Genomic DNA, 121,896 nt, shown 5'->3' with positions numbered 1-121,896 from the left:
GAAGTCTTGTCTCAAGGGGACAGTGGACATGGGTGTAAGTGGTGAGGGACAGCCGAATGTCTCTTCCCTGGATGACAAGGCCCGAATAGCCATCCTTAGTTTCGTGTGGAAAACAAGAAAACCCCCACTACACTCAGTCTACTTGGTGCGAGAGAACTAAGAAGTATCTATCATTGTTCTCCAGGACCTTGTTGAAATGTTCTGCAAGTCTGCGATGCCTCTCAAGGACACTGCATAGATGTCTTGCTGAACTTATCCACTCTTTCAGTGGCCTTCTCATGCGGACACGTCATGCCATTAGTGGGCTGTACGTGAACAGGGGAGCCCGCCGTGCAGCACCTGGACTGCTGGACTTGCTGAGGTGCTCATACAAGCGAACTCCAGGCTAAAGCAAAAGCTTGTTAAGATAGAAAAAGACTCCGAAAACCTTTTACCAAAAATGCTCACCACCACCTCACATTTATGTTTTAATTTATCTTTGAAAGTACTTTCACGACATCTTATTTTACGCTCACAACCACCCGTGTGAGGAGGGTGGGTGGGTGGGTTTGTAGAAAAGGCAGATACGGGTCATTCCCAAATGAGGAAACAGGCTTCAATCGCTTGGTTAAGGCCACACAAACCATTCATGGTTGCAGGTCTCCTGGTATCAGGTTGAGTGCTTTTCTCCAAAAGATCCAGGCAACATTAACCAGGGACTATTCACCTGGCACCTTCTTTCTACAAATAATCTCAAAACAGCTCGAACGTCACCTTCCGCAGCAATCTATTTGCCTTATGCTTTAATACTGGCTTTTCTGAAACTGGAATTGTGGAAGGGGTGAAGATCCTCTGTCTTCTTTCCACGTTGGTTCCTATGCAACTGTACAAACTGAATGTCTTACACAGCAGTCCTCAGGAGTGGCTAGGCGGTAATGACAGCCTTCAAAACATTCCTCATTGGAAGCTGCCTTCAGAGAACAAAACCTCTTCCCGGAAGAAAAGCAGTCTATTAGTTCAGAGTTATGTTTCATTTTTAAATTACAAATAGCATCATTCCCTTGACCATCTTCCTTAATCGGATTTTTAGCCATTTCCTAAATGTTACTCTATGCTCAGAGACCAAAACTTTACAAACACTGAGCATATGCAAACGTGCTGGTTACAGACTCTGAGGGGCTTACCCCAAAGACATTCCAGAAAGGTTAGAGCGATAGCACTAACAGAACACTAACACCTCTGAACAGAACTCCCCTGAGGAAGAAAACCCTCATAAGGGTTTGTATCAGGAATGTATGGCAACGATATTAATTAAAATAATGACTTGTGTGTGTTGAGTGGCACTTGATACGTCTTGTCTAATTTAATCCTCAAAAGAATCCTATGAGGGAAGACACAGTTCTATTTGTTTAAAAATCAAACCTTACCATGTGATCACACAGGTGTAACGCCCTTATATCATAAAGGGCAAAGAGTAATTCCTAAAAACTACAGGAATGAATGGCTAATATGTCTCTCAAAAGCTTCCACTTCCTCAGAGGGTTGGTCTGTAGGGATCTGACCCAATTTGGTGGTTTTCACACATTTTCAAGCCTGTTAGTGTTTTGCCACTCCTGTATCAGTGCACATTTTAGTCTACTGTAACTGGATAGAGATAGTAGAGGACAGAAGTAAGTACATTTTTGACTTCTGAGAAACTCAAGACATTTCCAATTTTCCTCATCTCGCTCTGTGGCTGCAAAATGACTTCTATTGTACCCATCAAAAGGAGGAAAACACAAGAAACCGCATCTCAAACTGATCTTTGCTTCTTTTTTTCTCCTATCATGGTTTGTTTGGTCCAAGAAGGTAAGAAATGAAGACTTCATCCAAGAATCTGTTCTTTTATTTCTTTTCTTTTTTTTTTAAGTTATTGATTCATTTTGAGGTGGGGTGTGGGGAGAGAGAAGGAGAAAGAGAATCCCAAGCAGTCTCCCTGCCACTCGAGCTCACAAACCGTGAGATCACGACCTGAGCCGAGATCAAGAGTCGACTAAGTCACCCAAGTGCCCTTCCAAGAATCTATTAAGTAGCAATTTGAGGAGCCAAGATTTGCTACCAGGTATCCATTTGTATCTAACTATCTAGATATTGATGTAGATTTATTTAGATAGAGATAGATACATTGTTTAATACTGTGTTTCTTGAAAACCATCTCACCAAGTGTGATCCGATCGGTGTTTCTAGCTCCTTCAGAGTGATCGAGCCACAGGAGAAGGCAGCCATATGAGAACCACTATGACCAAGAGGAAGACCGTCAGCCCATCCCAAACAAGACACCCGGAGGCATGACCCCCAGGACTTCTGCCATGGCCATGTGCCTTAAACCAGTCGACTACTTCCTGGAGGTCAAATGGCTGAGCCTCGTAACCCAGCTCCTTCTTGGCCTTCTCTAGACTAAAGTAATGTGTGACGCCAGTTTTGTAAACTTCTGTGCGGGTGAGGAAGGGCTGGAAGTTGTAGACCCTACCAAAAAGGAAGTGAGCCATTTCTGTCAGGAAAGCAAAACAGTAGATGAGGGTCAAGGGCAGGCGGATGGATGGGAACCTGTAGCCCAGGCCCTCAACCAGAGGCCGGAGGAACTCAAAGTTGTTCACGGGTCTGCCGTCCGAAATGAAGTAGGGCTGCCCAGAGGCCACGTGGCCCTTGGCAGCTGTCAGGGCCTCTGAGGCCAGAATGTGAGCCTGGACCAAGTTATCCACGTGGACAAATTCAACGAGGCTCCCAGGATCCCCATACACAAACTTGAAGAGACCCCTCTCAATGTAGCTCACTATCCTGGGAAGGTGCCTTTGTTCTCCAGGCCCGTAGATGCCAGCCGGCCTCAGAGCACAGGTTCTCAAGATACCATCACTTCTTACCAGGGTAGCACCATTGGCCTCCAGCACTTTCTTTTCTGCAATAGATTTGGTCCGAGAGTAGTGATCAGGATGGAGGTGAAGAGGTAGGTAAGGCAGAGATTCATCTCCATTTCTGATAACTTGACCTCCAAAGATGACATTGAAAGTGCTAGTGTAAACTAACCTTGGCACCCCTCTCCTCCTGCAAACCTGGAGGATGTGGTCTGTGCCCCCGACGTTGACTTCTTCAATCAGGCTTCGATTCAGCTGCTCCCGCCCCGACATGCCGTAAGAGGCGGTATGGAACACACATGCAATGTCCACATCCTGGAAGGCTTTCTCCACATCACAGAGGTGGCGAATGTCTCCGTGTATAAACTTGACTCCCTCTGGCAAGGGACGAGCAGGGCTTTTGATGTCAAAGAGAATCACGTGGAATCCTTTCTGGTTCAGAGCACAGCCTAGGCTGAAACGAGGAAAAGCAAGTTAGATCGAATCGTGACTGAGCTATGCCTGACGAAAACCGCATAAGATAATTCAGCAATCAATGTGGGGCTGACCCAAGTCTTCTGGGCTTATCCTGAGTCCCCTCGCTTTACATGTTCATTGTGCAACAATCCCTTATGTAAGCACGCGAATATTCAAAACTGAGGGTCCACATATCCTCGCTTCTTCTATCTTCTCACATAGATGGTAGCAACTACAGGTTCCATTTTCCCCCTCTGTTTTAGGACCCACCATCCATTCTTTGGGACATTCATGCATGATAACAGAGCTGCAAAGGAATAACTTATTATTTGGGGGCACCCGGGTGGCTCAGGCACTTGAGCCTCAGACTCCTGGTTTCGGCTCAGGTTGTGATCTCATGGTTCGTGAGTTCAAGCCCAGCATCGGGCTCTGTGATGACAGCGTGGAGCCTGCTTGGGATTCTCTCTCTCTCCCTCTCTCTCTCTCTCTGCCCTCCCTTGCTCACTTTCTCTCTCTCTTTCAAAAACAAATAAACATTAAAAAAAAGAGTAAGTATTATTTTAAAATGTTTTTGGTGGGCGCATTATCTATACCCGCCCCCAATTTAATGCCTTTACAAAGAATCTTTCTTAAAGTAGTATATATCTGTAGTTCTGAATTTCAATGTCTGAGCAGTGGGCAACCTAGTTCATTTCTGGTTTAACACTGTTCAAATGAGTAAAAGTCTACACTGTACTCATGTCAGAGTCAAAAGCTGTCATTTTTTTTCCAGCAACTACCAATAAAATAATTCCACAGACGTGTTTATCGATGCACTGACCGGAAACCAAAATAGCCACCTCCTCCTGTAATAAGGACCGTTTCCTTCGGGGATTTGCGGGAGTCCATAGGTGGCAGTCAGGAGCTCACTGGACCTAGTAGAAAGAAATGCAACAATGTTACTGACCCCACCTGGCCTAGTGCTGCATCAGAAAAGGGGAGCTTATGAAGACTCAGCAGAACGCCCAACAGAGGACGGGCACTCTGTGATGTCATTTCTCACACTTCCTTTGCTTGGAGCTCTAAGGGTCTGGGGATTGGTTGTCCCATTACCTTTCCACGTACCAAGGTCACATCTCTCAAAAGCACAGGGTTGCGGAAATGCTTGACGAGTTCTTCTGCACAACCGTACTAAGTACCTGAGATCGCCAGGAAAGCTAACCAGTCCACCATGCAGAGAGAGGTCCGTCGGTGGGACAGCTACGGAGGCTGTTTCTAAACACAGTGGAGGTCAGTCACTGATATTTCAACCCAGACTTCCTCCCTGGATCTCCGTGATGTGGTGGCAATCTCCCTCCCTGACTTCATCTGGCGTTCTCCCGCTGCCCACTGGACTCCCTTTGAGATGCCAAGCCCGTCTGCAACTTGAGGGCTACACACACCTTCTATTTCACCTTAGTGGGAAGGGCTGTTCTTTGCCCGGCTGTACCTTTCCCAATCACTAGGTCTGCCTGAATGTCACCTGCTCAGTCAGGGATGCTTTTCTGATTGCCCTAAGGGAGAGCCCCTGACCTTAAATACTGCTGTTGTTTCTTCCTGGCACATCTTATCACCTGAAAGTATCTTTTTTGTTTTAAACTATTGCTCTCCTTACAATAGAACATAAGTCCCATGAGAACTGAGACCTTATGCCTTTTCCACTGACATGTCTTTTCCAGAACCTACCACATGGCAGATGTTCAACAAATATTTGTTGAATTTACGGGTGATTTTGAACACTGTGAAATACACTCAGTTGAGTAAAATTGTTTTGGGCACAAATGATGCAGGGCTCTGCAGTGTGTAAGAGTCATCGCTGTGTAAGTCAGCGCTGACTTTCTTTTCTTTCTTTAACATTGCCATTTTCATTAAACTTCTCTCCTAAGAAATTCTGGGGGGTGCCTGGGTGGCTCAGTAGGTTAAGCATCTGACTCTAGATTTTGGCTCTGGTCATGATCTCACGGTTTGTGAGCGTGAGTCCCGCATCGGGCTCCATGCTGGCAGCGTGGAGCTTGCTTGCGATTCTTTAAGTAAATAAACAAGCAAATAAACACAAGTCTGGGTTACGGAATGAAAACAACACAAAGCTAAATGAGACGGAACTCCTGCATTCTGGAACTGACGATGGAGTGAGGCTTTTGGAAGCAGCTAAACTACAAGGTGAAAAGGAGGAAACAAGATTGCTGTCACGTGTCGGTGTAAGCAAGGTGCCGTGGGAGCACCGAGCTGGGCATGGAGAGAAACTGACTCTGAAGAGCTCATGAGAGAAGACTTCACTGCGAAGTGGGCATCAGAGCTGAAGGGTGACAACAAGAGGACTGAGGCGGGCTGAGACAGGCTGAGGGAGCATGATGAATGAACAGAATGGTGACGGGAAAGGCTGTGTTGGGCAATTAATAATAGTGATTCAGGCGGGAAAGATAGCCTGGGGTCAGCTTGGAGACACCTCTGAGCTCCTGAAGGGGAACGTGAATTCTATTCTGCAGACAACCCAACAGCCACGCGCCCTCTGGTCCTTGCAAAAGATCAAACTTTTCCCGGAGGGAAGGAGAGCCTGAACACCGGCAAGGTCTGGGTAAGAGGTGATGGGGCTGTGCTAGAGGCCTATCAGTGAGGACGCAATCCCAGGGTGCTCCGCTGAAATCAGGACGTGAGCCGGCGGCCGAGCAACTGAGTGAGGCCGCAGTGGGCCACACCCAGGCGGAGTCTGAGGGGTGTGCCATCATTAACCCAAGCGACACACACAGGCTTTGAAAACGTTCTGTTTGGTTAATAGAGTTCTGATTCATAGGATGCCAGATAACAAAGTCTAAGATTTTAAAAAAAATTTTTAATGTTTAATTATTTTTTTGAGAGAGAGAGAGTGAGCAGGGGAGGGACAGACAGAGCGGGAGACAAAGAACCAGAAGCAGGTTCCAGGCTCCAAGCTGTCAGCACAGAGCCCGACGTGGGGCTCGAACCCACGAACTGTGACATGATGACCTGAGCCGAAGTCAGACGCTCAACTGACTGAACCAAACTGACTGAACCACCCAGGCGCCCCAAGGTATTCTTAATACCTCCACAAGAATTCCACGGTAAGGGATTCAGAAAATGGACCAGGCCTCAGAGTCCAATTAAGAAAATTCCAACAGAAATTCTTCCTAATCTCTTAATTATTCTGTTTTTGAAACCACCCACTCCGGACCAGTCACAGGACCACAGGTCAGTCATGGCACATGTGCACATTAATCATGCTGGGAATGTACAAGTGCACGTTATTAATGCTTCAGAGGACCTGCCAGGTCTATTCACCCTCCTTCTCATCAGCTTCCAACTACTGCCACAAGGATCCGAGGGGAGAACTTGTATGACTGACCTGATCAAGGGGTCAGACGAGAAAGGTGGCAATGAATAGGGGAAAAGTAATGATGGGGCAAGACAGCGAGGAAAAGAAGCCTATCCACCAGGTGGGTAAAACCTTCACAGATCACCAGCCATTAACATCCCCACCCGAGCTGCCGTCTTGCTTCCTGGCTCCCTACATCAAAAAGCACAGAAAAAAACACAAAAAACAAAAACACCGCAGTAAACACATCTCCCGGAAAACTGCAACAAACTTCCAAGAACACTAAGCCAGAAGGGAGAAGCGTATGCAATTTTTCTTCAACTAGCTGCCTGACTTTTACATTCTTCATGGCTTCTGTTTTATTAATTAGTTACCATCTGATTCCTCCTGGGGCTGGGCACTCAGGCCAATGTTTATAATCACAATTACTTTAAGGCTCTTTCAAAACCCGGCTTAGTAAATGCTTTCCTCTGGGTGGAGGGGGGAAGGGTCACATCTGACCTGAGCAGTCATTCTATCAGATATGGGTTAAAGTTAAGTACATGATCCAAAAAAAGGAATCTTAATTACAAACAGGAAAAAATGAAATTTAAATCCGCCTGACCTCTTGATAATACTAAGATAAAGTGAGGGTAATAAAGTTGACATCTCACAGGGAAGTTATGAGAAAACTCATAAAAATGACTACGGGTACCTTAGACTTACAAAGACCTAATTAAATGCGAAGGATCAGTAATAAGAACCTTAGATTATGCACACAGTTCCTTCATCCCTTGAGTTCAAGTTGATGACGTTACTAACCCTCTGGTATGATAATGTAATATACAAATCTAGGTGCCACTGGAGTCCACAACAGATAGGAGAACTGAAGACTGCTTTCATAAAAATAAAATTTTACTACGTTTGCTTTAAGCAAGATAAAGTAACTCCAAGTAGTTTAACCCTGTGATGGTGTGTTTTAAATTACTGCCCAAGTACTACCTAGAGGCAAAAGGTAACTGTGTTCTTACTGGATTGAGATTACGAAAATACATTGAGGCTAGAGGGTTTAGAAATGGTGCTGTTCAAATTCCATGTGTGATCTAAAAATTATTTGTGTTTAATATCAAGCAAAGCAATAAAGATGTTGTTAAAGATAAGGAGAGTAACCCTGATACAGGTGAAGGGGGTGGGAGGTATACAACCTAAAAGGCCAAATACACTTGGAAAGAAAATTAACTGGAAAGTCGATATACTCATAACAGAGAGTAGCATTGTGGTTACTGGAGACTGGGGGTTGGAGGAAATGAGCCGGCACAAATTTCCAATAATAAGAGAGAGTAAGTTCTGGAGAACTAGTATACAGCAGTATATGTGACTACAGTCAACAACACTGTATTATATACCTGAAACCTGCTAAGAGTAGCTCTTGAAAGTTCTCAGCACACACGCAATAATTATGTGAGGTGCCTTAGATGTTAACATACTTTATTTTGGTTATTTCACAGTATAACAAATCATCACGTTGCAAACCTTAAATTTACAGTGTTAGGTCAATTATCTCAATAAAGCTGGAAGAAAAAAAATATCTTAAACTACCCCCCCCCCCCCCCCCCCCCCCCACTGGGCTACAAATTATGCAAGTTGTACTGGTTGAGCTAGACCTAGCTCTTGAAGCCAGGCCTGCAGGACTTCCCAGCCAGGACTCTTAACCCTGTGTGTCGCCCCCCCCCCCCCACCCGGGGGTTGAGACAAGGCTGTACCACCGCTGCTACTATTACTTATTATGTTTTATTTAAATTTATTCACCTTTTTACAAGAAATACATTCATTTTAAGAGGGAACCTCACACTTCCACTGTAAGTGGGAACCACCCGTCCTACGGAAAAGTAGTATTTCTAGGAACTGCGAAATGACAAGTGATCAAGTCTAGCTAGATACAGATGCCTGCTGCAAACTCTGAGCTTGGGGGGGGGGGGGCGGGGGGGGTGTCTGCTGTTAAACACACACACACACACACACACACACACACGAAGAAAAAAGGAAAACCCCCAGCCCCTAGACAGTGTGTGAGGTCTTCGCGACATTCTAGAAAGCCACGCGGCGCCCGGCTCGTTGGAATCCGAGAGAGCGCTGGAAAGGGAAGGACGTTCCCATCACCCGGGTGGACGTCACTCACTCCCGCGCCCCGTACCACCTGTCGCCCGGCTCGTCCCACCCCGGCCGCCACGACGCGCGGGGAGGGGCCGGGTCACCGACAGCCGGCTCGGCCCCGGGTCCCGGCGGAGCGGCGGTGGCCCTCCCGACCCAGGCCCGGGGCCCACTCACAGTGGCGAGAGACGGCAGCGCACGCAGGCCGTGAGAGATACGCTCGCCCCAGGCCGGTGCGTCCGCCGCGACCACCCCCGCTCCGCGCGGGAGCCGTCGGGCCGGCCTCCTGGAGCCACTTCCGGGCCTCTCTAGGAAGCCCGGAGGTCTCGGCATCTCTATGATGTGCGGGTCTCTCGTCCATCCTCACCTGGGCTGGGCCAGCAGGTCCACTCCAGGAATCTCTCTCAGGTGCCCAACCCGAGCGTTCCAGCCTCGCGGGAGCCCTTGCAGGGTCATCCCTACTGCTATTCCCACCTCCACTGTCTGCTTTTAGACTTCCGCCTCCGTTTTTGTGTCCCCACAGGGCTGAGCACAGTGCCTGGTAACTGGGGAGGGGGGCGGTGCTCAGCTCAGTCAGTACTGCTGGGATGGATGATGGATGAGGCTCCATGAAACTACTGAATAGTCACTCTCAGGTCTTTTCAACTCTCTAGCTCGGAGTCTCCACGTTTATGTATGTCTATATGTTTTCCCGTGTCCCTGATTTACCCTAGTTTTTTTTTCCGGTTCCAGGTATGAGGGAATGAAAGCAAGACACCGGTAGCGTCTGCTACGCATCAGAATCCTGTAATGCTGTGCTTTTAAAAAAAAAAAATAAAAAAAAAAATTAAAAAAAAAATTATTATTTAAAAAAATTTTTAATGTTTATCTTAGAGAGAGAGAGAGAGAGAGAGCGAGCATGACCTGGGGAGGGACACAGAGAGAGGGAGAGACAGAATCCAAAGCAGGCTCCAGGCTCTGGGCTGTCAGCTCAGAACCCAACACAGGGCTCGAACTCATGAACCGTGAGATCATGGCCTGAGCTGAAGTGGGACGCTTAATGGACTGAGCCAACCAGGTGCCCCTAAAAAAATTTGTGTATTTATTTTTGAGATAAAGCATGCACGAGTGAGGGGCAGAGAGAGGGGGACAGAGTTTTCCAAAGTAGGCTCTGCGTTGACAGTGGACAGCCCGATGCGGGGCCCAAACTCACAAGCCACGAGATCATGACCTGAGCCAAAGTTGGATGCTTAGCCGACTGAGTAACCCAGGAGCCCCAGTGTGTGCTTTTTAAGGGCGCTCCATGTTGGGTTGCGGAGGAGTGGGGTTTCTGTCCGACCCCACTGATTCCCTTGGACACAGCTCCTGAAGTGGCTTGTGACCTGAGCCTTAAGGAACAAGTAGGAGGTGGCCCAAAGAGAAGAGAAGAAAGGAACATTTTGGTGGAAAAAATAACAGGGCAAAAGCATAGAGTCAGGATTGAATGCCACATGCCTGAGGAATAAAGAGGCACTGCAGGCTAACGATATTTGTGGAGATCGAAAGGAGAGGAGAGGGAGAGGAAAAGGGAGACACAGTTCTGTATAGTACTCAGACCAATTAATCTGAAGGGAAAGACCATTGTCTACATTGGGACTGTCCAGGGGGATTCAGCAAGACAGCAGAAGTCTGTAGGTGGGAGAGGGCATGATCCAGACCCCCATATTCCACCCTTTTCTCAGAATTAACCTCTTGACTGCTGCTGGAGCTTCCTCAGAGCTCTGCTGTGGTTTCAGGACACCGCAGCATCTGAAAACACTGATACACTTTGAGGGTGTCTGTCTGCCCCTCGAGATCATTTCTCCAGGAGGCCACACTTTCAGGGGTGGTGGTGTTCAGACAGGATGTGTTGTGATCAGCTAGGAGGTGTCATATTAACGTCTCACCTATAGTATAGTAGTGAGCATGAAGTGATGAATAACTTACCTTTCTAGTCTTTAGGCTTAGAGCAAGTATAGCAAGGAGGTAAGGAACAGACCTTAGAGTCAGAGCGGTGGGGATTGGAACCCTGGCTCTGTATAGAAGAGTCCCGAACTGATGAAATGAGGTGAGGTCTGTGTCCTCCTCAGACCCCTCCTGGGCAATGTTAGCTGCTTTTGTTATAGATCATCTTCAAGACTACGTGTGCAAAACTTGGGCGGGAATATTCACATCAGCATTATTCATAAGCGCTCCAAAGAAGAAGTAATCCAAATGCCCATCAGTGGGTAAATGGATAAATAAAATGTGGTCTGTCCATACGAATAGAGTATTATTCACCTGTAAAAAGCAACCAAGTACAGGTCTTCCTCGACTTGCAGTGGGGTTATGTCCTGATGAAGCCATCGTAAGTTGAAAATATCGTAGGTGGAAACTGCATTTAATTCCCCTAACCTACTGAACATGACAGCTTAGCCTCCCCTCCCTTAAATGTGCTCCGAATACTTACATTAGCCTACAGTTGGGCAAAATCATCTCACATAAAGCCTATTTTATAATAGTGGTGAGTGTCTCGTGTAATTTGTCAAATACTGTACTGAAAGTGACAAACGGAACTGTTGTAGGCGGACAGACGGTTGTGTCTCAGTTGTTCCCCCTCCTGATCGCCTGGTTGACTGGGAGCTTTGGCCTGCTGCTGCTGCCTGGCATCACGAGAGAGGATCGTCCAAAACATCGGTAGCCTGGGAACAGATCCTTATTTCTGATTCCCAATTCCAATGGTGGTTTCTACCCAAGGCCCACGGCTTTCTCACCATCAGAAAGTTGAAAAATCGAAAGTCACACCCCTGTAAGTCTGGAGTCAGGGGCCGTCTGTAGTGATATGGGCTACCGCATGGATGGCCCTAGAAAACATTATGCTCGTGTTTTTACTAGCCATCTTCAGAAGCCAGTCACACAAGACCACATACTGCATGATTTCACGTACGTGACATGTCCATAGGCAAATCCATAGAGACAAAAAGCTGATTGGTGGTTGCCAGCGGCTGGGAGGTTTGGGGTGAGATGGGGAGTGACTGCTCATGGGTACAGAGTTCCTTTCTGCAGTGACGGAATGTGGCGATGGCTGCACACCTGTGCGAATACTAAAAACCACTGATTTGTATCCTTTAAATGGGTGGGTTTTATGATATGTACATTAGACATCTCCATACAACTGTCATGAAAAACAGATTACACCTACAATATTGTCAGTCTCATTGTAATTGCAATGTTGTCTGAGTAGGAGAGGACAGGATGGCCCATCATCCTGGACATGCCCACAGAAGCGTGTCATAGGAGGCAGAATCAATACAGGTAAAAGTTGAGGAACCATTGCCTTAGGGAAATAAGCATAATTCTCCTTTCCACCATCTCAATATGGAGGCTTTGCGCCCCCCGCCCCGGACGCTGCTGTCACCTTCCTCCTTCTCAGGGCAAGGAGGAGAGAGTACAAAGCAGAAGGAAAAGTAAGGTTTGAATAATAAATGCTTTCCAATTAGCTGCCTTGAAAACTGAGAGTCGGCTTGTATTAATCTTCATGATCAAATTACTTCATTTTGTCTCTCGTCTAACTGCTCGGGTAATTTTATGCCAGGATTATTTTAGTCATTCTAATTATGCAGGCATCAATATTTAGTGGGTGTTTACCTAACCCACTGCGTACCCAGAGGTGTCCTTCCCTCAGAGACCACGGCAGTACAATATGAGTAGGCATGCAAGATATAGAAATGAAGTCCCTTTGATTTCTCCCTCCTTGTTTGCAAGGAACGTTCAGGTGGTGTTTCTTGAAAGAACAACGTGTGTCCTGTTCAGATGTATCCACAAAAGGCAGTGCTGTCCGTGTTACCAGTTCATTATATGATACTAAATGCAATTCTTGTGCAGATGTTTCATTAGGGATTCAGTGATGCAAGACAAATTAAAATTCTCCGTTTGTTTAGATTTTCTTTTTGGCAAAGAACCTTTCCTCGCTAGTCGCCTCGTGTTTGAATTTCTGTCACTGGCAATATCACTGAGCCCCTTTCCCTTTGGGACCCCTTCTCCTTTGAGAGAATGCTCTCTCAGTCTGCTCACTGTGCTCCTCTCAGTCTTTTCCTCCTCATCCTTCATCCCATCCTCTCCGTTTTCTTTCTTTGGCCCCTTTGTATATTCTTCCCAGCTCTTAACTGGGTACAACCCACGATTCAACCTCCAGCTTTCTTTTCTTCTACATCTACATCCTTTGCCTAAAAGAAGTCATTAGTTATCTTGGTTTCAACTCTGAACGCAGCCCGAGAGACCCCCGAACATGTATAAGCTTGCCCCTAGGAGGTTTTTTTTTTTTTCCCCAACATTTTTTATTTATTTTTGGGACAGAGAGAGACAGAGCATGAACGGGGGAGGGGCAGAGAGAGAGGGAGACACAGAATCGGAAACAGGCTCCAGGCTCTGAGCCATCAGCCCAGAGCCTGACGCGGGGCTCGAACTCCCGGACCACGAGATCGTGACCTGGCTGAAGTCGGACGCTTAACCGACTGCACCACCCAGGCGCCCCACCCCCTAGGAGGTATTTATGGGGACCGTCCACCTGTGTGAACCTCATGTCCAAAGGTGTATTCCTTATCTCAAGCAATACCTGGCATTGGCTGCATTTTTTTGACATCTTCTTTTCCTTCATTCAGATATCCATTTAATTTTGCCTTGCAAAGTGTCTTGGACCCATACTCTCTTCCCATTCCTTCTGCTTCCTTTCTATTTTCCTGAGGGCCTCCCGAAAGAGTAATATCCCAGGGTGCCATCAGGTTAATCTTGGCCATCTTCGGAGTGTGAATATCTCTTAGACAATCCATCCTGAGGCCAGGCCATGGAGCTGCCCTCTCACTCACTTCCTCCCCTCCGGGGTCTAAAAACACCATGCTCCTGTACCACTTTCTCAAGTCCTGTGGAGTGAGGCACAGCTGATGGTAGGATGTGAAATGGAACACTGCCAGGGCACCACATGGACCACAGGACTTGGGAATGTGGAAAGAGAGAGAGACTAGGGCAGGGGCCTCTGCCTACCAGTGGGTTGGCTCTGTGAATGGCCATTCTTCTTTCACTAAGAACCATCTTGTTTAACTAACTAGGTGTACTCCAGCTGAGTAAATCAAAACAGTTAATTTCAATACAATCACAGGATAATATTTTTGCTTAAATAATCTTATCGAGTGTCTTAAATATATTTTACAATAACTTTGTGGCCGATTTACCTCATTCAACCTATGGAAGATATTCACCATATAATTGGCACAGCGTTCCACCTTGCCAAATCCATCAGCCAGATCAAAGGATTTGAATTCTTTTTGACTTAAATGCCCCAAATGATGCTTAATGATCAGCTGTTAGAAAAAAATGATTTCATATTTCATTTTATTTATTGAAAAATGTGTATTTATTTTGAGAGAGAGAGAGAGAGAGAGCAGGGGAGGGGCAGAGAGAGGAGACAGAGAATCCCAAGCAACCTCTGCACTGTTAGTGCAGAGTCGGATGAGGGGCTCAAACTCATGACCGTGAGATCATGAACTGAGCCAATATCAAGAGCCAGATGCTTAACCAACTGAGCCACCCAGGTGCCCCTCATATTTCATTCTAAATAAGTATATCAGCACCCTCATGGCAATTATTTCACTTTTGGTAGATAGATTGACCGATTGTAGAGTTTGTTATTGTCATGCATTTGTTACTGACATTATTTTCATGGGAAAATGTAGAGCATGTTAAGAGGAAAGGAAGGGGGGGCAGGGCACACTGAGCAGGAGACATTTGAGCAAGGAAATATAGGAGGCCAGGAAATTCGGCGAGTGGACAAGAGCATTCCAGGCTGAGGGAAAACCTCCAAGGCAGGAGTATGGTTGAGTAATGGCAAGGAGGCCCTTGTGACTAAAATGGAGTGAATGAGGAGACAGAAGTCAGAGATGTGGTCCAAGAGCTACAGGGCACAAAACATGTGGCCGTGGAGCCATTTAAGAATTTTGGCTCTGACACTGACTCTGGGTGAGATGGAGAGACTCTGGCAGGTTTGCAGCAGACGGGTGACGTGACAGGGTCGAGGTTATCCAATGATTTCTCTGGTGCTGGGCTGAGGGTAGACTGTAAGGAGACAAGGGTGGAATCAGAGGGATCTATCAGAAGGCTGTGGCTGCCATCCAGGTGAGAGGTGATGGCGGCTCGGACCAGGTTGGCAGCAGTGAAGTGGTCAGGTAGGGGGTCTATTCTGAAGGTAGGGCCAGCAAGATTCCTTGATAGATTGGATGTGGGTTGAGTCAAAGAGCCGAGTCAAGGGGACTCCAACATGAGCGTGCTCAGCTACTAGAAGGGTGAGGCTGCCCTCACTGAGATGCTGTGATGTGCTTCTGGAACACACACATCCTGAACCAGGACTTGAGTGAGCTGTGAGCTGCTAACTCTGCAGGGTAGAGGGAGGAGAAGCTGAAGGTGGTGTGACAGTAAGGGAAGGAGGAAGAGGAGGGGGTTAAAGAGAGAGTGGGAAAAGCTCAAGGAAGGACCTATGAGCTCAGTGGAGTCCACAGTGGTGGAGGTAGGAGGACATGAAGGGTCTTCTTAGAAGGTAGAGTTCCTGTCAGTGTTCTACACACTGTGGTGGCTGTGTTATCTTCCACAACAAACTACCAGAGACTGAGTGGCCTAAACAACAGAATGTGCTGTCTCATAGTTCTGGAGGCCAGGAGTCTGAAATCAAGGTGTGGGTGGGGTCATGCTGCTTCTGAAGCCTTTAGTGGAGGATCCTTCCTTGTCTCTTGCAGCTTCTGGAGGCTCCAGGCATTCCTTGGCTGTGGCCACATCACTCCAATTTCTGCCTCCATCTTTACATGGCCTTCACCCCATATGGCCCTCCCTCTTTTTCTCTTCTATTTCCTATAAGGATACCTGTCATTGGATTTAGGGTCCACCTGATCCAGAATGATCTAATCTAAAGATCCTTAACTTCACCGAAAGTGAAGAAGGAAGCCCCTGCCCCTCCCAAAGCCGAAGCCAAAGCAGAGGCTTTGAAGGCCACGTAAGCAGTGCCGAAAGGCGTCCACAGTCACACAAAAAAGTAGATCCGCAGGTCACCCACACTCTGACAGTACAAGACATGTGTCTCTGAAGACAGCCCAAATATCCTCAAAAGGGCTCCCCAGGAGAAACAAGCTCACCACTAGGCCATCATCAAGTTCCCCCTGACTCCCGAGTCAGCCATGAAGAAGATAGAAGACAACAACACACTTGTGTTCATTGTGGGTGTCAAGACCAATAAATCCCAGATTAGACAGGCTGTGCAGAAGCTCTGTGACATTGACATGGCCAACGTCGACACGCTGATCAGGCCCAATGGAAAGAAAAAAAGGCATATGTTCAACTGGCTCCTGACTATGATGCTTTGGACATGCCAACAAAGATGGGATCATGTAGACTGAGTCCAGCTGGTAAAATCTAAATATAAATTTTTCACCATAAAAAAATAAAAAAAATAAGGAACAAATAAAGATCCTTAACTTGATTACACTGGCAAAGACGCTTTTTTTCCCAAATAATGTCACATTCACAGGTGCATGGCGCTAGGACGTAGACATATCTTTTTGGAGCCACTATTCACCCCACTACAGTGACGTACATGATTCCTCTACCCCTCCTTCTCTCCCAGGCCCAACTCCCAGGTCTTTAAAACTAGGAGGAACTTCACTACAGTTGACTTTACTGCTATACATTTTGTTTTGCAAACAGAAAAGAGAAGTTGAATTTCACAATGAATCCAGAATGGTTGAGAGAGGCAGTGACTGACAAGACACAGAAAAAATTCTGGAAGGGTAGGTCCCTAGGATCTGGAAGAAACCTAGACAAGGCCGTGGGATACGGAATTTGAGCCAATATTATCTGGATCCCAACGTTTGGAAAGTTCTAGCTGATACCTGGGTTATCAGGACACAAAATATGATCATACTATATATTCTACTTTGTAAGCTGCCCTCCTTTCTCAAGAAATATTGCAAACATTTCCCCAAGTCATTAAATATTCTTCAACAACATTATTAAAAAAAATTTTTTTTTACATTTATTTATTTTTGAGAAACAGAGTGAGACAAAGCATGAGCGGGGGAGGGACAGAGAGAGAAGGAGACACAGAATCTGAAACAGGCTCTGAGCTCTGAGCTGTCAGCACAGATCCCGATGCGGGGCTCAAACCCACAAACTGTGAGATCATGACCTGAGCCGAAGTCGGAGGCTCAACCGACAGAGCCACCCAGGCACCCCTACAACATGATTTTTAATGGCCATATAGCAGTCCATCAAATGAAAGTACTGTAATTTATATAACAAATCCTTTATGGTTAGCCATTTAGGATGCTTCTATGCTTTACATATGATAAATAACACTGAAATGAACAACTTCCTCTGTAAATCATCATGCACATCTTTGATTATTTTCAAATGGGCTCATTTTAAATAACCATGAACAATTTTGCAATAGCAATTTCTGCTCATTGTTTTTTTTTATGAACTCAAACTTTCCCTTCAGGCAAAAGGAAAAAAAAAATGGAAAAGAAGTTCCTGGAACATCTGGCTTATGGTGTAATTTACTTTTGGTATTCAGCTGTGCTCCCAAATTTTGAAATGTTGTCTTTCTAATAGACTCATCCTAGATTTAATCTCCCTTCTGGAGATACAGATGCAAGTATGTTTTCTTCTGTGAACTTCCAGCCTGGGAGCCTTGACTATATGAGGGAAGCCATGCCAAACTGTACATTGGTTGCTTTCATCCACTTCTTCTCAATTTGTAAGTCCCTAGAAGGAAGGGACAGAAACTGAAAGAAAGGAGTTTTTGTTGACACAAGAAGATCCTTGTGATAATGGCTGCCATTGAAAACTCTGATATGCCAGGCCTTTTACATATATTAGCTTTATAACCAATATGAGGTACAAATTATTATCCCACTGTTGGTGCAAGACTGCGGCTCAGAGCAGAGAGGGCAGTTCACACAGTCAAGTAAATAGCAGAGCTGCATTTCAGAACTTAGCTCACTCAAAGCTACCGTGTTGTCTGTTAGTGAGACTCCTAGGTTTTTGAATTTTGAACACTGGGAAGATTTCACACCAAAACTTGGGGAGACATGTAGGCTTGCCAGCTTTTAATTTTGCCACGTAAGGGCATCAAAACAGAAGCAACAACTAGCCTGTGATATCCTATCACCACCATCTCATTCACCAAAAGATATTTTAATGCCAAAAAGAGAGGAAAGCTATATAGTCTCTGAAGGTAATCCTTTAAATTGTATGAATTCAGCTTATGAAGATCAGTAGATTGCACTTAATGATGACCATCAGGCCACCATGGACCAGTGAAAAGTGTTTACCATCTCTAGACCACATTTAAGAATTGCACCCAGGGACACCTGGGTGGCTGTCGGTTAAATGTCTGACTCTTGATTTCGGCTCGGGTCATGATCTCCCGGTTCAAGAGATTGAGCCCAGCTGTCAGCACAGAGCCTGTGTGGGAGTATCTCTCTCCTTCCCTCTCTGCCCCTCCTCCACTCGTGCTCTCACTCTCTCTCAAAAATAATCAATAAACTTAAAAAAAAAATAATTGCTTTCAGAAGTCATGTTACCATCAGTGCCTTGATGGAATGATTGCTCGGGCTTGGCTGACAGACATGGAAGGAGATTCGTGGCCTTCCTTCTGCTGCAGGAAGAAGCTGGCAAAACATTCCTTCAGCCATTGAGAGTGGGGCATTCATGCCATTATTCTCTTCTCTATTCAGGGTAGAATTTTCATACTCTGGTCCTTCCCAAGAGGGTGGAAAGGAAGTGAGGACAGAGACAGAGGCTATAGATTCATTTCAAGACATTTAAGGGAAAAGGAGAAGGGAGAGAGATCTGGATACACGGGCAGAAAGATTTTTATACATGCTGATTCCTTAATGTATCTCTGAGAAGTAGAGCTGTATTAGGTGGAGACCCCTTGTCGGTAAATAAGTGGATAAGTCAAAATAGAACTCAGGGATCTTTCAAGCTGGCTCTTTACGGATGTTACTGTTTTGATACACAATGTATGGGAGGCAAGGACAATGGGTTAATGAGTGTATGTTAATGTGTGTGGGTTTCACTTTTTCATTCTTGACGCCGTTCTGCTCTTTGCTGTGGTTAGTGCTAAGAAGAGAAAGAAATGAACCCAAGAACAAGATCAGAGATCAAAATATCAGGATTTAGCACACCACTTCCTGTTGACAGAATCTCTAACTTCTTCCTTAAGTCTCATGAGTGTGAAGTTCTATTGTCTTAAGAGCAGGGCCCTATACCTTTCTCACTTTGGTTCCCAAATGACAGTCCATTGCTTGCTGCCAATTAGGGACAAAACTTTTACCATTCTGGGGGGCTCTCTGAAAAATGAGGACAATATAAGAAGTTTCTCATAAAGTTTAATTTATCCAGTATAAGAGACCACATTTTATTCTGACACTGTCTACTTTTCTTTAGTGTTAAAATATCTTTTCTTTTGTGGACCGTTGATAGTTGATTTTTTTTATTAAAAAAGCTTTTTTTAATGTTTTATTTATTTTTGAGACAGAGAGAGACAGAGCATGAGTGGGGGAGGGGCAGAGAGAAAGGGAGACACAGAATCTGAAGCAGGCTCCAGGCTCTGAGCTGTCAGCACAGAGCCCCATGTGGGGCTCGAACCCACGAACTGTGAGATCATGACTTGAGCCGAAGTTGGACGCCTAACCAACTGAGCCACCCAGGCACTCCCATTGATAGTTGATTTTTAAATGCATTTTCACTTGGCAAACTTAAATAGTGGAGATTCAATGTCTACCCCTCACCTTTTGAAAAGATTGCACAGATCTATGAAGTACAAAAGTTGGAAATACTGATCTAGGCAGTTTTATTATTTAGTTGCAGTCCAATTATTTAGTTACAGTCCCAGGAAATTACCGGCAAGAATCACATGAAAGATTTCTAAGAAGATTACACAGGAAGAGTTTTGCAACATAAAAACTTCTAAACTTATAGGTAGGACAACTTTCTCTATAATGCTAAAATTCAGACTTGGATTTTATTTACAAACACCTTCGATGTCATAGGCATATTCATGGATTAATTACTCCGAGAAGCAGTTCTGAGCTCTGCAAGCCCTATGCTCCCAATTTTTGTCTTTTTCAAAAAGAGAAAGAAAATGTCTTCTGAAAACCATGGAAGAGAGGAGAACTGATTCTCATCACGGGTCTTATGAAAAAGAATGGTTTGGGTAATCTTAGAAGAGGAATCAACAGTTACTGGGACCTAACATGACTGATCAATAAATAAATATTTCATATTAGAATTCCTCTACTGATTGGTGGAATGAATAAACACACTGATTTTGTATTTCAGTAAGGGATTTGACAAGGTCACTTTTGATATTATTGTTGGCAAGATACAGAAATGTCAGATGATTAATACCAACTTGAAAGAAGGTTTCCTGAGGTATGTCTCTGATAGCTATATTGTAATTGTCTATTTACTGGTCTGCTCCCTAAATAGAATTTAGGTTCCTCTCTGAGGGCAGGAACCAAGTCATTTTACTGACCGTTGTATTCTCAGTACCTTGAACAGCACCTGGCACATAGTAAGAACACTGTAAATATGTGGTGAATGAATGAATATCTTATGAAATGCCTTGCTTTTACACTTATAAAGCTATGAGAAGGTTCACTTAGATTCTTCCATGATGTGTTGCTAGGAGGAGGGAGTAGTGGACCCAATCTTAATAACATCAAATATAACAGGGTTTCCATTTTGATACAAATAAAATATCTTACAGGCATAGGGAGAGTTGAGCCTTACCAGATGGTTTAAAAAAGACTTAGGAACTTTGCTTCTGTTAATGGCTGATAAGATAAACAGGATCAACTCTCTTGCTGAGAGCTTGTCCAATAAAGCCAGATAAAATATAACACCTATCTCCTCAAAGCCATCAAAATACTGCTAGAAAATAGCTGATAACCTGAAATTCTATGTTCTTGAAGTGGAAACATCCTTCAAAAATGGATAATGAAAACATTTTCAGAAAAACAAAAACAAAGATTTCATCACTAGCACCTATACTAAAGAAAAGTGATCTCAGGGGCAAGCGTGGAGATATGGGAAGGAATGAGAAGCCGCAAAAGAGTAACTTCTTTGTTGGACAATATAAATGAATGTTGACTCTATAAAACAAATATAAAAACATCCTGTGGGATTACGACAACTATACCATATACATCCAGATGGTGGGGAGCGGTGTACAAGTGTTCAAAGGTCCTGGCATGAGGTATATACCAAGAAAGCAAAAATAACAAGTCACGTTGGTCTGTGAGAAGTCATTTAAGTAACTGTTAAAAGCATCACAAAGAGTGCACAACTGTCAAGGTAATGAAGGGGGAGCGTGGAAAAATAACAAACAATGATTAATTCAAAGGAAGCCTAGAAAGTAGAAGAAAGGTAATGTAGAATAGAAGGGACTAACAAAAGTGAAACATTAAAACAAAATATTTCAAGCTAAACATATCAATACTTATATTAAATGTAAAGGAACTAAGTTGTTTACTTAAAAGACAAAGATTGTTATACTGGAAAAGAAAAAAAAAGTGCCTAGTACATGTTGCTTTGAAAAGACATATCTGAAAGGTAAGAATACAGAACAATTGAAATCAGAGAGGTGGGAAAGACCTAACTGATATGCATGGAACAGTGGAACCAACCACAGAATATACATTCTTTCTAAGCACATGTGAACATTTATAGAAATCAACTGTGTGATGGACCATAGAGTAAGACTCAAGATATTTCAAAGGACTGAAATCACACATAATGTGTTTTTCAACTTGAGTAAAATGAAGCTAGAAAGTGCGATAATATATCACTAAAATTTCCCATATGAAATTATTAAATACAATTCTAAATAACCCATGTAACAAAGAACAAATCCTAGTGGAAATTATAAAATATTTTTTAGTCAACTAACTTGAATTATAACTTTTTAAAAGTAAAGTAAATAAATAAAACATTTTCCACTGAACAATAATGCAAATAATACATATCAAACATGGAGGATGCAGCTCAGACATACTTAAAAATATAGCATAGCCTGGGGTGCTTGGTTGGCTCAGTTGGTTAAGTGTCTGACTTTAGCATGGGTCACAATCTCATGGTTTGTGAGTTTGAGCCCTGCATCGAGCTCTCTGCTGTCAGCACAGAGCCTGCTTTGGATCCTCTGTCCCCACCCCCCCCCCATCTCTCTCTCTCTTTCTCTGTGTCAAAAAAATAAACATTAAAAAAATACATATATATAGTATAGCATATAGTTTAGAAAGAACAATGGTTTTAAAAAACATCCATCTACAGAAATTAGAAGAAATTAGGTTCCCTGTAATCCTATAAAACAAATAAGATATAGACCTATTTGGAATTAATGATAACTGTGCAGTTTAGACGTCTTCTCCCCACACATGTCAATAACAGAACAACTTGATCAAGTCCCAACTTCGGGGTGTCTTCTCCTGGTGTTTTACCCTCTGACAGTATGAGACGGAGAATGAGATATATATTTGTACAATTCCAAATCCACACTTAGAACATTACTTATCATCTAAAAGTGTAAGAATCACAACAAAAGTTGGGTTACCAGCAAGACCACCCCGGTTACATTCACCAAAATGACATGTTCTTCAGCTATTGCAACAACATGATTTTTTAAATGTTTGAACTCTGAACAATGTGGCTGCCTCAGGCACGTTGCACCATATTCTGCTGTGTATAAGGTGCAGTTAAGAGAAATGAGGGCTATCAACCTGGAGAAGGAAGAAAGCAATCTTCAAATAGCTGAAAGAAGCAGGAACTAGATGTGGTCTATGTGACTCCAAGTGACAAAGAAAGGACAAGTACCACGGTCAAGCTCGGTCTAGAGGAGAACTTTCTTTTTTTTTCTTTTTAAGTGTATTCATTTATTTTGAGAAAGGGACAACATGAGTGGGGGAGGGTCAGAGAGAGGGAGAGAGAGAATCCCAAGCAGACTCCACACTTGTCAGCACAGAGCCCCATGCAGGGCTTGAACCCACGAACCGCGAGACCATGACCTGAGCCGAAATCCAGAGTCAGACACTTAACCGACTGAACCACATGGGTGCCCTGAGGAGAACTGGATAGTCAGACTTCAAAGGCTTTGCTGTGCCCATCATCAGAGGTGTGCTGACAGTGGACAAGATCACCACTTAGTAGAGATGTTACAGAGTCCAATGGGAAGTTACTTCTTCACATTCCCTTCTATACTCAAGAACCACGGATTCTAAGAAAGTGTTCATTTTAGGATTCTCAACAATGTTTCTGTTTGTTTGTTTGCTTTGGCCCAGGGTGGGAAATCCTCTCTTTTGTGTAAGATATCTTGTCTTCAGAAGGTGCCTTCCAAAAGGCACCTCTGTCGGTAGAAGGAAGCAGCACATTGACCTGTTGGCATCATTAGCAAGAATATAAGTTAAAAAATTTTTTTTAATATTTATTTATTTTTGAGAGACAGAGACAGCATGAGCAGAGGAGGGGCAGAGAGAGAAGGAGACACAGAATAGGAAGCAGGCTCCAGGCTCTGAGCTGTCAGCATAGACCCCCATGCGGGGCTTGAACCCACGCACTGTGAGATCATGACCTGAGCCGAAGTCAGATGCTTAACCGACTGAGCCACCCAGGCGCCCCAGCAAGAATACAACTTGATCCAAATGCCTCCTTCCCCTAGGAAAGCTAAGGATAAACTTGCAAAAAAAAAAAAAAAGAGTGGGGGGGGGGACACTTCCAAGCAAGGATGGCCTCAAGGACAGCTCTAAAATAAAATGAGGGGGACAAAAAGGAGATACAAATCAGCTCAGCCAGATGGAGGAAGTCCTCATTCAGAGGCAGAACAGCCCTCTGTTGGACTAGGACCCTGTGGACCTCTGTGTTCCCAGTTGGCTAAAATCCTTCCTTTCCCCCACCATCCAGCCCCACTAGTCACGGCTCCTGCAGCAGCTATATGCCAAGGTCAGGAACTGGATCCATATTACTCACTGCTGAATTCCTCCATGGCCGATACAGAATGTGCCACCCAGAAGGCACTCTGTAGAGCTTTGCTCTTCCCTTATTCCTTCAATGAATGTAAATAAAGTACATGCAAAGGGACAGACACTAGGCTAGGCATTTAGTTCACAGGGAATAAAACCCAAAAACCAGATGAGGTTCATGCCCTCATGAAGTTCATTCATGGTCTATCGGGGGAGACAGAACAATTAAAAAAATTTTTTTTAATGTTTATTTATTTTTGAGAGAGAGAAAGAGAGAGAGAAAGAGAGAGAGAGAGAGAGTGGGAATTGTGAGCGAGGGAGGGGCAAAGAGCGGGAGACACAGAATCCAGAGAAGGCTCCAGGCTCTGAGCTGTCAGCACAGAGCCCGGCGCGAAGCTCGAACTCACGGACTGTGAGATCATGACCTGAGCCGAAGTCGGACGCTTAGCCGACTGAGCCACCCAGGCACCCCTGAGACAGAACAATTTTAAAAATAAACAATCTGGGTTCAGAATTATGAATGGAGCTAACTGCAGGTAAGGGGTGAATATGGTGGTGATGGAAGATACTCAGGCTGGGAGGTGAGAAGTGACATTTAAGCACGTGTCAGATGGATGGCAAGGGGACGTGCTGTGTGGTGAACTGGATGGAGAAATAAATGAGTGAGGAGAAGGCTGGCAGGAACCTCTCCTCCTGCCCAGGTGTAAAGGGCTAAGAGGCTGCGAGTGCGCCCAACAAAGAGAAGAGTGGCTATTAGTGCCACGTGCAATGCAAGATTCATGTTGTTCACTTTTAAAAACAACCCTGGGGCTGGGTTCCCTTTCTTTAGAAGAGGAAACAGAGCCTCACGGAAAGGCTAGGAAGTAACTGAGTCAGGATGTGAACTCAGTTCCATGAGGCTTTACAACTCACCCTCCTAATATGTGTACCCCCTGCCCTGTCGGAGGGCAAGGAACATCCTTACCTAGAGTTCCATGTCATGGCAGCTTTGGCCCGCCCCTACGGAGCCCCAGGACTGAGCAGCTGAGAAGCCTTGGGGGCTGCTACCCAGAGAAGATTTGCTTCATCTCTGGTGGGCATGCACATACCTGGAAACCCACCAGGGTGCTCAGTCCCAGCCCCAGTGTGGGAGCCATTGAGAAAGAGCCAAGGGCCCCAGCCAAGAGCCAAAACCAATCCTTCACCCTCACCTAGAAAGCTATCTGACATCACAGCTATCCTGACTGAGTCCTCCTGGGCTGGTGAGGCCACGAGGCCCGGGGAGGCGCCCGCACCTGGGATGTGCACGTGGCTGACGGAAGGGAGCTGGGTGTGTGGGAAGAAGGAGATCTCAGGTCCAGCCAAGGAATTCAGATCCTCACCCCACTGCTTCCTGGCCTGGAGCCAGCAACGTCTCCCCACCTCAGGTGTCTGTGTGGCTGGGAGGGCAGACAGGAGGCGCCGTTGCCCCACATAAGACCCCTGTAAGGGCTTTGTCACCACCCCACCCAGTTCCACTATACGATAAGGTCCACAAGTCATTGCTTCCCACCTGGTCCCCTTGGGCCTGGAGATAGCTCTGAGCCCAGGAGCGCTGCCTTCGCAACTGGGCGGGCTGAGGGCAGATGAGCAAGGCTCATCTGAGATCAGAGACAATTTCCCCAACTCCCTGTCCCAAATTCTCTCTACCTCCATACAAGATAGACTCCTCCTGCCTCCCCCACGTCACCCGTGACTGGAGTCCTTGTCCTCCTCCTGGCCCCTCAGCACATGCTATATTCAGCCATAGTTGGGGACGAGTATATATTCCCCTGGGCACTTTATCCTACTCCTGAAGTTCTTCCTTTCTTGATAAAAAGCACGAATCGCCAGCATTTCTGGGGTTCCTTCTGGTGTGCCAGGCAGGATGAGCTAAGTGCCTTTACCTCGGTATTTTTATTATTTTACAGCTGAGAAGGGGTCTATCGGGGTGGAGTCACCCACCCGACTCTCTACGTATTAAGTGTCAGGGCTCAGGTGAGATTTGAAAACAGGTAATCTGACCCCCCAAGTGAGATATTTTCTTATCCCTCTGGATATGCCAACACCCAGTCTTTATCAGAATTCCAGCCTCCCAGCCAGGCGTCGAGCACACAGAAGACACGCCCCAGGCCCAACGCAGTGGTGGCACCCTCTGGGGCTGTCGGCATCATTACTGGGGGTTGGTAGGGTGTCAGGGTTCCAGAGAGCTGGCTCTTGAGCCAGTGAGTCATGGTGTGGTCAGGTACCATTGCCCTTATAAAAGGAAAGTATCTCTCCCAGCTGCAATTTTCCTCTTTGCAAATGAGGATGGTAATACCCACCCTGAAGTGTTTTTATGAGGTTCAAACAAGGCTAAAACAGGGAGGGACCAGTACATAATATACTGATGGCCTTTTATATTTTGCCTAAAGCAGGCAGTAGAGGGGCTCAGAGCCGCTGGAACAGGGCTGCCTGATGCCCCCACTTTGTGATCTTGAGCAAGTCTCTTGACCTTCTATGCCTCAGTGTCCTCTCTTGTAAAACCACTACAAAACCAGAATCTACCTCGCAAGGAGATTACATTCCAAGAGACTGAGGGTACCGACTGCCGAGTCCCAATGCCTAGAGCAGAGCTCGGCAGAGGAAAGGATCTCAGTGAAGAATGAATGGATAAGTAGGCGAAGGAACGTGGCCCCTGGCACAAATAAATACCAATAGATAGTGACCGTGGTGGTTGTATTAGCCTTGCTCTTATCTCTGCCTGGCATGCCTCCCCTCTGGCAAGACCAGCACATCGGCCAAGAATCTCTTCCTCTGGATTTTATATTCCTCTCCATTCAACACTTCAGCCTGTCGGAGATGGGAGATGAATGGCAGGAATGCCAACTCAGGACAGCCTTCCCCTTCCAGATCTTCCAGACCTCTCTGGTTGCCTGCGTTCACACGCACACACACACACACACACACACACACACGCCCGAGTCAGAAAAAGAATTTGACAGTCACACCACCGGCTCCTGCCGGCGAAGAGTTTTTCTGTGAACTAAAGGTCTTGTTATTCACTGTTCGGATTGAATTCTGTCAATTATTATCCACCTGGTTATCTCTCCAGAGGTCACGGAAAAGAAAAAAACGTGTGTGTGTTGTGGGTGAGTACGTCTACGTGTCATGTGTTGTTTCCATATGTCAGGTGGCCTTGGGGGAGCTGCTGAATGGGAAGAGGTCTGGTATTTATAGGGATCGGCTCTCCGGTTTCAATGACCCACCAGGAAATACATGCCTGCGTGAGTGTGCTTAATCCGTGCTCATCCGAAGCGTGCCGGGGTTCCTTTCTCCCCCTCCCTCCTTGCCTCTCTGTTCATATATCCCGGGCTGCCTCCAGCCAGCCTTTGCCCACTCGTCTCGCTGGTCCTGAGCACACAAAGGTGCAGGGCGTTTCTGAGAATGAGCACCTTCTCTGAGACAGCATGGCTCTGCCTGGCTGTCCCCGCAGCGCTGGGAGGAATAGTTCTTTACAAACTCAAGAAGAGCCCGGGGCAGGTGGGGAGGAAGGTGGTCTGCCTGGCGGGCCTCTGGGCAGGGGCTTACCTGCTCAGCCTGTCCCTCTTCTGGGGCTGGGTCCTCTTCCCCCTGTCCTGTTTCCTCATGTATGCTTACTTATCTGGCCACGAGTTTTTACCTGTGGATCAAAAGGCGGTGCTGATCACAGGTAAGTGGATGGCACTGCAACTCTCAGTCAGGGCAGGATCTGGCATTTGCCTCGCCTCAGCGTCACTTTTTCAAAGTAGGTTTCCGGATAAAATACTTGGCATGGAGTAAATGAAAGGGCATCCCCAAGCGTCTTTCACTACAGTGTTTTGGTTTGCTTTTTTCACGAGATGCTCTTGAAGGGGCCGGCGGTTAAGACGGACCAGGAAAGTGACATGCGGGAAAGTGACATGCGCCTAAGCTGTGATTTCGCTCATTTCCCAGGCTAAATAGGCATCCGCAGACCAGCGGTGTTTTGTGTGTTTCGTTGTACACAGGAAAGTTCCATAGGTTTCTTTAGGCTGAAACGGAACGTTACTCTCAGATTAATGTTTGGCTGTGTTCTAGGCTCGGGCTCTTATTCCTTAAAATGTGCAAGAAACTTGCAATGTCAGCCTCTCCTTGCTCTTTGTTGTATGTTTTTTAAATGTCGAAGGGACTCTTACCTAGGTTGAAATTTTGCGGTTTGCCTGGCTGCTGTCAAGAAACTCGTGTCTCATCTGAGCCTTTTGTCTTCAAATCTGTCATTAGATGGCTAATGTTTCTTAATTGGATCAAGTTGGCAGTGTGTCCAGAAGGCAGTAGCTTGTTAGTTCAGCTGCCAGCTTTTTCTTTTTTTTTTTTTTCTTTTGTGTTTCTTTTTCCACTGCAAGTGTGAGGCCAAATTAGATTCCTCTGTGCTGTAAAACTGGTTTGTTTGGTTGTGAAGTTAGAGCTCGGATGGGGCTTTAATTAGGATTACCCACCGATATTCTGACCCAGAAAGTCCTGCCAAAGTGAGGCATCTGCTGTGGAATCCCTTTCGGGGAGTTTATCACCCCGAGGCTGTGACCCGCTGGGATGAAGGCAAATTTGGGGTGTGCATGAAAGCCAATCAGCGACCTTCTCAATTTACTGAGAAATGGACTCAAAATGGTCCATTTTGCCTTTTACATGAACCCAGTAGTGAAATTCTCTCTTAAAATAAGATGTAAATTGGCACGTGTTGCAATTTTGGAGTGCTATGGAAAACAAGCTTCTTCAGTGGAAACAAACAAACAAAACAAACAAAAACCCCAAACAGATTGAAGGTAGAAAATACAGTTGGTCAATGGGACGTTTATCCACATGAATGTCTACTATCCCCTGGAATCATGCCTCTAGAAGACTGGATAGGTTTCCCACTCTCTCACTTGAATTTTCAGGGTTGGCTGGGTGAACAGCTGTTATCATAGTCTAAAAGTCTCTGTTCTGTGTGTAGTGACAAGTACCCATGGTCTTCAGGATAATTCCAGGTTTGTATTTAGTGTACTTTCCCAGTTGTGTGAAAGAAGAAAGAACCATTAAGCATGTTAAAAAATAATAACAAGAATAACAGTGATGCTGTGGTTGATGCTAATGGGACACGATCTCTTGGAAGTCTAAATATTCCTGGAAAATCCATTTCAGGAAGCAGGACTCCTCAGGCCGATAAATAAAAATACTAAACCTTAGGGACTCTGGCAAACTTCAAGGTAACTGAGAAAACAGGAATTTTCTCTTGCTTATTTATCTTATCAGTGTTCCTCTGCTTCCAAAGATGTAGGCATACAGAAATGTACAAGATACACATCCAAGTCAGTTAGCCTACACCAGCCATTGAAATGTCCTGACTTGTGTTTCATTGCGCATAAAATGACTGATTCAATTAGGAACTCAAGCCCAGTGACTAATCTCTCCGTGAAATGCTTAGCAATTAGAAAGCTTAGAATTAAGAATGGAGCTATGTCCACTTAAGGGGGACTGAAATGTCCCCTTAAGAATTCTTTGTCCTTCTCATGAGGAATGCCATAGATTCAGTATAATTCGAGAGAAGGTTTCAAGACCTTTGTACTAAGTGGAGACATGTAAAATGAATTCGTCTAGTAAGACCACAGCTCAGTAACAAATAAGTCACCATGACTTGAAAGAATCTTTGTTTCGGGTTGGCTTATGTTACACATCCATGCACATTTTACTGTGGTGGGGAGGGGGAGGAAGGAATGTGGCAGTGTGTATCAAAAGCCACACATTTTATTTCTTTATCTGATAATTTAAGATTTAGAAACTTCTCTTGAAGAAATAATCGGAAATATTTAATCGGAATAATATAAAAGGGTAGGCGCCAAACAAAACGGCATATTCACAAAGTTTACAATCATGAAATATCAAGGGCAGTAATAAGAATGGTGACAGGTTACGGTCCATCCTCCGGGTGTTATAATGGACGAGCATTAAAGATGATGGGGCGCCCGGATGGCACAGTCAGTTGAGCGTCCGACTTCAGCTCAGGTCATGATCTCACAGTTTGTGAGTTTGAGCCCCGCGTCACGCTCTGTGCTGACAGCTCGGAGCCTGGAGCCTACTTCAGATTCTGTGTCTCCCTCTCTCTCTACCCCTCCCCTGCTCATACTCTGTCTGTCTCTCTCTCTCTCAAAAATGAATAAACTTAAAAAAAAAATTTATTTTATTTTTTTATTATTTTTTTTATTAAAAAAAATTTTTTTTTCAACGTTTATTTATTTTTGGGACAGAGAGAGACAGAGCATGAACGGTGGAGGGGCAGAGAGAGAGGGAGACACAGAATCGGAAACAGGCTCCAGGCTCTGAGCCATCAGCCCAGAGCCCGACGCGGGGCTCGAACTCACGGACCGCGAGATCGTGACCTGGCTGAAGTCGGACGCTTAACCGACTGCGCCACCCAGGCGCCCCTAAAAAAAAATTTTTTTTAAAAGATGAAAACCACAGGACTGTGTCACAGAATGGAAAACCAGGTTAACGGGAGACCCAGGGGATCCAGGTGTTTGAATAAATCTGTACCCACGGCACAGGGGTAGGAAAACACTGGAAGGAAATTGTGAATGGCTGGATTTGAGCACTTGGATTTGTTTTCGCCCTAGAATTCCTCCAATGCAGTTATATTCCTCATATAACGAAAACATTTTAAGAAGAGAGCAGGTTAAAAGGATGAAGTCTATTTTAGGATATTATCGACCCAGAAATAGGAAAATTACAAGGAGAAGTTCAAATAAGTAACTTTTTTCTTTGAGTCCCTCATTTCATTTTGCTAAGACATTCAAACGTCTTTTGTTTCAGAGACATATAATTACAGTAAGAAGAAATAAGCAAGCACAGAGCTTTTGAAATGTCATGTTTGTCTTCAAGGCATCTGAAGCCACAGTGGCCATTCGATTTTTTAAATGGCAGTGAAATTCATGAGGAGCGGGCCCATAATGACTGCAACAGCATCTCAGGCACAACATAGTGGGGAAAATGTTGAAGTCCGATGGGTTTGGATTCGAATCCAGCATTTAGCTTGCCTTGGGCTGTGTTCTCCAGAAGCGGGGCTTGAGATGAGGATCTATGTGAAAGGGATTTAATGGGAGTGTTTCCAAGGAACATTGGTCCTGGGATATGGAAAACGGACGGGGAAGGGGAAGAAGCCAGGCTGTCCCCATTGGGGGCCAGGGAACTGTAGTCTCAATGCCCTCACACCTGTCAGTCATTAGTTAAGGACTGTCACTCCCGCCTCCGAGGTGGGGAGGAGGGGAGGCTTAAATTCCCACCACTTGTGGCTTTCCGGGGCCACCCACAGGCAAAGTGAGCTCTAGTATCTGGGGGCAACATGTTGCCTGCTGACAGTGAAGTGATCCATGGATTAGAGCAAACAAAAATGGCCAAGGGATCTAGAGTAGTGTGACATTACCTGTTACATACTTCTTAGTAGCTGTGTGACCGTTGGTATCCATCTTTGGGCTTTTGAACTTCTGTTTTCTCCTCTGTAGACTGGAAATGACTGTAGATAGACACACACACACACACACACACACACACACACACTTATAGATGGCATTAGTAGAGGAGAGAGAGGAAGAAGGAAAGGGGGAGGAGAAAAAAGAGGGAGGGAGGGGGGAGGTGATTTTGTGTATCAGGTGGTGAGGGGAAAGGTTTAAGTGTGGGGTTAGGTAGAACAAAGGGACAACAAAAAGAAAAAACGAAAAGGCTGACAATGAAATGGAGAGAAGAAACATTCATTTGTTTATTCAGCAACATGAACCGAGTGTTCACTATGTGTTGTATATTGTCCAGAAGCAATGGGGGAAGACAAATAAAGACCATGCAATTGTTATGTTGCCAAGTGATGGGATCAAAGTTCTCAGTTTCCCTTGACTTTTGACTCACATTCCCTGGATTCCTCCTCCTCCTCCTCCTCCTGTGAGGTGGTGCCTTATCCTTCTCAGCCTACTCTTTGGACTTGGTAGAAATGCAAAGGTAACTTTGGTTTTCTGCCCTCAGGCCTTTCATCCTGGCCCCTCCAGTCTCGCCCACCTACCTCCATTTGGTATCTACTGTGTGCAGGGAACACACCCAGAGGGCTTGGCAGTCTAATGGGAGAGATGTGGCCATAGCTAACCTTGGCTGTGCAATGGGGCAGGGAAATGTCTCTGGGGGATTCCCGAGTGCCTGGAGCCCAGGGGTGGGCGCAGCTCCTGTGTCAGGAGGCTGGGGAAAGCTTGACAACAGACGGACCTCATTAGGGATTAAAAAGTAGCTATCCAGAGGGAAAATAGGAAGGTTTTCCAGGCCAATTGGTTAAGCTGTTACTATAGAACACAACTAGCACTTGTTAAAACTTGTTGAGTTGGATAATTTTTAATTGGAATTTTCAAAACAGCGCACAATGGGGATGGAATGAAGGGCTGGAAGAAGGATCTGTTTTATGTAGAGGTCCTTATTTTATGCTCCAAACAAAGGGTCCTAGGTGGGTAGTGACCCCTTCTGGGACTTACTAAATAGTCCAATTAAGGTTCTAAAATGGAATACACTCAGTATCCCCTTGGACTTTGGGCTTCTTTGGATTTAACATTAGATTACTAAAATGGATAAACATTGACAGTGGAACATGGGATTAAAAAATGGCATCTCTGTGCTCAGAGCTTCATATTTTATATTTGATTCTCACAACCCAAATAACTTACATCTTGCAAATAAGGACACTATGTGTCCAAAGTCACCATGACACTAAGTAGCAGAGGTAGGCTAAAACCAGATCAGACCCACCTGAACCCAAAACCATGCTCTTAACCACTGTCATGACCAGTGTTATTAACTAGCCATGGTGTCCTGGGTATAAAATGTGTTCATTCAATCAGCAAGTAAATGTTGCAGATGCATTTTGCGCACAAGATTCTGCTTGATGCAGAACTTGGCAGTTGAGTGTGGACGCAAGAGATGCCGAGGACAGAAGATACAATGAAGGTACCATGGAGAGGGAGAGGGATGTTTGAAAAGGGTGATGATTTGAGAGATGCCACATGGTGAATTTGACTTCAGCTTTGATTTTGAGGGCAGTGAGGGGGCAGTGCAGGTGAAAAGCCACTGGCAGTTGGAAATGAAAAACTAGTCCTTGGTTGGGGTTAGAGAAGGAGACTGGGGAACATGAGCCATATAGCTATGGTTAATGCTGCAAGGGAAGAGGTCCCTGAGGTATATAGTAAGGAGTCAGTACAGTCAGCAGTGAGCCTATAATCCAGCCAGTCTACCAAATTTTTTAAAATGAGCACACATCCAGTTTTATCATTCAGTTTAAACCTTATGAGCCCTCTACAGAGAAGCATAAAAAGGTATTGCTAACTCAGGTAATGTCGTAAAAGTTGGAATGGTGATTTTATTGGCATTCTAAACTAAAAAATATTTTTTTAATTAAAAAGTTTTTTAATGTTTCATTTATTTTTGAGTGACAGAATCCACGGCGAGCTCCAGGCTCAAGGATGTCAGTACGGAGCCTGACGTGGGGCTTGGACCTGTGAACCATGAGATCATGACCTGAGCCTGAGTTGGATGCTTAACCCACTGAGCCACCCAGGGGCCCCTTGTTAGGCATTCTAGATGGCTTGTTTTGATTGACGGAATGAAAGTCTGCGCCCCCCCCCACCCCCCAATGTATTGTAAGCTGTTTGAAGGCAGGAACCAGGTGTCTCTTATGACCATGTCCTTCTTTTCAGTCTCTGAGCGCATTGCTAGAACCAATACAATGTCAACCAGTGAATGAGCCATCAGTGAACAAACCAATCTGGTGTAATGCACTCCCCCTTTTGTGGTCATTGGCCAGATACAATGGCATTGTCCCAATCTGCCCACTTGCTTAGGCACTTCTTTTTGCTAGGGTCTCCTGTGTAGAAAGGACAGAGTGACATGGCTGAGCTCTGGAGGACCCATTGTTCGGCAGTGACTTAACTGTTGGTTTGCTCCGGACAGGGCTTTGTGATGACTTGGTTCAGAGCATGGTCCTGTTTAGCTAGGATGTGACACAGACAGAACATCCTCTGGCCCTGACCGGGCTCTTGAAACTGCTCTCCCCAGGGTCCCTGGTGTCCCAGTCACGAGAATATGTTCTCCTCTAATCCTTTCCCCCTTCCTAACTTCTCTGGTTCCTGCCTTCCCGCCGACTCTGTCTGTCCTACCTCCTTCCCATTTCTATAGGTGCTTTTTTTCCCCTTATTGATGATTTCTTCGTAAATTCGTCTTCCTTGGTTTAGTCCCTAGATACCAGCTGCCCCAGATTTCCAGATTCCCTACATTCCCCATTAGGATCCCTTTACACCTCACACTTTCCAGCAGTCTCCATGAATGGCTTCCGTGCCACCTGTATTCGGGCAATGATCAGTCTCTGTGTCCTTCCCAGACTTAGTTCCTGCACTCTGCAGCTCATACCCACTCCTTCCTCAGTATCTCCTCCTGGGTGTCCAAGAGCCCACCTGTCCCCGACTGCACTCGCAAACTATCCCTGAAATCCTCCCATCAGCCCAGCACTCCCTAATCTGTTGATGGTGCAATCACCACCCACCCATCTGCCCAAGTCAGAGAAGTCACAGCCACCTTTGAATCTTCCCATCAATCCACCCAAATCAGAAATCGGACTCATAACTGAGTCTCCTTGACTCTTTCTTTTCTTGCATCACCTCATCCAATGAGTCTTTTCTTCATCACTCAGTGACCTTTCACTGCCTTTGAGTTTCTCCCCTCCTTACCATTCTACTGCCTCTCCCTGTGTTCAAAGCTTCTCAAGTGGGCTCTTAAACAGCATCTCTCTTGTTATCCCTACCCCTCTTTTCTCTATACTCATCCTGCAGCCAGAATCATGCCTTTCTAGAATACAAAGCTAACCAGTCCATGCTTCCCTGTTAAAATCCGTCTATTTCTCTATAAAGTCCAAATTTCTTGTGTGCAAAGGTTCTTGATGATGGAGGTCATATCATATGCTACCTCTCTACTCCCCAAGTTCCAAGGCAAGTTCTGGATACCTATTAGTGATTCTAAAAGTTGTAAGCTATCCAAGCACTGTACAAAAAAAAAAAAAAAAAAAAAAAAGTACATTTAAGATAGGTCAAGAGTTGCCAGGGAGGTAAAACCTGAGGTTTTCAGAGGATTCCAGGTACAAACAAGTTCTTATCTGAAAAAAATGATCAAATATTATCTTTGTCTACACCCTCAAGGCCATAGCTGCCTTGTCCATTTGTTTATGTCAGTATCTAGACCTTAATTACTCTGCAGATTTCGGAATCCTCTGTTTATGCTCCTAAAGATGAACACTTTGTAGGTGGCATTCCTTTGCCCCATCATCCAACTTCTTGACTTCGGGGTTTGATGCTAGGCTCTCAGAGTCAGGAATTAGATTAGATCATAGGGTGTCCATATGTATGTGTGAGGACATGGTGTGGGAAAAATTTCTGAGGCAAGGCCAGAGGCATCAGGTTAATGGGTAGATGGTTTAGATAGTTCTGTTACACTGAGCCCGACAGAGATAAGCAGAGGACCTGGAATGAAAGAAATCAGTAAATCCAGGTCCCAAAGAAGACAGGATGGGAGCAAAGTAAGCAGGGAGCAATGATGGAGTGGAGTGGGGGAACATGTCCAGGTTGAATGATCCAGGGACCCCTGGGACTTTCATCCCAGCCACCATCGTCGTCACAAAGTGGCATCTCCTCTTTAACACAGGATTCACTACATGCAATACTCTGGTGCTCCCTGACTCCCTCACATCATGAGATTCTTCCTCTGTGCTCAGAAACCCCAACTCCCATTGACTTTGTGCCATAAACAGAACATTGGAAAGATAGGTATCCACTGGAAAACAATTCTAAAATTCAAGAAGAGAAGCCATTAGGAACCTTGTGTTGAATTCCCTTTGTGTGCAAAGGACTCAAGGTCCTGGGCCAGAGGCATGTTAATTTGAGTCAGTGCCCAACATTGTCTTAGACTGAATAGAAAGAACCCAAATTCTACTTTTATGGGTCAGAGGCCCTGATAGGTCAGTTGAAACACTGGAAAAGGACTGGGTTTCATTGAATTCTATTCTAAAGACTTATGTCTACTAAAGTCCTGAGGCCTACAGAGTCAAAGCAAACCTGGGCATCATGAAGAAAGTGATTAGAAACAAAACCAAACTTATGTTTCTTTCTTAAAACAGAGCCATAACATATGGGCACCTACAGGTCTGGTCACTGTCATTCGGGGTGGGAAGTAGGGTGCAGTGGTTAAGACTACACACTCAAGACCGTGACTGATCTGGCTATCAACTCATACCTTGCCACTAACTAGCTTTCTGAACTAAGGTAAGTGAGTTGACCTCTCTGAACTTCAGTTTCCTTATCTGTAAAACAGAACTAATCATAAGACTGATCTCACTGGGATTATTGCCAGGATGGAATGAAACAACACACATAAAGGACCATTTGTAGGTGGTGATTGGCACTGAGCCAAACAGGGCAGCCTCAGGGTGCTGATCAGATAGTCAGAGGATAAGGTTGCTAAAAGACCCCCCAACTCTGGAAAGAGAAGAAAGAGAGTGCGCATGATTGCAACAGGCCCTGGAATATGAGATAGGAATTCACTTCCTTAGAATCCTCCCTTCCAACACCCACACCTTTTCGCACTTACAGTTTGAGAGAAGTTGTAGAATGAGCCACAGGAAGCGTGTGTCCACACACAGATAGTAAACCAGTAAGTCATCTTAGGGGGACATCGTTATAGGACAACAGTGTAGTGGGTAGGGTTCCACTGCATCCTGTTGCCCAGGCAGGGTTTGGTCACATGCAAGGGGTCTCCCGTACCCCACTCCACTCATTACAGGTCAGTTGTGATTCTGGGGAGGCGGGGGGAGAGGGGGGAAAGGGGAAAAACCTTCTGCTCTGCCACTGTGAGGTTTACACAACCAATCATCTCCCAGTGCTCTTTTCAGGATCATCCCTTTCATCCAGTGAGGTTGTTTGAATAGTCCCAGTGATGGAAAGCCCACTACATTTTCAGGAAAACCATTCCACTCTTATACAATGCTAATAGTTATAAATATCTTCCTTCTAATGAGCCAAAATATGCCTCCTTGGAACATCCATCAGTGCACTTAGTTCTGTCCTTGGAAGTCATGCAATCTAATTAAAACACTCTTTTGCATGATAGCTCTTGAAAAATGTGGAGACTGTATCATATCTTAGCCAAATCTGCTTTGAACTAAATCTCATTCCTTTTACCATTCCTCCCATGACTGGGTTTCCAGAACTTTCATTATTCTCCTCAGCCTTCTCTGGACCACTTCCAGTTTGTTGACATTCCTTTGAGATGTTGACTCAGACTTCACATCATGTACCATCTTGGTCTCTGGGCAACAAACCAGATGGGAGCTAATGAGGTGAAGTGAAATCAGAATAAGGTTCTTCATCAGATGTTATTGCTTTGTTTAGCAGGGTCGGTCGGTAACAACCCCTTTTCCCAGCTGAATTCTGAAATGATTGGGCTAGAGGAGCAAGGCAGGTAGAGATGGAGACATTGGCTCTATTCCTGAAAAAAAAAAAAAGCATTGGAAAAGTGTCTTGGATGTGTGATGCTCCATGCCCACTCAAGGCAGAGATGAAAAGTCTTAAACCTCGCCCACAGGGTAGGATGTGGATTAGACAGCTTTGCCAGCAGAGCTCAATATTATAGACATTTTGCCAGCCAGAAGGTCATGAGGAAGAGTGGAATGTTTCCATGTGACACTCTAGCCTCTGGAGTTCTCTCCTCTACTTCTCAGTCCTGATTGTTCTGAAGTGGTGAGTTTGCAAATTGCTCTGCATTGTCCTTTTGGCTCCTTGGCTAGAGAGAGAAGAGATCTTTGCATTGACTGATACATTCTTGTCCCGTTCTGTCAAACTCAGCAGATAATTTGCTCTACCTCTCCAGGGGAGAAGAGAGCAGGAGACAGGGGCCAGGAGTATCACACTGCTAGACATCTCTCCATATTGAAGGAAGTATAGGAAGTGGAGAAGTGTTCCCCCTAAGTTTAGGCTCTGGAAACCAGCTCTCTGTATGGAGGATGCTGTTTCAAAACTGCAATTTGTGTGACAGAGGTCCAGGGAGGTTTGACTGCAAACTTAAATGGAGTCAATGGTCAGCTATTTGCCCACAACTTCCTCTCCCCAATGCCTCCACCTTCCCCCAACAAAAATACATATACAAAGCTTCACTCTTAAGATGCACAATATCTTTTAACATTTATTTATTTTTGAGAAAGAGAGAGAGAGAGAGAACGAGCAGGGGAGGGGCACAGTGAGAGACAGAGGATCCAAAGTGGGCTTTGCACTGTCATCAGAGAGCCTGATGTAGGGCTCAAACTCATGGACTGTGAGATGATGACCTGAGCCGAAGTCAGACGCTTAACCGACTGAGCCACCCAGGTGCCCCAAGATGCACAATATCTAAATGAGAGTATTAGACCATTCACTGGATCTGGGCTCTTGAATAAGCTGCTTCACTTCTCTGTGGCAAATTTTCCTCATTTATAAAATATGAATCATGATTGGTACCTCTTCTCAGGATTAAATAAGATTATGATATATATATGCTGCATGGCACATAGTAGATGCTTCATGGAATATAATGACTTTTCCCTTTTCCTCATCTTGTCCTGTCTAATAATCCTCTTGGTAAGGAGACAAACAAAATAAGAGTTTGGTAGTTTTGCTTTCTGTACCATTCATGAATGCCACCTCACTGGCCTCGTTCAATGGTGCCCTACTCCTTTGTTCATTTGTGTTATGACCATTTGTTGACTGGCTAGTCCTCTTTTTGTGGTTAACTGGCTCCTGCAGGCCTGTCTAATCTGGGGTTTTGCCTACAGATGCTTTTCTTACAGGTGAGTAGGGCTTCTCTTATATTGAGACCCTTGGTTCTGTGTCATGTCTACCTAGGGTTGTTGCCCTGCTAAGCTCATCTGAGAGTTCCCTCTGTGACCACTTTGGCCTCTTGAATTTTCTCCCTTGATTTTTCTCAGCCTTGACCCTTCCTCTGAGTTGTCTTTTCAATTTTTCTATTGGATAGAGAGTCTTTTGAGGGCATTGGGTTATGAAGATCTTGCGTTGGGCAAAATGTTCGGCAGCCACATGTTCTTCTGAGTCTCCATCCATGTATGAGACATGGTGGGGATTGAGGTGCTGAAAGTGATAAGGGTGTGTGACCCACCTGAGCTGTGGAGGGAGACACAGCTGCTTGTTTTCACAGTTCACGCTTCAATAACTGCTTGTTGATTGTCTATTGCATACACTTGATTTATATATTTGGGTTCTTTCAAGTCGGGACATAAACATTTACAACTGTTAGTTCTTCTTGATAGATAGACCCCTTAATTATGATATAATGCCCTTCTTCATATCTTGTTATAGTCTTTGGTTTAAAATCTCATTTGATATAAGTATGGCTGCTCCAGCTTTCTTTTGACATCTAGTAGCATAATAGACGGTTCTCCATCCCCTCACTTTCAATCTGCAGGGGTTCTCAGGTCTAACATGAGTCTCTTATAGACAGCATATAGATGAATCTTGGTTTTCTATCCATTCTGATACCCTATGTCTTTTGATAGGGGCATTTAGTCCATTTACATTCAGAGTGATTATTGAAAGATATGGATTTAGGGTCATTGTGTTATCTGTAGGTTTCATTCTTTCTCGTGCTTGTGGTGATGTCTCTGGTCCCTTGCAGGGTTCCACTCACAGAGTCCCCCTTAGGATCTCCTGCCGGGCTGGTTTAGTGGTCATGAACTCCTTGACTTTTTGTTTTTCTAGGAAAACCCTTATCTCTCCTATTCTGAATGACAGCTTTGCTGGATAAGGGATTCTTGGCTGCAGATTTTTCCTATTCAGTACATAGACTATTTCTTGCCTGACAACTTTCAGTGGACAGGTCTGTTACTACCCTTATGTGTCTCCCTTGTAGGTTAAGACCTGTTTGTCCCTAGCTGCTTTCAGAATTCTCTCTTTACCTTTGTATTTTTCCAGTTTCACTATGATATGTCATGGTGTTGGCCTGTTTGTGTTGACTGTGTAAAGAGTTCTCTGTGCCTCCTGGTATTGGCACACTTGAGATACAATGGGCAGTAAGGACAGACAAGGTCTCTGCTCTCATGAAACTTAATTCTAGCAGAGGAAGACATAAAACAAACAAACTAATAACTAGATAAGGTAACATCAGCACGGCAAGACTTTGATGGCATGGGTAATTATTCTACTGGGCTACTAAGAGCTACCTTTTATTAGGGGCTCCTAATGCCAGGCACCGTGACTAGTATTTCTGTGCCTAATTTCATTTAATTCTCAAAAACACCATATAAGGTCATTTTTTTTAAATATGAAAAGTTTTAAGTATTCAAAAAGTAGTAGGAATATTGACAACATGCTCAATATGCATATTCTAGAACAACCATAATCAAGGGATGGATGAGATAATTTCTGTTACTATCTATCCTATTACTGTTACCAATCCCATTTAGAGATGAAGAAATCGAGGCTTTCGAGGGATCACATAACTAAGGTCTATACCATAAAGTAAGTCAGCAGCAGTGCTAGAATTCAAATGCAGGCTATTCTATTCCTATTATAATTCAAGGGATGACACAAGCAGTGAAGGCAAGGGGTGACAGGTATGCCCCCTGAGGGAAAGGGGCCATGCCTGCCAAATATTTCAGACATGCGAAGCTGTCCCAAGTATCTTTGGCTTCCACATTCAGACCCAGGGTCCTGCAGTAAAGCTGTCTTTCAGCAATAAAAAGAGGACTCTATCACCCAGAGAGGCTTGCCTTGGCAGCTCCAGAGAACCCTAAGAACTGAACAACCAGGAACTTCCCCAGGGCTTCTCTTTAGTAGCAAAGCTATTATGTCTCCACTGAGAAGCCATTAGTGCCCTATGCAAAATGCCTTCTCATTGCTCTTGGAGTCAGTCATTGTTTTCCAAATATTCCCAGCTGTGCCCTGGGGCTGTCACTTGGCTACCTCTAGGTTATTTCTTCAAACTTACCTTGTGTGTTGTTGAGTTTTACAATGTTTTTGGTCGTGTAGGAAGGGGATGAGAATCCATTCATTCAATATTTCATGAATAATTCCTGAGCACTCTGTGTCAGGTAGTGGGAATACAGAGGAAAACAGCACACATTCATTACATTGAATAAACTTCCAGTGTAGTGGGGGAGACAGAAAGAAACCAGGATGTCACAAGGCAGTATGACATGTAAGAGTTCAGAGAAGTAGCAGAGTGAGAGGACAGAAGTCCACCCAAGAGTCTACAGCAGAGGCCATGGGTTTGGAGAACAATCAGTGAGTTATAGGGACTTTATGGTGGAAGATTCAGAGGACTTGTTGGCTCCTTGGATCCAGGTAGAGAAGAAGAGACTTTCCCACCCCTAATCTTCATCCAAGACCTCTTGTAGTTCCTTTTGACCATCTTTCTGGCCGGATGGACTGTGAACTCCATGAAGGCAGCAATACATAAAGCATGGTGCTCACAACAGCCTCAAGGAATGAATTCATGAACCAATGAATGTAGAGAATAATTCCGAGGGTCTGAGAATGATTCTTACAACTAAGAGAAACAATGGCTTTTGAGACACTAAGGGGGAAGATGCTGACTTTGAAGAAAAGATAAAGCCTTTTGTTGGAGACGTGTAAACTTGAGATGCCAAGGTTGTATCCAGGCAGAGATGTCCGAGAGAAAGAAGGTTAAAATCCAAGAAGGAACTCACGACTGGAGATACAACTAGGTTAGCCTTCCACATAGGTGGGATAAATGAAGATCTGGAAGCTAAAATGACTCATGAGAGAAAAGTATAGATAGAGATTAGGACAGGGAGCTGGGCAGTGGAGTCCACCCAAATCTACAGGATAGGAGGTGGGAGGTAGACCTGCAATGTTGTAGGGTTCCAAGGAAGAGAAAGTTTCCAAGAGAAAGAGTTAAAAACGACATTCAATATGGAGGAGAGACTGTAAGAGATGACAAGATATCTCTGGATTCAATGCCCTGGGAAGTAGTGATTGAAAAGAATCATTTCACTAAAGGGTATGAGAAGGAGCCCCAGTGCAAGGACAATGAGGAGACGGTGTTAGTGGGCAACTGTGGAGTTTTGAGAACACTGGTGGGAAAAGCAAGGAGCAGGATGGGAGATTAGCTCTAGGGAACAGTAAGATCAAAAGAAGAAATTTGGTTTCAACCTTCTGCATGTTGCTGTCCAGTTCTCCCAGCACCATTTGTTAAAGAGACTGTCTTTTTTCCATTGGATATTCTTTCCTGCTTTGTCAAAGATTAGTTGGCCATACTTTTGTGGGTCTAGTTCTGGGGTTTCTATTCTATTCCATTGGTCTATGTGTCTGTTTTTGTGCCAATACCATTCTGTCTTGATGATTACAGTTTTGTAGTAGAGGCTAAAGTCTGGGATTGTGATGCCTCCTGCTTTGGTCTTCTTCTTCAAAATTACTTTGGCCATTCGGGGAGTTTTGTGGTTCCATATGAATTTTAGGATTGCTTGTTCTAGCTTCAAGAAGAATGCTGGTGTAATTTTAATTGGGATTGCATTGAATGTGTAGATAGCTTTGGGTAGTATTGACATTTTGACAATATTTATTCTTCCAATCCATGAACATGGAATGTTTTTCCATTTCTTGATAACTTCTTCAATTTCCTTCATAAGCTTTCTACAGTTTTCAGCATACAGATCTTTTACATCTTTGGTTAGAGTTATTCCTAGGTATTTTATGCTTCTTGGTGCAATTGTGAATGGGATCAGTTTATTTGTCTTTCTGTTGCTTCATTGTTAGTGTATAAGAATGCAACTGATTTTTGTACATTGATTTTGTATCCTGCAACCTTGCTGAATTCATGTGTCAGTTCTAGCAGATTTTTGGTGGAGTCTATCGGATTTTCCATGTATAATATCATGTCATCTGCAAAAAGTGAAAGCTTGACTTCATCTTTGCCAATTTTGATGCCTTTAATTTCCTTTTGTTGTCTGATTGCTGATGCTAGCACTTCCAACACTATGTTAAACAACAGCGGTGAGAGTGGACATCCCTGTCGTGTTCCTGATCTCAGGGAAAAAGCTCCCAGTTTTTCCCCATTGAGGATGATGTTAGCTGTGGGCTTTTCATAAATGGCTTTTATGATCTTTAAGTATGTTCCTTCTATCCCAACTTTCTTGAGGGTTTTTATTAAGAAAGGATGCTGAATTTTGTCAAATGCTTTTTCTGCATCGATTGACAGGATCATATGGTTCTTATCTTTTCTTTTATTAATGTGATGTATCACGTTGATTGATTTGCGAATGTTGAACCAGCCCTGCATCCCAGGAATGAATCCCACTTGATCATGGTGAATAATTCTTTTTATACGCTGTTGAGTTCGATTTGCTAGCATTTTATTGAGAATTTTTGCATCCATATTCATCAGGGATATTGGCCTGTAGTTCTCTTTTTTTACTGGGTCTCTGTCTGGTTTAGGAATCAAAGTAATACTGGCTTCATAGAATGAGTCTGGAAGTTTTCCTTCCTTTCTATTTTTTGGAATAGCTTGAGAAGGATAGGTATTATCTCTGCTTTAAACGTCTGGTAGAACTCCCCTGGGAAGCCATTTGGTCCTGGACTCTTATTTGTTGGGAGATTTTTGATAATCGATTCAATTTCTTCGCTGGTTATGGGTCTGTTCAAGCTTTCTATTTCCTCCTGATTGAGTTTTGGAAGTGTGTGGGTGTTTAGGAATTTGTCCATTTCTTCCAGGTTGTCCAGTTTGTTGGCATATAGTTTTTCATAGTATTCCCTGATAATTGCTTGTATTTCTGAGGGATTGGTTGTAATAATTCCATTTTCATTCATGATTTTATCTATTTGGGTCATCTCCCTTTTCTTTTTGAGAAGCATGGCTAGAGGTTTATCAATTTTGTTTATTTTTTCAAAAAACCAACTCTTGGTTTCATTGATCTGCTCTACAGTTTTTTTTAGATTCTATATTGTTTATTTCTGCTCTGATCTTTATTCGTTCTCTTCTGCTGGGTTTAGGGTGTCTTTGTTGTTCTGCTTCTATTTCCTTTAGGTGTTCTGTTAGATTTTGTATTTGGGATTTTTCTTGTTTCTTGAGATAGGCCTGGATTGCAATCTATTTTCCTCTCAGGACTGCCTTCGCTGCATCCCAAAGTGTTTGGATTATTGTATTTTCATTTTCATTTGTTTCCATATATTTTTAAATTTCTTCTCTAATTGCCTGGTTGACCCATTCATTCTTTAGTAGGGTGTTCTTTAACCTCCATGCTTTTGGAGGTTTTCCAGATTTTTTCCTGTGGTTGATTTCAAGCTCCATAGCATTGTGGTCTGAAAGTATGCATGGTATGATCTCAATTCTTGTATATTTATGAAGGGCTGTTTTGTGACCCAGTATGTGATCTATCTTGGAGAATGTTCCATGTGCACTTGAGAAGAAAGTATATTCTGTTGCTTTGGGACGCAGAGTTCTAAATATATCTGTCAAGTCCGTCTGATCCAATATATCATTCAGGGCCCTTGTTTCTTTATTGACCACGTGTCTAGATAATCTATCCATTGTTGTAAGTGGGGTGTTAAAGTCCCCTGCAATTACCACATTCTTATGAATAAGGTTGCTTATGTTTGTGTCATTGTTTCGAGGGTGGGTGATGGGTATTGAGGAGGGCACCTGTAGGGATGAGCACTGGGTGTTGTATGGAAACCAATTTGACAATAAATTTCATATATTAAAAAAAAAAAAGAAATTTGGGGGATGGAGAAAATTGGGGGAGTGATTTTGGAGGACCCAAAGGAAGACCTCAGGGAAGAAGACAACGACAGTACCAAAAGGATTGTGGCAGTCGACAAAGTTAGGAGGCTGTTGTCCAAGGAATAAAGAAAAAGTAAAAGCCATGAGTATCTCAACTTTTGTTCTGGTTAGTTTACAAGACTAATATGTAAAACGATTGGTTAAAAAGGCAATTTACTTACATAGCAAATCTTCATAGTTTTTAATGCCTGTTACAGTTATAGGGTAGTTATGTGAAGAAAGTGAACTAAGGCATGCCAAATGCTTAACATGGCACCTGGCTACATATAGTACATACCCGGTGAATGCTTCTTAGGAAAATGGAGGAGACAAAAGACAATAAAGTAATCAGAGAAAGCATCACAGTGGAAATAATTCCAACTATTTTGTGGGCTGGAACAGCTCATCTCCATGTTGGGCTGCTATCTCTCTATCCCTAACAAGTTAAATTAGATCTCTCCTATCGATGCCATTTTCATCAGTTTCATCAACCTTTAGGAGTGTTTGTTTAATATCTTCTTCCTCCCAAAGCAGTAGTTTTCGACTGGGAGAAATTTTGCTTCCTAGGGGACATTTTAGTGTTGTCTGAAGAGATTTTTGGTTGCCTTAACTCAGAGGCATGGGAACATACTATTGGCATCTAGTGGGTAGAAGCCAGGGATGCTGCTACACAACATAGAGTGCACAGGTCAGCCCACCGCAGAGAACTGTTTGATCTCAGATGCCAATACTGCTGAGTTGAAACACTCTGCCCTATAGATCAGGGGCCATATCATTCTCATAAATCATGGGATCCCAAATGCCAACTACAGAGCAAGTTTCATGATGGACACCCAATAATAATAAAAGGAAACAGGGTCTGAACTGGAGCTTACAGAATAGACCAGGTCGGAATGTATTTTCTTCTGCTTTGAGTGCATAGTGGTAGACGGTACATGAAGTTATTTGGAAAGAAAGTTCACAAAGGAGACTGTAAATATTCTAACCCCAAAGGGAAAGAAGAGATAAACAGCCTCGGGGCTTCACCAGGAGACTGACATTGCTGTAAACAAGAGAGTCACAGAACAAAAGGTCTGGAACCGCAGGTAACACAAGAACACCCAAGACTATGAGCAGTTCATTGTTTTGACAGATAGAATTCAGTCAACCACTGAAGCAGCAGAGATAGAATTTTAAATAGACACAAAATAGAGAGCATTTCTTTGGTAACGCACAAAGGTGAGACTCTTCAGCCCACCATGGGCTGCCATGCACACAGAGAAGGCTCCACCTTGGGAGTCTGGTGAATGCCAACCATCACAGTGCATTAGAATCACCTTGAAAGCACCCTGATGTGGGGCACCTCGATAGCTCAGTCAATTGAGCGTCAGACTTCAGCTTGGGTCATGATCTTACAGTCCGTGAGTTTGAGGCCCACATCGTTGGGCTCTGTTCTGACAGCTCACAGCCTGAAACCTGCTTCAGATTCTGTGTCTCCCTCTCTCTCTGCCTCTCTCTCTCTCTTAAAAATAAATAAACATTAAAAATAAATAAGGCATCCTGATATTTGGGAACCAGCTCCCAGAGCTCAGGTTTACTTGATCTAAGATGTGTGTCTTGAGCACTGATGTTTTTTCGAGCGTCCCCATCCCTGGTGAAGCTAAAGTATAGCTCTACGTTGAGAACGAACTACAGCTCAAAGCCTTATATAAGCAATTCCTTCAACACCTTATGTATCCAATTCCACTGAGGGTCTCAGAATTTACGTGTCTGAAACTGAGCTCTTGATTTGGGTCCCCTCCTACTTTGTGTTGCTGGTGAGCCGCACCACTCAGCACCCCGCTGAGACCAGAATCTCTGAGAGTCGCTGTTAATCCCTGTTTCTCCTCCTTCTATCTCCAAATCCAATTCATTCCTGGCACTGTCACTGGCATTTTCAGAAGGCATCTTGACAGAGCCAGTGCTCTCCTTTTCCAAGGTCTCTGCGCCAGTCAAAGCTGCTGTCGTTTCTTCCTGGGATTCCACTCTTGCCCCTCCAATCCATTCTCTGAGAGGTAGCCAGAGAGCCCCTCTCTTATTTAAGACCCACCAAAGGCTTTCCACTGTAGGGAATACAAGCCCAAACTTCTGCCCAAGACCGGAAGCCCTGCATGATCTGGCCTCTCTCATACCACCCCTCTCTCCTGTACTCATCAGCTTGAAACATCAAGCTTTTCCTGGCATTATAGCCTTTGCTGTTTATTTCACCTGGAATGCTTGGGTGGGGAGCCCCTTTACAGGGCTGGCTTCTTTATTTTCATGTGTTATCCTAAATCAGTCTCAGTCTTGGAACCATACACATTTTAGGCCAAAGAATTCTTTTTTTGCTGGGACTGTCCCGTGTATTGTAGAATGTTTAGAAGCATACATGGCCTCTATCACTAGATGCTAGTAGCATCTCATTCCTCAGTTGTGACAACCAAAAATGTCTCCAGACATTGTCAGGTGTCCCATGGGAACAAAATCATTGGCTAGTTGAAACACTACTGGTTTAAATATTACCTTCTTCTTCTATTTTTAAATGTTTATTTATTTTGAGAGAGAGAGAGAGAGGGCGCTCAAGAGCAGGGAAGAGGCAAAAAGAGAGAGAGAGAGAGGGAGAGAGAGAAAACCCCAAGCAGGATCTGCACTGTCAGTGGAGAGCTCACCTTGGGGCCTAATTCCACAAATCCTGAGATCATGACCTGATTCGAAATCAAGACTCAGATATCTAATCTAATGAACCACCCAGGTGCCCCTAAATATTACCTTCTTGAGGAGGTGTTCCCTGGCGTCCAGGCTTTAAGCCTCAAGCTGGTATTCTCAATCTCCATATCTTATTTATACTTTTATAACATTTTCCTCATCTTGAAATTAAATATACACTTATTTATGTAGTAAGTGTCTAGTAACTATCTCAGCCAATGACCTCTGTAGAGTATAACCAGGAGTCAAGGTGTATCCAATGCTTTAATGACAGAACCATGGCTAGTCTGCGGAGACAATTCTTATGGGGCTTCTCCTTTATGACCAATCCCAAGTCCCTCCTTGGTGGGTCATGGTGCTGGAAAAGCTGAGGCTCTTGTGTTGTAGGTCCATGCTCAGGTGGGAATTCTGGATTCTTGCAGAAAACTAGGAAGCAAGGCCAACGTCTTCTTACCTCTCTGTTTCCTCCTTTTCCAGGCTTTGGCCAGAAAAGGTAATCTTCATGTCTTCAAAATGGTTCTAGCAAAGAGCTCTCATGAGTAGAGTTGACAATGAGTTCCAGCTTACTGAAAGCATTAGTTCTCGCAGGAGGCACCCCTGTGAGGTATCCTATCTGCTCAGAAACCCCCTAGGCGAGGCTAGCCCTAGGGTGTCCACTTCCCTTGGAACTGACTCTCTCCACTTCCATCAGGCAAAGGTGGGCTGTGAATCTAGGTCTTGTCTGTCCCTCTATTTTCATCCTTAAAATCCATATTTCAGGGGAAAAGCATCCTTTCCCCCAGCCTGGGCAGGATTGGGCTGTCCACCCCCAAAAGAAACCCATAACCATTAGATTACCCTATTCTTAAAATGTTAGTAATTCAGCCAACCTGACTTCTCAACCTCCCCTGACATACTGTTCCCCATTCCCACTCTACCTTGCCTCTTTGGGGAAATCTTTCTTTTTCCTTCCACACTGGTGTCTTTAGCAGGAAGGGAATACTATATGGCAGTGCTGTCCAATAGTAACATAATGCAAGCCACAGACCATATGTGGTAGAGAAGGGGTAGTACCCTCTACAATGTCTTAGGGCTGCTGTAACAAAGGAGCACAAGCAACAGAACAGTGGGTTTAATTGTTTTATAGTTCTGAAGCCAGAAGTCCAAAATCAAGGTGTCAGCAGGTCTTCTTTCTATCTGAAGCCTCTAGAAGAGGATACTTCCTTGTCTCTTCCACCAGTTTCTAGTGGCCCCCAGTGATTTCTGGCTTGTGTTAACATCACCCCAATCTCTGCTTCCATCTTCCCATGGCCACCTTCCCTTCATGTCTACATCCAGATTTCCCTCTTCTTATAAGAACACCAGTCATATTGGATTAAGGGCTCACCTGACTTCACTATGACCTCATCTTAGCAAATTCCATCTGTAACTACCCCATGCTCAACTAAGGTCACATTTTGAGGCAGTGGAGAATAGGACTTCAACATATCTTTTGTGGGGGGAACACAATTAACTTATAACATCTCCCAAACCAAAGCAGGGTCCCATTTCCAGAAGAAGAGATGATGGAAAGGGAGTTGTGCTGGTTGTGGGTGAATCCATATCGCACCCTCCATTCCCCATTCATCTTCTGCTCTCAGCTCTCAATCCTGGAGGAGGACTCCAGCTAGTGGAGAGCATGGGACAGAGGCTGTAGGAAGGGAGAAGTGTGAACTCAGATTACTCCCTCTGGCACCTCCCTGCAGAGTCACTGTTGGGCTGCCCAACTCCCTTGCCTGAAGGTCACTGTTTACCTTTTTTAGATGCCAGTAACTCCCCTTCTAGTAACCGCCCCCCCCCTTGTTCCTTTAGGCCCAGGAAAGGATATACTAACTTTTTATGTGCCCAGGTGTACTCTAACCTTTCCCACACCCTTTACTGAATATTCTTGCAATCACCCAATTTGCCACTTCTTGGCTCTAGGGTGATTGCAAGACTGATTGATGCACCAGGAAAAAGAGCAGATGTCTACTACATTTCTAAGAATGTTCATTCTACTGCACCTTCCTCATTAAAGATACTTTACTAAATGAGAGGTCTTGGTCATGACTTCTGATTCTCAGTGTTCCTTTAGCAGGAACAGTTCCTTTAGTGCTGCATTGTCATAACTCTTTAATTAAAGGTCCTTTCTAAGAACTTGTTTTCCTAACAGCAGAGGTACAGAAGTCAATGGAAGGAGCTCATAAAGCTCCATGCAGATCAGGAAGTTAGTGTACCTGGACTATAGGGAAAAGAAGCCAAACCAAAAAGTATTAACAGCAGGGGCAATTTGGAAAAGGCACACATTCCCCCGGCTAAGATGAATACACCGCTTGTGTGGCGTTGACAGAGGAGTTAAGAGGTCACTGAAATCATTACCATTTTTCATTCTCCTGAGTTAAAGAAAACAATGACAGAGACTGCCAACTAAGACAATTACCAGCATAACCAATAAGAAGTTTACCAGGATTGGGAAATTCTGCAGTGCCAGCCATGAACTCTGAGCTCCCCACTAGACATAAGCTCCTTGAGGGCAGGGACTGGGTCCCTGTTGGTCACCATTCCATCCCTAGCACCATGCCAAATGCAGGATAGAGAGAAACTGAGTGAATTAATAAGTGAGGCACTTTGGTTGGGGCTGGCTTCTGAAGATGTTCTAAATCAACTCTGAGACTGTGTGTAGAGAATTCTCTCCCATGTGTGTTGTTGCCCCTGGAGAGGAAGCTTCACCTCAGGTTGCTGCTAGATATGGAGAGTGCTCAATGGGCAGAGTACACAAGGGAGGTTCTAACCTAGAACACATAACTATAGATAGAAGTTTGCATTTTGATTTAAATAGCTGTTCCTAATACTCAAAGTGACTCAGGTATCATTGCAAGTCACTTTGTCCCATTAGTCTCCAAATATCATCTGCTTGAGTCCCTATCACATATGCCATGAGAGGCTCATTGATGCCCTCACAACATGTTTGCAAATTCCCAATCTCATTTTCCTTCAAGTCATTTCTGACTGATTTTTAGTAAAGGTTATTTCTGGTTCCTCCCCTACTTTCAGCCAAAACATGTACATGTAAGAGCCCTTTTTCCCTACTTACTCTACACACACACACACACACACACACACAATACATACAGATCAGCTGAAAGTAGTAAGCTTTCCAGAAAATTCAAGGGTCTTCTGTTACATCAGATTCTGTAGGTATTACACTGCCCTATTCCTGTATCTTAATTTTATTGAGCTGTAATTCACATACCATGAAATTCACCCTTTAAAATGTACAATCCAGTAGTTTTTAGTGTATTCATAAGGTAATGCAACCATCAACAGTATCTAATTCCAAATTTTCATCACCCCCAAAAGAAACCCATAACCATTAGCAGATTACCCTATTCTTAAAATGTCAGTAATTTGGCCAATCTGACTTTCAACCTCCCCTGATATACTGTTCCCCATTCCCAGTCTACATTGCCTCTTTGGGGAAATCTTTCTTTTTCCTTCCACACTGGTGTCTTTAGTGGGAAGGGAATACTATATGGCAGTTCTGTCCAATAGGACCATAATACAAGCCACAGGAGTTATTTTTTTAAACTTTTTTTAATGTTTATTTCTGAGACAGAGAGAGACAGAGCATGAGTGGGGAAAGGGCAGAGAGAGGGGGAAACACAGAATCAGAAGCAGTCTCCAGGCTCTGAGCTGTCAGCAGAGAGCTGGACGCGGGGCTCAAACTCACAAGCTATGAGACCATGACCTGAGCCGAAGTCGGACGCTCAACCGACTGAGCCACCCAGGTGCCCCAAGCCACAGAAGTTATTTAAAATTTTCTATTAGTCGAATTTTAAAAAGTAAAAAAGGTAAAATTACTTTCAATTGTATATTTTATATAACACAATCTATCCAAAATATATTTCAACACATAATCAGTATACGAGTTCATAATGGGGTATTTTTCACTGTACTAAATTTTTGATGATTTGTTTGTATGTTGCTTCCATATGGAAGTCTTCCACAATCCGCCTCTTCCCTGCCACCTTGATTATTCATCACGACAATTGTTTCCCTTTGCATAGTTCCTTTAGTACCATTTACCACAATTCATGATTTTCTTTTTTACATCATGCACATACTACTGTCTGTATCCCGCACTAGACTGCAAATTTTTGAGGATGATGCTATAGACTGAATTGTGATCCCCCCCAAAATTCATATGTTGAAGCCCTAACCCCCAATGAGGTGGTATTTGGAGGTGGGGCCTTTGGGAGGTAATTAGGTTTAGATGAGATCATGAAGGCAAGGCCTTGATGATAGGATCAATATCCTTATTAGAAGAAATACCAGAGGGTTCTCTCTCTCTCTCTCTCTCTCTCTCTCTCTCCATCTCTCTGCCATACAAGGATGTTGTGAGGCCAGCAAGATAGCTCTTACCAGAATGTGTCCTCGCTGGCACGCTGGTCTCTAATTTCTGGTCTCAAGAACTGTGGGAGAATGGATTTCTGTTGTTTAAGCCACCCAGTCTTGCGGCAGGATAGCCATAAGATGCAGATTGTCTCATAGCTGTGGTTTAGGCAATAAATGCTAAAGCTCAGTTCTCTTGTCTGTGAAATAGGGATAAACAAATGGACACTAGAAGTCATTTATTCACTCAGCAGGTAGAGTGTCCAGTGCATGCCAGGCACTGTCCTAGGTGCTGGAGGTTAAACAGATCACAGAGCAAAGTTCTTGCCCTCACCAAGTTTGCATTCTATTGGGGGAAATAAATATCTAGAAATTAATGGGCCAACACGTAAGACAATGTCAGGCAATGGTAGGAACAATGAAGAAAAATACCACGATGTCTTAGATGAGGTGGTTAGCACAGCATCCCAAATAGAAGTGCTCAATAAAGAGGAGCCTTTTATACTACTCTTATTATTTGAGGTGTGATTTGCTACAGTATCTAAAGTGATCCTTTTACAACGTAAGTTAGTTGAAATCATTTCTTTGTTCAAATTTTTTTTTGTTCAAATGTTCTAATGACATCTCATCACACTTAGAATAAAAACCACTGTCTTCACCATGATTTGCAGTACCTTGGATCTGTTGACAATGGGGCTGGATGCTTCTTTTTTTGTGGCTGTCCTATGTGTTGTAGGATGTTAAGCAGCATCCTTAGACTCTATGCACTGGATGCCGGTAGCAACCACCCAACTGTGACAACCAAAAATGTCTCCAGATATCATTCGATGTCCCCTGGGGACAAAATCACCCCATTTGATAGCCCTGAGCTTACAGCTAGCTTGAACTACTGCTCTGATTTACTTCCCACTCTTCTCTTTTTACTTACCCTTCTCTGGCCAAAATGGCTTCCTTGTTCCTTCCCCAACACTCTGTCCCTGTCTGAGAGCCTTTGTCTCTGCTCTTTCCTCTGCCTGGTGCACCCTTCCCTGGAATATCTGTTCAACTGCTCCCTGCTCAGTGTAGCTTTGCTTGACTTCCATAAAGAATATGGCATTTTCCTCCCCAGTCACTATTCTGCTTCATAACACCCATCACCACTTGACACCATATGCATTTGTTTGTTTACTGAATATGCCCCATCTTCCTCTGCAATGTAAGTTCCACAGGATAGGGACTTGGATGGTTTTAGGTACTGCTGTACCCCCATGATCTAAAAGAGTGTGTAGCACATAGCAGGCACTTAATGAATATATGTTGAAGGAATGAATTAATGCATGAGTGTATGACTCTCAGAAGGCTAGGAAAGAACGCACAGGATAGAAAAAGCAGGACATAGCTGAGCTGATGAAAAAACCAGCCCAACTGGAATAAAAGTAGGTCTGAAAGTTGGGCTTGTTTGGGTGTGAACAAATTCAATTATTGTTGAAATCGAGGCTTCATACTTGATCCATTACCTATCAGACAAGTAGGAGCCAGAGTAGTTTCATGAGTAAGAGAACAATGTGGTAAGGATGGAGTAGAGATTAGAAGCCTGAGTCCAACTGGAAAACAATTCAATGAAAGCCTGGATCCAACTAGAAATTAACATGATGTTTTGTGTGTGGACAGAGGTGGCACATGGGTTTTCTCTCCTGTGCCATCTTTGCTTGGTTAGGAATGTTGGGGTGAGTAGGTTCTTAGGGTGAGAGTGCTTTGATTTAACAATGTCTGTGGTGGTATTGGAAGGATGTGGCAGCAGAGGCATCAAGGGTCTGCCATCCCTGTTGGAAGAAACTACGTCAATGGCACTGATTGTTATTGAAACAGAAAAGAGGGGAGCCCAGGTGGCTCAGTCAGTTAAGCGTCTGACTTCCACTCAGGTCATGATCTCTCGGTTCAGGAGTTTAAGCCCTGCGTTGGGCTCTGTGCCAACAGCTCAGAACCTGGAGCCTGCTTTGGATTCTGTGTCTCCATCTTTCTCCGTCCCTCCCCAACTTGTGTGTGCATGCTCTCTCTCTCGCTCTTGTTCTTAAAAATAAACATTAAAATAAAAAAGAAACAGAAATCAGAGAAGTGTAAATCAGGGCTCTCTTGGATTTCCGCACGGTATTTTAGACAAATTTCGCAGGTAGTGTCTTGTATCATTATGTGTTAGGAGCTGCCAGATGAGATTTGGGCTCTATGTTGGCAAGAGTGTCATCCTGTCAGTCAAGAAACACCTTCCCTGTGAAAGAGACCCAGAGAGACATTATTAAGGCAGCACTTTGAAGATGAAACTATAGATAATGATAGGGAGGAGGAACGAAGCCACCTGAAGATAATGGGGCAATTTAGCTATGTCTTGAGGTAGTTTTCCTTTCTTTGTGTTATGTTACTCTTAAGTAAATTTACTTTTTATGTGGTGGCGTGGGGTGTTTTTTTATGTAGTTGCTTAACATGTTTTTACAAGTGTAACTTTGCTTGTAACCTTCCTTGTGAAATATAGAGATGGAACCTTTAACAAAAAAATTCCACTAGCAAAACCACATGAAAACAGGAGAATGAGCAAAAAAATCCAGCCTCAAAAAAGATGAATGTATGATTCCCTTTATTTAAGGTAAAAATCAGGCACAACTGATCTATGCTGTTAGACATCAGAATAGTGGCAACCTTTGGGGTAGAGATGACTGGAAGGGGACACAGGGAGGGTTTTGGTGAGCTGGTAATGTTCTGTTTCCTGATCTGGGTGCTAACTGCATGAATGGATTCACTCTGTGAAAATTCATCAAAGTGTACACATAAAAGTAAAAAAAAAAAAAAACAAACCTAAGAAATTTCCTCTATAATGTACATAGAAGATGGATAGTCTCAAAACAGTTATTGCCTTAAATAACTCCATCAGGTGAAACATACACTAGTTATTGATTTATAAAGATTGACCATATTCAGATGAAACATGATGAAGAGGAAAACAAAAAACAAAACAAAAACAAGTGTGTGCTGTAGAATCTTATGATTCTAACTGCACCTCTGCTCTTGTTAGTTGAATGATGGTGGAAACTTTATATTCTCTGAAGATTGGTTTCCTCATCTTGAAAACAGGCATAAGAAGAGGGGTGCCTGAGTGCCCCAGTCGGTTAAGTGTCCAATCCTTGATTTCAGCTCAGGTCATGATCTCATGGTTTGTGGATTCGAGCCCCACATCAGGTTCTGTGCTAACCTTGTAGAGCCTGCTTCAGATTCTCTGTATCCCTCTCTCTCTGCCCCTTCCCCACTTGCTCTCTCCCAAAAATAAACATTTAAAAACAATAAAAAATAAAATATGAATAAAAAGATATACTTTTACAGAAGCCAACGGAAAGAACTCCAAATGGCCAAAGTTGAAATAATGTGAGCAATAAAATGGTATTGGATTATAACCCAAGGTATAAAATGAATATCCATGAGCCCATAATGATATAAATAAATGATCAAATAAATCAATAAATGAGGGAGAAAAGACAAATCTCCCATGCAGAAAAATTCCAAGTAATTTACGTAGATACTTCATTCTAAAAGAAGGGAAGATAGCTGCTTACTCCTTAAGTGTGAGCTATGCACAGACTTCCTTCCCGACGGCACAGTACAGAAAGGGAAAAGAGAGTAACTTTACAGTGAAGAAACCTGAGAACATTACTTTGCTCAGGTCACCAAGGATAACATCAACAGTCACAAGTCCTGCTGATAACGTACTCTTCATATGATGTGATGAAAGGCACTTTATCTCTGTGATCTCCTTCCCCAAACCCATAATCCTAGGCTAATCGTGAGAAAAACATCAGACAAATTCCAGGAAAGGGGTATCCTACAACACACCTGACCAGTACTCTTTAAAACCATCAAAGATACCAAAGACAAAAAAAGGCTGAGAAACTGCCACGGCCAAGAGAAACCTAAGGAGACAGGACCACTAAAAATGTAATGTGGTGTCCTGGATGGGAACAGAAGAAGGACATTAAGTAAAAAGTTAAGGAAATCTGAATAAATATGGAATTTAGTGAATTGTAATGTATCCATATCGGTTCATTAATTATAAAAAATGTCACATACTAATCTAAGATGTTAATGATGGGGGGAAACTGTATGCAGGGTATGTGGTAATTCTATATAGTCTTCCTTATTTTTCTACAAATCTAACTGTTCTAGAAAATTTAAATTATTTTTTTAAAAAGGCTGACTTTAATCTTGAGATCTTAGGCATGAAATAAGATAACATATAAATATAAGGCTCTCAAACCTTTGGGACCTAGTTCCCTTAGACAGGCAAAATTCCTTAGGGCCTGCCTACCACACCCATTTCTGCACCAACTTTTTGTTTCCTATATGCCCTAGGGGCAAAACATATTTATGGCAACCAGATCTTGATAGAATGCTGGGTTAAGAGCCATTTGTATACTCTAATTTCATATGTGAATACAAAATTTGAGAAGCCTCTAATAAGTTAGTGCATGTAAAAAAAAAAATGAATGGATGAAAATGGTCATTAAAAAAGGATCTGAATTTGGTGGGGCAGGGGGAGGGATCTGTTTGTGGCCCATCAGTGCACCATTGGCTATACTTAGAGAATTTATTTTTATTTTATTTATTATTATTTTTTTAGGAACAGAGAGAGAGAGAGAGAGCACAAGCAGGGGAGAGGGGCAGAGAGAGAGAGAGAGAGAGAGAGAGAATCTTAAGCAGGCTCTTGCTCACTATGGTGCTCTACATGGGGCTCAATCCCACAACCCTTGGATCATGACATGAGCCAAAATCAAGAGTCGGATGCTCACCTGACTAAGCCATCCAGGCACCCCTGGGAGATTTTTTTCATTTTTTTTTAAGCTTATTTTGAGAGAGAGGAAGAGAGAGAAGGAGAGAGAGAATCACAAGCAGGCTCCACACTGCCAGCGTGGGGCCCGATGTGGGACCTGAACCCAGAAACTGTGAGATCATGACCTGAGCCAAAAGCAAGAGTTGGACGCTCAACTGACTGAGCCACCCAGGCGCCCCTTGGAGAATGTCTTTTTTTTTTTAATCATTGCCTACCTATTGCATGTCATACATGGTGATAGCATATGAATATGAGAAGAGTTGCCATGCATAAATCGTCACTTCGTATTCCACTAAGGGAATTTTTAAAAAAGCAATTCAATCAATAAATATGATAATGTTCGAATTGAAGAAAATGACCAAAAGGCTGAGAAAAAGAATAATATGGTGTGAGATTTGGGATTGCAGAATGGTGTGGGTTGGCTCCCCTGGGAAGCAGACTCTGAGGCAGAGTTGAGCATGCGAGGCGTTTCTTAAGGAGCATCCTAGAATGTGCACCTCCGGGGAGGAGAGAAGGAAGCAAGGTTCTCAGCCCCTTGGGGAGCTCTAGCACTGAAATGACCCTTCAGATTTCTCCCAGGTTGGGCTGTAATGACCAGACCTGTGTTTATGCTTTTGCATGGATCAATTGTTGAATGGGGACCACACTGGGGAGGGTGGCTCTCTGTAGCTGAGACAATTGCTGGAGGAGCTGACTTCTTCTTCTTTTTTAAATGTTTATTTATTTTTGAGAGAGAGAGACAGAGAGAGAGAGAGACAGAGACAGAGCATGAGCAGGGGAGAGGCAGAGAGAGAGGGAGACACAGAATCTGAAGCAGGCTCCAGGCTCCAAGGTGTCAGCCCAGAGCCCGACACAGGGCTTGAACTCACAAACTGTGAGATCATGAGCTGAACCAAAGTCAGACACTCAACGGACACTCAACCGACTGAGCCACCCAAGCGTCCCTTGAGGAGCTGACTTCTGAAGGATGTCTGCCAATAAAACTCTGTTTCTGGGGCAAGTTTTTCTTGAAGGGAATCTGGGTGGCACATCATAGGAACATCCACCAGAAGAGCGAGGGGACATCTACTTTAAACACAATAGTCAGGAAGGTCTCTCTGAGGTGGTGGTATTTCAGCTAAGGCCTGGAGGATGAGAATGACCCAACAAGGCAAAAACAAAACGAAAAAGATGAGGAAGTATTACATGTGTGAAGGTCCTGAGGTAGGAAAAAATGTAGTGTGGATACCTCAGATATGAGCCATCAGGCGCCAAGCTAATATTCTTTTTCTTCCCTGAGGTACATCTTTTCTAAGTTCCTGAAAACCAACTGCAGGTTCCCTCAGCTGCTTCATGTTTCCAGCTGTGTGCTGGGGTCAGCTTCTACCGGCTTTAGAGAGACGATTGTTGAATACTCAGAAATTTGGGGCGCTGATTGTTAAACCATCGACAGCCTCAAAGGTGTCTTAGCTCAGGCTGCTCTAAAAAGGCACCATAAACTGGGCAGCTAATAAACAAGAGAAACGTGGGGCGCCTGGCTGGCTCAGTCAGTTGAGCGTCTGACTTCGGTTCGGGTCGTGATCTCACAGTTCACGGGTTCAAGCCCCGTGTCGGGCTCTGTGCTGAGACAGCTCAGAGCCTGGAGCCTGCTTTGGATTCTGTGTCTCCCTCTCTCTCTGCCCCTTCCCTGGCTTGTGCTTTGTCTGTCTGTCTCTCTCTCAAATAAATAAATAAATAAATAAATAAGTAAACATTAAAACAAAAATTTAAAAAACAAGAGAAATGCATTTCTCACAGTTCTGGTGCCCACGTAGTCAGGTTCCGGGGAGAATGCTTTTCCAAGTCGCTGGCTGCTGATTCTCCTTGTATCGTCCCCTGCAAGAAAGTGAGCAGACTAGCTCTACAGTCTACAGACTAGCTTCTAAGAGCACTAATCCCATCCAAGAGGTTCCAACCTCATGAGCTAATCACCTCTCGAAGGCCCCAGCTCCTAATTCCATCACGTTGGGATTAGGGTTTCAAAATATGAATGTTGAGGAATGTCATTGCTTCTAAGCCTTTTGAGAGGACAGAACTGAAGAAAATGTGATGTTTGGAAAGGGTATTGATGCTTTTAATCCAAATTTAAGATGCCAGGGATTTTACTGAATTACTTCGATGCTGAAAATCTTGGTTCCTAGTGACATTAACATAATACTTCATTTGCTTTATTCTTTTCTTTTTTAAAGCATATTTCTTTGTTATCTCTGCTCCCAACATGGGGCTCGAACTCAGGACCCCGGATCAAGAGTTGCATGCTCCACCCACTGAGCCAGCCAGGTGCCCCTTAGTTGCTTTATTCTTGATATACATATGGCAGTTCAAAATAATCATAAATTACAATAATAATTATGTCAGGGGCGCCTGGGTGGCTCGGTCAGTTAAGCGTCCGACTTCAGCCAGGTCACGATCTCGCGGTCCGTGAGTTGGAGCCCCGCGTCAGGCTCTGTGCTGACAGCTCAGAGCCTGGAGCCTGTTTCCGATTCTGTGTCTCCCTCTCTCTCTGCCCCTCCCCCGTTCATGCTCTGTCTCTCTCTCTGTCTCAAAAATAAATAAACGTTAAAAAAAATAACATAAAATAAAAATGTTGTCAGTCTTCACAATTTTAGTTAATAAATGCGAAAGAAGTGACAAGTAGAAGAATCATTTTGTGTGTGTGTGTACGTGTGTGTATGCGTGTGTGTGTTATCTTGAATGAAATAGTGAAGGAGGCAATGATCATTAATGTAGGCTAAGCCTCATGTGAAAGTTTGACGGGAAACCTTGAATTATATGGTTGGGTTGCCAGCACCTGAATTTGCTGATCAATCACCATCATTAAAAGTGCAACATGACTCATGCTTGCTCTTGTGGGTGGTGCAACAGGAGGCATCCAGCACCGCCTACGAGGCAGTCTTGGGGGGAGAAAAATGAACCTAAATCAACTTAAGCCTCTAGATCTAACTTTACCGGAAATACAGAAGACAGAGGAGCAAATTAAAGAACAGAATAAGGAAGCAGTTTGCCAAACTTAGAATGTGGGGTATTATTTAGAATAAATAATAATAATAATAATTAATAATAAATAATAATTATTTAGGATAAATGCCACGGTTTCCTCAACAAATAAATGGGATGAAAAAGGGAATAGAATCCTGTAGAAGAGATGACACTTCAGAGACATGAAGACCAAATGTGACGCGTGGAACTTGTTTGTGCCTTGAGTCAAACCGACTGTAAAAAGACATTTTGGAAATGAACGGAGAAAGAGGAGTACATCCTAGGTATTAGATGACAGTGAACAAGAATTGTTGGGGCACCGGGGTGGCTCAGCTGGTTAAGCTGCTCACTTTGGCTCAGGTTATGATCTCACAGTTTGTGGGTTCGGAGAACGACCCTGCTTTGGATTCTGTGTCTCGCTCTTTGCCCCTCCCCCACTCATGCTCCATCTGTCTGTCTCTCTCTCTCTCAAAAATAAATAAACATAGGGGCGCCTGGGTGGCACAGTCGGTTGAGCGTCCGACTTCAGCCAGGTCACGATCTCGTGGTCCGTGAGTTCGAGCCCCGCGTTGGGCTCTGGGCTGATGGCTCAGAGCCTGGAGCCTGTTTCCGATTCTGTGTCTCCTCCTCCCCCGTTCATGCTCTGTCTCTCTCTGTCCCAAAAATAAATAAAAACGTTGAAAAAAAAATTAAAAAAAAAAAACATAAAAAAGGAATTGTTACTTTTTGCAAGCTTATAAAGACCATATAGTTATATTTGAAAAGTCCTTGCCTTTTGGTGGTGTATACTGACATAATTATAGGTTTATGGATAACATGATATTAAGGGTGGGATTTGCTTTAAAATGTAGGAGAAAAAGGGGTGCCTGGCTGGCTCAGTCAGAAGAGCGTGTGACTCTTGATCTCAAGGTCGTAAGTTCGAGCTCCATGTTGGGTGGAGAGATTACTTAAATAAATAAATAAATTTTTTTAAAACAATGCAGAGAAAAGGGGAAAACGGTTGGGGGAGGAAATAAATAAAACAGAACACTGATAATTCTTGTAGATGGAAGATGGGTACACAGTCCATTATACAAGGTTTTCTTGTAGGGAATAGTTTTTTAAAAATTCAAATGGCAAGGAATGGCGAAAGGGACATGCATAAGCATTCCAGGCAGAATGTCCGATGTAATCAAAGATGTGGGTGAGGAGACACCAAGGATGTTCTAGGTATGGTTCCGTGTGGCATTCAGGATGCAAGCAGAAGGAGAAGGGGGGATACACTTGGAAATGTAGATTGGAATCAAACGGTACAGCCTTTGCTGCTGAACTGAAGACTCTGAATTTTAGCTTGTGGTCAGTGGAAATGTCTAAGGCTGGAGGCAGAGGAAGGGTAGGCTCAGGGACAGAACTGGGCTCTGAGGTGCAGACATACGGCAGGGCAGGGGCTGGCAGGGGCTGGCAGGCTGGAGAGGAGGAGCAGTGAGTCCAGGAAACCAGTACAGAGTGGGGCGAAGAGAAAGGTGACGGTGCCTGATGCTTCCACGTAATCAGTGGGCGTTTTGTCATTAAGCAAATATTTACAGAGCAACTACAACATGCCGAGCGCCGTTTTGGGCACAGGAGGTAGAATCGTGGACTAGATAGCACCAGAGTCCCGGCCTGATGGAGGGGACCTAGTTCTTTCTCTCTCCTGCCAGTATTCTTCTCCGATGGAATATTTACTAAAGAAGGGATTTGGGGTTCCCTATAAATATTACCTATGGCCTATAGTTCCCAGAGCTTTCCATTTATAACATTGACCACTCTGTATTGTAATAATTTACCTAATGTCTGTCTTCCTCCTAGCTAGAGTTTCTCAACCTTAACACTACTGCTATTTGGAGCCAGATAACTTTTTGTGGTGGGGTTTGCCCTGTGAGCTACAGGATGTCAAGTAACATCCCCACATCTACCCATTGGATCATCAGAGTTGTGACCAAAAAAAAAAAAAAAGCCTTCACATATTACCCAATATCCAGGGGAGCAAAGTCACCCTGGTTGAGATCCCCACCTTAGATCAGTGTTTCTGAACCGTGACTGCACACGGGAATCACCTGGAGAGCTTTAGAAACTGTTGCCAGCATTTAGTCCCATCTCAGACCAACTAAATTAAGACTGTCTGGGCATGTGGCCTGGGCACTGATTTTTTTGGAGTGTCCCAGGGATTTCAGTGGGACTCAGGATTAAGGCAGTAAGCACCATGAAGTTGGGGAGAGGTCTCTCTTTGATGGTGGTGTTTCTAGGACTTAGCCCAGGGATTCCTAGATGGATGATGCATGCACAAATGAATGAATGTGGAGATAGGAAGACACGTCCGAAGTTATAAGTGGCATTTAGGGAAAGCCAGCGCCCTACCTCTATTTATGGTCATGGATACCAACTGTTGGCTCATCTCTCCCTATTTTCTTTCTTTATGAGAAGGTGGGTATTTAGTGGATTAGAGAAAAAAACCCAAAAAGCACTCTCCAAATCTCTGCAAAGACACCCTTAGAGGAAATGGTGCTGGGAAGTCTTGGCTGAGTCCCCTAGTACTGTCAACAGGGAGTTTCCCCTACCCTAATCTGGGTACTCAGCCAGAGTACCCAAGGCTCAAAGAGGAGTCTTTCTAATGGTGTCTGGGCTTGGCCAAGGATTTCTGAAATTCTGATCATTTCAGCTAACCACACATCTTCCCCATCAGCATGGGTTTCAGGGATGTCAGTATTGAGACTCATGTCCATTGTTTCTTAACTAGAATAACCTGAATAGATGTAATATGAAATTTTGGACAATTATGATGCCATTTCCTACTGCACCCCAACCTTGGTGGCCATCTGATGGCAGGCTGACCTGGGTTGACCTGGATTTTTTCATCATGAGGTGCAGAAAAGGAGATATGGAGATGGCTGTCAAAATCTTAGGATGGAAGGCAAGGGGACTGAATGGAGGTGAGGATCAGGAGAAGGCACTGGTCTTGTGTAACTGGAAGGAGAGTGATGTCATTTAGGAGAATAAGGAATTCTAGAAGGTGAAGCCATAGGTGATGAATCTGGGGTGGCCACAGGGGAAGTTCAGGAGAGACATCAGGACTGGACTGTGGTCTGGGAGTCTAGCCCTTGCCCAAGCCCAGCAGAGTCACTTTTGCTTATTTTGCAGCCAGTCTAGGAGCTCTTCCCTCATGTACCACTTGAGAACAAATTGTTGCATTTCCCCTTCTGGATGAGCAGGTGTAAGCAGTTGGTGCTGTTGCACGGATGATAGGAATCCATCCTTTGGGAAGAGAGGTGGCACCAGTGATGGAGACCCTTCTCTGGCAGACAGCTCTCATTGGTGTCCCCACTTTGTGCATCCTCCCTGCCCATCTTCTGCCCAAGGTGCTCAAAGAGACAATGACTCATAGAAGGAAAAGAACGTGCCTTAGAAAGAGCAAATCTGGGTTCAAAAGGCAACTCTAGCATATCCCAGATGTGTGGCCTTGAACAAGTATTGAATGTTTTGGCATCTCAGTTGGCCATCTTAAGAGAGGAATAGCAGGGGCGCTTGGGTGGCTCAGTCAGTTGAGCATCTGACTCTTGATTTTGGCACAGGTCAAGATCTCAAAGTTTTGTGAGTTTGAGCTCTACGTCGGACTCTGTGCTGGTGGAGCAGAGCCTGCTTGGGATTCTCCCTCTCTCTCTCTGCCCCTCCCCTGCTCATGCTGTCTCTGTTCCCTGTCTCTGTCTCTCTCAAAATAAATAAATAAACTTTAAAAAAAGATGGCAATAGCATGGCATAATTATTCATAAAGATTCTATTTCAGGGAAAAAAATACATTTATTTCCATTACAGAATGGACTTTTCCCGGGGCGACACCACCCAACAGTTACTACCTTGAGAATACCACTGGCAAAGGAGGTGGTGTTGGTGGTACAGTTGCAAGTATTTGCTCTTCCTGGGTTAAGAGCTGAGCCTTAAATGACCCTCAGGGAAGCCTTAAGTGCACTAGAGTTTTATTTTATTTATCTACCATTTTATCAACCCTAATATATTTTATAGGGAACAGGCAGTGACAACACGAGGGTGGCAATCTGATGGATTGCTTAAGTCTTAAGCAAGGGAGGAGACAGTCATTTCCTCCTCAGTTTTGCACAGGTTTCAAGATAAGCATCTCTGGGCCCAGATGACTTTTGCAAGTGGGACAAAGTACATCAAGGGTCTTGGAGGCTCACAAGGCTACAGGAGTGGGGCAGGTATCATTAGGAATGCCGGGAGTGCATAGAGGAGGGCACTTGTTGGGATGAGCACTGGGTGTTGTATGTTAGCCAATTTGACGATAAATTTTATTTAAAATAAATAAATAAACAAATAAGTAAGTAAATAAGTAAGTGAATGAACGAATGAATAAATAAATAAAAAGGAATTCTGGGAGTGGCACATGCCCACCATGGAGCCCTGCTCTGAGAGTATGGCCCATGGCAGGGAGCATAGGGATCCTCAGTTTCAAGTCAGGGGTTCCTTGTTGGAATGCAGGCCTGCAGTTGGCTTATCTCCCGGTTAACCAAGAGAAACCATTGACCTGGATTCTCAGGTGAACTCCCCTGATTCTAGGTGTTAGTTTAGATTTCTACAAAACGCCCTGTGCAAGCAAAACACATATCAGGCCATGCTCTTATTGATACATAGCAGATCTTCAGTTTGTGTTTGTGCGTTCCACTGTTAGAAGTGAAATCCACTGTGAGAAAAGCCCTCAATACCTCCGAAGATGCCTATACCCCTAAGAAGCCCTGCTTGTGGCTGCTGTTGGTCGAAGAGATCACTGGCAACGGGAGGACTTGGAGGGGCCTTAGGGACAGGGTGTGGGAGAGATGGGACCACTGGCAGAAAGTAGAACCGATGACCCAAGATAAGAACTGAACTGACAATTCTTTTGCTTCCAGGAACTAGAAGCAGCCAATGAAAGTAGTAGCAGGGTTGAAGAACACAGCTGCCATTTACTTAACAAACACCTGAATAGTAAATGCCCTGTGCCAGGCCTTGTGCCAATTACTTTAATTAATCAAACCATTTTAATCCTTCTAACAAACCTAGGAAGCAGGTGCTAGTATCGCCCTACATTACAGATGAGGAAACTGAGGCACAGAGGGGTTGATGGGCCAAAGTCACATGAGTGACTTTGGTAAGTGGCAGAGCCAGGATTTGAACTCAAGTCTCCTAGCTCCATAATCCAGGCTCAGACCATTTCTCCATGCTGCATTTGTTAAGTTAATTAATTAATTTTTTATTAAAATTTTTTTTATTGTTTTTTGAGAGACAGAGACAGACAGAGTACGAGCAGGGGAGGGGCAGAGAGAGAGGAAGTCACAGAATCCGAAGCAGGCTCCAGGCTCTGAGCTGTCAGCACAGAGCCCAACACAGAGCTCGAACTCATGAAATGTGAGATCATGATCTGAGCAGAAGTTGGATGCTTAATTGACTGAGCCACCCAGGCATCCCTATTTTTAGTTTTTAAAGTTTATTTATTTTGAGAGAGACAGAGACAGCGCAAGTGGGGGAGGGGCAGGGATAGAGAGAGAGGGAGAGAGAGAATTCCAAGCAGGCTCCACACTGCCAGCACAGAGCCTGATGAAGGGTTCGAACCCACGAACCAGGAGATCATGACCTAAGCCGAAACCAAGAGTCAGAAGCTTAACTGACTCAGCTACCCAGGCATCCCTCTCTGTTGCATTTTAATAGGGAGAATTTCATCTCATTATGAAAAATAATGGTTTGTGGTTTTGAAGACAACGTAGAAATGTGTAAAAATGGTTTACCTAATATTAATTTAAAAATTAGTTGTCAAATTATATGTGTGCTATAACTGGAATTGTTAAAGAACAATGTGCAGAAAGAAGTCTAGAAGAAAAAACATGAAGCCTATAAAAGTTGTGCTACATTGGTAAGATAAATAGGGATTTCTTGTTTTACTTCCCCATTGTTGATTAAAAAAATTTTTTTTACATTTATTTATTTTTGAGAGAGAGAGAGAGACAGAGCACAAGTTGGGGAGGGGCAGAGATGAAAGGAGACACAGAATCCGAAGCAGGTTCCAGGCTCCGAGCTGTCAGCACAGAGCCCGATGTGGGGCTAGAACTCACCGACCGTGAGATCATGACCTGAGCCGAGGTCGGACGCCTAACCGACTGAGCCACCCAGGCGCCCCCCCGTTGTTGATCTTAAAGTTTATTACTTGTAGTATGTTTGGATAATGATTAGAAATTTACAGGCTTACACATTCTTCCCTCTTCGTCCCTCTTTCTGAATGTAGCTTCCAAGGGGGGCACCTGCATGGCACAGTCGGTTAAGTGTCCAACCTCGGCTCAGGTCATGATCTCACGGTCAGTGGATTTGAGCCCCGCATCAGGCTCTGTGCTGACAGCTCAGAGCCTGGAGCCTGCTTCGGATTCTGTGTCTCCCTCTCTCTCCCTCTGTCTCTCTCTCTCTATGCCCCTCCCCAGCTCATGTTCTCTCCCTCAAAAATAAACGGACATTAAAAGAACTAAAGGAAAAAAAAAAAGACTTGAATGTCACTTCCAGGGGACCAGCTTGTATCCAAGAGCACACGCAGTCTCACCTTTACAGGGTGGTGTGTTACATTCAAGGGACATGGTCCTAAAGAACTTCTGAACTTCACAATTTACCTAACTTAAGATTTGAAGAAATGTTGGACTATTTCTGTTCACCAGCTAATCCAGCACTCTCGAGTAGCAATGGCATAAATCTAGTTCCCATGAGCCCACCAGCTTTGAGACTACACAATTGTTAACTCTTTTGAATTAAAGGGATTGATACTGTTTCCATTTTGCACATAAAGGGAGACTTTATTAATATTTTTAGAATGAATCCATATTTCAAACTCACTCCTGTCTTGCACAGATTTCGTTTAAATGCTCATTACTTGCTCCAAGTTGATATATTTCTAGGCTACTAGAGATAGAATGATCTCAAAGGGCATAGCTTAAACCCAACTCCAGCATGTCATCCACCCTCTACCAGGGATGGATGTTCAACTCAACAAATGTTTTGTTGAGTACTTACTTTGAGTCAGGTACTATCAACATGAGTGACAGGATTCTCTGTTCTGAAAGCATTCACATTCCAATGCCTTCTTAAATGCCCATTTAGTCAACACATGCTTTTTACTGACCATCTTCTTTGTGTTAAATCCTATGCGCTAAAAGAATGGAATATTTTTAAAGATTTTATTTATTTATTTTAAGCAATCTCTACACCTGACATGGGGATTGAACTCATGACCCTGAGATCAAAAGTCATGTGCTCTGCCAACTGAGCCAGCCAGGTGCTCCAAAGAATTGAATATTTTATATCCCAGCTGTTTAGATCCTGGACCCTGCTTGGGTTCCAACCTAACCCTGCCATGTCCCAGCTGAACGATTTAACTCTTTTTGTGTCTCAGTTTCCTCCTCTGTAACTGATGGTAGTAAAATGACTTACCTTTCAGAGTGGTTGGGAGCATGTAATGAGTTAGTATGTGAGAGGCTGGCAGGAACTTGGTGAACACGCAATCCATGCAGGGTGTGGTTATTTTCAGAGATTACCATTAGAGAGCCCTTATGAGACACTTGCCTTTTCCCCAAGGCCCCAGACTTGTCTTGGGGTTTCCAGAGTACACAAGGATTCTCAACAGGGAGTGGCTTTCTTTCCCAAGGTGCGCTGACACTTGCATAGGCTCAGGGCTAGCACAGCCTGATCTTTAACACTGTAAATCACAAACAATGTCCTGGTTAGAGCCACGATACCAGTAAGAGCTGCTTACAACATGTGGGGTCTTGTGTAAAACATCTACTGTGTGTTACCCCCCAACATCAGCCTAGGAGGGAGGTACTGTCATAACCCCACTTCCCAGATGAAGAAATAGAGGGTCCACACAACTACACAGAACATTCTCCAAAACTCATGTGTGGAAGACGCAGATTCAGGCAGCATGCATCTTAACTGAGATGTTGAATTGATCCTCACTAGACACAAATTCTTCGTCTACCAATTTGTGCATGCAAAGGCCTGAAAATCAGGAAGGATAACAGCTTTATTTTTTTTAATCTGTATAATTATTACTGGGAACAGGCACTGCTAAACACATCACAAATATTAACTGGTTTAGGTATCATTAGTAAGTCCACTTTACAGATGCGGAAACGGAGACACAGGGAAGTTAAATAACTTGACCAGGGTTGCATAGGTAGGGATGGTGGGACCAAGGCTCACACCCAGGCCTCTGTGCTGTGCCTTCTTACAGATAAGGATAAGCAGATGGCCTTCTATGAACTTTGGCTTTGTTAATTCACCGTCAAATAAAAACAAATCCCGATTTACTAAGGAGAGGTTTTATTTGAAAGGGTTATTGCAGGGGGATAGGACGGGTGTCATATGGGGAATACTCTGACCATAGGTCTGCAAGTATCTCAAGGGTTGGACCAAAAACAGAATGTTGCTTTTAGAGGGGGCAGTAAACACGTGCAGATGGCTCCAGGTGAGGGGCATTGCATGCAGGCTGTGACCAGACAGTAGATGAAAGGAGGTTTTCTCCTGAGACCAGCCTATTCTCAGGAGTGGCTGCCTACTGGGTCAGGCTGGGGGTGGGCCAGGGCCCAGGGAAAGAAGAGAATCTGCACCAAAGGTTGGTTAACAAGCACTTTTTTCCAATGATTCGCTGGTGACAGGCCATCCAGCTAATTATTTATGAAGCAATGGAGGGCCTGGGTCTGGCCCTGTCACAGGTAAGCCAGGGGAGCATCCATGAGTGTTACCCAGGTCACAGGGGGCAGGTGACCTCTTTGCACTAAGCTGTCTCCTAAGAAACAAAGAGAGGGGGTGATTCTGTTTGCTGTTTTCCAGAATCACAGGGCCTGGCAAAGTTCAACACGCCATCACTCCATTTGCCTCCAGCACAGACACACCTCCTTTGACCTCACTTGGCTTTGTTGTGCTTCGCAGACAATGCGATTTTTACAGACTGAAGGTTTGTGGCAACCCTGTGTTGAGCAAGTCTATTGACGCCATTTTTCCAACAGCATCTGCTCACTTCATGTCTGTGTGACACATTCTGGTAATTCTCACAGTATTCCGAACTTTTTCTTTACTATTATATTTGTGATGGTGACCTGTGATCAGTGATCTGTGACATTACTATTGTCATTGTTTTGGGGCGCCATGAAGCGTGCCCATAGAAGATAGCAAACTTAATCAGCCCTTCCCTCGTCTCCCTCTGCCCTCGGGCCTCCCTGTTCCCTGAGACTCAGCAGTATTGAAATTAGGCCAGTTAGGAACCATACTCTGGCCTCTAAGGGTGCAAGTGACAGGAAGAGTCCCTTGTCTCTCACTTTAAGTCAAAAGCTAGAAGTGACTACGCTCAGGGAGTAGGGCATGTTGAAAGCGGAGATAGGCCGGAGCCAGGCCTCTTGCGTCATTTAGCCAAGCTGTGAGTGCAAAGGGAAAGTTCCCGAAGGAGATCAAAAGGGCTCCTCCAGCGGACACGCAAATGCAAAGAGAGTGAGAGGCCTTACTGCTGATGTGGAGAAGGTTTCAGCGGTCTGGATAGAAGAGCAAACATTCTCTTAAGCCAAAGCCTAATCCAGAGCAAAGTGCTAACTCTCTCCAGTTCCATGGAGGCTGAGAGGCGAAGAAGCTGCACAAGAAAAGCTTGAAATTGGCAGATACTGGTTTGTGAGGCGCAAAGGAAAGAGGCTGTCGTCCTAACCTCAAAGTCCAAGGTGAAGCAGCAGGTACTGTTGCAGAAGCTGCAGCAAAGTATTTAGAGGTGAAATACTGAATACTGAAATAGTGAAAATGGCTACACTGACCAATAGATTTTCACTCAACAACAAGACGTTCAAAGCTAGAGAAGAGAAATCAATGCCTGGCTTCAGAGGTTCAAAGAAGGGGCTCATTCTCTTCGTAGGGGCTAATGTAGCTGGTGACTTTGAATTGAAGCCAGTGCTCACTCACCACTCTGAAAAGGCTTGAGCCCTTAAGAGTTATGCTAAACCTGCTCTACTTGTGCTCTGTGAATGGAACAACAAAGCCTGGCTGACAGCACATCTGTTTGCCTAATATTTTAAGCCCAGTATTGAGACTCACTGCTCAGGGGGAAAAAAAAATTTTCTTTCAAAATATCAGTGCTCACTGACAATGCATCTAGTCACCCAAGGGTGCTGATGGGGGTGGTACAATGAGATGAATGTTGTCTTCATGCCTGCTAACGTAACATCCATTCTTCAGCCCGTGGATAGAGAAGTAATTTTGAATTTCAAGTCTTATTATTTAAGAAATAAATTTTGTAAGGCTAGAGATGCCATAAAAAGTGATTCCTCCGATGCATCTGGGCAAAGTCAATTGGAAACCTTCTGGAAAGGATTCACCATTCTGGATGCTGTTAAGGACATTTGTGATTCATGGGAAGAGGTGAAAATATCAGCATTAACAAGAGTCTGGAAGAAGTTGATTCCAACCCTTATGGATGGATGACTTTGAGGCTGTCCAGACTCGAGTGGAGGAAGTCACCACAGATGTAGTGGAAATAGCAGGAGAACCAGAATTAACAGTGGAGCCTGGGACATCTGGGTGGCTCAATCGGTTGAACGTCTAGCTTTGGCTCAGGTCATGATCTCGCCGTTCGTGAGTTCGAACCCCACTGCTGTCATCAGACTCACTGCTGTCAGTGCATAGCCCACTTTGGATCCTCTGTCTCCCCCTCTCTCTGCCCCTCCCTGGCTTGTGCTTTCTCTTTCTCTCAAAAATAAATAAACATTAAAAAAAAAACAACAACACGTGGAGCCTAAAGGTGGGACTGAATTGCTGCCTTCTCATGATAAAACTTTTAATGCATGAGAAGTTGCATCTTATGGATGACCGAAGAAAGTAGTGGCCTTTGTGAAAGTGGTTTCCACTCCTGGTGAAGATGATTGAAATGACAAGAGAGGATTTAGCAGATAAACTGAGTTGTCAAAGCAGCAGCAGGATTTGAGAAGAATTAACTCCAATTTGAAAAAAGATCTCCTGTGGGTAAAATGCTATCACACAACATCACATGAAACAGAGAAATCACTCTCTAAAGGAAGAGTCAATCGATGTGGCAAGCTTTACCGTTGTCTTAAGAAACTGCCACCGCCACCCCAACCTTCAGCAACCACCACTCCACTTGGTGAGCAGCTGTCAGCATCCAGGCAAGACCCTCCACCAGCAAAAAGCCCAGATGATGGTTAGCATTTTTTAGCAATAAAGTATTTCTTAAATATATTATTTTTAACATTTATTTATTTAATTTTGAGACGGAGAACGAGAGAGAGAGAGCGACCAGGGGAGTGACAGAGAGAGTGGGAGAGAGAGAATCCCAGGCAGGCTCCACGCTATCAGCACAGAGCCCAATGTGGGGCTTGAATCACTCACGAACTGTGAGATCATGACGTGAGCCAAAATCAAGAGTTGACACTTAACTGACTGAGCCACCCAGGTGCCCCAACAATAAAGTATTTTTTAATTAAGGTATGTACATTGTTTTTTAGGCCTAATGCTATTGTACATTTAATAGGCTACAGTATAGTGTAAACATAACTTTTATATATGCTGGGAAACCAAAACATTCATTTGACTTGCTTTATTGTGGCAGTCTGGAACTGAACCTGCAAAATCTCTGAAGTTTGCCTGTATCTTCCACATGCCAGGCTCTTCCTAGGAACTTTCTAGAGAGTTAGGTCCTGGATTCAGGAAGCTAGTCAAAGTTACGACCTTCAGGGGGTGCGTGGCTGGCTCCATCCATCAGTAGAGCATGTGACTCTTGATCTCAGGGTCGTGAGTTCAAGCTCCACATTGGGCATGGAGCCTACTTAATAAATTAAAATTTTTTAAAAAGACGCTACTTTCAAAAATATCTTCCAGATTGTTCTCTACTCAGAGAAAATGTAGTCAGGATCAACACATCTCTTTCTTCTCTCACTTAGCATAAAGTTTTCAAGATTCACCATTGCTGTACTGTGTAACAGAACTTTATTTCCTTCTATGGCTGAATCATATTTCATTGGATGGATACACCATGTTGTGTTTATGTATCCGTCTGTTGGTAGACTTTTGGGTGGACAACCTTTCTCACCCTCCTCTGCACATGCCCTGGCTGGGTGTTTCTTTGCTGCATGGAACCCGGGGCCACGGCTTTCATCTCTGCACTGCAGAACGATTCTTTCTGTGCAGGGAAGGAACATGCTGACATCCTAATATGACAGAAACCTGTCAGGAGAACTGGAAGCTCGAAAATTCATGGCCTCAATATGCCCAGCTGCGTCGACCATGAGGCAGAAGCACGGGGTTTGGTGTATCACAAATGGGAGGGGCCCTCCGTGGACACATGGCTTTGCCCGCCAGAGCAGGTGTAACCCAGCTCCAGACCCATTCTTCGTGCCAATCGGGTTCTAAGTTAGTTACTTGCAGGTTGATCATACCCTTCCTTGCTGGATCACACGAGGACCATTCTGGACTTGGCTTCCCCACACTTCCCCTCTCTTCTTAAACAGATACAGGAGAAGGTGGCTGGTCCAGGATAACGAAGAGGCATGGGCTTGGATTTAGGCCCCAGCAGAGAGTCTAAGTCTATCCCTACTATCTCTGTAATGCTGGCCCCTCTCCTTTTCAGTTTTCCCATGTGTAGAATGGGAAAGGTAATCTCACCTGTTGACATTTGGAGAATAATTTTGCAAGACAGTACTGGTCACCAGTGACATGTGGGGTTTCCGGGGTGGTGTAGGGATTTGCGTGCTTGGCACGTATCTGTGGCACTTGGCACTGTCCAGGAGCTAGTTCCAGCATAGTTGACTGAGAAGTTGAATTTGTCCAGCTGCAGGGCAAAGCCACATTCACTGGGCTCACAAAACTGGTACACACATATATTATTACATGTTGAAGAGCCATGATTCTAATGTGCTCATTTACACCAAGATGGACATCTGTCACCTGGCTCAGATGCTTCTATCTGTCTCCATTGTTACTGTCTCTTCCTCTGGGCAGGCCCTGGTGGTGACGCTTACACAGAGGCCTGTCTCCTGAGCATAGATGCACATGGACATACAAGAAGCAAAAGTTAAATGCAATCAGCATTATTTATAGTAGTCGATACATGGAAGCAACCCAAGTGTCCGCTGACAGATGAAAGGAAAGGGGTGCCCGGGTGGTTCAGTTGGTTAAGCATCCGACTTGGGCTCAGGTCATGATCTCACTGCTTATGAGTTCGAGCCCCGCATCATGCTCTTTGCTGAGAGCTCAGAGACTGGAGCCTGCTTCAGATTCTGTGTCTCTCACTCTCTTTCCCCCCCCCCTCCACTTGTGCTTTGTCTCTCTGTCTCAAAAATAAAGACATTAAAAATATTTAAAAAAATAGATGAATGAATAAAGAAGATGTGGTGCACATGCGTGCACACACACACACACACACACACACACACACAGAGAATATTATTCAGCCATAAAAAAGAATGAGACCTTGCCATTTGCAACAACATGGATGGACCTAAAGGTATTATCCTAAGTGAAAAAAGTCAGGAAGACAAATACCTTATGATTTTACTTGTATGTGGAATCTAAAACAAAACAAATAAAAAAAATCAGAAACAGATCCATAAATAGAGAACAAAGTAGCGGTTGCTAGGGGGAGGGGGCTAGGGGCTGGGCAAAATGGGTGAAGAGCAGTGAGAGATACAGGCTTCCAGTTATGCAACGAATAAATAAGTCACAGGGATGAAAGGGACAGCATGGGGAATATAGTCATAGTATTGTAAGAGTGATGTATGGGGACAGATAGTAGCTACACTTGTGCTGAACACAATATAATGTGTAAACTTGTCAGATCGCTAATTTGCACTTCGGAAACTAATGTCACATTGTGTGAGCCATACTCAAGCAATAAATAAATAAACAAAGAAACAAATAAATAAATAAGACAAAAGGACAGAAAAACAGGCATTCACATGCCTTGCTGATAAATGTGAAGGACTAAAATCTATGACCATTTTAAACGTGTCTATCTTTGACCCAGAAAGTCTCAGTGTCTGTCCTAGAGAACAAATACATACATTCAGAGACACATAAGTGATGCTCTTTTCAGCACTGTACATGAGAGCAAAAGAAGGAATTAACCTAAATGTCCATGAATAGGAAAATGATTCTATAACTTTTGGTGCTTATGATGGAATATGACACAGCAATTTTATTTTATTTTTAAAAAAATTTTTTTCAACGTTTATTTATTTTTGGGACAGAGAGAGACAGAGCATGAACGGGCGAGGGGCAGAGAGAGAGAGGGAGACACAGAATCGGAAACAGGCTCCAGGCTCTAAGCCATCAGCCCAGAGCCCAACGCGGGGCTCGAACTCACGGACCGCGAGATCGTGACCTGGCTGAGGTCGGACGCTTAACCGACTGCGCCACCCAGGAGCCCCATGACACAGCAATTTTAAAAGATGGGGTAGAGCTATATCAACTGACATGGATATTCCTCCAAGATACTTTTTAAAAATATTTTTATTTACTTTTGAGAGACAGAGAGATACAGAGCGCTAACGGGGGAGGGGCAGAGAGAGGAAGACAGAATCCGAAGCAGGCTCCAGGCTCTGAGCTGTCAGCACAGAGCCCGACGTGGGGCTCAAACCCACAAACCATGAGATCGTGACCTGAGTCGAAGTTGGACGCTCAACCGACTGAGCCACCCAGGCAGCACTCCAAGATGTTTTGTTAAGCAAAATGCTACATTCACCCATTTTGTCCAACCCACCACCCCCCGCCCCTCTGACAACCATCAGTTTGTTCTCTGTATTTATAGGTCTGATTCTGCCTTTTGTTAGTTTATTCATTTGTTTGGTTTTTTAGGTCTCACTTAGGAGTGAAATTACATGGTATTTGTCTTTCTTAGTGTGACTGATTTCACTGGGCATCATACCTTCTAGGTCCATCCGTATTGTCTCAAATGGCAGGATTTCATTCTTTTTTTTTAGGACTGTATAATATTCTTGTGTGTGTGTGTGTGTGTGTGTGTGTGTGTGTGTGTATAAAACACATTTTCCTTATCCGTTAATCTATTGATGGACACTTAAGTAGCTTCCATTTCTTGGCTGTTATAAACAATGCTGCAATAAAAATAAGGATCCACGTATCCTTACAAAGTAGTGTTTTTGTTTTCTTTGGGTAAATACCCAATAGTGGAATTACTGCATCATATGGTATTTCTATTTTTAATGTTTTGAGCAACCTCCATGCTGTTTTCCACAGTGGCTGCACCAGTTTGCGTTCATGACAACAGTTCACAAGTGTTCCTTCTTCTCCACATCCTCGCCAACACTTACTTCTTGTCATTTTGATTGTAGCCATTTTAACTGGTGTGAGAGGATATCTCATGGTGGTTTTGACTTGCATTTCCCTGGCACTTAGTGATACTGAACATCTTCTCATGTGTATGTTGGCCATTTGTATGTCTTCTTTGGGAAAATGTCTATTCAGTGCCTCAGCCCATTTTTGAATTAGATTGTTTGATTTTTTTTTTTTTTTTTTTGGTGTTGAGTTTGTCCTTTCACCGTCTAATGGTGATCATCCTCTTCTTAGGGACAGTGACACTTCTGTTCAGATTCCAGGAAGGTTTTGTTAGCTTGGAAGTAAGATGTCTTTTCCGGTCACTGACACATTGATCCTTGAGTTAACTGTCAGCGTGCTCTCTGATTTCTCATATTTTCCAGTTCTTAGGTAGATGCCTGACTATAGCCCCTGACTGCTGATAAGAGGGATCCCTCAAGGTTTACAGGAAAGATCACCTGACCCAGCCAGTGTGAAGACTATGTCTCACCTTTAGAGTTCTGGAGGCACACTGACTGTTGGGTGTTTATTCTGCTGTGGCCCAACAGGTGATTTTATGTGCATGTTGCCTTCATTCAGACCTTCAGATATCTATCACTTGTGGGCATAAAACCATTTTTCAAGGGTCCATAATATCCTGCAGACTGGTTTGGATAAACTCCCACCTCAAAGTATGAGGGGTATTTTCCATATTATTTGTCACCCATTTATTTCCACAAAGTGATGCACTTAGGGCCTTCTATCTGGTTTCTGTTGCACGTATCCTTCTAGGGTTGATGTCTATTCAACAACTTGGGAGAAGGCCATCATGGGGGAAAAAGTTCTGAGGAGATGAGCAGTGCAGATGGCTATGAGCCATCATCTTTCATAACCTAGAAGGGACTGGGAAGCTTCTTGTTCCTGACTTCTGTCCACAGGGACGCAGGATCTGACATTTTGTTACATCTCTAAAACCCAAAACCGACCCTAAGGTATTAGCTTGTAATGAATTATTCACTGAAGATTTTATGGAGTGATGGAAGCTACATCAAATATGACACAACAGAGATTAATAGAAAAATTTCCATGATGTGTCTTTATTTTCCCTCCTAAGTTATGTGGCCACCAGCCACTCCTGGACCATCCCTCCGTCAGAAATTCCCCTTTCACTTAAGCCCCCACTCCAAATTTTACCTAACTTTTCTTCTTTTTATACAGAGAAATGCATCTGTTTTGGCTTGTCTGTGCATTTTTCCACTTAGCAGATAAAGAAACTTCCTCAAGTGCCACCCTCTCCAGAAAACGTGGACAATCATACCTAGCATGGAATGTTTTCCTCATTAAGTGACTTCTCCTGCCACCTGAGTCTGAGCCCACTTTGTCTTGCCTTCATCCCTTGCAGGTGGTGATTCTGGATTTGGCCACGCCCTGTCCAAATATCTGGATGAGCTTGGCTTCACGGTATTTGTCGGAGTTCTGAATGAAAAGGGACCAGGAGCAGAGGAACTGCGAAGAACCTGCTCCAAGCGCGTCTCCGTGCTCCAGATGGACATCACCAACCCGCAGCAGATAAAAGACGCCCACAGCAAAGTGGTGGAAAAGGTGCAGAACAGAGGTACTGCGACCCACCCCTCCTAGCGAGTGACCCACTCTGGTTCCAGCCTCGAATTACCACTGCCCTCTAGTCCATTCTGGCTGCTGACCACATCTGAGGGTGTGAGCACCTGTCACATGCCACGGCCTCTCGCAGACACAAAGATGGTATGAATGGGTCAGCAGTCCATCCTCACAGAACTTGAATTCTTGAACCCATTTGCCCAACATCCGCTTGGTCACCCTCCCATTACTTACCCTCATGCCCGCGTTTCCCGTTGCTTTCCTCCCAACAATATTAACATGTGTTAGGCTTAAAAAAAAAAAAAGTAACAATTACTGTCTTCCTTTAGTCACAGCCCTTCTTCTTCCCCTTCCTTCATGGCCGAGCTCTTTGGAACCCTGCTGTCCTGTTTTTAACTTGTTCACCTTCAATCCTGTGTTGGCTTACTGGTCTGGCTGAGCTAATAAGTGTCATCCTGGACACCTAGCTGTTTATCTCTCTGCACTATTTTATTTTTTAATTAAAAAATTTTTAATCTTTATTTTTGAGAGACAAAGAGAACAAGCGTGTGAGCAGGGGATGGGCAGAGAGAGAGGGAGAGAGAGAATTCCAAGCAGGCTCTGCACTGTCAGCATAGAGCCAGATGCAGGGCTCCAACCCACGAACCACGAGATCGTGACCTGGGCTGAAACCAAGAGTCAGAAACTTAACTGACTGAGCCACCCAGGCACCCCCCCACCTTTGTTTTTTTTTAAATTTTAATAATCCCTTTTACTTAACCCAGTATATCTACAACATTAATATTTCAATATGTAATCAATACAAAGGTTATTAGTGAAGTATTTCACATTTTTTTAACTAAATCTTTGAAATCTGGTGTGTATTTTATACTTACAGCTCAACTCAATTTAGAGGCTAAATTTTCAATGGTTAAAGTGAAATATAGTCCTACCAAAACCACAAAGCTGTATTTATTTTTATTTATTTATTTAATTTAAATCCAAGTTAGTTAACATAGAGCTACAGTATTATAAATGTGCTGACCACCCTCCCTTGTCTTGGCTTTGAGGTCTCCAGCTTTCCTATTGCTTCCCTAGTTCTCTGATTTTTTGTTGTTGTTGTTGTTTTTTATTTTGCTTCTCCTGCCTGAACCCCTTCTTCCATCCCCCCATAGAATGTGAATGTTTCTGCGGGCTTCATCCACAAACTTCCCATTCCATGTTTCCTGGGCTAAGCTGTTCTGTCCCTGTGCTACTCAGCTGCATATTACAATCACCTGGCGAGTGTTCGAAAATACCCATGCTTGGGCCCAGAATGGCCTACATAAGTTGGAGGCCCCAGGGCAAAATTAAAATGATGTAAGGCCCCTTGTTTCAGAAATGATGAAGACTTTAAGATGATGCTAGCAGAGAATTGAAACAAGCAGGAAGATCAGAAGCACAGGGCCCTGTGTGACTGCACAGGTGGTACACCCATGATGCCCACCCAGCCTGGGAACCCTTCTCCTAACCAATCAGATCGGTGTCTACAGGCAAGTATTCAGCTGTCCTTCAACAAAGGGGCTGCTACTGTTGCTAGCCTGTTGCTACGAATGTCAGCGGCAAAGAAGATCCCACTCGGGGGTCCCAGGCCTCAGTATATTTGAAAGCTCCCTAGGTGATACTAAGGTTCTGCCAGAGCTGAGAAACACTGAGACGTATGCCAGTCACTTCCAAGTGTATTACCAGCCTAGTCCCCTTCTCAACATCTCGACCTATATGTATATAAAACCGTCTGCCTGACATCCCGCCTCCCTTTAAAACCTGACCTCATTATCTTTTCCCCTGTTGCCTGTCTGCAAATGCGCTTACCCTCCTTCATTCCATAGCTCAGAAGTTGGCAATGGCACGAAGTCAGTCATCCAAGACAGCAGCCTGGGGGTCACTTAGACCTGCAGCTTACCCTCAGTCCCTAAATCCTATTTGTCCCGAGTCCTTCAGTTCTACGTCCTAGATCTTCCTCACCCCAGCCCTATTCTCTCATCTCCAGGCGGTGAGGCTTAGCAAGGCTTCACCTTCCACCTGGGCCTCCACGATCTTCCTTGTGATGGGGCTCCCTCCCCATTACTTTCCAAATGGGCAGTGATCTTTACAATGTGCTCCTTCTAACGCCACCCATCTCTTATAGACCCTTGGATGTACAGGGCCTCCGTGTCTTGGGTCCCTCCCATGAGCCAGGCCTGTGGGAGGTGTCTTGCTCAGTCTCACTGAATGGTTCAGTGGGTCTCTATCTGCCACCAAATACAATCTAAACCCCTTCACAAGAGTTTGAAAGCTCTCAGGGTAATGGCCGCTGACAAACCCTTAATCTGCAATACCTATTGGCCCACTCGGTAAATTCTGATCAGTTTCCAGAGTAGAATATGTGAAATGTACCATATCTTTGTACATGCAGCTTCCTCTTACCAAAATTTCCCTCTTGCCTCTGCTCCCTTTTTCTAAGACTCTTGATTTGTCCAACTGCAGACTCTACTCCCACAGGAGGCCTGGCTCAAACATAACATCTCGCGCATGATCTTCCTGTTGATCCAAGTGACACCATTCACTTTGTCTTCTGGACGCTCACTTGTTATACCTTGCACACACCTGCATTACTGATTATAAATATCTGTCCATCTCCTGCTCCTCACCACCAGGTTCCTTGAGAATCACAACCATGTTCCCAGGAGGATTCGTTCAGACGCCAGTGGCACAAACCCAGGTCGAAACTGCTAACGTATAAAGGAATGTATGTGCATAATTGAAATGACAGGTTAGCTTCAGGTGTGTTGGATCTTTAAACAATGTCATCAGGGCTCAGTCTCTGTTTCTTACCCTGCTCTCTCCCTGGTTGGCTTCACGTTGGGGCTTTGCATGGAGGCCTCAAGCACTTGCAGCTTATATCCTCTTTACTGCTGACATTTTCAGCATAAAAAGAGTAATATTATCTGCTTCATTTGGCAGTTGAAGATGTAGTTATATAGGAAGCACTTAGAAGAGTCCCCGACATGAGGAAGGCATTCAGTACGGGCTCCTGTTTTCCATTCATTCAACACTAAGCAGAGTCCCTGGCGTATAATAAATATTCAGCAAACATCTAAGAAGTGAGAGGAGGAAAGAAAAATAGACTTTTTGTTATTAGGAATTAATTTTCAGCAAGTTTAGCAATGTGTGGTCGTTTTCTAGAAAAGTAGTCTTCCTGGCCTGCTCTTTTGTGGTCTCAGAGATTTGAGCTTATCCCTCTTAAGAAAGGGACTTCATGGTGTCTTATTCAATAAGATATTCGATACAGACCCTTCTAGTGAGGCCCAGAGGGGCAGTATTAACCATACTGAAGGATAAAGCAATGGGCTATAGATATGGAAATACTACACCAGCATCCAGGGATGCTGAAGGGGTGTGGGGGAATACACTTCCCAATGAGCGAGCCCATGGTATTTTGTGGCCAGAATTCTGGAGAGCCACCCTCTTCTGAAGCAGAATTATCAGTATGCCTTCTGTCCGCTTTCCTTGAGGTCTCTCTCAACCTCAGCCTCTGGACTCAAAGAGGAAGTGAAGCAGTGAAACACAGAATTTAAAATCACCAAGAAGGAGGTTTCCTGAAGAACCCTCTGGGAACTGTAGACAAATGAGAAAATGTCAGCTCCTGTAAGAGAGCTGTCACTGTGCTGTGTTCCTACACAGCACATTATTATATAAGTAAATATTACTTATTTTAAAGTTAATACTACCCATAGGTATAGTGGGCTTATCAGCCATCTTAAAATTCTATGGCAGGAGTTGGCAAACTATGGCCCTGTTCTGTTTTGTTTTATATTTTATTTTGAAAAAATTGTAGATTCATAGGAAGTTGCAAATAAATGTCAGGCAGAGCCTGTGTGTGTTTTGCCAAGCCTCTCCCAGTGTTAACATCTTACATAACTACAGTACAATATCAAAACCAGGAAATTGGCATTGGTGTAAGCCACAGAGCTTATATTTCACCAGCTATACATATAAGCATGTGTGTGTGCACGCGTGCACATGCGTGTGTAGCTTTGTATGAGAGCATCATAATCAAAACACAGAACTATTCCATGACCACCAGGCTCTCTCATGCCACATTTTTAAATTTTTTTTTCAACGTTTTTTATTTATTTTTGGGACAGAGAGAGACAGAGCATGAACGGGGGAGGGGCAGAGAGAGAGGGAGACACAGAATCGGAAACAGGCTCCAGGCTCTGAGCCATCAGCCCAGAGCCTGACGCGGGGCTCGAACTCCCGGACCGCAAGATCGTGACCTGGCTGAAGTTGGACGCTTAACCGACTGCGCCACCCAGGCGCCCCATCATGCCACGTTTTTAGAGCCATATTCTCATCTGTCACTCCTGGCGATCACAAATCTCTTCTCTCTCTAACTTTGTCATTTAAAGAACATTATATAGATCTGCCACCTGTTTTTGCACAGCCTCTGAGCTAAGGAAGTTTTCATAGTTTTAAATGGTTGAAAAAATCAGAAGAAGAAGATTATTTTGACAAATGAAAATGATATGGAATTCAAATGTCAATGTCCATAAACGCAGCTTTAGCGTGGCCCTGCCCCCATTCGTTTACAGAAGAAGTCTGCGTCTGCTCTTACCCTATAGCATAGCTGAAACAGTAGTGCTCACACAGAACTGTTCACTATCTGGCCTTTTTTAGAAAAAGTTTGGCGACCCCAATTCTAGTGCCTTCTCAAGCTGCTGCGTGTTGCCTGCCCAAGGTGTACATCAGGCTGAATGAATTCAGCAGAGGCGTCCCCTCCACCATCACCATCCTCATAATAGCTGTTGAGCTCTTACTACGTCAGGCATCATCTCAATTAGGGCTCCCAATCACGACTGTGTATAAATGTCAGACCCCCAGCTCAGGTGTGTGAGAAATGTAGCATTGTTTTCTGCGACTCGACTCTGTATTTGGGCCATCTCTCTGCCGTGTGGCAAAAACCATTTCAATTGGAACTTCACCTCGTTTCCCCAGGGTAGCATCTAAATTCCTGGGGAGGAGACGTTTCTTCTTTGATTGTCAATGCTTCACGCTGACCCCTGCTGAGGCGTCCGACAATCTGTCCAGTCCTTGCACAAGTTGGCTGCCACTTACCTTCTTGATGCCATCCAAAAGGCATCATTAGGGCTGGACTTCCTGCCATTTGTGTCTCTGAGGCTCCTTCGACTTCTCTACGTAACACAGGTTCTCACACTTGAGATCACTTGGACGGTATGGTCTGTCACCAGAAGCTGAGCTTCAACAACAACTTCTGCTTGCTAGTTTCTGATCTGGCAGGGCTGAAGTGGGGTTCCAGGATCTGCATTTCTAACAAGTTCCCATTTGTGCTGGACCACATCTTGAGAGCCACTGTTGTAAACCAGGCTGAGGCTCAGGGAACTCAGAGAATAAACATACCCCAGGTTCTGTCATCTCTGTTTCTCCCAGGTAAAGAGGAACCAGGTCACTCACTTCTGCTATAGAGCCCGCCTCCTAAAAGACATTTGGACTTCTTGGATTACTTCTTTCCCACCATTTAGGGCAGTGGTTCCCAAGCTTGCTTGTACATTGGAATCCCCAGGAGAATTTTTGAAACTATCAGTGTCAGGGCCCCTTCTCTTCCCTATCCCAGAATTTCTGATGTAATTGGCTGGGATGTGGCTGGACACTGGGGTTTTAAAAAGTGCTCCCCCCACCCCCAGGTGATCCTAATGTGCAGTCAAGGTGGCAAACCACCACTTGGGAACAGGGCTTCTCCAAGTGTGGTCCAGACCTGCATCAGCACCACCTGGGAGGTCGTTAGAAATGTAGATTCTCAAGCTCCATCCCAGACACCCCCAAATGGGATTCCCTGGAGGTGGGCCCAGCGGTCTGTTTGTACAAGCCCTCTGGGTGATTCTGATGCAATCAATAGGATTAGGCTGGGTGGGGAAGGGACTAGGGCTCAGAGATTCTGCCATCTTCTTAGCTCTCGACACTTCTCTAGCTGTCTCATTTCCCTGGATTAGGGGATCTCTTCTAGTTTAGGGAAAAGGGAAGACAGGCTTCTATATCATCCTTCATGGTCCTAAGGATGTTCTACTGTCTCTACACACTCCTTTGAGGGAGAAACATGAGGTAGGCCCTTATTACTATCCCCCTTGCTGCTGCTTCCCTCTGCGGATACAGCAAATATCTAGCTGCTTGGATGTAGGAAAGTGTTAGAAGGAGAAGGAAATACCTCCAAAAAAACCTTGCTTAATATTTCAAATCTACTCACTACACGACCCTCCGCCCCCACCCCAAAGGAGGTGGTTTTAGGTATTCGAGGAGACTGAGGTCTGAGTTTGAGTGATCTGCCTGGATCCTAAACTTGAAAGGGGACTTTTAGACTCTGGAGCTTTAAGTGTTAAAAATCCTCCTGCTCTCCAGCATCATGAGACATCAAACTCATTCCTTTCTGTCCTCAGGACTGTGGGCTGTGGTCAACAATGCTGGGATCATTGGCTTACCAGCGGACGGGGAGCTCATTCCCATGACTAACTACAAACAATGCATGGCCGTGAACTTCTTTGGGGCCGTGGAGGTCACAAAGGTATTTTTGCCTCTTCTTAGGAAATCCAAGGGGAGGCTGGTGAACATCAGCAGCATGGCAGGTGAGTTGGCCTTTCCCCACAAGGTTGTACGGTGCCTGTTGTGCAAGATGTGGCTTGTTGCATTCTTTGTGGACCAAAGAAGAAAGCAGGACAGGCTTCTGCAGGGCTGGTTCGAGGTTAGTCAAATTGTATGTTTACCGTTCATCTTAACACAATAAAACCTTCCCTTTCAAATCCTTTCATGTACAAACGCTTACCTCTTATGTCATCTACTCATTACTGGGGATTTAGGTTTTACATATCTTCATAACACATAAGCTTCCTAGATTTGGACAGGAAACCCGGCATACAGTTACTGGTAATCTGTTTTGAACTGGGCACATTCGTAAGATGAGTGGGCAAATGTCCCCACTGTTGGCACTGATGGAGCTCCACATCTCTGTTGGCTGCCCAATGGTATTTTCCATAAGATCCTTCCCAATATTTTGCAATCTCAAGGCAGTTGGGTCAGGGTGTGACATTTGATGACTCACTTTTTTTCCATTTCAAAGAACAGATAGTCAACAACTTGAGCGCAGGGTTTAACAAACTCCCTTTCATAAACAAGCCCATGTATGTGATATCACATCCTTTCTTCTAGGACAGCCATTTCCTTTCCTTTCCTTTCCTTCTCTTCTTTCCTTCTTCCTCTTTCTTTCTTTCTTTTTCCTTCTTTCTTTCTTTCTTTCTTTCTTTCTTTCTTTCTTTCTTTCTTTCTTTCTCTTTCTCCCCTTCTCTCTCTCTCTTTTTTTTAAAGTAGGCTCCACACTCAGCTCAGAGCCCAACACAGGGGTTGAACTCATGACCCTGAGACTGAGACCGGAGCTGAGATCAAGAGCTCAACACTAAACCAACTGAGCCACCCAGGCGCCTAGAACAGGCATTTTCAAACTGGGGTTCCTTAGATCCTGACTTGGCTTTGGGAACGTCCATGGGGTTGTTTTTCGGGCCACTGCACGAGTAAAAGGGAAGCCAAGGGGGTGGGGGCTTGGACTTTAGGATCCTGCCTTCAAAGAGAGGAACACCACTACTCTTCACTGTTTGATCAGTTGGTTCCAAACAAGATTTTTTTTTTTTAAATGAAGGATCCACTAGTTACTTTATTTCATTTATTTGGTTTTTGGGGTGAGGTCCTTTGTATAGACTAGGCAATTATCACTGTTCATCATATTTCCTTCCTACCTTTAACTCAGCAACTTCTTGAACTTAACTACGTGAATGTGGGTTACTAAGTTGGTGATTGGCCTGAGGAGAAAGGAAGCAAAGAAGGGAGGAAGGACAAGAAGGAGAGAGGGAGGAGAAAGAGAATGGGGAAAGAAAGGCTAAGGTGGTTAACAGAAATGAGTATTATATTTTAACTTGTATGACAATCCTGAAATAGTTCCAATTTCTTGCTACCTCGCTAAGTGAACAAATCCTGGGAAAACACATTTGCAACATTTCAGCCTTATCTTTCTTCTGAACTTAGCCTTCAAAATTTTTACCTCTGTGGAAACCTCGCCTTTTTCAGCTCCCTGGCACAGCCTGGTACCTCTGAAAAATTCTCACACACTCCTTGCCTCACTCATTAAACAAATATTTACTGAAGTAACTGATCATTGCCTGCTTCTTGGCACACTGACAAACTTTGCTCTTTTCTCTCTTTGCCTTCAACTTTGAGCAGCTCATTCGTTAAGAAGACTGTACTTTAGTTATCACTAATAGGCACACTACCTGCTATGGGCACAGGGTCTGGCATGTAGGATCTCAACTAATAAATGAAGAAATCCAAGTGTGAGAATGAATGAAAAATGGATGGATGAATGAGGGAATGAAGAATTTACAATACAGAACATGACTGTTCCTGCATCTTCAATTTGGCTTCTAATGCTTTTTCTAAACCAAGGCTTCGTACTCTCTTCTGTTTCCATTGGAGGGACACTTGAGTGTTAAAAAAAATAAATCACAATACCTTCACTCTTATTCTTACGGTGGATGTGCAAATTCTTTACATCTAGCCTTACTGGTTCCATTCTATCATCTTACCATCATCGCCAAGTCAACACATCTGAAACCAAAGTTGTCATTGGCAATTCAAAGTTTTCTCCCCTTCTTTTGGTTTTTCTCCTGGTCTTTAAAATTTCAGAGCTTTGAGATTTCTTCTTTTTTTTTTAAGTTTATTTATTTATTTTGAGAGAGAGAGAGAGAGAGAGAGCAGGAGAGGGGCAGAGAGAGAATTTCAAGCAGGCCCTGCACTGTTAGTACAGAGTTTGGTGTGGGGCTCGAACTCACAAACCATGAGATTATGCCCGGAGCCAAAATCAAGAGTCAGATGCTTAACCGACGGGCCTACCCAGATGTCCCTAAAATTTCTTTCATTTGTCTCTCCCTTTGCCTTTCCCTCCTTTCTCCCATCCATTCAGTCACCAAGATGTATGGAGTCTTACTTCATCACATTCAGCTTTAAATCCTTATGTCCCAAAGAAACTCTAGAATGAAGTTCATCTGTAGGACACGGAAGACACCTAAGGTATTTTATAAAGTTGTTAAGGCAGTGGCAAGAAATCAAAACAGATGGCAAGCATATGTACCTTATAGGGCAGGTGTTTGTAAAAAGATAGGAGCAAAACTCTTAAATGATGCTTGTAGTTTCCTCCAGTGAGGAAGAGCAGAGAAATTCAGCAGAAAACAAAGTAAGGAAATCCCTTGCATTTGGCTGACAAGAGTTTTACAAAACAATGGAAAGTATTTTGAGCAGGGGGGTAAGGAGCTAGAATGTAACACAGGATCAGGAGAGTCAAAGCAAGTATAAAACACAATATGTAACCAAACAATCCATTGAAATTAGCATCCAATGTGATGTCAATTTGATGTGTCTCTTGGCAAAGTTAATATAAAAGCAATTTTGGAAAACGTGCTTATCTAGGAATTCCTTCCTGGTCTTTTTCTCATTTTGAAGTAGGAGTCATGGAGAGAGAGAGAGATAGGCAATCAGTCACTAATGAATGTTCTCCAAAGGAGCTCACTGTAGCCCTGGCCCATCAGGTTGTCATGAGCCTGGTATCCGTGCCACCTTCTGCATGACAAGAATTTCACTGGGGTAGATTTATCATGGAAGTTTACATCAGCCAGGAGGGGCTGGGCTGGAATTGATAACTCTGTTCCGGTAATCCAGTGCAGCATAGCAAATAACCCCAAATAAAGTGTCTCAGGCTGGTATGAGTAGGTAACTAGTTTGGTGCGTAGGTGGCTCAGTTGGGTAAGCATCCAACTTTGGCTCAGGTCATGATCTCGCGGTTCGTGGCTTCAAGCCCCACGTCGATTTCTGTGCTGACAGCTCAGAGTCTGGAGCCTGCTTGGGATTCTGTGTCTCCCTCTCTCTCTCCGCCCCTCTCCTGCTTGCACTCTGTCTCTCTCTCTAAAAAATAAACAAATATTAAAAGAAAAGAAGAATAATGTTTCCTCAAATGCATGCACATCCTAATTCCTGGAACCTGGAATATGTGACTTTACCTGGCAAAGGGGGCCTTACAGGTATGATTGAGTAAAAGAGCTAGAAATGCCAAGATTATCCTGCATTATCTAGATGGTTCAGACACAAGAGTCCTTATAAGGGGGAAGCAGGAGAGTCACAGTCAGAGGTGGAAGAAGGGACCAGGAGCCAAGGAATGCAGGAGGCTTCTAGAAGTGGCAAAAGTCAGAGGAACTGATGATTCCTCCCTTGGACACTCCAGAGGAACACAGCCTTGTTGACACCTTCATTTTAGCCCAGTGAAACCTCTGACTTTCAAAACTGTAAACTAATACATTTTTATTGTTTAAGCCACTAGGTTTGTGGGAATTTGCCGTTAGAAGCAGTAGGAAAGTACACCTGGGTGGTTATCAGGTGAAATACCTCTGGGCCCATCCAGTCTCTTCAAAGATGGATGGAGGTCCATCGACACTTCTCCACTGCCTTTCCCACCCTAGCCGGGGAGAGGGGGCTGTGGTGGTGGTGAAGGGGGAGACTGTAGGGCTGACCTTCTTTCTAATACCCAACATAGGCTTCCCATTTCAAGCCTCACTCTGCCCCAGGCCTCCCAAGCACTCCTGGAGGATATCTTTCATTAGTTTTAAGTCCCAGACAGACATCCTTCCTAGCAAGGCATTAATTCTTTTTTTGTTTGTTTGTTTGTTTGTTTAATCCACTTTATTTGGCCAATATGTTCAATTCCAATATTTCGGTAGAAACGCCTGAAGAACTGTCCACATTTCATTCAGTTTAAGCAGCAAGGCACCAATTCTCGCCGCAGTTATAAGTGCATGTTTTACAGTCCCAGTTTGGCTCTTTCTATATGTCAAACTTTAATTATTTCTGATTAACAACTTAGCACATGTACCTAATTTCCCATTCCAAACATTTTACTTTTCTCTGAACCTGAATACCCGTTCCTTCCACCCTTCTGCAACCCAGGGCCCCGTGGACAGCTTTCACTCCTCATCCTGCATACCATGTTGAGTCGACACAGCATTTTATTGCATTCCCCCCAAAGCAAAGCCAAGTTCAGATTGGCTCAGATCTTCAGAACAGATTTCATTAAGGATTTTGTGCAAAGGTGGAAGAAAGGACTATACCCTATACAACAAGACTCGTTTTAACGGAAACACTTATAAATGCTCTGTTCTCCTTCCAAAGAATTTCAGCAGGCCGGAGCTCCCCTGCTCTCTCTTTCCTCATAGTTTTAAGGTTCATCCATGTTGTAGCATGCATCAGAACTCCATTCCTATTTATTTATTTATTTAGATTTTATTTGTAAGTAATGTCTATACCCAAGGTGGGGCTCTAAGTCACAACCCAGAGATGAAGAGTCTCATGCTCCTCTAACTGAGCCAGCCAGGCACAGGTTGCCCCTGAACTCCATTCCTTTCTAAAGCTGAGTAATTTCCCACTGTATGGGTAGACCATATTTTGTTTATCCATTTATGAGTTGATGGACATTGGGTGGTTCCCACTTTTTGCTATAGTGAGTAACATTGCATTGAACCTTCAAGTGTTTGTGTGCACACTGAAAACTCTGTGTGAGGGGCACCTGGCTGGCTCAGTGGGTTGGGCGGCCGACTTCGGCTCAGGTCATGATCTCACAACTTTTGGGTTCAAGCCCGGCGTCGGGCTCTGTGCTGACAGCTCAGAGCTTGGAGCCTGCTTTGGATTCTGTGTCTCCCTCTCTTTCTCTCTCTCTCTCACAAGAATAAACATTAAAAAAAATTTTTTTTTTTTTAAACAAACAATTGCATGTTTTTTGGGGCACCTGGCTGGCTCAGTCAGAAGAGCAAATGATTCTTGATCTCAAGGTTGTGAGTTCGAGCCCCACCATGGGTGTGGAGCCTACTTAAAAAAATTTTTTTGGGGGCGCCTGGGTGGCTCAGTCGGTTGGGCGGCCGACTTCGGCTCAGGTCATGATCTCGCAGTCCGTGAGTTCAAGCCCCGCGTCGGGCTCTGTGCTGACAGCTCAGAGCCTGGAGCCTGTTTTGGATTCTGTGTCTCCCTCTCTCTGACCCTCCCCCATTCATGCTCTGTCTCTCTCTGTCTCAAAAATAAATAAACGTTAAAAAAAATTAAAAAAAAAAAGAAAGAAAACTCTGTGTGAGAGTTAGCTCTATCACTTTCCACGACCTTGGGTAAGTCGGTTAAACTCTCTGCACTTTTGATTTTTTTTTATCTTCTAAAGTGGTGTTAATGAGGATAATAATTGAACCTACCTCACAGGATAGTTGTGACCGTTAAGTACCTTTAGAACTAATGTTAAAGTACTCAGAACAGTGCCTGGCATAGAGTAGATGGCGAATAAATATTAACAGCTGTTATGAAGCATTCATTATACTTCAAGCATTTGTTGGGTACTATCAGATCTATGATCCCAAGAACCCTGCCAAGTATTAGTATCCCCATTTCGGAGTTGTGAAAACTGAGGTTCAGAAGAGTTATGTGACTGGCCCTCTAGTTAGAACTGGAATTTGAACTTTGGCTCCACATTCTGATTCACCAAGCCACAGCCTCCCCTGTTGATTCAGCTGGTTCTCATGTGTTACCACCATGCCAACCACAAGGCCAAGAACCTCAAGAGCTTGTCCCAAAGCTATCACCTCCACCATTTTCCTCTTTCTGTTAACCCCACTACTATATGCTCACACCAACCTTACCCCCATTCCCAGATGGGAATAAGGTCAACATAACCTACATCTAGTGTTTATTTACTTATTTTGAGAGAGAGAGAACAAGAGTGTGAGTGGGGGAGGGCAGAGAGGGAGAGGGGCAGAGAGACAGGGAGACAGAATCCCAAGCAGGTTCCATACTGTCAGCACAGAGCCTGACGCGGGGCTCAAACCCACGAACTATGAGATCATGACCTGAGCCAAAACCGAGAGTCAGATGCTTAACTGACTGGAGCCACTCAGGTGCCCCATTCTACATCTAAATCCACTCCTATGGAGGGGAAGTTATAGGACTGGGGTAGGGAGGAAACACAGCTTCTTTAACATCTTTTCCAGGAGATCAGGGAAGAGTCCACCACGTGGTGAATACACCCTCCTCTCCCTCATCTCCCATCCCCAAAGAAAGAACAAGAAACAGAAGGAGTGCAAGAGATACCACATAGCTCTACAGATAGAATCAGGTTTCAAAAGGAAGAGGAAGCCAGCCTCCTAGAATGGAGACAAACTACCCAGGTTTGGAAACTGTCTTTACCACCGACAACTTAGTGACCCAGAACAAAGTCCTGAACCTCTGGGCTGCAGCTTCCTCATGGGACTTTGGGGATAAGAATAATCACTTCTTCTGAGGGCCCTGCTAAGACAATATGCAGGGAAACGTGCTTAAGCAGCACCCTCGCACCGGACAGGTGGCAGGCTTGAGGGGCCTCTCTGAGGCTGGCCGTGGTTGTGCCTGTACAGGGCTTTTTATCCTGACAGCCACTGGCATCGCCACCCCTGACTGTGACACTGAGTTACCTTCCATCTGGCCCACTGCCTGTCACACACTGGCCCCCGGGGGCACATCACCCCCACAGGTCATTACTTCCACATCTGACCACACCTGCTCTAGGAGAAACCTAACCCTGTAATCGTGTTTTATCATCCCTCTCACAGAAACAGAATAGCTCTTTAATCCCTGCAAGGCAGTTGGATAAATATTTAACCAAGTATTAGAGGAATTGGGAGGCAGCTCTGATTGATTGTACAAAGGGCAGTTGAAAAATCTTTGTTTGAGAGTTCTGAGAGCTTTTTCTGGCCAGTTTTGCCCTTACATTGCAGAGTAAACAGTTGCAGGCTATGCTTGAAGAAGAACGGTTGAAAACAAACCTTATAAAACAACTCTGACCCCAGGGATGTTCAGCCATTTGTGGTTTGCATCCTGCTCTTCTATTTACCTGTTGGGCAATTGCAGACAGGTCACCCCACTTTTCTACGAGTCTGAGTCGATTTTATCATCAGTCCACAACAGAGTGATGCAGCATGTTTCTTGGGTGATGCCTGAGTCTGGGGCAACATACCTCAGCCTCAGTATTATTGGTATTTGAGGGGAGGCGAATTCTTTCTGTGTAGGACTGTCTGATGTCCTGTGGGGTATTTAGCAGCATCTGTGTTCTCGACCCAGTAGTTGCAAGCGGCACCCACCTCCGGTGATGACAACTCTTCAGATGTTGCCACATGGGGCGGGGGGAGGGCAGGAGGGGAGCATGTGTACATGTGTGCGTGAGTGCACACGTGTGCAAAATTGCCCACGTGTAGAGAACCTCTGGTCTTGGCTGTAGATTTCAACGCATTTGTGCGTTCTGAGTGCTTAGCCCAGCTACAGGTGCACAGAAAGCACACTAGTAAAAGGGGGACCTCTCTACGGAGAGAAAGTAATAGTTGCCCACCCCATTGAGCTATTTAAAATGCATTAAAATTACTTTTCATCAAAGTAAGTGGCCCAAGAGGTTCTTACAAGTCGATAAATTATAGGTGTCCTGCAGAGTTCCAGCCTCGAGCAAGGTCATACTTAGTCCAGCAAAGTTGACTATGGGATCAATCCTGAACTTCTTGCCAGGTGCCGGCCTTAAGGAAACAGCTGCTCAGTGATGTGAGAGGAGGCCACAGCTGAGATTTGCTTCCCTAAAACTCTCACAAAATAACCAGGATTAGTGTTGGGCAAGGGGAGGAGGTAGAACCAGACTCAGTGAATTTCTTTGTGCTGAGTTGTATTAGATGCTTACACATGCCTAAAATCTTAATTCTAAAGTGTGCAGTGTGCAGATATTAATTCCTTTTCTAGATCAAGTACACTAGCCTGGATCAACCAGCTGGTGAGTGTTGGAGTCAGGGTTGAAAACTGGGTTTGCTTCTTTGACTCCAAGTTCTGCGTTCCTCTGACTTTTTCAGACTGTCCAACAAGAATATATTAGACAAATGGGGCATTAAAAACACAGGCCCTAACTCGAGAAGATTTAAATGATGACCAGGAAATGTCAGCAATTTAGGGATGTTTCCTTCACCAACACTTCTCAGACACCAGCATGTGTGTGTCTTGATTACCTGGAGATCTTATTAAAATGCAGAATTTGGGGCACCTGGGTGGCTCAGTGGGTTAAGACTCTGACTTCAGTTCAGGTCATGATCTCAAGGTTTGTGAGTTCGAGCTCCGCATCAGGCTTCATGCTGACAGTGCAGAGCCTGCTTGGGACCTTCTCTCTCCCCTTCCCCCATTTGTGCGCAAGTGTGTGCGCGTGCTCTCTATCTCTCAAAATAATAAATAAATAAACTTTAAAAAAATGCAGAATTTGACTGAGTGACCCTAACTGGTCTAAGAGCCTGCATTTCAGAAACTAGTTCCTGACTGGATGCTCCTGGTCCCTGGACAACTTTTTCAAATTTCACATGCATTAGAATCGCCAGGAAGGCTACTTCAAAACAACGGCAGGAAATCAAAACTAGAGTGAGATGGCATTTCATGCCCACTATGATGGCTATAAAAAACAAAACAAAATAAAAACCCAGAACCAAGACTTGATGACAAGGAGGTGCCGACACCGGAACCCTCATGAGTTGCTGACGGGAATGTAAAATGGCCCGGCCTCTGTGGAAAACATTTGGTGGTTCCTTATCAAGTTTCACATAGAATTACAAATGAGCCAGCAACTCCAGTCCTACGTATATACTAAAGAGAACAGGAAACAGGTGTTCAAACAAAAACTTGTACACGGATGTTCGCAGCATTCATTATTCATATTGGGAGAGGTGGAAACAACCCAAATGTTGTTGAAATGATAAGCAAAATGTCATCTATCCATACGCTGGAATATTATTAATACATAAAAATGAATGAAGAACTGATACGTGGTACAGAATGGATGAACCTTGAAAAGATTATGGGGACAGAAGCCAGACACAAAAGGCCATGTATTGGATGATCCTATTTATCTGAAATGCTCCGAAGAGGCAAATCCAGAAAGATGGAAAGCATATTAGCATTGGGCTGGGGGGGGGGGGAGGGGGAGGAGGAGGAGGAAGGGGAATGAGAGGGGACAACTTAAGGGATGGAGGGGGCTTGCTTTGGGTGTGATGCAAACGGTATGGAGCTAGATAGCAGTGATGCTTGCATGATACTGTGAATGTACTAAATGCCACTGAATTGTATACCTTAAAACAGCTAAATGGTGAATTTTAGGTTGTATGTATTTTACCACAATAAGGAAGAAAATTCTGTGCCCACCCCCAAGATTTCTGATTCAATAGCCCTAGCTCGAGTGGGATCTGAAGATTTGTCCTTCTAAAGATTCTCGCGGCGGTTGGTTCCCAACCACACTTGGAGTGACAACGTCCCAGACTTTGATACTCAACTAGTTTGTCACATCCCCGGAGACTGTCAGATTACAAGGGAACCACCAGATACTATTAGTGTCAAATTTCTGCTAACCAGGCCTCAAGGAGATTAGCAAACCTGCCTCCCCTGGGACCATGTGCCTGGTCTGTGTTTCCAGCTTGAAAGAACTCAATAAAGGAATGGACTTTGTTGCTTGAGTTGACTCCAGATCACCTTGGAGGAGGGAGACCCTGGCTGGGAGTCCTCATTACATTCTCCTGAGAAAAGGTCACGTGAGTTCTGTTTTAGGAAGGTATTAGAGAATGAGACAGTTTGTGTGAGCATGGGACCCCGGACCCCTGTTCTTTAACAAAGAACAAAAATTCAACAAAGTGAATTTCAAAGGCCTAAGTAGCTTTATTAACTGGTTCATGAATTAGGGGGAACCCTATCTATCATGTAAAGGGGAGCTCTGAGGAGTTGCATAAAACTGAAGGTTTTTATAGGAAGGAGGGTGGGGTATGGAGATTATTAGCAAAAGAAAAGAAAGGATTGCCTCTGGTAAATTCACTTTCCCTAAGGGGTTAGAGGGTCTTATCATGACTTCATCTTCCTCTGGGGGTGGTGGGGAGGGTATGTGACAGATTACCTCACTGGTGCTGATGAGAAAACCCTCGACTGACCCAGGTAAGACTACATGTCTGGAGGAAGTTGAAACTACAGTTGGTTTAGGTATTAAGCCTCCTGTTGGTGATGTGGCCTAGCATAAGCGACTCCATTTGGGGCCTATGGTTTTTCTTTTTGACGCCATATAAAGGAGTGTCATCCTCGGGGTGCCTGGGTGGCTCAGTCGGTTAAGCGTCCGACTTTGGCTCAGGTCATGATCTCGTGGGTTCGTGAGTTCAAACCCCGCGTCGGGCTCTGTGCTGACAGCTCGGAGCCTGGAGCCTATTTCAGATTCTGTGTCTCCCTCTCTCTCTCTGACCTTCCCCCGTTCATGCTCTGTCTCAAAAATAAATAAACGTTAAAAATAAATAAATAAATAAATAAATAAATAAATAAATAAATAAATAACGGAGTGTCATCCTATACCCAGTTCTACTGTGGATTGTCCTATAATTCAACTTAATTCTGACAATATCTACCTGGAAAGAACATCAGATCCCAAAGATTAAGGGCTCAGTCCTGTAAGACCGTCCCCCCACCCCCACTTCAGATGCCAGATTGTCACCTGTCCCTCTGGACCCGCCAGCTGTAGAAAAGAGGTTCCAACGACCTTCTCCTTGGGTTCAATTAAGTTGCTAGGGCTGCTCACAGAACCCAGGAAACCTGTTTACTTACTAGATTACCAGCTTGTTACACAGAACATTAAAGGCTATGCATCACCAGTTAGATGAAGAGATACATAGGACACAGCATAGGAAAAGGCCAGGGAGCCTCCATGCTCTCTGTATCTGTGTGTTATGTGTTCACCACCTGGAAGCTTTCCAAACCTCCTCCTTTTGGGTGTTTATGGAGGCTTCATTACCTAGGCACAATTAATTAAGTTTTCTGGCCATCGGTCTCCAGCCCCTAGCCCGGTAGCTGGGGGATTGGGAAAGGAGGGAAGGTTCTGCCCCTCTAATGGAGCTGTTGGTTCCTTCAGCAACCAGTCCCCACCTTTAACCAAGCTCCTGTCACCTCATTAACATAACAAGACACTTTTGCTGCTGTCACCGCTTAGGAAATTCCAAGCATTTTAGGAGCTGTGTGCTAGAAATGGGTCAAAGACCATATACATCTCTTATTATAAATCACAATATCACTTCCTTCCTATACAGCCTCAGGCTGAAAGGTTGCGATATTTCTGCCTGCTGCTGTCACTTGTAAAACCCTTTGTCCCCCATAATTCCTACGTACCCACTATATGCTAGTGTTAGGTAGAAAAGAGAGGATCTCCCTGTGTTGATCCGGGGGCACTGAAGAGTTTTTGAGGTCCTGTGTGACCTCAGAGGACATCGAGGCCATTTGGCTGGTAAAACCTCAGGAAATGTTATGAACTTATTGTGTATGCCACACCAAGAGAGGCAGGAAGAGTCCCTGTCTGAGGACACTTGGGAGAGAGAGAAGGTCTCTAGAATTCTGTAGACTCTAAAATTGTAATTTGAAGTCTCCCTTGGTTTTAGTCCATGACCAACAGTATCAACAGTATGAATGCTGAGTTTATTCACCTGTCAGGTAACAAAGTCATTGAATATTTCCCTGAGACAAACTGGGTAGAGGAGCATGGAATCTTCTGGAGGGGGATGGGATGCTAGAGTCACGGTGGCTACACTAAGGATAGAAATTTTGCAGTTAGGAAGGGGGAAGGAGTCCGTAGGTCTGTATGTGGTTGGTTAAAATAAGTCCCGTTGTTGACTGGGTATTAAGTCACCCCAGGTACTGAATCATTTATTAGAATTGGCTACTTAGAATCTGTCGTGGGGAAACCTAACATTCAACGTTAATGTGTCCTAAGCAAGTGTTGCACTGAGAGCAAAGTTTTACTTTCACATTACCCACATCTGTGAGGGGGGTTGTGTGTGGGATGGGGTGGGAAAGAGGTATATTGTCACTTCAAATTTGGTTGCAACCTTGGCAGATGTTTCCAAAGCTTTAGCTTGTTCAGGAGGCTTTTCTCATTTTTTTAAGATTTCACATAAGCTAGGCCTTATTTTCTTGGCCTCCAATGCCAAACTTCAAAAAACTTAAATTTTTAGTTTCAGTTACAAAACTTTAGGAGACTTTATGGGCCTTTGGACAGCCAAAGACCTACTTGGGAGGTAAGTAAGTCTCCCTTGTTAAGCATGTCTTAAAGGGAGTTTGTATTTTGTAACTTTCACTTGGAAAGGATTATAGATTCACAGAAAGTTGCAAGGAAGTGTACAAACAAGTCCTGTTTACCTCCCTAATAACATCTTGCATAGCAATAGTGAAATATCAAAGCCACGTGGGGCACCTGGGTGGCTCAGCCGGTTGAGCATCTGACTTCGGCTCAGGTCATGATCTCGTGGTTCATGAGTTTGGGCCCCACGTCAGGCTCTGTGCTGACAGCTCAGAGCCTGGAGCCTGCTTCGGATTCTGTGTCCCCTTCTCTCTCCGCCCCACCCCTGCTTGTGCTCTCTCTCTGTCTTTCAAAAATGAATAAACATTAAAAAAAATTTAAAAAATATCAAAGACATGTAATGGACATTACTACGATGCACAGAATTACTGAGATTTCACCAGTTATATCTGCATTCATTTATGTGTGTGCTCATAGGTCTGTGCAGATGTATCACATATATAGCTTCCTGTAACTTCTAACACAATCAAGATACAGACTGTTCCATCACCATAGGATCTCCCAAGATAACCCTCTATGGCCACATCCACTCTCTCACTCTCATTCCCAACCCTGACAACCATGAATCTGCTCTCGTCCATCTCTATCACTTTATTTCAAGAATATTACATAAATGAAACCATTCAATATGCAAACTTTTGAGACTGGCTTTCACTACACGTAACTTGAAAGGAATATATTTTGACCGAGGTTTATACAGCTCACAAAAACTGCCTTCATCCAGCATAGCATTACTAAATTTCTTTAATTTCAGTCCCAAAACACAACATATCCCACCCCTCTGACATCTGTGAGATATAGATCAGGGGTAAACACTGCCAGGTCCTTATCCAGCTTCTGAGATCATATGTGAACCTTCTATAGCCAAAACAGAAATTGTAGGGTGTGTTTTTTTTCCCCCAGATTGAAAGCTGTTATTAGCATTTCCATGTCCAGAGGACATGGAAAATTTTCAGAGATGTTCTTTAGAAGTGTTTAACAACGCTGTCTGCATATTAGAATCACCTGGGGGAGCTTTAAAACATTCCAGAGCCTGTGAATCACAAACCAATTAAATCACATGGGAGTGGGGACAGGAATAGATTTTTTTTTAAAGCTCCTAGGCAATTCTAACTGGCTACCAAGTATGAAAACTGTTCTAAAACAATTAGCTGCACGAGACAGAGGTGCTCAAAACTTGGGGTCCTGGAAGTAAATCAGTTTCACCTGCGTAATTGGGGAACACCACAAAAGCTGAGGCTTTTTCCTCCTTGACGGACCTTGACCTCAGGGTGCTTCGTTAGCTCCCGAGGTGATTCTGATGCTCCCCAAAGTCTGAGAACCACTGACTCAGAGCACTGTCCTCACACTAAAATCACCTGCAGGGTTTTATTTAAATACTGATGGATGTTCAGATCCCACAGCCAGAATGTTTGTATTTCACTGCTCTAGAGTACAGCCTGGGCATTCTTTTTTGTTTTATTATGTTTTAATGTTCCCAAGGTGATTCTACTATGCCTACTGAGTTATGGAATTAAAAAAACAAAATTTAAAAACGAACACAAAGTATATATTCGTATCTCTGGATTCATTTAATGTCAGCTAGTGGATGAGTATGTGAATTTCCAAGACGTAGCCTCCTTGGAATTACATCAGTTCTCTGCATGGTCTTTAAGGCTGTAGCCCACATATACACCCAGGGTTGCACATCCCTTACCAGCTCTCCCGTACCCCGGTGGATAAGCCCTCTACTTGGGAAGTCAAGTTTCCTCTGTAGATATGGAAATAAACTTACCAAGTTCGTGGCAACCTCTTGCCTTGCTGCCTTCTGGCAATAGGATTTTCACCTGAGGAGAGCAAAACCAGATATTAAGAATCTAACTGGGCAACAGGTGCCTGGGTGGCTCAGTTGGTTAAGCGTCCGACTTAGGCTCAGGTCACTGTCTTGAGGTTCGTGAGTTTGAGCCCTGCATTGGGCTCTGTGCTGACAGCTTGGAGCCTGGAGCCTGCTTTGGATTCTGTGTCTCCCTCTCTTTCTCTTTATCTCTCTCTCTGTCCCTTCCCCACTCGTACTCTGTGTGTCTCTCTAAAAAATAAACAAACATGGAACAAATTATAAAAATCCAACTGGGCAGGCAATGAAGGGGTGCATAAGGCCAGGAAGCGAGATTGCCCCGAGACCCTGTGTGGCTCTCGCACAGCAAGCTTTGCACATCTCCACTTACTTCATCTGATGCCCCCAGGAATCTCAGATACTAATTTGAAACATTAACAGCAGGGTTGCATCTATAAGTTGAGCCTTCCAGGACTGCCATTTGGTAGGTCAGAAATGGTCTAACAATGTCAATTTCACAGAGTGCAACACCATACAAAACACAATGTGTCTTAACTCTTTGGTCCAAGTGTGTTTTCTGTTTAGGTTGATAACAGGGGATGTGACAAATTCTTACCACCTGTCATGCCGTCCGTTACATCTCTGTGTATCGCATGGAGTGCATCTCCATGATCGCACCTATTCAGAAATATGTGACCAAGACCCTAATCCTAATGTAACAGTTCAAGGTTTAGTATTCGAAAAAAAATAATCACTTGGATTGGTTTGTTTTGTTTGTTTATTTATTTATTTATTTATTTATTTATTTAATTTATTTATTTATTGCGTCCTGACGGAGCCAGTCAGTCTGGTTAGCAAGCAAGTCTAGGGTGGATCCTAGCAATCCACTAAACAAGTGATGAAGGAACCAGAGGCAATCTGATAGCAAAGCACAAGCTAACACCCCACAAGCGACCCTCCCCCCACCAGGAGGGATCTATGTGACATTCCTCAGGTACTCCTGGCTGCCCAAGAGCAAAAGACAGGGAAAAACAAGCGGTTAACTGATAGAGATCACAGTCCTGCAAGACAAGAGTCTTCATTGCTTTGCAACTGTCTTAATGAGTTACAAGGAAAAAAGGCAATCTCTGGAAATCTATAGAGTCAATTTCCTGGAGCCCTAACATCACCCTCCCCTCCACTGGCGTGGGGAACAAAGAAGAAAATGTAGGCAAAATTAAATTTCCTTACAACCTGGAGCCCACTGACAAATATTCGAGATAGGCAGAGTAAAACATTCCTCCAAGAAACTCCCAACTGTCTTAATGTTAATGCCTTACTAAGGGAAAAATAACTTTAGCTCTACAATTCGCAAGGCCTCCAGTATCTTAAGAGTCCTCTTTATCATATGAAATTCCTTTTGGAAACCTCCCTTTTCCTTTATGACCCCCTGCCCAGCTCCATAGTATATAATCAGTCACTCTTCACAACCCCAGTGTAGCTCTTTCTGCCTGCCCATAGCTCCTGTCTCCATGCTTTAATAAAATCACCTTTTTGCACCAAAGACATCTCAAGAATTCTCTCTTGGCCTTCTGCTCGGGACCCCCACCAGCACTCCAAAACCACATCACAAGTACTGTGGGAGATCCTGAAACAGGTGCACTTACTAATCTATGAAACACCAAACAAATGGAGCCTTTTGGGCTGTTGAGATAATTGTGAAAACCTTGAGTAGCACTCTTGTATGGAGCTCACTTTGTGCCCGGCACTAGTCTAATATATTGATATATTCAACCTTCACAACAGCTCTATGATGCATATACCATCATTATTATTAATTTACAGATTAAAAGACAGAGGTACATAAACATAAAGGGTGCTTGCGTGGTTCAGTCGGGTCGAACTTTCAGTTTCTGCTCGGGTCATCATCTCGCAGTTTAGTAAGCTTGAGCCCTGCATCGGGTTCTGTGCAGACAGTATGGACCCGGCTTGGGATTCTCTCTCTCCCTCTCTCTCTGCCCCTCCTGTAGTCAAGCTGTTTCTGTATCTCTCAAAATAAATAAATAAACTTTAAAATTAAAAAAAAGAGGTAAATAAACATGAAATTTTATGTACCTAATTTTAATAGGTTTTACTAATCAATGACAGAGCTGGGATTTGAACCTAGGCAGTGTTGGCTCAAAGATCAGCTCTTCACCGCTCCCCTCTGCTAACTGGCCTCGAAGCTGGCCAAGCTCCCCTCATCTATAAAATTGTGGAGAAGTGAGGATGGTCTAGCCCTGCAAACTGGGTTGCAAACTAGAACAAGTTGCTTTAACTGGCCTTTCTCGCCAGTAAATGGAAACGTTGGATCTGGAATTCTTAAAATTTTGTGAAACTAGAAATCACTTTTAAAAAGCATCAGCCGGTTATCTGAAGCAAGACAGGAACCTAAGTTTAATGTTTGATGCCAGATGCTGGATAGAAATTTCATCAGTTAAGCCTTAGGATTCTTTCTTTCTTTCTTTCTCTCTCTCTCTCTCTCTCTCTCTTTCTTTCTTTCTTTCTTTCTTTCTTTCTTTCTTTCTTTCTTTCTTTCTGTTTTTCTTTAAAATTTATTTATTTTCGAGAGACAGAGAGAGACTGAGCATAAGCAGGGGAGGGCCAAAGGGGGGGGGGGGGCGGTGGAGACACAGAATACGAAGCAGGCTCCAGGCTCTGAGCTGTCAGCATACGGCCCAACGTGGGGCTCAAATCCATAGACCATGAGATCGTGACCTGCCTGAAGTCGGAAACTTAACCAATTGAGCCACTCAGGTGCCCCTATTTATTTGTTTTTAATGTTCATTTACTATATTTTGAGAGAGAGAGAGAGAGAGAGAGAGAGAGAGAGAGAGAACGAGTGGGGGAGAAGCAGAGAGAGAGAAAGGAGGAGAGAGAGAGAAAGAATTCCAAACAGGCTTCATGCTCAGTCCGACTTGGGGCTCGATCTCACAACTGTGAGAATGTGACCCGAACGGAAATCAAGAGTCAGATGCTTAACCAACTGAGCCATACAGGTGCCCAGGATAAGTGACAGGGATGAAGTTCACAGTAGCTAAAACAGAAGAGGGAAAAGGAATTTATTAGTTTACCAACTGACTAGATAGAACTAAGTTCTAAGATGGGATCATCCTAACTCTCCCCCATCTCCACTCCCTATTTCCTTCAACACCCCCACTTCCAACTCCTACTCCCCCCTTCTTGCTCTGGTTTCCTTTGCTTACCTTCTCTGATGTGGTAGCAAAAGTGGCCTGGGGGTTCAAGTTTTCTACCACTGCATACTTACGTAGCCGGGAATAAACAATAAGGCCATCTCCCTTCTGCCATCTACATCAGGACTCTGGCTCAACTGAGGTCACATGCTCAGCCCCAACCCAATCTCCAAGTCCAGGGAATGGGGTATTGGGACTGCCCAGTCTGCCCCTTTCAATGAGAAGGACAAAACCAGTGATCGATAGCCTTCCTACAAAAGCAGGGAGGTAAGGATGAATATTTCCCAAAAGCGAATTACGTGATCCAGACCAAAGCTTTAATAATCATGTAAGAATAAGGATGATAATTGTCATGAACTATTCTAGGTATCTCTATCTCAATGCCTATGCTCTCCCCACTTCCCAGTTTTTTTGAGATATAATTGACAAATAACATTGTACTCGTTTAAGGTGCACAATATCCTGATCTGATACATGTATATATTGCAAAATGATTACCACAAAAGGTTAGTTACCATCCATCACCTCACAGAGATACCATTTTTTTTCTTGTGATAAGAACTTTCAAGATTTAGTCTCTTAGCAAATTTTCAAATATACAATACACTATCATTAACTGTAGTCACTCTGCTGTACATTACATCCCTGGAACGTATTTATGTTGTAACGAGAAGTTTGTACATTTTGACTGCCTTCACCCATTTCACCCCCACCCTCCACCTCTGGTAACCACCAACCTGTTCCCTATATCTATGAGTCTGGTTTTTGCAGATTCCACCTAAAAGGGAGATTACATACTATCTCTTTTTTCTTTCTGATTTATTTCACTTAGCGTAATGCCCTCAAAGCCCTCAAGATCCTCAAGGTCTATCCATGTTGTTGCAAATGGCAGGATTTCCTTCCTTTTTAATGGTTGAATAATATTCTATTGCACATATGTACTACGTTTTCTTTATCCATTCATCCTTCAATGGACACCTAGATTGTTTCCATGTCTTAGGCATTGTAAATAATGCTACAATAAACACAGGGGTGCAGATGCTGTGCTCTTTTTTAATTGAAATTTTTATGGAGATTATCATAGATTTAGCCAAAGTTTTAAGAAGGAATAGAGAGAGATCTTATGTACCTTTGACCTGGGTATATATGGTTAAATTTTTCATAACTATAGTACAACATTATAAGTAGTATACTGATAATGATAATTTACCAGTTTTATGCAGATTTTCCCAATTATATCTGTACTTATATGTATTCATTTCCATACATTTTATCATCTCATTTTCTTTTTTTTAAAATGTGTTTTTAAATTTATTGTTGAAAGTGAGAGAGAGACAGACAGACAGAACGTGAGTGGGGGAGAGGCAGAGACAGAGGGAGACACAGAATCTGAAGCAGGCTCCAAGCTGTCAGTACAAACACCAACACAGGACTCGAACCCATGAACTGCAAGATCATGACCTGGGCTGAAGTTGGATGCTTAACCGACGGAGCCACCCAGGAACCCCTCATTTTCCTTTTAATTGCATTGTAGAACTTTCACATCATGGGTAGACAATCAAATTCAAGGCATGGTTTCATTAAATGACTAGAAATGGCCAATGTCTCTACTAAGATTGCTCTTTAACAAACCAGATCATGGTCATCGCAGTCATGTTTTCCCTGTGTGCAGAAATGAGCTCAGTGTTTTATAGTTGCCTGGGAAGAGGTAGCTGAAAACCTATCAGACAACAGTTTGTTCTACCTACTACATATCATAAGGTGATGACTTAAGTATCTCTTAATAAATGATCTTCAATAAATGTTAGATGTGAGCATGAGCCATATTTTGTGGTCTTTGATACACTGAAAACTTTAACTTTTGGATAGAGGTAGGAATCAGGCCAAGAGAACTCAGGGCTAGGAAGATATTCTCCCATGGATGGAACAGGCCTGACCAGAGGAATAAGAGACTTTGGCAGGGAAGAGGAATCATTTGCAAAGTTCTGAAGTCAGAAGAACAAAGACAAGCACATGTGGAAAACTGGACCCATGTTTGGTTTGGTGAGAAATCACCAAAGGCTGGGAAAGCTGGTAGGACAGGGATGCCTGGAAAGGTAAGAGCAGGAAACGATGGAGGTCCTCCACCCATCCATAGATAGTTGTGCAAGTGTCCTGGGGGATTTAGGCAGAGAAAAATACCCATGAAGTCATCTTTGACATTTGCTGACATGTCTATGGTCTCTGGAAGCCAGGTGGTGGTGTTTTCCTCCTCCCTCCATTCCTTCCTTCTTTCCTCCCTCCCTTCCTTCCTTCTTTCCTCCCTCCCTTCCTTCCTTCTTTCCTCCCTCCCTCCCTCTCTCCCTTCCTTCCTCCCTCCCTCTCTCCCTTCCTTCCTCCCTCCCTTTCTTCTTTCCTTCCTTCTTCCTTCCTTCCTTCCTTTCTCCTTCCCTCCCTCCCTCTTTCCCTTCCCTACCCTTAAATAATTTAGATACAATTGACATACAATAAACAGTTCATATTTAAAGTACACAATTTGATAAATTTAGACATATGTATGCACCCAGGAAACCATCACCACAATCAAGATGGTAAACATGTCCTTCATCCCCAAAAGTTTCCATGTCCCCCTTTCTAATCCTTCCCCCACCTGCTGCAGGTAACCACTGATCTGTCTGTATCGCTATAGATTGGTTTGCATTTTCTAAAATTTTAAATATATGAATCATACAGCACGCACTGGTTTTTGTCTGGCTCTTTCATTCACCATAATTATTTTGAGACTCAACCATGCTGTTGTGTCTATCAACATTCCATTTTTTTAAGACTTTATTTTTGGGGTGCTTGGGTGACTCATGTGGTTAAACGTCCAACTCTCGATTTCGGATCAGGTCATCATCTCAGCGTTTTGAAATTGAGACCCACGCTCAATGTGGAACCTGCTTAATATTCTCTCCCTCTCTTTCTCTCTCTCTCTCTCCCTCTGCCCCTTCCCACTCTCTCTATTTGAAAAACAGTACTTTTAAGTAATCTCTACACCTAACACGGGGCTCAAACTCACAACCCTGAGATCAAGAGCCCCATTCTCCACTGACTGAGCCAGCCAGGCACCTCTCAAGTTCATTCCTTTTAAGGCACTTAAAAAAATTGTTTAAATGTTAATTTATTTTTGAGAGAGAGCGGGGAAGGGGGTGGGGGAGAGAGAGGGAGAGAGAGAGAATCCCAAGCATGCTCCACACCCATGAACTGTGATATCATGACCTGAGTTGAAATCAAGAGTCAGATGCTTAACTGACTGGGCCACCCAGGTGCCCCCCTCTCAATGGACCCTGTAATGGCTGAGTGGTATTCCACTGTGTGGCTATAGCCGAGCTGGCTTAGCCATTTGTCCAGGGCTTGCTTTATTGACCAGGGAAACCTTTGCCAAAGCTGAGAGCCCTAATGTCCAGCCACCCTGGGTTCCCCATGAGGTCCCCTCAGTGCTATGCTCCCTCACCGTCTTCACCCCTTCCCACTCTCAGCGTCCTCCAGCTAACGAATGCCAGGAACACATCTGCATTCCTTTTCCAAGGCTGCTGTAACAATTACAGGTGGCTTACAACCAAAGGAACTTGTTCTGCCACGTTCTGGAGCCCAGAAGTCTGAAAGCAAGGTGTCGGTGGGGCCTCCTCCCTCTGAAGGCTCTAGGGGAGGATGCTTTTGTGACTCTCCTAGCTTGTGGGGGCTCCAGGCATTCCTTGGCTTGTGGCCGTATCACTTCAATCTCTGCCTCCATCCCCACATGGTCTGCTCCCCTGTTTTCCTGTGTCTCCTCCTTTTCTGTCTCTTACATGAAAAGCTATTATTGAATTTGGGGCCCATCCTGATCCAGGATGGTCTCGTTTTGAGATCTGCACTTTAATTACACCTGCAGAGACCTTTATTCCAATTAGGGTCACTCCACTTCTCTGGCTTCCTTTCCTTCTGCTTTCCATAGCTCCTCCTGAACATCGGGTCCGATGATAGACCCAGTTTCAGGCTGTTTCTCCCAGCTTCTGAGCTAAGTGTGATCAGGTGCCATGAAGAGCATCTACCCAGCCCTAGAGTAAGCCCTTTCTCACTCCCTCATACAGAAATGTCCCATTGTTCCCCATGGTGTGCATTACCCTTTGTTGTGACAAGTATTAGACCCACTTTGTTCAACTACAGGTGCTGGAATGGGCTGACCAGTGCCCCTTCCCCAGGTATGTCCACCTGGAACCTCAGAATGGAGGTTGGCCAACCTGGAAGGTCAGAGGCTGGGACAGATCCTCTTTAACCCACCTCAATCACATTTAGCTTAGACGTTGGAACAGACTACCCTTTATATGGCTTGTCATTGGACTGTGATGGAGCAGCCAGGGAAGCAGAAGCAAAGGAAGCCAGAGGGCAGTTGTGACCAAGAATATGCACTCATCTGGGTACAGAGGGCCCTTGTCTGCTGTGGCCACCACACATACAGGTTCCTAGCATGCAGTAGGTCCTGTTTAAATACTTAGTGGATGAACAGATAAGAACCTCAGACCTAATTTTTTTTTCTCTCTCATTACTCCTGCAGGAGGGGTCCCATTGGAGAAGCTGGCAGCCTATAGCTCATCCAAGGCAGCTCTAACCATGTTTTCAGCAGTCATGAGACAAGAGCTTTCCAAATGGGGAGTTAAAGTCTCTGTCATCCAGCCTGGAGGCTTCAAAACAAGTAAGTGTCTCAGTCCAGGAGCCCCTCAGCGTTCATCCTGGACAGGATTCTGAGGGTCCTTTGTTTTGACAGAGCTCAAACCAAACTCCTCAGTGGTTGGCCAAAGAGGAGTTGGGATAGATGGGCCTCTTTTAATAATAAAATGGCAGGGTGCCCGGGGGGCTCAGTCGGTTGGGTTTCTGACTTCGGCTCAGGTCATGGTCTCATACTTCGTGAGTTCAAGCCCCCGCATTGGGCTCTGTGCTGACAGCTCAGGGCCTGGGGCCTGCTTCAGAGTCTGTGTCTCTCCCCTGTTCACACTCTGTCACTCTCTGTCTCAAAAATAAAAATAAACATTAAAAAAAATAATAAAAGGGCAAGTGCCAGGTTCTTCAGCATACAGTTGTTCCCCTGCATCGGTTCCACAAAGGAATTTAGTTTTGATGTCATATAGTTTTCTTTTATTTTAATTTTTTTTTTATAAAAAAATTTTTTTTCAACATTTATTTATTTTTTGGGACAGAGAGAGACAGAGCATGAACGGGGGAGGGGCAGAGAGAGAGGGAGACACAGAATCGGAAACAGGTTCCAGGCTCCGAGCCATCAGCCCAGAGCCCGACGCGGGGCTCGAACTCACAGACCACGAGATCGTGACCTGGCTGAAGTCGGACGCTTAACCGACTGCACCACCCAGGCGCCCCTCTTTTTTTTTAATTTTTTAAATGTTTTTATTCATTTTTAAGAGAGAGAGAGAGACAGAGACAGAGCATGAGTGGGGGAGGGGCAGAGAGAGAGGGAGAACAGAATCGGAAGCAGACTCCAGGCTCTGAGCCATCAGCACAGACCCCGACGCGGGGCTTGAACTCATGGACCACAAGAACATGACCTGAGCTGACATCAGGTGCTTAATTGACTGAGCCCCCCAGTTGCCCCTTTAAAGATTTTATTTCTAAATGATCTCTACATCCAATGCGGGGCTCAAACTTTCAACCTCTGAGACCAAGAGTTACATGCTGTACAGACTGAGCCAGCCCGGTGCTCCGTATTTTTATTTTTAAAATTAATTCATTTTTTGGGGCGCCTGGGTGGCGCAGTCGGTTAAGCGTCCGACTTCAGCCAGGTCACGATCTCGCGGTCCGTGAGTTCGAGCCCCGCGTCGGGCTCTGGGCTGATGGCTCAGAGCCTGGAGCCTGTTTCTGATTCTGTGTCTCCCTCTCTCTCTGCCCCTCCCCCATTCATGCTCTGTCTCTCTCTGTCCCAAAAATAAATAAACGTTGAAAAAAAAAAATTTAAAAAAAAAATTAATTCATTTTTTTAAGATTTAAAAAAAATTTTTAAGTAATCTCGACACCCAATGTGGGGTTCAAACTCACAACCCTGAGCCCAAGAGTCGCATGCTCCACTGACTGAGCCAACCACGCACCCCACCCCACACTCATTTTTTTTTAATTGAGAAATATATACACACAGAGTTTAACAAATTACTTTAAAAACTCATGCACTTAACAGCCAGATCAAAAAATGAAGCATTGCCAGTGCCCAGAAGTGCCCATATGATCTCCGTCCAGTCCTAGTCTTCCCCATCCTCAACATATAATCACTTTCTTAGTTTTTGTAGCAATTGTTCATTTGCTTTTCTTTGCAGTGTTACATACATGCATGCATCACAAACAATAGGATTTGGCTTTACTGGTTATGGAACTTTGAATGGAATCAGCATGTATGTATTCTCGTGTCTGCTTTTCTCACTCAACATTGCTTTCACAGTTCATCTGTGTGGTTTGTACCTGCAGCTCACTCATTTTCAGTACTCTGTGAACGTGCCATGATTTTTCTATCACTGGTGGGATATTTGGGTCACCTTGGGACAATTATGAACAATTCAGCTATGAACCATTTGGCATGGGACACTTTCGGTGCTGTACATGTATGTGATTTTTCCAGTGTCACATTCCCAGGAGTGGAATGACTAGTTCATGGGGTTTAATCGTCTTCAGCTTTCATGGATAATACAAAACCATTTTAAAAAATATTATTCCAGGGGTGCCTGGCGCAGTTGGTTGAGCGTCCAACTCTTGTTTTCAGCTCAGGTTCATGATCACAGGGTCATGAGATCAAGCCCCATGTTGGGCTCTGCACTGAGCACGGAGCCTGCTTAACATTCTCTCTCTGTCTCTCTCTCTCTCTCTCTTGCTCTCTCTCTCTCTCTCTCTGCCTCTCTCCCCTGCTCATGCTCTCTAAAACAAACAAAACAACAAACAACAATAATAATAGTAATAAAATAAAATAAATATTAAAAAAATATTGTTCTAGAGGCACCTGACTAGCTCATTCAGAAGAGTATGTGACTTTTGATCTCGGGGTCTTGAGTTTGAGTCCCATGTTGGGTGTAGAGATTACTTAAATAAACAAAACTTTAAAATATTTTTTAAAAATATGGTTCCAATTTATACTCCTGTCCTTCCCATATAGGTCCTAATCTGTATGACAGCCCTGAGTGGTATGCTTAATTGACATCATTTGGCAGGTGTGTGGGGTGGGTGACACATACATGTGGGTCTGCGACACACTTTGGTGATTGGCAATCTGAAAGCAGATCTCTAGGTGCAGTGCTCAGTCCTCTCTTTCTATGAGGCTGCCCTCAGTCTAAAGGTGATCCTGATGGGCTCTCTCAAGGCAAGAGGCCAGACAGTGGAAGGCTGAGGACTCAAGTTTGGAGAAGGATGCTCAAAGCTGGGGTGGGGTGGAGGGTGGGGGGCACAAGAAGAGGAATCTTCAGAGAGAAAAAGAGCTTCTGAAGACATTCAAGGAGACATACCATATTTTTTAGTTCCTGCAATAGAAATAGCTAAGATTTCATGATTAGCAGGTTTTAAGCACTTTACATACACAATTTCACTTAATCCTCACCTAGAAGGTAGGCATTGTAATGATGTGGTTTGAAGTGTTGGGGTTCAGAACCAAAGGTCATGAAAGAATTCTGAAAAAGAAAGTTTTCAGTGCAAAAAGGTGGTCTTATTAAAGCACTGGACCTGTGGGCAGAAAGAGATGTACTCGGGTTGTGAGGAATGACTGATTATATACTTCGAAGTTAGGGAGGTAAGGACAAAGGAAGTATCCAAAAGGATTTTCATTTGTTAAAGACTTATAGGGTCCTGGAGATCTGGCTATCATCAAGCTAAGGTTGCTTTTGTCTTCTAGCAAAGTATTAACATTAAGATGGAGACTTCCAGGAGGAATGGGATACTCTGCCTGCCTAAAGTATTTTATTTGTCAATGGGCTGCAGGTTAGAAGGCAACTTAATTTTATGTACTCTTATTTTGCTTTGTTTTCCACATCATTCCCCCCTGAACAATTTTGACCCTTAAATCTTTAAGGTTGTTGAGGGTGGAAGGTCTTACCTTCTGTAACTTCTTCCTGTTGAGTAGGGGCATAGAGATGTCCCTACCTATGGGTCAACATTGGTCAGGTGGGAAATTTCTATATAGGAGTTGCCAAAGGCCAAGGTAGCCAATCCAAGGTAGACAACATATATAAACCTCCTTGAGTAGAAAGGATCATTTATCAGCTGGAAGTTACGTCCGTGAAGGAGTCTTGGCACCAGGCAGGGAGACATCAGAGAAGACAAGAAAATAAGGTTAATATTATTTGGAGAAAGGGAAGCCTTAATAAAAGACTTTTGATAGTTGCCCAAAATGTTCCTCTAGTCCAGGAGTTTAACCAATCACTAAAGGAAAGAGACCGATAGTTTAATGTGCCAATTTGAGTATTTATAGCTTTTAGCAATCCTGCTACATGCTTGTGATATCTGGAATATATGTACAACATTCTGTTTTTATGATAGCACATGTTCCAGCCTGTGCAGTAGTTAAAATATCTAATGCCATTTGGAGAGTCATTTACAGCCTTAATTGTGTAGCAAGTGGCATTAGCCATCACCTGCTGTTTTGTTTAGCAAGCAGTCAGGTAATTAATAAGAGGCACCTTTATGGAAACAAAAGAAAAATATAAGTTAATGGGTAGAGCAAATTATAAACCCAGTGTCTGAGTCCTGAGTGCTGCCAGGGAGAAGATTTTTAGATGTCAAGCTCTAAACATCCTCAGAGTGGAAACAGGTGGCTGAATAGTATGGGTTTTTCTGGTTTGTAATTCAAATGTCTCTGCTGATCCTTTTGAATGGCCCATATAAATGGGGGAAAGGAAAATGAGAAAGAAATGTACAACCATCATTTTCATTTAAAGAGAAGTCTGAAGTCTTCCACGGGTTCACAAGAATAAGAAGGCACCCTTAGCTGGCACACTGGATTCCTATGAGGAATGTAGAGGGTTGTTGTTGTTGTTGTTTATTTTATTTTAGAGAGAGAGAGCACAAATTGGGGAGAGAGGCAGACAGAGAAAGATGGAGTCTTGAGCAGCTTCATGCTCAACTCAGAGCCTGATGTGGGGCATGATCCCTTGACCCTGGAATCATGATATGAACCGAAATCAAGAGTTGGATGTTCAACCAACTGGCTGAGCCACCCAAATGCCCCAGGCAGATACAGATTTAATTTTTGAGTCCACGAGGAATGTCCTTCTAATTTTATGGCGTGGGAGTATGACCCAGTAGGGGCCTTTTCACTTCAGAATTAAATCTCCTGCTGTATTAGACTTTCAATTCTTTAAATAAACCTTGTCTCCTGGGTTTATTTGGAGTGGGTTGCTAGTAACTGTCAGATCAGGTTTAGGGAGGATATAGTTTGCATATTCATTTAAAGAGATTTATGAATTAAAACCTGGCCTCAAGTAAATAATTTCAACTTTTTTTAACATTTATTTATTTTTGAGAGACATAGAGACAGAGCACAAGTGGGAGAGGGGCAGAGAGAGGGAAACACAGAATCCAAAGCAGGCTCTAGGCTCTGAGCTGTCAGCACAGAGCCTGACATGGGGCTTGAACCCACGAAAAGTGAATAATTTAATAAAACACTATAGTCTTTACCTACTGGTAGGTACCTACAGTGAGAAAAGGCTTTTCATATACAATGGTTGGGAAAATCCATCCCATTTTCCAGTTGTTCAAATAATTGCATGCCCGTGGGTCTTGTTATTATCCCCACAGAATAACAAGCAAGATGGTCCTATACATGGGCTATTTCTCTGAAGTTTACCTCCAGTTGTCCAGCATCAGTTTTTAAGGCTTTTAGGGAAAAGGCAGTTTTAGTTTTTAATGACTTTAAATCAAGAGAATGGAAGAAGATTGGAAACCTAACTCAGAGAGAGTCTTAGCCAAATATTTGAGGAAACCAGAAGAATTCAGCATCTAGTCCAGTTTATAATAAGTAGTATTAAAATTTAATATCTACGAAGATGTGTTATTGAAACCTAATTTTTCTCTGTAATTGCCCTCATTTCCAGAGATAGCCAAATAACTACTAATTCATTTGTAAAAACAAATCCAATTTTAACAAACTCGGCCTAATTACTTACACAAGCTCAGCAAGGATAGTGATTGATCATATGGATTTTTTAAAATCTGCTTTGTCGGAACATTTTATAAGGAATCTCTAGATTTGAACTTTTGTAACCTCTCTAGGCCAGAAGCCAAGCCAAGTACTTGCCATCAGACATGCCTGCAATACCTGTAGATTTGGGTGAATTCCTCTTCATGAGGTCCCCATGCCAGGGTAAGTGACATTCTTTCCTCACGTGGTAAGGCAGCTGGGGACTCTGTAAGCAAGGCATCAGGCCAACATTTCCAAGGGGCTTTATTTCGCCATGTTTCATAAAGTCAACCCTAGTTCCTTAAAGCTGTCGGGTCATATCTGTCTATGCATGTCTCTTAAATAGGACATTCCAGCCAAAGCCTTGGGAAAATAACCAATATTTCCAATGGTGTCCTGTTACATAGTCTTATTGAACTTCTGCAAATAACTGTAGTTGCCATGAAGGAAAGAACCCTCACTGAGAGTTTTCGAATTTCAGAGGGTACAGGTAGGGAGAAAAGTTAAATGCTTTAATTTGTTCACCAATGAATACTTTATCACACTTCTGAAAGTCATAGATATCTTAAGAGAAAACTTCCCTAATCTGGAAGAGCAAACATTAGAGAGCCGGCAATGTGTCAAACAAGAGTCACAAAAACTAAAAACTATCATCATCTTCCTTAATTTACTTAAAGTTACTAATTCTTGTTCAGTTTGAACGCAGCTTTTTAGTTCTCGAAATTCTTACCAATTTTAGTTTTATGATTTTAAAGATATCAAAAACTTGTATTTGTCAAAAGCCCTTTCTATGAGTCTCCTTGAAGATGAAACATGTTTTGCAAGAGAATAAGAACAAGAACTATAAATGACAAAAGACTCAACAATCTGAATGGTTAAAGATTTGATTAGAGTTCATTACAGCTGGCAAGGAAATCCAGTTATTTCTGTGACACAGAACTCTTCAATAATTAGAATATTAAGTAATAGTCTTATACCAGAACAAATTAAAACATATTAAAACTTTAGGAATTTCATCTCTGGAATAGTTATCTCATTTACCCAAACAATACCTAAGGCTTATTATTTGTTTAACAATGCTTCCAGAGTCACTTAACATACCAAAGAAAAAGGCCTAATTAGTCAAAAAGATTTCATTGACAGTTTAAATACTGGGACGTGTGTTAAAAAACCTCAGAAAGTTATAAAGCACATGCCTAAATAAGACCACAGGTCATTACAAAATTTAACACTTAATTATTTAAAAAAAAAGTTTTTTAATGTTTATTTACTTTTGAGAGAGAGACAGAGTGCAAATGTGGGAGAGGAAGAGAGTGAAGGAGACAAAGAATCTGAAGTAGGCTCCAGGCTCTGAGCTGTCAGCACGGAGCTTGATGTGGGGCCCAAACTCACAGACTTTGAGATCATTACCTGAGCCGAAGTTGGACACTTGACCGACTGAGCCACCCAAGCACCCCAAAACTTAATTATTTGTTTAACCCAGGTGGCAATATGAGATTCCAAAGGCAAACGTGTCTGGTTATATAGTTGTTAGCAAAACTCAGCTCCTATAGTATTGAGAAGTTTTAAATGTGTAATGAAAGACCTGATAAAGACAAAACATAAAAGTTTTGATTTTCTGGGCAGACAGAAGAGAAAAAATAAAAACATGTTGTTTACATTTTCTTATCAAGAGCAGATCAACAATCCAAGAAAACTTTGTCTTTTGAACAAAGAGAAAAGAAGAATTTCAACCTTATACCTATATACTTTTAAAATCCATTAATTTCAACCCGAGTCCTGACCACATATAAAATTCCTTTGCAAAGATTTCCCTCCATAAACCTTCTACAGTTACTTTTAAAATTCATAGTTGCTTCCCTTATTTCCATCAGTCTCAAAGACATTTAGCAGAAGAATTTTAACTCTTAGAGGCACAAGTCTCCAGTGAAAACTAAGTAGTAACCAATTGTGAACTGTTACACCAGAATTCTTTAGACGGCAAATTTGTGAATCTATTAAGCACAAGACATGTTTTCCAACAGACACAAATATTCTTAATTTCTCTGCAATAGGAAGCCAAAAGCACAAACCTATTTTTAGTCATCAGTTCTTCAGCACTCCATCCTATTTGGAAAAGCTTAGATGTCCAATGAATTCAATCCCATTTCATCATCCCAGCAAAACTTTATAAAGTTTCAGGTTACTAATGACTTTGAAAGCTATCTTAACAATTACCCAAGAAAACTTGGAGACAGACAAAATTAACCATCGTTGTAAGTCATCTTTTTGCTGACAAATGTCAACAGAGATAACATGAGCTTATTTGACCTTCAGTAAACCTAGGTAGCATTAAAAGTTTCAATTAGTTTCAATACTGAATTATGTTCCCCCTGAGTCCACTTAAAAGTCAATCAATTTGTTCCCCATTGTTAATTTTTACCTGGGACACAGGTGGAGAAATCTGAAGTGGGCAGTGTAAGTCCAATGGGGGTCTCTGCCCTCCTTGACAGCGAGGGGAGGAGGAGGAACCAATGGCGCTGGAGGCGCCCGAGATGCTACTGGAGCCAGTCGTGAAGGCTGTGCATGAAGGTGGTGCAGAAACAGGAGGAGGGGGAGGGGAAGGCAGAAGAGCCTTCCACTAAAGTGGAGGTCGGCAGTCCACGTCAGGCCAGAGAAGACAGGGAACTTCCTTGAAATTAAAGGCATTTTGGCAGCTGCTTGGGAATACTCCTTAAAGTCCCCAGATCAAGATAGACTTACCAGAGACAGTTGGTTCCAATTATAGCCATTAACCTGGGGAATGAAGGAGGGAGAAGCCCCCACATCTATTAGGAGGAGGAACAGAGAGAGAGTCAGTGTTTCTTTTGTCAGGGATGGCCTGTGTTTCCTCCAGCAACCTGGGTTTATTCGGAGGAGGCTTATTTAGACAATTATCATCCAGTGTATCAGGAGGGGGTTTACTGGCCAAACACATTCTGCAAGAGGCTCTTAGGCAGGGTCCTCATTTAGGGCCATGTGGGTCTGGATCTAGGGGTACTTCTATCCATTTCCCCGGTTTCCCACAGGAGAGATCTAACTTAGAGGTCACACTAAGGCCATGCAGTGTTACAGATCAGTCCTTTCTTAAATTTTGCAATCTGAATTGTTTCCAGGGGATTAAAAGGCATTCCAAAGGGGAGTCCTTGGGAACTGAAGAGAGAAGATCCGTTATCAAAAATCCCCTCTGATTCCCAGGTGGCGTCCCACACAGTAAATGCCATAGGTCCCTGTTGTCAAAGCGACCCAAGGTGTCCCTTGAACAAAACTGCTATGATCACCACCCTGCTGTAAAGTCCCCGTAGGAAGGATGCTAGCATCCCTCTGCTTCCTCATTAAATCCTACACTACAAACAGGTGCCAGTGAATGGACTAAAATACCCTACCTTGCTGTGAAGGCCTTGAAGAACCCACCGTTTTTAACCCATGGAAAACATTAGAAAGGTTTTGACAAGGGGAAATTACCCAATTCTGTAGTTTAAGTAGTTAGTAGAGGACATTGATAGAAAACAGTAGCGATAGGAATCCATCATGGTCTAAGCGACATTCCAACACAAGTAATCTTTATAGCCAACTTCTCTAGGAAATGGTCCTAGTTGGGCTTTCATTGAATTGGGTACTGGTTTCAGCTGGCTCTGAGTGGAGTTCTCGAATCCAGAAGAGGCTAGACCAGGGGATCACTTTAGACCAATGAGAGGAAGCTTCACACAGGAGTCTTAAGATCAGCAGCAGCTGTGCTAGTCATTAGGTGGCTGTCCTGTGCCCAAGACAGACAGACAACTTTGTATAAGGACAGAAATAAAGAAAAGTCCTCAAGTTTTTGAGTCTTATTACCGTTCCTGCCTGGGTACTAACTTCCAGCCCAAAGGTAGGCTTTCTCCTCCTGGTAGGGTAGCCATGGGCTAGAGGATCGCAGCCTGAGCAATTGACATGAAAATGTCCCAATAAGACCATACTCCTTGAAAAGCCCGATAGGAGAGCAAAGGAAGGAGAGAGGAAGGACTCGCCAAGTTTGCCCCGAGGCTCAGAGTCCAGGTGAAAAGACTCAAAGCCCCACGTCAGGGCCCCAAAATGACGTGGAAAATTGTTGAAGTTCAGAGCTGAAGGTCAAGAAAGAATTCTTCAGACATGTTTGGTGCAAAAAAGGTGGTTTTATTAAAGCACGGGACAGGACCCGTGGGCAAAAAGAGCTGCACTGAGGTTGTGAGGGGAGACTGATTATACACTTGGAAGTTGGGGAAGAAAAGACAAAGGAAGTTTCCAGAAGGATTTTCATGTGTTAAAGAAGACTTACGGGATCCTGGAGGCCTGGATGTTGGCAAGCCAAGGTTGTTTTTGCCTCTGGCAAAGCATTAACATCAACATTGAGAGTTTCTGGAGGAATAGTTTATTTTGCCTGCCTGACATATTCGTCAATGGGCTGCAGGTTATAAGGAAATTCAATTTTATGTACGTTTCTTTTGCCTTTGTTCCCCACATCAGTAATATTCCCATCCTGTAGGGAGAAAGCTGAGCCTCAGACAAGTTGGGAAATTTCCCAAGTCACAGAGGTGTATGAGTCAGAGATGGGATTTGGATCCAAGTGACCTCAACAATTTCATTGTGTATAGCCCCAAAGTGGCAGCTAGTGGGTGTCAAAAGTGGCAGATGAAAGTTGACAAACTTCTGGTGGCTTTGTCGCCAGTCAAGAGAGCCTTGAGGACTCTGCACAGGGTACTCACAAGAATGGTTAGAAAGTCCATGAGGTGCTTAGAGAGGAAGAGGAGAGGAAAAGGAATCCCTCGCCTTGGAGAAAGCCGAGACAGGGAGAGGTAGCTGGAGGAACAATAGTTCACACAAACATGTTTTTCAAGACCCAGAAGCCTCGGGAGTAATTGTCAGGGTAATCATTTCTTTAAGTGTGGTATTGTGCTTTCATGAAAAGTAATGAGCAATTGAAATCCTTTTGCATTTCGGTGGGTATAATTGGATTTCACTGGCTTGCATTTCACAGTCAGGCTCCCCCACAGACCCAATATCCGATATCCGGGAGTCTCTCAAGCTGGTAAACTAAGGATCATCCCCATAGCAATCCCAGAGCAATCCCACACTTTACAGGAGGGAATGTGAGGTGCTGCATCCTTTGTGGAAAGTAATCTGGCAGTAGGTATTAAAATTCAGAATGCATGTGCCTTTTGACCACGCAGCCACACTGTAGAGGCTGCCTGCAGACGTAAAACGCTAAAATACAAAAGGATGTATTATGCAAGACTGTTTATGGCAGCGTCACTGAAATGGTGAAATCTAGGAATGACTGGAAAGTCCTTTGATAGAGAAGTGGTTGCCTAAAAGCTGTTCAATGGGAAATTTCTGCTGCTCTGGTTTAAATCTATAGCCATTGACTTTTGGAGGCAGGTCTGTGATTTATTATTCAGCAAACAAACAAGCAAATCTTTGGAAATCCTGTATAGTATGATCCTTTGGGCATTTTGTTCCTGGTAAAATAAGATTAAACCAAAGCCTTTTTTTTTAATTAAAAAAAATGTGTATTTATTTTTGAAAGAGAGAGAGAGAGAGAGAGAGAGAGAGAGAGAATGTGAGCGGGGGAAGGGCAGAGAGAGAGGAAGACACAGAATCTGAAGCAGCCTCCAGGCTCCAAGCTGTTAGCACACAGCCCCGTGGGGGGCTCGTACTTGTGAACTGTGAGATCATGACCTGAGCCAAAGTCAGACGCTTAACTGACTGAGTCACCCAGGCACCCACAAAGCCTTTTTTAAAAGTTTATTTATTTCTGACAAAGAGAGAGAGAGAGAGAGAGAGAGAGAGAGAGAGAGAGAGATTGAGAATGCAAGGGAGTAGGGGAGGGGCAGAGAGAGAGTGGGAGAGAGAATCCCAAGTGGGCTCTGCATTGTCAGCTCAGAGCCAAACGCAGGGCTCAAACTCAAACCGTGAGATCATTACCTGATCTGAACTCAAGAGTTGGACATTCAACTCACTGAGTCCCCCACGCGGCCCTATGTGTGTACATGTTTGTATAAACAAGGAAGGAATGTAGAAAGACACGCAAAACTGTAAGTTACCTTAGAAGAGATTAATTTTAAAAACTATACATTTCATTATTTACTTTATTTTACATAATGAACAGGCATTGCTATAATATTTTAAAGTAAATGTATATATAATTAAATTGTATATAATAAGCACCCATTGTTTCTATATCAAATATGTTTATATATTTAATTACATATAATTTATATGCTAAAATTTAAATGCATAAGTTATATATTGTTTAAAATTATATTTATTAAGTAGATAGGATGATAGTTAACATTGTATATTTAATTTTATACATAGAAGTTGGTATTGCTTCTATATTAAAAAATTATACATAAATGTATATACACATGTTCATACATATTATATATATTGTATACATTATATTTTATATTGTATATAATAATCATGAAAACAGATGTAATAGAATGTTTGTGGCAGCACTGTTTGTAAGACCCCCAAATTGGAAACAACCCAAATGCCCATCACAGTATAATGGATAATTTATGGCATATTTACACAATGGAAAACCACAACAATGAGAATGACCACACAATACATGGATGAATCTCAGAACGTAGTGTGTGATTCCATTTACATAATGTCCAATGCCAGGCAAAACTGCTCCATCCTAGTCATTGGGACAGAGGATCCTGGGAAGGGGGTTGGGAGTGGAGGCTCCAAGGCTGGCTTGTTTTCTCTTTCTGCTGCTGGTTACACAGGCTATTCAGCTTGTGGAAACCTAGACATGTGTGTACTTTTCCATATGAATGCTGAAAAGTGTATTACATACCATTATAAAGCTCATTTTTAAAAAAAAGCCATTTGGGAAAGCCTGTCTTTCCAACGGAAGCCAGTTCACAAGGGCCTGCTTCCCTGGTAGGGTCGGACACGTCCAGTCTGGCCTCCCCAGAATCTGAGCCTCCCTTCTTCTTGCATCACAGGTATCGCGGGCACGAGTGAAATGTGGAACAAGCTGGAGCAGGACATCCTGGACAACCTTACCCCCGAAGTGCTAGAGGACTATGGGCAGGACTATATCCTTGAGCAACGGGATTATCTCAAGTTCATCAGCAGGTGTACCAACACTGATATGTCCCCTGTGCTCATGGACATCCGGCATGCCGTGTCTGCTAAGAGCCCCTTTGCCTTTTACTCGCCAGGGCCGATGGCTTATCCAATGCTCTGCTTTGTTTCATTTAGTCCTACTGGCATATTTGATTATTTTAGCAAAAAGTTGTATCACTTTAGAGGGAGCATGCCCAAGGCGCTAACTAAGCAGGCCTAACTGAAGAACAAGGCATGTAGGCAAATATGTGAGCAGTGTTAGTCTTGGAATGAAAGGGAAACCTGAACTTCCCATTAAAGGTGTGGTTTCCTACCTTGTATTTCCTGTGAAGTCTGTTGGTTGAATAGGAATTAATGCTGAGAAGGCTGGTGGCTAGAAATGACCCCCATGACGAATGTGAATTGAGGGTCAGCCTGCTCTGCACACATACATTTCAGATATTCTCTCATCTAGTTCTCATTAGAGAACCATGGTAGGTATCTTCACCCCTACTTAACAGGTAAGGGAATGAAGGATCAGAGAAGTTAAGTTGCCCATTCATTGTCACACAGCTAGCAAAAGGCAGTTCAAATTGAAATCCAGGCTGGATCCCACTGCCTGCCAGAGGAGGAAGACAAAGAGATGACAGGAAAAATGAGATAGAGAAGGGAAAAAGAGGAAGAACTGGCAAGGGTCATAGTCAAATGGAGTTTTTCTCGCTGTGAATAGACAGCCTGCTGTAACTACTGTATTCAAGGTACTGGTTCAAGTGTGTAATCAGTGCTCTGTGCACCTCCTCTCCCTTCCTCTGTCTGGAGCCCTGGAGAAAATAGGTTGAGGTTTCCCATCTCAAGCAGGCCCCAGTGGCCTTTTGGCAGACCCAGGGCTTGTGAATGGCTGATTTAGTGTCCATAGTAACTATCACTTTCACCTTCCTCTGAGCATCCCAGGCTGGAAAAGCCAGCATCATTACCTAGAGAAATCAGCCAAAGGGAGCAAGCTCAGATACTAAGAGAGGTGGGGGTCAAGTTCACCTGCAGGGGGCAAAAGGGGAGGAGCTGGTGAACAGAAGGGACATAAAAGGAACTAGAAAAAATAGCAGCTTGACATGAGGGAAGCATAAGTCCAGACATTATTCATTGCAAACTTCTCTTTGTCCCGTTTTCTGTCTAGAATGTGAAGTTTCTTTCTCTATTTTCCAACCTCCTGGAGATTTTAGGAGGATAAACTCACAATGCTCTGCAATTTTCCCCCAAAATAAAATAATAAATAACAAGATAGTGAGATAAACAGTTATGAAATTATTAATCTGATAAATTTTTAATGGCTATTCATGCCTGGTAGTCATTGCTTTACAGCAGAGCAGAAAGAAAGGAAAAAATAAAAATCAAAGTTTAACTGATGATGTCCAAAATAGGCACTTTTTGGAGATGAGAGTCGTCAAGGCCAAAGCTTCCATTGGCTTGATTCGGATGTGGAGGGAGCAGAGGGTTTGTATAACTAGAGTTTGGAGGGGACCTAGGATTGTGTGTTTCACTAAAAGTCAGTGTTTTTTTTCATAGTGATCCCTGAACCTCAGCATCAGCATCACCTGGGAACCTATTAGAAATGCAGATTCTCAGAAGCCAACCCAATCATATCTTAGGTTCCTATGGCTCCTGTAACAAATTATGGAAAACTTAGCAATTTGAAACAAAATACAGTAAAACCTTGGATTGTCAGCAACTTGTTCTGCGAGTGTTCCACAAGGTGAGCAAACATTTCTAATAAATTTTAACTTGATAAATGAGCCATGTCTTGCAATATGAGTACTAAGTGATGCCAAATGTCACACGATCACAACTGAGCCAGTATTTCTTGAAATTTGCTTTGATATACAAGTGCTTTGGATTACAAGCATGTTTCCGGAACAAATCATGCTCACAAACCAAGGTTTTACTGTGCGTTTACTATTTTACAGTTCTGAAGGTCAGAATTCAGAAATGGTTCTTCCAGGGCTAAAATCAAGTTGTCGGCAAACCTGTGTTCCTTCTGGACGCTCTAGGAGAGAATTCATTTGTTGTTTCTTCCAGTTCCAAAGACCTCCCATATTCCTTTGCATCGTTCCAACCTCTGCTTCCATGGTCTAGTCTCCTCTACCTCTGCCTTCCTATTATTAGGACACTTGTGATGGCACTGGGCTCACACGTCATCCAGAATAATCTCCTCATCTCAAGATCTTTAACTTAATCACATCTGCAAAATCTCTTTTGCCACATGAGGTCACATACGGTTCCGGGGAATTGTGTGCCCTTATCATTACTAGAGGCAGTTATTCTACCGACCATACCTACTGAACCTGAAATTCTGGGGGTGGGCCCAGCAACTTGTACTGAGCCTTCCAGGTGGTGCACACCCATGTTTGAGAACCACTGCCCTAGGCCACAGAGTAAGCAGGCTGGGGGATATGTGGTCAGGCCATAGAAGGAGGGGGAAAGCTCTTTGAAGACAGTGGGGGAGAGCTGGAGATACCAGGTTAAGACCTGAGTGTGGGGCCTACTTTCTGTTCTGATGAAAATTCCATGAGGCATGGGGAGAAGGTGCTGGATAGAGATTGAGAGGGTCTGAGAATCCCAGATTGGAGAAGTTCCTAACTGGTTTCCCCCAGGAGGACCTTGGGATTACCTGGGATGGAAGTACAGTACAAGGTGGTCTATTTAGCTACAGAGAGACTGACAGCCACTTCCCACTATTCCAATCTTGACTCCCTTGGGCCTGGGTGACAATGGGGAGGTCTGGAAAAGTCACTGAGGCTCCTGGAGACAGTAGGCAAAAGAGCTAAGAATGAGCATCGGGATGCCCATGGGGCCAGTGAGGGGCTGTTATGCCCAGAATTCGTGATCCTCAAAGACCACCAGGGAGCCGAGTCCGATGCAAAAGCAAAGAGCCTTTATTCAAGCTAGCTTGAGCTCAATCCCCTACCTGCACCGACGCAGAGGTGAGATACCGGAGAGAGAGAGCGGGTTTCAAGAGCACAAAGGTTTTATAAGGATCATGGCCTTAGCCGATTGGCTGGGGAAGGGTCGTGGCCTCAGCCGATTGGCTGGGGAAGGATAGAACAATGGCTGCCAAGGTGTGGTCCCAGATCAGCTACTGAATCAGAAACTCTGGGGGTGGGGCTCAGGAATCTGTGTTTGAACAAGTCTTCCAGGAGATTCTGATGCACTTGAAGTTTCAGAACCACTGTGTCTGAGGGTCTCTAACGTGTTTGGTCTCAGTATATACAGAACGTTTCTCACTGGTCACCTATTAACCATTGGCTGTCAGACTTGCTGTGCTGTATAAATACCTAGCATCAAACACCATCCCCAGAGACTCTGATTTAATTGGTTTGGGGAGGGGTAAAATGCTCCCAGGTCATTCTAAGCCTGGACAGGGTTGAGGGCTCCTGCCTCTGGCCCCTACTTGAGAGAAGCCCTCCCTCTTCTACTCACACTTTCCATGCCTCTCACACTCCCCTTCCTCCCACCTTAGACTTCGGAAGAATGCATCAATCGGTAGCCTGCTTTCTTAGAAAACATAAGTTACTCAAGGGGAGGAGGCGTGGTCTGAGGTTTGAGCGGGAACTTCTTTCTGAGGCCATGTCAGGGACATAGTTACTAGTCGGCCGACCCAGGTGTGCTCTTTCAGGGCTGCTGTAGCAGAGGCCGCTGGATCGACAGCCTTGATGGGGCCAAAATGAGGATAAGAAATTCAGTGGAGGCCAGTGAGTAAGTGATAATGCTGCCTCCC

At 43.9% G+C, this 121,896-nt stretch overlaps 2 protein-coding genes across 4 annotated transcripts; one reads left to right on the top strand and one right to left on the bottom strand.

Moving 5' to 3' along the window:
* Nucleotides 1-979: 979 nt before the first annotated feature.
* Nucleotides 980-27,549, bottom strand: SDR42E1 (short chain dehydrogenase/reductase family 42E, member 1). 3 transcript variants are annotated; one of them, XM_047835824.1, is made up of 3 exons: nt 27,405-27,549; nt 4,147-4,240; nt 980-3,324 (listed from the first exon to the last, which is right to left on the bottom strand). In XM_047835824.1, the coding sequence occupies exons 2-3, from the start codon at nt 4,212-4,214 to the stop codon at nt 2,211-2,213; spliced, it is 1,182 nt and encodes a 393-aa protein (XP_047691780.1). In that variant the 5' UTR covers nt 4,215-4,240; nt 27,405-27,549; the 3' UTR covers nt 980-2,210. The 3 variants fall into 3 exon arrangements, with proteins under 3 accessions (XP_047691780.1, XP_047691781.1, XP_047691779.1); XM_047835825.1 differs by lacking the exon at nt 27,405-27,549 and adding an exon at nt 9,170-9,282; XM_047835823.1 differs by lacking the exon at nt 27,405-27,549 and adding an exon at nt 8,980-9,123.
* Nucleotides 27,086-118,465, top strand: HSD17B2 (hydroxysteroid 17-beta dehydrogenase 2). The gene is made up of 5 exons (XM_047835826.1): nt 27,086-27,525; nt 76,355-76,567; nt 83,019-83,204; nt 105,426-105,563; nt 118,022-118,465. The coding sequence occupies exons 1-5, from the start codon at nt 27,261-27,263 to the stop codon at nt 118,363-118,365; spliced, it is 1,146 nt and encodes a 381-aa protein (XP_047691782.1). The 5' UTR covers nt 27,086-27,260; the 3' UTR covers nt 118,366-118,465.
* Nucleotides 118,466-121,896: the final 3,431 nt, after the last annotated feature.

Source organism: Prionailurus viverrinus, chromosome E2, assembly GCF_022837055.1.
Source record: "Prionailurus viverrinus isolate Anna chromosome E2, UM_Priviv_1.0, whole genome shotgun sequence".
Classification (NCBI taxonomy): Eukaryota; Metazoa; Chordata; class Mammalia; order Carnivora; family Felidae; genus Prionailurus; species Prionailurus viverrinus.
This window is presented reverse-complemented; position numbering and strand designations above follow the sequence as displayed.

Excerpts from the sequence above, each read along its gene's own strand:
- SDR42E1 (XM_047835824.1), bottom strand. The coding sequence starts at position 4,214 with ATGGACTCCCGCAAATCCCCGAAGGAAACGGTCCTTATTACAGGAGGA. Across the intron at positions 3,325-4,146 it reads GGTGGCTATTTTGGTTTCCG|CCTAGGCTGTGCTCTGAACC; the intron begins GTCAGTGCATCG and ends TCCTCGTTTCAG.
- HSD17B2 (XM_047835826.1), top strand. The coding sequence starts at position 27,261 with ATGAGCACCTTCTCTGAGACAGCATGGCTCTGCCTGGCTGTCCCCGCA. Across the intron at positions 27,526-76,354 it reads AAAGGCGGTGCTGATCACAG|GTGGTGATTCTGGATTTGGC; the intron begins GTAAGTGGATGG and ends CATCCCTTGCAG. Across the intron at positions 105,564-118,021 it reads GCCTGGAGGCTTCAAAACAA|GTATCGCGGGCACGAGTGAA; the intron begins GTAAGTGTCTCA and ends CTTGCATCACAG.